General features: G+C 42.4%; 4 protein-coding genes across 8 annotated transcripts; 2 read left to right on the forward strand and 2 right to left on the reverse strand.

Annotated features, from left to right (window-relative positions):
* Positions 1-5,721: 5,721 nt before the first annotated feature.
* cryba1l2 (crystallin, beta A1, like 2) lies at positions 5,722-17,702 on the reverse strand. Of its 3 annotated transcripts, none has more exons than XM_039767639.1 (6): positions 17,616-17,702; positions 12,926-12,999; positions 10,782-10,900; positions 10,550-10,691; positions 10,304-10,446; positions 5,722-6,151 (listed from the first exon to the last, which is right to left on the reverse strand). In XM_039767639.1, the coding sequence occupies exons 2-6, from the start codon at positions 12,977-12,979 to the stop codon at positions 6,004-6,006; spliced, it is 606 nt and encodes a 201-aa protein (XP_039623573.1). In that variant the 5' UTR covers positions 12,980-12,999; positions 17,616-17,702; the 3' UTR covers positions 5,722-6,003. The 3 variants fall into 3 exon arrangements, with proteins under 3 accessions (XP_039623573.1, XP_039623574.1, XP_039623575.1); XM_039767640.1 differs by lacking the exon at positions 17,616-17,702 and adding an exon at positions 13,624-13,972; XM_039767641.1 differs by lacking the exons at positions 12,926-12,999; positions 17,616-17,702 and adding an exon at positions 11,188-11,322.
* Positions 17,703-18,377: 675 nt separating this feature from the next.
* Positions 18,378-24,745, forward strand: crybb1l2 (crystallin, beta B1, like 2). Its single transcript, XM_039767642.1, has 6 exons — positions 18,378-18,514; positions 18,682-18,796; positions 20,052-20,170; positions 22,330-22,462; positions 22,800-22,942; positions 24,078-24,745. The coding sequence occupies exons 2-6, from the start codon at positions 18,701-18,703 to the stop codon at positions 24,247-24,249; spliced, it is 663 nt and encodes a 220-aa protein (XP_039623576.1). The 5' UTR covers positions 18,378-18,514; positions 18,682-18,700; the 3' UTR covers positions 24,250-24,745.
* Positions 24,746-28,272: 3,527 nt separating this feature from the next.
* On the reverse strand, positions 28,273-52,097 carry LOC120538191 (N-acyl-aromatic-L-amino acid amidohydrolase (carboxylate-forming) B-like). Its single transcript, XM_039767644.1, has 7 exons — positions 51,848-52,097; positions 44,712-44,998; positions 37,486-37,681; positions 37,300-37,393; positions 36,977-37,084; positions 34,551-34,663; positions 28,273-28,843 (listed from the first exon to the last, which is right to left on the reverse strand). The coding sequence occupies exons 2-7, from the start codon at positions 44,969-44,971 to the stop codon at positions 28,622-28,624; spliced, it is 993 nt and encodes a 330-aa protein (XP_039623578.1). The 5' UTR covers positions 44,972-44,998; positions 51,848-52,097; the 3' UTR covers positions 28,273-28,621.
* Positions 52,098-52,169: 72 nt separating this feature from the next.
* LOC120538192 (N-acyl-aromatic-L-amino acid amidohydrolase (carboxylate-forming)-like) lies at positions 52,170-81,300 on the forward strand. Of its 3 annotated transcripts, none has more exons than XM_039767645.1 (7): positions 52,170-52,272; positions 58,415-58,774; positions 62,366-62,561; positions 62,769-62,856; positions 74,667-74,774; positions 80,273-80,382; positions 80,535-81,300. In XM_039767645.1, exons 2-7 carry the CDS (start codon positions 58,512-58,514, stop codon positions 80,730-80,732), a joined length of 963 nt encoding a protein of 320 aa, XP_039623579.1. In that variant the 5' UTR covers positions 52,170-52,272; positions 58,415-58,511; the 3' UTR covers positions 80,733-81,300. The 3 variants fall into 3 exon arrangements, with proteins under 3 accessions (XP_039623579.1, XP_039623581.1, XP_039623580.1); XM_039767646.1 differs by having other exon boundaries at positions 52,209-52,272; positions 58,398-58,774; XM_039767647.1 differs by lacking the exon at positions 74,667-74,774.
* Positions 81,301-108,832: the final 27,532 nt, after the last annotated feature.

The raw sequence follows: 108,832 nt of genomic DNA on the forward strand, positions 1-108,832 counted from the left end.
GGGAATCGGTACTGAAGGCACTGGGGTTCGTGAGTACACGTGACTTTGAATAGTGTGTAAATAGTGTAAATAAACAGTGTGTGGGTGCAAAATATGTTGTCCGCCTGTGTGTGTCCGGGCCAGCGTTCACAATACATACATACATATCTCTCTATTATAAAAAAAAATCCTGTGGGAGGGAATGACTAGGAGACGATATGTGATCTTCACCTTAAGATCACGAAAGACACTTAAAAGACCCGCGAGACGAAAGAGAATGGCCACCGAGCGTCTTGCGACGACCGTAAACATGAGAATTTGTGCCAAGAGATTGACCCAGAAACGTCTTGTGGGGACGTAGAACATGAGATTCTTGCAAGACACGCCATACTTACAAGCAATATCAAATAACACCACGAAGAGAAAAACCATCACTCGTGTAAATGCTTTGAGCACACATAGATTCAGGGCTCTCAGCGCATATAAAGCCTATAAGGACAATACGTTATAAATGAAAAGTCGACGACTAAACGAAGAGGAGAAAGCAGCACAGAGAAAGAGACCCAAAAGCATTGGAGAGAAGAAAATGCGAAAAACAAAATGAATAATCTAGGTGCAAATGATGAGGGGTTGGAGAGGGTGCTAGAAAGTTGTGTTTAGGGTTACGAAGTCGGCGATTGTTCAAGTAAAACTGTTGTGACACTTTATCATGTCAGTCGCTACACTATCAAAGAAAAGATAGTAAAGATCGCATTAGCGCAGACAAAAGGAAATTAATCATCAGGACCAGGTGTAATTGAAAAAATAGCAGGACAAAGCGAGGTCAGAAATAAAGGCAAAGAGCAGAAAACTAAGTCTTTTCGCCTTCGCATCATTCAATGCACAAAACGTGGATTTACACAATAATGGACCATACGCTATGACACTGAAAGGCAACTTTTTTCGAGTTGCAGCGCACTAAGTCCAAAAATTTTATTTCGCGGTGCGCCTGAGGGACTGCCCTTAAATAAAGTCGTGACGACACAATCTACGGACAACCGCCAATAAAAACAGTTAATTTTATAAGTTTGAAAGACCTTTTTATTAATAAAGGAATCAAAGGATAAATCTTAAATTTAATTAATGTGAACGTTGAGATTGTTTTTCAGTACATATGAGAATGATGCGAGGATCAATTTTCGAAAGACAGACACACATTTCCTTGTCGATCATTTGAAGTCTCTCGCTTTTCTTAGACTTCATTTCCGTAAGTTTTCCGTCATCTGTTTTTCCAACATAAAATATATTTTTTAAAACATTATCTTTTTAATCAAGCAAAAGTTCAAAAGCACTAGCAATTGGAAGTATTTTACCAAAGTTTTCGCGGCACCCCTAGAAAATTCCGCGACACACCGCACACCGGTTGCCCGACAATGCGCTATGGGAATCTGTGGTCCGGCAACAGTTAAAGCAACAACAAGTTTAATTTCAAAGAAAACACAATTCGGTCAGGTGTAAATTTATAATCACGGAGAGGCGATCACAACGTGAGCAGCATTATACGTCCTGCGAGAAAGACATGTAACCACGCCCAGGGCCGGAAGTAAAGAACAAGTATTGTTTTTACAAAATTTTTTAAAGAAAAGTGAAAATAATGCAGGTGGCATGGTGGCGCAGTGGTAGCGCTGCTGCCTCACAGTTAGGAGACCTGTGGTTCGCTTCCCGGGTCTTCCCCGTGTGGAGTTTCCATGTTCTCCCCGTGTCTGTGTGGTTTTCCTCCCACAGTCCAAAGACATGCCGGTTAGGTGGATTGGCGATTCTAAATTGGCGCTTGGTGTGTGGGTGTGTTTGTCTGTGTCCTGCGGTGGGTTGGCGCCCTGCCCAGGATTGGTTCCTGCCTTGTGGCCTGTGTTGGCTGGGATTGGCTCCAGCAGACCCCCGTGACCCTGTGTTTGGATACAGTGGGTTGGAAAATGGATGGATGGATGAAAATAATGCATATGTAACAATTCCCATGAAAATAACAATCTCTTTAAATTGTATATCCGGTAAACCAAACACAGGAGTGGGCGAGCGAAGCGAGCAGGGGGCAGAGCCCCCTAGTACAATAACAATAATCAAATAATAATAGAGGTTAATGATATACAGTATATTAACCCTGCAAATACAACAAAATTCAAATCTCGTAAATGCCACATGGTCCACCGAGGCTCACGTGATTGTTCTTGTCTTGGTCATGTCGGCGGTCCCGTTCAGTCATCCACTGAAGCGCACCGTTGCCAGATGTATGAGAAGTATCATATATGTGCAATAATATTATGGCATGTACGATAATACATAGCATACCATTATCATGCATTTTATATGATAATTTTGAAAAAATGTTAATTTGTACTTTTATAAGGAAACAAAAATGAATACTTTTAATGTGTTTTAAATTTGCACACAGAGATTCCCCTTATGACATGCGGTGCTTAGATATGTATGGGGACACCAAATTCTAAGTGTGTAGGACCTCCAGTGGTCTTAATTGAGCCTGGTGTACGGGGTGCTTCCACTTTTTGTGACAAAACACTGAAGAATACGGCGAACCAACCGCAGGTTCGATGTACGTTGTTCACAAACACCTGCCCAGCATTCCCATGCCTACCTCCCTGAAAGGGAAATGGGGACATTCTTGTTACTTTTCAATCAGTGGAGCACCGTAGTAAATTGTAAATGCCCACCTTGTTGACGCACACAGAGATTGTTTGATGTTCTTATCCAAAGGGACATCTTAGACTTGTCACTTCCGCTCTGCCAAATGCACTAAGTTCACCAAGGGGGATCAAACAAAGCCTATCCTAGTATGACGATCATGCTCAAATCACCAGGGAGGCTCACCCAAACTTCCCTCAAGAGATGACCATTCGATTGAGCTCAAATAAACATGGTGGCCAAAGGTGGGTCATGAAGACACTTACAAGGGGAAAAAGCGGATCACGACACCAAAAAGGTTAAAAAACACTGCTATGGAGCTTGGACTTTATTGTGAACTCTGTGCTATGATGGGACATTCTTCATGAATATTAATGTCCAGCGTCTGTCCGGGTGTTTTCTACGCTTTGGTGACTGTTGAATTAATTTATTTACAAAGATGGGTGTGTAATAAATTGTAAGTATCAGCTATTCTGTATTTTCTACATAATCGGAAAATGAATTAAAAAAAAAACAGATTAAGACCCCCAAGGACCCCACCGTGTCTCACGCATACACACACTGGCCACTTTATTACGTTCACCTGTTCAACCACTTTTTAACACAAATGTCAAATCAGCCAATCACAGGGCAGCAACTCAATGCGTTTCGGCCTGTAGACCTTGTCAAGCCGATCTGCTGAAGTTCAAACTGAACATCAGAATGGAGAAGAAAGGAGATTGGAGTGACTTTGAACGTGGCATAGTTGTTGGTGTCTGACAGGCTGCTCTGAGTATTTCAGAAACTGCTGATCTACTGGGATTTTCACACACAACTATCTTTAGGGTTTACAGAGAATGGTCTGGGAAAAAAAAGAAAATATCCAGTGAGCAAAAATACCTTGTTGATGTCAGAGGAGAATGGCCAGACTGGTTTGAGCTGATATGATAGAAAAGCAACAGGAACTCAAATAAGCACTCATTACAACTGAGGTATGCAGAAGAGCATCTCTAAACACACAACACATCGAACCTTGAAGCAGATGGGCTACAGTAGCAGGAGACCACATCGGTTGCCACTCCTGTCAGCTAAGAACAGGCAACTGAGGCTACAATTCACACAGGCTCACCAAAATTGGAAAATAGGAGACTGGAAAAACGTGTCTCGATCTGCTGCGACGTTCTGGATGGCAGGTTCAAAATTTGGTGTCAACAACATGAATGCAGGGATCCATCCTGCTTTGTATCAACGGTTCAGGCTGCTGATGGTGGAGTAATAGTGTGGGGGACATTTTCTTGACACACTTTGGGCCCCTTAGTGCCAAATGAGCATTGTTTTAACTGTCACAGTCTACCTGAGCATTGCTGCTGACCATGTCCATCCCTTTATGATCACAATGTACTCATCTTCTGATGGCTCCTTCCAACAGGATAACACGCCATCTCACAAAATTCAGATCATCTCAGACTGGTTTCTTGAACATGACAATGAGTTCACTGGACTCAAATGTCCTCCACAGCCACCAGATCTCAACCCCATAGAGCACCTCTGGGATGTGATGGAACGGGAGATTCACATCATGGATGTGCAGCTTACAAATCTACAGGAACTTCGTTTTGCTTTCATTTCAACATGGAGCAAAATCCCTGAGGAATGTTTCCAGCACCTTGTTGATTCTATACCACAATGAATTACACCATTTCTGAAGGTAAAAGGGGGTCCAAGCAGGTACTAGCATGATGTACCTAATAAAGTGGCTGGTGAGTGTATGTTTACAATTTATGAATATTAAGTAAAAATAGAATGAGCCAGGAGGGTGGTCACCCTCAAAGATTTAAGCGAGTGGCCACTCGTACAAATCAAGGTGGGGTGATATCATTTACATTTAACTGCGTACATGTTTTACACGGAAAAGCAGGAGGTAAAAACAGAAACAGAAAAATTCTATTTCTTTTTTCTTGCATTATTCCAAGGTGCCGACTTATGTTGGTTTAACGATTACCATTATTTTTTAATAGGTTTACGTTAGGATACACTTTTTTTTCCTTGTGTTCTGCCCCTTTAAATCAAGAAGAATGTGTAGCGACAAGTCATAAATTGCAAGAAAGCAAGGCCTTAATTGATAAAGTGCACTGCCATTAACGTGCAATCAGAAGGCCAGCTAAGCAAACCAAAGAGAAACATGAGGTCACAACAAGGCCAGCTGCAGATCAGCTCAACTTGGGACTGATGTTATTTCGCTTGTCACTGAGACAGCACACGTAGACCTGAGGGTCTTCTCCACTTAGTACCATTCTTTGTTGTTTGGTCCTGATCTGCCGCTGGTATGGTATCTCAGATACTTCAACTGACCCGGGATGTCCAACTTGTTTATCTGCTAGCAGGTTAGTCAGACTGTGTTTGTCAGAATTGTGACTTTGATGAAGATCAGACCACATCTTATTAGTTATCAAAGCTGAAATTCAGGGAAACCCAAAGGGCTCACTTACTTTTTCTTGCAAGAGTATCCATCCATTTACAGTCTGATCCTTTTGAGTCGATTTTAGGGTTTGGAGAGCTGGAACCCAGTCTGTCAGCACTGGTGGAAGTTCAGGACTAACCCCAGATGAGATGGTGGTGGGATTCTAGGTTTGCATTACTTGACATCTCCCATTGTGGCTGAGATGCCCCACTCAGCAGTGAACTTGATGGGCATCTTTGAGAATTTGTAAGAAAAATGAGGGGTAAACCAGGAGAGAATGTAAAGGTGGATTTGTAAATTAGCACTGCAAATTACTCTGCCACCATGCCACCCGGTGGTAGTGGTACACGGTGAAAATGCTAGGAGTTTGAAGGTGGTCATTTGAATGAATACGGAGGGTGACTAAATACCAAAATATGCTAAAACCTGTTCCAGATTTTTCATTTGGTGGGCAGCAGACCCTCAGGTCCTCACCCATTGTGTTACATTTGGTTATATAAATGTTTTTGCCCACTCTTCCCCTTATTAGTTTAACAAGGTGATGCATTTCTCAAACAATCACTGACCATCTTGATTCATTCTCAAACTGTGAAGATGAGGCACCAAACAAACACGGATGGGTTTTCAATTCATTTTTTTTTTAATTTTAATTAATGACCTATTACATCCAAGTGGCGTAAAGATCCTTGTCATTGTTCACCTTGAGAAATGGGTAATAGGGCATGAGGAACAGTAGCACCATTGTAGTGACCATGAGCAGGAGTTGGGCAGATGAAGGATCCAGAATTGTCCTACCTGCTCTGTAGCCCCCACAGTATCTTGGAGCAGAGAGTGGTGCTTGCATCACATCGGTGATTCAGGATGCCCTAGGATCTGAATAAGAATGATGGAGGTGAGGGAGAGGAAGCCTAGTGCTGGATCCTGCGTACAGACTGGATCTGCGGTGTCTGGGCATGGGAGCCCCAGTTCTTCCAGTGCTGATAGTCCCCACTGTGTCGCTCACACTCCAAAATGTACTGGTATCCTCGGTATCCAGGGTACTGGTAGCACACCCACCTGACATGGACAAAGAGAGACATGCAATTATTAAGTAGCAGTTCAGATGGTCTAAAGCTACCTGGCAACATAGTCTTAAAAGATTTATTAGCGAGGGAGTAAATATTTATAAACGGGGCTTGAGAATTGCTGTGGACTCCCACCTCAAAGCATCTTAGTTCGAAGATCTGCACTTTAGTGACTGGCTGGCGGTCAGCTGCAGAATTGCAACATCTAGCCCAGAAGTGATCTCCTTGCGGTGTTAGTTAATAGGAGGACTCCACTATTTAGCCGCACAGAGACTGTCTCTGAACGCTGCGAGCGGAACGCTTCCTGGTGACGTTGGCCTCCCCCATTTCGCAGCACTATGGGTCAGAGGATTAGATGCAAGTCTAAACTGAGTGAAAGCTCTTAGCCAGAAGTCAGTCCTGTGATCTACCAAAACCTAATCAAAAAGGTGCTGAAGGACCGCTGAGAATACAACAGAGGTTGAGACATGCAAGGAATACCGAGAAGAGCTGCAAGAGGAATTCTGTTTTAAAATGTATTCCATTAGCTGAAGCTAGTTAGTAATAAATGCAACATTCATAAATATGTTAACACATAATAAATAACAATAAAAAATGAATTTTCATTAAAAAAACTACTTTCTGTGAATAAAGATGAAATAATTTAAATATGACCCTTACAAATGAACAAATTAACAAAAAGATTATACACACTTTTCCACTTGCAACTTTCAACATTTGGAGCTCTAGGCAGGGTGGAATGATGTCGCTCATTGTTGTCCACAACAAGTAGTTGGGATTATTAGATTTTGATAACCTGTGGGGGAAACGGGGACCCCCTTGCAATCTGGGGCATGCACCCCTTTTGTATCACCAATGGTGCCCCTATATATATATATATATATACCATGGATTTTTAGGAGTTTGGTGTACAAAATGTATGCACTTTTACTTTCATAAGCTGCACCCTGCGGGTAAACACCACCCACTCAGCATCATCTGGATGACCCAATCCCCCTCGGTGTCTGGCTCTTAACTTTCCTAAGTGGTGCCCCTCAGATGACGGGCGCCTATGTTGCCTAATGGACTGACCGGCGCTGCATAGGAAAAGGATTTTGATGCAGATGTTTACTGACTACCTTTCAACAGAACTCCCTGTTGCGTCTCTCTCATTAACTTTATTTATTCATCTGCCACTGGCCAAACTCTCCTTCTTGAAGCACATTGGGTTACTGGTCTAAGGCGGCTTTAAATCCACGCCTGGGGTTACGTCGGACCATGTCTAGAAACATTTCCGGAGTCAGGTATTGGTCTTCATTGTTTTGAGGCACATCCAGTCTCTGTGAACCCTACTGGTTGCAAGACTATTGCAACTTGAACCTTCCGTAGCCCTGAAAGGACCAGAGGCCTCATGTGAAATGCCTTGCATAGAATTCACACTAAAACATGGCGTACGGACAAAACAAGAAATGTGTGTACGCCCAAAAGAATTTACATGCATAAAACTGTGCGTAAGCAAAGTTCTACACACTGTCTCTTTATAAAACCCAATCAATGTGAACTTTAATGCACATGCATGAGCCTTTAGCCCCACCCTGACTCCTGTCAGAATTTCACCTATTTAAATATGCAAATCAATAAAAATAGCCCCTTCTGTTCAGTGTTTTGTTAAAAGACAATGGCAAAAGTACATGTAAAAAATTATTTCAGCTAATGTGAAATAGCGGATTTGCTCAGTGAAGTGGAGGCAAAGAAAAACACCATATTTGGTGTCTTAAGCAGTGGTATAAGCAACAAAAGGAAAAAGCAACAAAAGCATGGTGCAGGCACTCAAAAGTTCAAGTTCAGAAAGTCACGCAGTGCCTGAAATAAACAATAAATGGTCAGATATCAAAGTTGACGTGAAAAGGTGAGTCACAGCCTACTGCCTGAATGTTAACACCACTGGAGGAGGTAGTGGAATTGGGGGGATCACACCACTTGAACAGGGAGCTGCTAGAATTATTGGCAGGACACTTATAACTGGCATTTTACTACCATCCGAGCCCAAGAGTGGAGGCAATTATAACGTCACTCTTATTCAGTCAGTGGGTTGGCCAGTGAGAAGCCATGTCTTCAGCAGGTACTCGCTGTCACCAAAGTAATCGTGTTATATGTTACATCATACAGGTAAGTTACAATTTTGACCAAAGGGGTAATAGTAAATGTCTTACTGTACCGAGAAGGGTATTGTTGCACCAAGGAGCCAAGTTGAGTGGGAGGGGCTACAGTGTTAAGTAGTAGGGGTTTATGGGCTGTTAACATCTAACTCCCCCACAACCCTAATCTTAACCATAGTGTAATTGGCTATGCAATATGTCCCCTTCTACGCGATATTCAGCTCTTGGCTGCAGACATACATACTTGGAGAAGCCGGCCATCAAACACAACACCATTTTCAAGTTTGTTCCCTACACTATTATTTCTGAGAATGAATGAACCATGAGTTGAGCCAGGCCACCTTGCCACAACATTAATGAGATGCATTTCGCAGCACAGATAATATGCACATTAATATGGTGGAAATGCTTTCTATTTATATAAGTATATAAGTAGTACTTTGTTGGACAGTTAACTTAGCCAAAGATCTTGACCATACATTGCTCTTCTCTCTCTTGATAAATGAATCTTAGCCTGAATGAACCTATTAATTTTTAACATTTAAGATTTTTCATTTAAAGATTTACCAATGTTGTTTCTTGTCCTAGTGTGTGGGTATAAACACAGGGAACTTCAGTTTCTGTATTACATCTTGCCTGAAGAAGGGGCCTGAGTTGCCATGAAAGCTTGCATATTGTAATCTTTTTAGTTAGCCAATAAAAGGTGTCATTTTGCTTGGCTCTTCTCTACATTTATATAAGGAAATTCATTCTCTGACGTTGCCTTTATAGCAAAGTATGTGAAGACCACTGCTACATTTGAAAAACCGGGCTTTGCTGCAAATAATGCTGTGATGTTTGTCCGTTCAACTACAGTGTAAGAAAATCTTATATATCTGGAAGAAAAGCAGGTAATACCAACCCACACAGCTGGCATGGCGCGATTCAGTGATGACTGGTCAGGCAGTTCACACTGAAAAGCTCATGTGGCTAAAAACCTGAGGGTGGACAGAACTTGCAAAGGAGCAGGTAGAGTACAATTCCTTAACGTCTGCCTTTATAAAGCCGGCCCCAGTTCAGCATTGAGCTCCAAGAGGATAGATCTTGAAAATCTGAATCGACTTAGAAGCCAGTCATCATTATGGCACAAGAAATCAGTATGATCTCTAAATACGCAATCTCTTCTAATTCCTCCATTTGCAATGCCTTCTAACAATGCCAAAGCAGCCATGGTAGTTTGAATAGTCTGGTCATTCAGTGCACCATTATATTGTTACAGATTGATCATAAGCAAGTGTCTTAAATTTGTAAACGATATGCAATTAATTTTGGTGTCATTGATGCAAATCTAAAAAGGTTTGATGATGGGTGCCGTCTGTTTATAAAACCAAGCATAAATGTGAATACGCATGGTGTGAAGCTGCCGTGAAAATGTGTTTAGTGTTACGCCAAATTTAGTTTTTATACATCTCGACGTGAGTGTGGAAATGGGAGTGCGCAACATTTTTGTACATACGCACCGTTTATACATGAGGGTTTAGGTTCTGCCTTACGTGAAGGGGCCATTCAGTTTCATTCCTTCAATTGTGGGATCGTGTGCTGCCACCTCTCTGATTGGGGTGCAATGACTAGCCTTTGGACAGTCATCCAGAAACGTACCTTTAGAAGGATAATTCCTGAGTGAAGATCAACTGCTGCCCTCTGTTGATCAGGAGGTGTTTGGGCTTTCACCTAACCCTCCTTGTCCTAAATCTTTTTCCTGTCTTGGCACCCCTGCATACTGACATTTAGGGACATCTGGTACACCTTCAGGGTTATCATATTCTAGCAATGCCCTTTGTCTTTCCTTTTTCCTATGGTGGTTTATTTAACACTGGTCCAGTGTCACTTTCCTGGCAAACCCTTCACAGTTCAGAATCATCTGGATGTTAATTTGAATTCTCATAATCACACGGCCGCATTCTCACGTGAACTCATTTTGCTCGGTGGTAGACCATCGGGGTGTATGTTCACACGGAGATACTTACGCTCCAGACTGCACATGCATCGAGCCGACCTCATTATTCATCCAGCCCATGGCCTGCAGAGAGGGGTAATCATCACAAAGCTCAACTGTGCGACCCATGAAGTTCTCTTTCTCGTAGATCATCATCCGAGAACTTCTGTGAGACTGCAGAGTAGAAAGAACAGAGAGGGATACTTGGTAAAGGATAATCTGAAGACAAGATCAGCAAAATGGGGTTTGAATGAACTGAGAAAACATTGGAACGTACTGCACAGTAGACAGGCCGGAAGGACATGAACCTTTCAACGTGATAGGACAGGCTGCCACTCCAGCCAGACCAGTGTGGGTACTCTCCCCTTTCAAGGATAAATTGTTGCCCTTGGAAATCATGGTGCTCATATCCAACCCACCTAAGAAAGAATGACATAAGAGAAGGAGTGTGAGAGGCTGTAAGGAGAGAGGAGGACAAACGAACGAGGTGGAGCAGGTGAACAACTTACGCGCCACTTTCTATCCGAAGTGAGCGGATGTTATCGAAGCCGCAGTTCATGATGTTTGTGCATTCTGAGGTGAACTCCTGACACTTTCCCTGGAAGTGCTCCTGTTCCCAGACAATCATCTGAAACAAAAGCAATGGGGGATTAGGAAGGAGAAGAGTTAATGGCCGTCTGCAGAGAAAGGGTGTTTTAGAAATCGGAACAGAAATGCCTAGATGGGGCATTCTTGTAAGCATACGAACTGATAAGAAAGAGGCCGGGTGAGCAGAAAGGACTAGATGGAGTGTCCTTTAGTACGGAAGAGAAATCTAAACACAAATCACCTCTACTGCATTTGGACATTGGTGTTTGGAAGATCAGGTCCAAGGACAACTGTGAGAAATTTATTAACCAATCCTTATTTACTCACACATTTACTCACAAAACCTTCCAACTTTAAGCATCACAAGTAGTCGGATAGTATAAGCTGATACTGTAGCTCATTATATGACAGTCAGGAGACCATCTTGTGACTGTAGGCCATATTCTCTTCAATGACAGCTCTGTGATACAGCAGGTAGGTCCACAGCGATGCCTTTCTTTCTTTCTTTCTTTCTCTTTCTTTCTTTCTTTCTCTTTCTTTCTTGCTTATCTGACTACCTGTTTAGTGTTTAATGGAAATGATCCTTGCTGAGGCCTCCGTAGCCGTCAAAAGGCTAAGTCCCTTAGATAGCTTCTGGGCTGTGTTACTCAAAAGGCTCACTGAGTCTCATTCCTTCTAATCTGGGATTGTATGGTGCCACCTACTGGACCTTAACAACAAGTCCCTGGGCAGCCACCCTGGGAATCCACCTTAATAAAAGGATAAGTGTCTCTGTCCATCCAGTTGTTTTGTCCCTGTCATGCTAACAGATGACGCAGGACAATTATTAACACTGCTTTAATGAATCCCATACCAAATGGCATATAACAGAGACATATACTGTTCAATTAAGGTTTTCCTGGAGGCGTCTGTATTGTTTTTACAAATGTTTCACAGGAATGCAGTCAATTCAGGTGTAATGTCATTCCTAGCTTCAACATCTGACTTCTGAAGTCAATAGAACTCAGTATTAGATGTAGTGAGATGTGCAACCACCATTTTAAATCCTGTGTGCGTATGACATCATGGATCAAGTAAATGTACCATACATCACATGGGCATGGTAACTAACAAAAACTACACAGGGTGTACAAATAACGGGAGCCAACATGACGTTGCTATGATATGAAAAGAACAACGTTATTAAATAATAAAAATCCTAATGTTATGTTAGGCCTCGTCTGCTACAGGTTGAGTAAAAAGTCAAATTTCCCCCCTGGGGATAAAATAAATCAATCAATCTATCTATCTAACTAATATATCATATAGTGCCTTTTTTATCCTATATGGAACAATTTCCCTACCTATCTATTATATAGTGCCTTTTCCAACAGACAGATAGGTAGATAGATAAGGAAAGGCACTATATCTCTATCAATCTATTACCCATCTATTATCCATCTATAATATATAATCAGCAATGGATACTACCTGAGACTTGATGACACAAAGGTAAATGGAAATTTGTGTGGAACATCTCCTCTTTGTTCAGGTATTCCACTTCTAGTGGAATTCACCCGAAATGGATTCCCCCCCCCAAAAACACCCCCAACATCACACAGGCCCCCTTTCCACCACCTTAGGTAGATTTTACAAATCTAACTGGCATTGGATGTTGTCTGTGACACTGTAAAGATTGAAGGACATTTGCATGGTACGTCTCCTCTTTGTTCAGATGTTCCACTTATGGTGAGATTCACCTCAAATGCCCTACACAAACCCCCATCTCTCCATCAATAAACTTCACAAATCCAATCGGCAGTGCACTCTGCCTGAAAACTGACGCCGGTAAGGGGGAAGGACATTTGTGTGGAACATCTCTGGTAGGATTCTCTTCAAATGCCCCAAACACAGTCCCCGTTCCACCCCCACAGATAGACTTCACAAATCTAATCAGCAATGGATATCGCCAGTAAGGCGAATGGACATTTGTGTGGAATGGTGGGATTCACCTCACACACCCCTCCCCTCCCCTTTCACTACCTATGACAGACTTTATAAAATGGTGGATCTACTGGTTTGTTACCTTCCAGAAAGGTGCATAGCCCATTCCCTGAGGATTTTCAACAACCTTCTGCATCTTGAAATTCAACAAGAAACCTGTGAAAAGCAAAACAGAGAAAGTGATGAGAAATGATCTGCAGTTGGATTTTTCTAATCTTAGCATACTGAAGTGCTGCCCGGCCCCCCGACACACACATACACACAGTGACACATACTGAGATGGTGGGCCTCCACTCGGCTGCTGACTAATTCTTTGATCAGGTCTCAATGCCCACCTTATTTTGCTCCAAATGATGGCGAAGTTCATTAGCAGAAACAGACCTCAGCATTAACATCATGCCTGCCAACATCTCCTCTATGTGTGCCCCCCACACCTGTCCTGCTTCACATACACTCACCCTGGCATTGACTTATCAATGGCAGACCGTTTTTTTTTTTTTTTTTCATATTAAAGCCCCTCAGCTCTAGCTGCTCAATTATTGAAAGGCTTCGGATGAACTGAGGTGACATCTTCCCTTGTGGTCGTCTGCTGCCCCCTCAGTCACTTTTGAGACCTGACCAGCCTGTAGTTCCAAGAGGGCTAATTTACGAGTGCCAGTCTGATCAGTGAAAGCGAAATTTCCATCCTTAATTAAATAGTGAAGGTGCGGAATAGTTGAATGAGTAAAAATAGAAAATGATAGATAACGACATTTCAAAAATTGCCTCTGTGGTTCTTACCAGGCACTTAAAGGACAGGAACTGTTTGGCAAGCACCCCGGTGTCTCAGGTCGTGCTGCCTGCTGGCTGCTTGGTTTTATACTGGCCAGTCTTGCAATGGCAAACACGTGGGCACCAATCATAGCCCATGGTCAGCAATCCTATGGTGGGAGTAGGGAGGCCGCGTCTGAATAATAGTGTCTGCGCAGCACAGCGCATGTGTGTGTGTGTGTGTGTGCGCGTGTCAGCACAATCCAGTGGCATACAGACCTGGGGCCCCCCAGATTCCAAATCCCCATACAAATGACAGGATTGAGGCAGAGAGAAAGACACAGAGAGAGAAAGAGGAGACTTGACACGTGCTGGGCCGCCTCGTACAAAACAGTCCATTTTATCATAAAGTGTGACATCATTAACTCTCATTTTTTACTGCAATTATTTAGATAGATGGTCATACATGCACATTATAGGACACCTTCAGGGATCATCCAAGGCATACAATATCCTGCCAGGGCAGCATGAGATGGCACTGCAATTAACAGTGTTGTCTTTTTTTCTATTCAAAAGCAGCAAGAAGACGGCCCTTGAGGGCAACTAACCCTGTCCCTTCCGGCCGGAGAGCTATAAGAAGCTGATGCTCCCGAATGTTGACATCTCATTTGGAGCCGGACTGCACCGAGGAAGTGGCTCCTGAAGCTGTGACCCACTCATAAGAGCCCCTTTAGATAAAGCTGAAAGGGATGTTTATGTTAGATTTACTTATTGTTTGCCACTGCAATTGAAAGTGGTGACCATACAGTAATCCAGTGATCCTTCCACCCAACCACATATATGCATGTGCTTCACCAGCTAATAGCTAATGTGTGCAATAATGGCTGCAACCACATCATCCAGGAGGATGTTACACATTAGCAGTGGCTCGTCACTCACTCAAGTGCACGGAGTAGCGAGAAAAGCACTTTATAAATGTATTGAATTATTATTATTATTATTATAGCATGCCAAGCCTTAGTATTTTCCAAGCCCACATAATCCTGAGCAGGGTCACAGGGGGGCTGGCGTTTATCCCAGTAAGCATAGTGCACAAACTGGGAACAATCCTCTGGACAGGGTGCCAGTCCATCACAGGAGAACACACTCACACACCCGCTCAGGCCAATAGAGCGCCACCAATTCACCAAACTGGCATGTCTCTGAACTGTGGGAGGAAACTGAAGCACCAGAAGGAAACCCCCTGCAGACATGGGACGCAAATCATAGTCTCCATACTGCAAGGCAAGGAAGCAGCGCTAAAACACTGTGCCACCATATTGGTTGCAAATAATATAAATGTGCAGACAAAAATAATGCCCTTTTTGCACTTGGCATTTTTTTTTTTACAGTAGACTGCATACAGGGCCCTCCATAATGTTTTGGGACAAAGACACATTTTTTTCTTGATATCGAGATTAAATTGCACATGGCAGACCTTCATTTAATGTGATATCCGTATATTTTGGTCACATAACACTTTTTTATGTGGTCCCCCCATTTCAGGGCACCCTAATGTTTGGCGTCCCAGGAGTTTGTGATTCCTCAGGTGGGTTTCATGGCTTCATAAGATACCTCTGCACACTTCTACCCTTTGGAGTGTTTAGCTGCCATTGTTTAACACGAGGAGAAGAGCTGTGCCAAGTTAAAGAAGCCATTATGAGGGTGAAAAACAGAAATCAAACCATCAGAGACGTCAGTAAAACATTAGGAAGACCAAAATCAACTGCCTGGAATATCATGAAGAAGAAAGAACACACTAATGGGCTCAATAATCACAAAAGGACTGGTAGGCCAAGGAAGACCCTTATTACTGATGTCTGTCTGTCTGTCTCTCTGTTCAATATACAATCCTATCCCCTTTGGCTAATCTGGACCAAATTTGGCATAGCTGCTCTTTAGAACCATTGTTTAGAGCCTCAGACCTTGACTCTGGGAGTCCCAGTAGGTTTTTCTTTTTTTTTCCTGTTTGCTCCGCCTATCTACTGTAATATAAAATGGAGTATTGTGTGCTTTTGCTAGGGACTGAGAGTGGAAATGGAGAGAAACCCAAAGGAAAATCAAAGGGCTCTTCATAATTTAAGCAGTACAAACTGCCCACATTGAACTAAGAGGACAAGTCAGACATGACAGCATTCACGATTACAACCCAGCAAGGAGTTACCACAATTCTGGAATCCAACCGGAGCCTCACTTGCACGTACATAATCGGTTATGGCACAAACCTGGTTTCTCAATAGTGGGCAAGTAATGTTGTGGAGTTCACCTTTGGTAAAACACTCCAACGACATTAAACTGCGCAAAAACGAGTTGAACTTCAGCATCGGTCAGCGTGAATCCAAAAAGTATGACGCCTGTGATCATTTTCTTGAGTTTTAGTAGAGAATAGCCAAGCAAAATGACACCTTTATTGGCTAACTAAAAAAATTACAATACGCAAGCTTTCAAGGCAACTCAGGCCCCTTCTTCAGGCAAGATGATCTAAATAAAAGGTGTCATTTTGCATGAGTTTTAGTCAAATTGACGCTTTATTTGCAGGTTTCTGTTACCAGATTTCAAACTAACTCAGTCGTTTCTGCTTAGCTGTGCAGCTGAGCCCTGTCAAGGACCAGCATATCGGTATGTGTGCTGTGCGCCTCACATTCAATGCTGCTGGAATATTAATAACGTAGGAATTTTACTGTAATGAGATGATTGGTGTGGTGTTAGGTTGTTACTGACGCCCGTTACTTTTAGTGCGTTACCCTACTGCTCTTGAGATTGTGTTGCTGAGTTTAGCACTGCAGTGCACCTCATCAACAGAAATGTAACGATTTCTGAAGTACTGAGACAGATTATTTCAAATAGGAGAAGAAATAATGTGATTTCCTGCCTCAGGAAACTTATTTAGTGGATGCTTCCACCCATGGCTGCTGAAAGTGTCTGCAAAGCAAATACACGCAGAGGGTGACTGACAGTCCAACAGACACGTGCAGACTGCAAAATCCTTAACAGTAACCCGGTTAAGGGTTTACATAGTTGGGTTACTCGCCGAGAAATCAGCCTCTGTTAACCAGATTACTCAGATGGCAATAATCTGATTTCTCTAACTGGAAAAAGGGCTTACAAGGGCATTTTAGAATAAGAAGGTTATTATGTGAACATGATAATTGATAAGACAGTGACAGTGTGGGTGACGGATGGGACGGCAGGCAAAAACAACAGGGACACCATTTAAAAAGACATAAACATTTGCTTTCTTCCTTCAACTATTAAACAAAAATACTGGGGTGATACTGGGTACTTCAGCTAGTACAATAAATGTGTGTGTGAGTGTGAGTGAGTGTGTATTTACAGTGAAAGAGCCAATTTTAGAAGTTTAATGTTGAAGTTAAAATGCACAAGTGTAACAATACCCAGCAGGAGGCTGGTGTGACAGAAGGACAGGGGGAGATAACCTGTCAAGTTACTACAACGCTCCACCGATACACTAGAGGGCAGCATCCCTGGGTCAGGATTCTCACACGGACACCCCTGGGGCATGATGGGACCTGCAGTCCCTTAGGGATAGACCTATTGGGAATTGGCGGGGGCCACCAGGGGGACTTACCAGTATTAATGATACCTGTTCTGTGGGTCTTTAACTTGGACCCGAAAATACTTGTAATGGGCTACATGCTAACACCTAAAGTGATTAGGAATAAAAAACTGTTTTAAGATACGGGATTCATTTGCTCCCTTTGTGGATTTCCAGCTACAAATATGCAAAACGTATCACAGACCTTCGTGTCCATATATATTTATTTAAATAAATAAATATAAATGTATGTGTATATATATATATATATATATATATATATATATATATATATATATATATATATATATACACATACACCTGTATTTATATAAATATACAGTATATATATATACACATCTATATTTCATATACACAAACACACATACATATATATATTTATAATTATATACATACATATACTCACATATATATCTCTATTAAAATCTTGTGTCTTTTTCAGAGGGACACTTTCATGTTTCGTGAGACTAGACTTTGTGCCAAGAGATTGAACCACACCTGGGACCGGAAATAAAAGACAAAGAGTAGAAGACAAAGTAGAATGTCGTAAAGAGGTTCCAAAACGCTGGCGCGATACACATGCAGAGCAGGTTACAGATAATGAAAGTACTAAAATTTGAAAGTCTCATGAGAGATCGCATTAGCGCAAACAAACAGAAATTATTACTCCGTGAAATAACGGAACAGCGAAAAGAGATCGACTATATTGCTCAGATTTAAACTTTAAGTCGGAGACTGGTAGATTGTCTAATTCGTGTTGCCATCAGGGAGAAGTAGTGTGTCTACCCATTGAAGAGGTGTATACTTGACAGTTAAAAGATTTGTTGTTTAGTGAAAGCGAAATCCACTTACACAATTTGCAGAGATGCTAATATATATAAAAAAATCAATATAAATATGAAAATATATATATATATATTTACACACATATATATATATAAGCTGTATATATATTTATACACACACACATACATATACAGTATATACTGTATATATATATATGTATATGCATATTTACAGTATATATATATATATATATATGTAATGCACAATGCATGTAATCCCACGGGCAGAAGTAGGAGTGCTGACCAAGTTTCCATATTGTTAGGTGGTCCGCTCCCCTCCCCGCCCCCCACCCGTCTCCCTTTGGCTCTGATGAGCTCGTCGATTTCATTCTAACCTCCCTGCCAGTGCAGCAGTTTCTATTCAGTGCCTCTAATCCCTTAGCGCCCTGCGCCAGAGTATAAAATGCAGGACAAGGCCTACCTCATACACAATCTGCAGCCTCCTGAACCCCACAGTCAGGTGAGAAATGGACGGGGCTACTGAGCATATGGAGTTGAACTCACTAGTGCTGTCTGTGATGCTAAACCCTTTCCTTCTCTTTCTCTCTTGTCTTCTCCATATGCTAAGGTGATCTCTTTAGTTCAGTTGATAATTTACACTGCATATTTTTTTTGTTCTTTTGCCAGATAAACTCATTCTCACACAATGTCAGCTACAGGAGAGAAGAGCTCTAAGACTCCTTCACAGACTGACGGTAAAAGTGCTCAACCCAAGAAATTGGAGATGGGCTCCAACTATAAGGTGAGGCAAACTGGTGGGCTTCTTGTGAAAAACTCTTGAAAGGCTGGGATGAATCGGTCCAGGCAGCGATCTTTAAATGGCTTTATGTCAATGTCGTAATGGTCAGGAGATTGCCAAGGCTTTAGTGGATTGGGAAGGGGTCCTCTGAAAGTACACTGAGTACACTGTGAGGCCTTGGAAGGGACTAAAGAAACCAGTGACAAGTAGATGGGGGGGCATTACAGAAGCTGTAAGAATGTAGTAAAACATGGCATTTTGGAATGACTGGTATTGTGGTTGGCCTGAGGCACAGTGTTTAAGTGTCCTTAGTTCAAACCCATTAGGATTTTGGAAACCCATTAGGATTAGGAATGTTCTGGCCATGCCTGTGTTCAGTTTTCCCAACATTCTTATCAAATTCCACTTGATCGGCAACTCCAGATTGGACCCGACTTGCACTGGTGAACAAGTGTACCCTGTGATGAACTGGCACCCGGTCTAAGGTTGCTTCCTATCTTATTAAAATAATCATGTGCAGTAAACCATGGCTCAATCAATGATGAGTCAGTGACGTTACTGCGATGTCTCCTCATGGATCAGCAGACCTGTGCTCCTGTGCCTTTGTAGATTTTTTTTTTCCCACGTGTTCCTTTTTTTCTTTTTCTTTGGTTTCTTTCCATATTCCAAATCAAGTATCCTTTCTATAATGAGCGGCACTTTAAACACCAGACTATTGTCACAAATGGGCTTTAGTACTGGAGCACAGAGCGGCTATGTGACCTCCTCAGGGCCGTGCAGCAAGTCAAAAGCAGGGGGGCCCGGACTGTCAAGCTGGCTGTCTGAAACCAGAGGTTCACGTTAAGCCAACTGGACCAGTGAGGATGTCAATAGTATGGGTACCAGTGTGCCATGTGGTGGACTGGCCGCCCATTAAGAGTTGGTTTCTGCTTTTTCTTGTCTTCTTAGACAGTCAAGGCTGAGGGGCTGTCAAAAGATTGTGTGATTTTGGACTATATAGAAATAAATTGTATTGTATTGTTAGGTTTGATGCTGTCAGGCGAGGCTCCAGCTGCCCAAGAGCCTGCCCTGTGTAGAGCGGCTTTGCACAAATGCTAGTCTGGGATGTTCTAAACAGTTGGACTTGTGAGGAGCGATCATTTGAGATGATGGCCTTCTAGCTTTTTTGCAGTTATGTTGCGATCTGCTGTCTCAGTTATGCCACAAGATGGTGTCATCTCTGACTCGTATCTCATTTGACTTCTTTTACCCTCCACAGATGTTTATTTTCGACCAGGAGAATTTCCAGGGTCGCTGCATGGAGTTTTCCAACGAATGCATGAACGTGTGCGAGAGCGGCTTTGACAGGATCCGTTCCATCCGAATTGAATGCGGACCGTAAGTTTTATTAATGAAGCTTTGGGATAAGTGGTACGGTCAATGGGGGTAACACAACACCTCATGTAAGGAGGAAGTGCAGCGGACTCGGAAAGTCTTCACTTTCTGCACACTTTATCGTTTTGCTGATTGCATTTTAAAAAGATAAGACCCTGCGCTCTGACTCAAAGGTCAGGCGAAAAGACAATTTCCCCTCGGAGATTATTACACTGTATCAAATACCAAAGTGAATAAATCAATTTGCCATTATTGCTCATCGACAACACCTAAAGTGACAAAGTGAACACTTTTTACCAATGTATTATAAATCACAGACTGAAATCTCTCATTCGTGTAACGATTCCGACCCCTAATTCAGTGCTTTGCGGAACCCCCTTAGGCAGCAATTCCAGCTTTGAGTCTTTTTTTTTTTTGTGTAAATCTCTACAAGCTTTGCACCCCTGGATTTGGGCAGTTGTGACCTGTTCTTCCTGACCCTAATTAGACTGGATGGGAAAAGCGTCTTCAGATCCCTCCACAGATGTTCATTCCATGGGGTTTAAGTGTTGGTTGGCTCACTCCACATAGCGTTCGGGTCGTCATCGTGCTGAAAGGTGAGGCGTCGTCTCCATCTGAGGTCACTGGCACATTGTAGCAGGCTTCCTTCAGGGACCTCTCTGGATTTGGTTGTCCTCATCTTTCCCTTAATTCCCTGTCCTTGAAAAGCGCTCCCATAACATGATGCTGCCACCACCATGATGGCATTAGGTAGATGATGAGCAGTGCCAGGTGTTTGTCAGACTCCATGCTTGGAGTTCAGTTTCTGTCTCATCACACCAGAGAATATTTCTCCTCCTGTCCTCAGAGTCCTTTAAATGCCATTTGGCAGACTCCATGTGGGCTCTCCTGTGCGTCTGATTGATGGGGACTTGCTGAGTTGGTTACTCTTTCAAAAGGTTCTCCCATCTCAGCAGAGAGGACTTCAGAAGTTCTGTTAGACTGGCCACCTCCCTGACCAACGACTGCTGCCAAGTTACTCAGTTTAGCCAGATGGCCCACCCTAGGAAGAGTCCTGGTGGTTCCAAACTTCTTCCATTGCACAATTATCGAGGCCACTGTGCTCCTGGGAACATTCACAGCATTAGAAATGGTTTAATCCCCTTGCTCTTATCTGGACCTCACCACAATTTGATCACAGGAGTCTTCAGAGGGCTCCTTGGCTTAGTTTTTTGTCCTGACATGGGACCTTCTGTACGCAGGTACACTTGTGCCTTTCTAAACGACGTTCAATCAGTTGAGTTTGCCACCGGTGGACTTCACTTAAGTTCTAGAAACATCTCAAGGAGCATCAAAGCAAACAGGAGGCACCTGAGTACAAGTCCGAGTGTCCCCCAATACTTACAGAGATTTCAGTTTTTTGATCTTTAATACATTTGCAGACGTTGTTGTCACGATGAGCATAGATCGATGGGCAAAGATGGCGTTGAAAATGAAGTCTACAGCGCAGAATGGGAAGGGGTCGGAAAACGTCCTGAATGCACTGTATGAGTGAAGATTCGGGACCCTCAGACCCCCTGAGTTTGAGTTTCACGAAGACACTGCCTCCGAGTGGTCTGGGGTCTGGGGCTAGAATGCTATCCACACCTGCTGGCTCTTCTTATGGTGGTCCACTGTTTAGCACTGTGAACCCCACCCCCACATTTCCAGGGACCCCGGTTCAACCTCTAACTCGTGTCTGTGTGGAGTTTTAATGTTCTGCCTGTGTCTATACAGGTTTTCTCGGGGGTTTGCATTGCAGTTACTTCTCATTTCACCACAAACACACACTTTGGGGTCATACTAAGCAGATCTTGTGGATGTATGGGGTGGGGCCTCCCTGCGATGGATTGTTATCCTATGTAGGTTTGGTTCCTTCCTTCTATGAAATGGATGGATGGGTAGATGGATGTGATCTTTCATTTGTAGCACAATATCTTCCCTCATGTGCTTTTACTGATTTTTGACAAAGCTGACGGTCCTCAGCGTCCCATTCAGGCCACATCTCCCATTACAGAGGGGCTGCTCTGTCTTTGTCCTCCATTCACAGCCAGTCTTGAACATTCAAAGTGGTGACTCAGAAATCTCGATAGGCATTTTAAGGATTGCCCTGTTCCTGACCTCTCATTCTCCCGTTCTTTCAGCTGGGTGGGCTATGAACAGATCAATTTCTGCGGAGAGATGTTCATCCTGGAGAAAGGAGAATATCCACGATGGGATTCCTGGAGCAACAGCTACAGAAACGAATACATGATGTCCTTCCGCCCCGTCCGCATGGTAGGTGACTGACCAACGTTTTGGTCTCCCAGTCTTCAGGTGGTCGGATGGCACAGTGCTTAGCGCCGTTGCCTCAAGGGGCTCAAATCCTGTCCCCAGATTGTCGGTGTGGACCCCCCCACTCACCACCACTTTTAGACCCTCTTGTTTGTATTCCACTTATCCCAAATTGGTCGAAATTGACTCCACGGATGTGTGTGAATGGGCTCTGGAATGGGCTAAGCACGGGGCTGCTGGGATAGCCCCCAACACTAAATCCAGGCCTGGGTAGATTTGATGTGTCTCTGTTCTGATTTCAAGTTTAAACATTCTTCTCTTACTGTATTACCCCCCCAAGGACCCAGAGAAGCACAAGATCTGCCTTTTTGAAATTGGGGAATTCAAAGGCCGCAAGATGGAGATCATGGATGACGACGTCCCCAGTCTGTTCTCATACGGCTTCACCGATCGCGTTGGCAGTATTAATGTCAGCTGTGGAACATAAGTATGCGCCAGCCTGCGCCTCACCTACAATAACTTCAATGAGCGATTAACACAGTAATACGGTGACCTGGACGGGGCGGTGGTGCTCTGGTAGTGCTGATGCCCCCCACTAAGGAAACAAGTCTTCACATCCTAGGGCCTCCCGCCTTATAGAATTTCTCGTATTAGGAATTTGTTAGGGGCGGCATGCTGGTGCAGATGTAGCAGTGCTGCCTCGCAGTAAGGAGACCTGGGTTCGCTTCCCGGGTTTGTCAACCCTGCGTGGAGTTTGCATGTTCTCCCCATGTCTGCGTGGATATTCTCCCACAGTCCAAAGACATGCAGGTTAGGTGCAGGTTCGGTGATTCTAAATTGTCCCTAGTGTGTGCTTGGTGTGTGGGGGTGTGTGTGTGTGTGCCCTGCGGTGGGTTGGCGCCCTGCCCGGGATTTGTAACCTGCCTTGTGCCCTGTGCTGGCTGGGATTTGCTCCAGCAGACCCCCATGACCTTTTGTTAGGATATAGCGGGTTGGAGAATGGATGGATAGTTTTTGTATACCCCTTGGGGTCAGCCATTGCACAAGAAGCAATCACAGGGGCCCAGCAGAGTAGGATCTCTCAGTAACAGGGGATTCTAACTGGCAACATTCCAGGTACCGGTGCAGATCCTTGGCCTCAGAGCCACCACTTAGGTGAACTGTTGACATTAAATTGGTCCCAGTGGGTGTGTGTTTGTTTGCCTTGTGATGGACTGGCAGCCCAGACCGTCTTAACAGCACCATAGGCCCCCTGGGCAAAGTCATGCACTGGGGCACCTGTTTTGATAGCAGAAACATAAATAGGCATCAGAAACGTCATGTGTCCCCAAGTTCCTGGGGGCCCTCAGCCAGTGCCCGTTGTGCCTATACGTAAAGACAGCCCTGCCAGTGGCACCCTTTTCAGGGACTGTTCCTGCCTTGGGCCCCCACACTTGATGGCATAGGCTCCAGCATCACCCCGCAAGCCTGGTCCAGATCAAGTGGGTTTGAAAATTGACATGACATGCCAACCCAGGAGTTTGAAGTCTCTCTGTTCCAGGATGAACAGCCAGACACTCAAAATGGAGAAAGTGAGAAAATGCAAACCACATCCTTACCCTGTGGGCTTCTCTTTTAGGTTCGTGGCCTACCAATACCCAGGATACCGTGGCTACCAGTACCTCCTGGAGAAAGGCGACTACCGCCACTGGAATGAGTGGGGCGCCCGTACTCCTCAAATTCAGTCCATCCGCCGCCTGAGGGATATGCAGTGGCATCAGCAGGGCTGCTACACTCTGTCTACCAAATGATGGGATGCAAGAAAGGAGGAATAAATTAGGAGGAGGAAGAGGAGGCAGAAGGGCTCCCCCCTTGGATCGGACACCATCATCATCAAATTGCTCCTCTGAAATGGACTCTACTGACTGTTGAATGGCAGGCAGATTGAAGCTACAGGACCTGGAAGATCAGGGAGTGGCAGGGCAAGGGGTCTACAGGGATTGGGTGGGTTTGACATCACACAGGTGCCCGCCTGAAATGAAGGATGAGTCTCACACAGTCCACTAAAGAAGATTCTTGGACACTTGCAGTGGCATTTCCAAAGAGCGGCCACTGATGATTGAAGCAAGAGTTAAATATGTTGTGCAGGGGGACGTCCCCATAAGGCGGCTCCCTTAATTATGTGAGTAGACCCCCCAAAACAAAAAACAGAGAAGACCAGGGCTTGCTTGGGAATGCTCTGCACAGCTTGCCGTCTATTCTATGGCTTCACTCCCTGTCTCTGAGTGCTGCTCAGGCTTTCTTTCTCCATCTGCCCTTCTCCTTCAGCCTCCTCATCCACTTCACTGACCTCATATCAGTTCTGTTTACCGTTGCCCCCTTGGCCTCCATCTTCCTCCTTCTGAGTTACTAATGGTTCCTATGAATGTTCTTGAAATAAGAAAGAACTGTACATATGAATTAAAAATGTCTGCTGGATTTACTAAATAAATTCTCTTTCACCTTAATGCTGCTTTGTCTTTACTGGGGTGCTGCTTTCGGAAAGGTGGAAGAAAAAAACGTGAGCATGAGTTTTGTATCCTTATACTATACATTAAAGGGATAATGCACAGGCGAAAAATGGAAACAAAAATTAAATAATACTAACAGGGTTAGCATAGTACAGTAGAATTGAATCGACTTAATGCCAGATTATTTTTACTGGAGTCAGAACTTGGTGCAGAACGAATTGTCGGCAACTTAAAAATCAGCAAAATCAAGGAACATGGACCCTTTTATAAAGCATTGCGCGATTTCAATCGTGAAAGTGCACCAACGCCAAAAACAGGAAAATACCCACTCTGCTAAAAAAAAAAAAAAAAAAATCTGATTTATAAAACCGATCACAAACATTAAGAATGCTTTTACAAATCCCATACCAAATAGCATATAACAGAGACATGTGCATTGCTTTTGTCATTCCAACAAATGGTACACCATAAACATTTGTTGCAAGGCATTTTTTTACAACAAATGCTTGTGACGTGCGATCTGTTGGAATGACAAATGCAATGTATTTTATTACCATTACAAAATACACTCCAACAGATGGTGCAATGCAGACATTAATGCTGAGGCCTACATTGGTCATTTAGATTTCAACCTGTTTTAGATGGGTAGCACAGCTAGTCTCATGATAATGTGACAGTTAAAGGCTTCCAGTATAAATAGAAAATGTAACAAACAAGTAAGCTGTATGCTCTGATGTCATTTGTTGCTTTAACTTAAATAAATATAAGCAAATTCAACTCAATTCAATGTAATTCAGTTTGTTTTTATATACTGTAGCTCTCTTCACCGAGTGCAGGTGCAAAATAAAGTGACATGTTCTCGAGTAAAATTGAAGTGTTGATTTGACAAATTACTAAATGCAAAATTAGTACACATAAAAATAGATTTGTTAAAACACACAGAAAATAAAGTAGAATCTGATTAGCATAAATAGAAACCAGCAATATCTGTCCATTATTGAACTGCTGAACTACGGCCAGTTGATAAAACTGGCAAATGGTTATTTCATTTTTTCATTTTTGTGCATGATTCCATTTGTTAGTAGTGAGATCACTGCACACGTACTGCATATTGAATTTGTCATTCCAACAGATGGCACATAAACATTTACAGTAATAAAATGTATGGCAATTGTCATTCCAACAGATGGCGCACCACAAACATTTGTAGTAATAAAATGCCTTATATTTGTCATTCCAACAGATGGCTGTGATAAGAGCGGTCCATGGTGAAATGCAATTTTAAATAAATAATTAGGAATCTCCGAGCATGCATGGCTCCATGCGGGTGCCGCTGCACGTGCCACTCCAAGGTTGATTGGGGTGTCTGGCTGATCACACCTTCACAATTGGAGGTTAAAGGAAGATTGTAAGTGAAAGAAAAAGAAAGAGGCAGGATGTCGGAGGAGCCCATGTGAGTAGAATGAAAGCAGGTGGTCAGGAAGACACCCCCAGTAGAAGAGCATGGCTGGCACTTGAGGGACAGTTGTGGCTCCTGTTTAGCAAACTGGGAGGAGGGACAACCAAGTGCTCTGTGTGGGCTCCCATCTTAAGGCCATGCTGTGGTGGTGGACGGGAGACAGAGCAAGACTTGGCGTGGTGCCCCACTGCATGCTGAGGGACTGGCAATGGGGACCCGAGTTGCATTATGGTTGACTGGGCCTGCTGGTGGGCACTGGTGTCAGAGGAGATCAGTTGTTAAAAAGGAGTCACTGTGGCCCGGCATTGTTTTTAAAGGACCCTTTCAGCCTAAGTAGCAGCGTATCTTGTGTCCATAGGCGGCGCTCAGCTTATCTTCAGTCCAGCTTGCTTTGCTACCACATGGCCTTTGAATGGAAGATTGAAACTGGGCACATGCCTCTCTTAACATGGCTGCTGAAACAGAGTTGTCTTCATCATGGTCTTCTTTTCATGGCCAGGTGGTGAGAGCGAGAGATTTGTAAAGGCAAGGTGACCACGTTTATGCCACTCTTACCACAAAACACAAACCAATGGGGTGTTGTACTACAGAATGGCCTCCAATTCAAAACCAGTCATAAACAGCCATACTTCAGACTGTAAGTGCCCGACAGAAAGGACGGGCATCCCAGCTAGAATGGAGGATGATTTCTTGCCCAGGCTGTAGGCCACAGTGGAAGTCCAGTTGGGAGTTGAGACTCAACCCAGCTGGCACGCCTTACACTCCTCATCCCGGGACGGAGAGAGAAAAGTAAGAAGTGGACTGGGTGAACGAAACTGCAGGGAGCTGTTCATTCCCCCAGACAGAACAGGTGGCAGTGCTCCTCTAGGCCTAACCCACAGGGTGGCATGGGACGTGGAGTCCAGAAGTAAAACCCTGTTGGGGTTGGGAAGTGCTTTGGATGATCCATCCCGGGATACCAGATGCAGACCTGGGGTTCAATTTGAAAGAAGCCCAGAGCTCCACCTCGGGGAGTCAGAGATGGGAGGCAGTGGGCGACACTCAACTGGCGGCGAAAGGAGAAAGAGAATCTGTTAGTTTTCAGTATTCTGGCCGGCATTTAAATAGCAAAGTGTTGGGTAATAATTGTGTGAGAGGTTTGGGTTCCGTGGCGCCCTCTTGTGGTCATAAAACCAATAGAATTTATTGGGTTTCATTAACGAATGAAAGCGCTCAGCTCCAACTCGTCATGTTTAGTCAGTTTATGGCCTTCCTGCGGGTGATGTCTGATAGACTCACGCAAGTCCAGTCACCCTTGCCAAGCTGGTCTGATGCATCGCCTCCCCCCAAATGTCAGTCGTAAAGGCCTTGGCCGGACAGGCAAACAGCAAAGCATCAACAAAGTAAAACAGGCCTCCTGAAACACCATTAAACATTACATTTGCTTTATCTAGCTTACCAATAAAGACGTACAAAATATTTATCAACATATATGCTAGAATCCAGTCCCCCACAACATCCATCAAGCATGAACAGAACCTAAATGGCGGGCTTATTTAGAATCCTTATCCTGAAATCAGAAATGGCAAGAAAATAATAAAAAAAAAAAGATGTCTGACTATCCATCCATCCAGTTTCCAACCCGCTGAATCCGAATACAGGGTCACGGGGGTCTGCCGGAGCCAATCCCAGCCAACACAGGGCACAAGGCAGGAACCAATCCTGGGCAGGGTGCCAACCCACCGCAGGACATGTCTGACTAAACAAGACGTTGTATTTGACACACAAATTAGTCTCTGGTTTTAACGAGGAGCTGCCTGATCTCGCTGCCAAGCTGAGTAGCCAGTCATTCATAAATGTATTTTTCCAGAAATAAAACACTGAAATAACCTTAAAATCAATCCATCTTTATATTTTTAAAATATCCTTTGTGGTGATGCACATTACAGGACGTTTAACACAAAATCAAGTACTTTTAAATTCAGAACACTGGCAGATGAAGTGACCCTCTGGGGACAAATAGTGACGCAGGCTAACATGTGGCAGACTCGGACTTAGTAGCGTAACCACTTGGCCATCTACCGGAAAGTTTGTGAATCACAAGAGCTTCATAATTCTATTCATAGTGAATTGACTGTTTATATTCATTACAATTTTTGGAAAAAATAAAAAAAAAGGATGGAGTGATTAAAATGATTAAAGATGGCTTCCAGGATGTGTCCATAGGCAGCAGACCTAAGAGATTCTGTTGGCCCCTCCTGCGGATGCCTGAAGGCGAAGAGCCGGAATTCGAATTGAAACTTTGTTGGATGAGGAGAAGGCCACGTTCTTCTCATAATAGGCTGCTTCGTTGATGAAGAAAGGGTAGGTGGGTTGGCTCCCTGAGTAGTTCACGGTTTTGCCGTCAAAGGTTTGGAACAAAGGGTCCCCAGGGTTCATGACTTGAAAGTCTTGATCCTAAAAAAAATGGTAGAAAACGGTCAGAACTGCGTTTCCCCCTTTGATTTTTGTTCTAGCCCGCTTGCTACTGCCTTCATGTGGTGGGCCACACTCATGACACGCAACTCACAGATCCTTTCGAATCTCACTTGGGTGTTTGACTTGCTACAGCGCTTAGAATTAAATGGCGGTATGAGAGAGGCTTTTGGCCCAGCATTTTTGGACATGTGTAGAGGAGAGATGCTTGGAGTATTGGGAGAAGGATGCTAAGGATAGAGCTGCCAGGGAAGAGGAAAAGAGGAAGGCCTAAGAGAAGGTTTATGGATGTGCTGAGAGAGGACATGCAGGTGGTGAGTGTGACAGAGCAAGATGTAGAGGACAGGAAGAGATGGAAGAAGGTGATCTGCTCTGGCAACTCCGAACAGAAGAAGAAGAAGATTTACAGAGCCCTCCATGATGTATGGGACAAAGACACATTTGTCCTTGATATCCCCCTCTGCGCCACAGTTTAAAATTACAAATCAAACAATTCAGACATCGTGATTAAAGTTCACACTTCCGACTTTCATTGAAGTGGATTTGCAGAGGTTTCGGTCACACGCCACTTTTTCCACGTGTTCTCTCGTTTTGGGGCACCCTGATGTTTGGGACACAGCAATGGCAGGGCTATTAAAGCCGTTGTCATATTTAGTTCTTTGTCGCGTATCCATCGCATGTGATGACTGCTTGACGTCTGCGATTCATTGACATCACCAGGTGCTGAGGATCTTCTCTGCTGATGAAGACTCTAATGCTGCCATCTTCAGCTCCTGCTCATTTCGGTGGGCTTGTCCCCTTAAGTTTTCTCTTCAACCAGTGCTTGATCCTGCCTTACTTACCAGCAACTACAGGGGATATTCATGTTTTGTTTTATTTGTCTTCGTATACTTTATTAATCCCGGAGAGGAAACTGTCTTTTTGCACGAGCTTTGGTGTTCAGAGAGCAGGGTTAGCCATTGTACAGCTCTTCTAGAGCAATTTTCAGATTACAGGCCCTCCTCAACGGTCCAATAGTAAGATCCCTTCTGGCAGTGACTTTCCAGTTACCAATATATATATATATATATACATACATACAGTGAAACCTCGGTTTGCGAGCATAATTCGTTCCGGAAATGTGCTCGCAATCCAAAGCACTCGTATATCAAAGTGAATTTCTCCATAAGAAACAGTGGAAACTCAGATGATTTGTTCCACAACCCTATTCATATAAAAATGATTAATACAAAATATAAAGTAAAAATACATAAAACAAATGAACCTGCACTTTACCTTTAAAAAGAATCATGGCTGGTGTGAGTGAGTTTCTAAACTCATGTGGGATTCCACCCAACGGGACGACACGCAGAAGAGCGTCCCAAAGCAGTCGCAGTCTCCCAGCGCTGTAGCAGTTCGCCGTATAAGCGCATCCAAAAAGATCGCAGACATGCTATAAGCGCCTGCCGTCAATGGGTGATACAAGGAACATTATAAAGATCCCTCTACAGTAAATAACAGCGCTGTTGCTATTTCAAGCTGAATAAAGCTGGTGTTGTTAAAGTACTGAGACTCAGTTTCGTGTTTTGGGCCGCAAGATGGGGACTCGCACTTCACAGCGCGCGCACGCACACACACAGTCACAATGCTGTAGTAAACAGTATACGCTTGTACGGCTGTTGACTATATGAGTGAGGCACGCAGACTCAGACGGAGAATAGGAGACGATTGCCCTCAAGAGGAGAGAGAGAGAGAGAGAGAGAGAGAGAGAGAGAGAGAGAGAGAGAGAGAGAGAGAGAGAGAGACGCACACAAGAGAGAAGAACAATCAGCTCAGTTGTGATCACATGATGCTCAGCAGACAAAGTGCATCCATACTACTCGTATTGCAAGACATCTCTCGTTTATCAAGTCAAAATTTATTAAAAAAATTTGCTTGTCTTGCAAAACACTCGTGAACCAAGTTACTCATAAACCGAGGTTCCACTGTATATATATGTATATATATATATATATATATATATATATATATATATATTGTCACAGGCGGCTGCGGGGCAACCCAGCCGTGACACCCAGGAGGACCGGAAAAGGGCTTAAGCCTCCCCCAGACCACGTGGTGGCTATGGGGACCACGGGTACAGAGCTTTAAACATTCATAAACATCAAAGTGTCCACTACTGAAATCGTCACCTGTGAATCTAAGATGTTTAAGAGGCATTGGCGGTTGTCCAAAGGTATAAAATATTTGGCCATTTCGGTACACTTGAAAGCGACAACCGAACAATTCAGCGGCAGCCATCAACTCACATGCAGATCCATAGGTGAAGGGCTTAAGCATTTCACTCTTCTAGTGCTTCTGTGTAGTCTAATTATCTCCTGTACCGTCATCAGTCCACACCTTGAACCTGTCCCAGTCATTCAATACATAAGACACAATGTTTCTCCGGATATTAAGAGTGAGCCTGATATGGCCATGCAATATGTAACACAGAGAATGGAAAAGGTAGGTGCCATCTCCAGGCATGGAAACAACTTGGTAAGTGACAGTTCTTTAATCGATGGTGATCACCTCGATAGACATGTTAATGGGTGTACGGTTGGAACGATAAAGGAAATGGGTATCTGAACAATGTAATGTAAGTCTAAAATACCTACACAATAACTATAATCGTAATAAACGAACAATAAAACAGCGGAGAAGCCGTGGATTAAATAAAAAGGCTGCAGTTATCAGCATGGAGGCGTGAATACCGTGGCGAAGCAAGTAAGGGAATGTAGAGACCGGAGCGACGGACGGCCTTATATAGGAAGGCAGCCAACAACGTGGGAGGTGTGGGGATGGGGGACCCAACCGGGCCTCATACGGCGACTGAGCTGCAGGCTATGGACGTATATATGTACGTAAGTAGGATTCAGTTAGCGTTGGGAACCCGCGTACCAAATTTCTTGAAGATAGGCCCGTCAGTAACAAAGACCATTGGAAAGTTCAATATGGTGGCCGACAGTGGCGTCATACCACCGAAATAAGTATGTACTTCGGTTTTGGTTAGCGCAGGGAAGCCGCCTACCAAATTTCGTGAAGATGGGGCCATAAATAAGAAAGTTCAACCTGGCGGACTTTGTCGACCGTTATGACTGTTACGCGTAAAATTTCGAAATGAAACCTGCTTAACTTTTGTCAGTAAGCTGTAAGGAATGAGCCTGCAAAATTTCAGCCTTCTACCTACACGGGAAGTTGGAGAATTAGTGAGTGAGTGAGTGAGTGAGGGCTTTGCCTTTTATTAGTATGGATATACAGGTATATATATATATATATATTTAAAATGCACACACACACTTTTGTTTAGTAAAAGCTGCAATCCCAGAGAGCGTGTGCCCCATGCTGTTTGCAACTTCATATTTCACTACAACATGACATTAAATCATTTTACTCAGCCATCACTACCCATACAGAAATGATCATTTTTGGGTTGAGTATTCCTTAATAATCTTATTTCATCTCATCCTGGAGCCCACCTAATCCAGTGCAGGGTTCTGGGGAACTAGAGCCATCTTGGAGGCATTGGAAGCAAGGAAGGAAACATTGCACAGGATGCCAGTTCATTACACTGACATATAAATAATAAACAGATGAACATTTTAAATCACTCCCGCTTAACTCCTTTCCCTCTAATGTCTCTCTTACACTCGTATTATGCAATATCCTCATCCCACCTTTGCCTCCAAATAGACACCCACACCCTTTTCAAATGGTGATGCAGGAGTTATTCCCCTCACCTTTGACTCTTTTTAATTATTCTGTATCTTGAGAGTATTGCACATATAAAAGCTGTAAATGTTTGGCCTACTTGAGTTATTCTTCTAACCCTCTCTTTAGAAGCACCGTCAAGCTTCTCACATGCCAAGGTCCGGTTTACAGACTACAGGACTTGGCAAGGGTGACGGAACTGGGGCCATGCGAGAACCCATACGTTTAGAATTTAAATGATGCCAACTTTAGTTACATTGGTCTGTTAACTTTGAATAATGCAAAACCAAGTAAAGTCTTCCCCATATTTTGAGAATATTTGCAAATACGACATTAGCATAAGACCTGCCAATATGGAGCTCTCAGGGGACTATACAGAAAAATGAAACAAAAATTTTTTGAAAACTCTTTTCTTTCTTACTGAGGTATATAAATTATTGTACATAATTATACATAAGTGTGATGATCAGAAAAGCATAACACAATGCACAACATGTCGAACCTTGAGGTAGATGGGCTACCACAGCAGAAGACCACATAGGCTTCCACGGTGCACATTTCCGTGTCATTCTGACAACTCATAAACCCATCTTTCTCCGATAAAACTTAACAATTTGTCTCCGCAGTCAAATTCACTCAAGGTCATGCTGCCCTCTGAACTGCTCATTCTCCTTGACACCGCAGCAGCGGAACACAAACATGAGGCCTTGAGATGGTGGATTACCCCACTCAGCAAGTTTTACGATTTGTCTCCGCAGAGGAGTTCACTCAGGGTGTTGCTGCCCACTTCAGCTGCTCATCCACCATGAAAAAGCAGCAGGAGCAACAGCAGCAGAACACAAACTTATGATTAATTGGGGGCTTCTAACAGCGAGGGTGCCTGTTGCGACATAGCAGGTGCTCTCCCTCACTTTCTCCAACCCTCACTCAACTCACCTCTCCCCTAAGCCAATTTGAGTCCTGGCACCCAAATGTCTCTCTGCTGAGGAGTTTGCTCAGGGCATCATCTCCTCAATCGGCTCCAACCTCACTGGGCAGTGCTTCAGAGCTGCAGCTTCATGTCACCGGAAGCGTTAGAACAAAAGAGCTGCCTTCCTCACATCAAGGAGCCAAAGTCAGGAGGAAGGTGGACAATGTGGAATGGAGGATGCAGTGGAAGAGGGACTGAGAGAGAGAGAGAAGGGAGAAAGGTGTTTTTGTGTGCTGCTGTGCTTATTGTACTTGTGGCTGTGGTGGGAAACGCTTCACTCAAAGAGTTTCCCACAGTAAAAGACTCTTTGTGCCTTTTAACTTGTGTCCGTGCCTGTTTGTGTTGGGTGTTTGGAGAGCTGGAGCGCCCCCTGGTGTCCACAACTGAGATTCAAGGAATGCAGATATCCAATAAACAGTACACTCCAGAACAGTCTGAATATACTATACTTAAGTGTTATTGTTGCAAAACAGACAGACAACCATCATCTATTCTAACAAGCAATGCCACTTCTTTTCTGTATTATAAAAAAAGCCATTTTATGGGTTTCAGAAGGGGATCGTATTGCTTGTGACCTACCATTTTCATCACCCACATTCTCACTTACAGGATCATGAAGCACTAGAGTGAGTGCGAGTCTGGGAAATAATCATTTACGGGAAACTGGACTATCAACAGAAACAGCAGCCATCCATACCAGGCCAATTCACAGTTAAAAAATAACTAAATAAATATAAATAAATAAATAAATAAATAAATAAATAAATAAATAAATAAGTACAAAGGTTTGAAATTTACAGGAAATCAGAGTGCCAAGAAAAAAAAAAAACACAAGATAAAATGTCAATTCCACAACGGAGTGCCTTGTATGGTGAGGAAGCAGTGCTAACCACTGTGCCATCTTGCCCTCTGCATGCCTGCATGACATTCTCAGTAGGTTTTGCATTTTTAAAAAGCAAGATATATATTTTTAAAGGGTATCACTCTCACCTGTCTTTCTGGGTGAATGGTAGCCGTGAGTTCTCCTGTAACTGGGTCCTTCGGGAAATCAAAATCCTTATCCTTTACATAAACCTCAACCTCGCATGAAGGGAACTCCGTACCTGCCAAGAGGAAGACAGCTTGAGTAGAGTCAAACTTACAGTGCCCTCCATAATGCTGGGGACAAAGACCCATTTTTCCTTAATTTCCCCCTCTGCTCCACAGTTTAAAATTACAAATCAAACAATTCAGACATCGTGATTAAAGTGCACACTTCAGACTTTCATTTCAGGGGATTTCCATACATTTTGGTCACACAACACTTTTTCTACAGAGTCCTCCCATTTTAGGCCACCATAATGTTCAGGCCAACTGGTGTCACAGGTGTTTGTGATTTCTCAGGTGGGTTTCATGGCTATATAAGATACCTCAGCTTGCTTCTCCCCTTTGGGGTCTGTAATTGCCATTATGAGGCAGAGTAACAAGAATTAAACCATTAGAGACATCAATAAAACCTTAGGATGACCAAATCAAGTGTCTGGAATATCATGAAGAAAGAACACAATGGTGGGCTCAGTAATCACAAAGGGACTGGTAAACCAAGGAAGACCAACACTGCTGAGGACAGAAGAATTCTCACTGTGGTAAAGAGAAAGCCCCCAATGTCTGTCTGACAGATTAGAAACAGTCTTCAGGGGGCCGATGTGTGCATGTCAGAGATGACTATCAGCAGAAGACTTCATGAACAGAAAGACAGAAGACACACTGCTAGATGAACACCTCAAAAACAGGATGGCCAGATTACAGTTTATAACAAAGGACTTCAAACAGCCTGCAGAATTCTGGGTAAAAGTCTTGTGGAAAGACGAGATAAAGATGAACCTCATCAGAGTGATGACAAGAGTAAAGTGTGGAGATGACAAGGAACTGCTCGAAATCCAAAGCAGACCACCTCATCTCTTTAACAAGGTGGTGCTGGGGGTGTATGGGTGACACAGGTCCTGGCACACTTCTCTTCATTGATGACAGAATTGCTGACGGCACAATGAATTCTGAAGTGTGGAGAAACATCTGATCTGCTCAAGTTCCAGTAAAGACCCCCAAACTCACTGGACGGCACTTCATCCTACGACAAGATGATGAGCCAAACACACTTCTGAGGCCACACTGGAGTTTATCAAAGGTAAAAGATGGAACATTCTGGAATGAGCAAGCCAGTCACCTGCTTTCAGTTCAATTGAGCAGGCCTTCCATATGCTGAAGAGAAAACGTAAGGGGAGAAGCCCACCAAAACAAGCAGTAGCTGAAGATGGCTGCATTAGAAACTTCATCACCAGAGGAGAACCTCAGCACCTGCCGATGTATGTGAATGGCAGACTTCAAGCAGTCATTGCATGTGAGGGATACGAGACAAAGTCCTAAATATGACAACGGCTTTAATAGACCTGCCATTGCTGGGTCATGGCGTCCTGAAATCGGGGGGGACGTGTATGAAAAGTGTTATGTCACTAAAATGTCAGCAGATCTCCTTGAATGAAAGCCTCCAATGCACACTTTAATCACGATGTCTGAATGGTTTGATTTGTAATTTTAAACTGTGGAGCAGATGGGGCAATCAAGGAAAAAAGTGTCTTTGTCCCAAACACAATGGAGGGCTCTGTAATTGAGCAGAGACCACTATACTGATAGTACCCTTAGAGGTATGAATCAGTTTACTGAAGTTCTGTATCATTTTGTTCATACTGTGACACAATCATGGAAAGTCAGTGCTGACCAACACCCAAATCAGAGACAATGAAGAAAGAAGTTTGAGAGGAGCTGGTGACCAGTGTAAGAAATGGCCGGCAGCCTCCTGGATTCCCACAGGGCACCGTGGGACTTGGAGTTCATCATCTCACTCCTGTTGGGTACTGTGGGTGCCGCCAGGGGGTACTGTAAAAATGGAGGAGTCATGTGGCATGGGGTTTCTGCCCAACCCAGAAGTGCTTCTGTTCCGGGTTAGGCAGAAACCCCATGCCACCTGGCTGCTCTATTTTCACAGTACCCCTTGGTGGCACCCAGAGTACCCAACAAGGCTAAGATAAAGATCTCCAAGTCCCACAGTGGGGCACCACTGTAATCCAAGGGAGCTGCCATCCAGAGTTCTTGGCGAAGCAGTGCACCAAAGAGGCTGCCTCCCCCTATTCCTTCCACTATTTGGGCATCCCAGCCGAGTCTCTTACACCAGGAAGAACTTATTGAGATTATTATTAGTGATATTCCACAGAAAAGAGAGAAACAGAATGTGCAGCTTAAGTTTAAATCAGCATACAGAAGGGATAACATTAAGAAAACAGTGGAAAGAAGTTCCTCGCAAGTTCCAGTGAGGAGAAAGTGCCAGAAGCTGCGCTCGGCGGACTGCATCATACGTACGAGACAACACGAGAGTTCCTCACCTTGATTATAGAGATCAATGAAGTCCAATACCAATTTAAGTGCTTCTGCCATGTGAGACAGAATGTCAGCTCGAAGCACGCCATGGGGCTGCGGTCCAACCTCTAGTCCTGTTGAGCAGGTAGACTCATATTGTTAAGGAAAACTTGTGTAAAGATACGATGATTATACTAGGGAAAGTAATGGTTCAGGTGTAGGGAGATAAATTTGGAAAACATGAGCAGTGAATCTGTGCAGGACGTGGCAATGCCAATCAGCCAGTACCATTAAACAAAAATCATCATTATACAACAACAAGTCTAAAATAAAACAAGATGGTACAGACCGATTCCATGCTTTGCGGCACTGTCTACTGAGTACGCTTGATCCTTGGGCGTGTTGAATATCCCACAATACACAGGAGCACTTTTCATGTGGCTCTGAAGACAAAATAAATACAAAGAGAATGCCTGATCATTCAATGCCCTGACTTTAGACTGACAAAAGCAGCATTTACTTATTTACTTTTTACCTGGATGTATTTAAACATGTGAAGATTGAAGCAATGGCAGTCTTGGTAGACAAGGACGCTGACACCCATGTTGGACGTCGTGTTGTGAAGGTCGCAAATGAAGTCTACAGCTTGTTCACTGCCTTTCGGCCCCAACAAAACATTGAGCTCTTTGGCTCGGTGAATCTCGTATGGCATATCATCTGCATCGGGGGAGCTACGTGACAAAAACAGAAAGAGACAGTGGCACTTAGGTTCAAACAAAGCTTGAACAGGCTTGCCACTTTCAACCGGCCATAACAATCGCACAGACAGGCAGATGTCAGAGATTATGATAAAGCCGCTTGTGTTGTGCATGTTGAAAATACGCAGCACCATTTCATTTAAACCACAGGTGGAAGAAGAAGATGACAGAAGACACAATCTCAATGGAGTTTGCTTTCTGTTAAGGTGATGTCCTGGTTTTCAACTGCAGACTGTCTACATTATAAATTACAGTGGCGTGCAAAAGTATTCAATCCCCTTGAACGTCATCGTCATTTTCTGCATGACAAAAGATTTGTCCACGTGTTTATTCAATGAGTATTTTGAATGTGAACTCTTATGCTGTAATAATACATTTCACAGTCCAAATAAACCATTTTCTGTAGATGTTTAACTGAAGAAGAAAAACAGCAAGTATTTAAACTTCTGTGCTTTGGAAGCTGCAGCTTTACACAAATGACAAATGAACCACAAATGACACAGAGGTGACGGTCATAATTAAACATAACGAGGTCCTACTTGCGAGTCCTTTATATCTCTCTGGTAATTAAAATCAACCTTTGGAAGGGCCATAGTCTTTGTTGGATAATCACTGCAAAAAATATATACAGTCATATGAGAAAGTTTGGGAACCCCTCTTAATTCTTTGGATTTTTGTTTATCATTGGCTGAGCTTTCAAAGTAGCAACTTCCTTTTAATCAAGGACATGCCTTATGGAGACAGTAGGATTTCAGCAGTGACATTAAGTTTATTGGATTAACAGAAAATATGCAATATGCATCATAACAAAATTAAACAGGTTTATAAATTTGGGCACCCCAACAGAGATATGACATCAATACTTAGTTGAGCCTCCTTTTGCTAATATGACAGCCTCTAGACGCCTCCTATAGCCTTTGATGATTGTCTGGATTCTGGATGGAGGTATTGTTGACCATTCTTTCATACAAAACCTCTCCAGTTCGGTGAAATTTGATGGCTGCCGAGCATGAACAGCCTGCTTCAAATCATCCCATAGATTTTCGATGATATTCAAGTCAGGGGACTATGGCAGCCATTCCAGAACATTGTACTTCTCCCTCTGCATGAATGCCTTTGTAGATTTCGAACTGTGATTTGGGTCATTGTCTTATGGGAATATCCAACCCCTGCGTAACTTCAACTTTGTGACTGATGCTTGAACATTATCCTGAAGAATCTGTTGATATTGGGTTGAATTCATCTGACCCTCAACTTTAACAAAGGCCCCAGTCCCTGAACTGGCCACACAGCCCCACACCATGATGGAACCTCCACCACATTTGACAGGAGGTAGCAGGTGTTTTTCTTGGAATGCAGTGTTCTTCTTCCGCCATGCAAAGCACTTTTTGTTATGACCAAGTAACTCAATTTTTGTCTCATCAGTCCAAAGCACTTTGTTCCAAAATGAATCTGGCTTGTCTAAATGAGCATTTGATACAACAAGCGACTCTGTTTGTGTCGTGAGTGCAGAAAGGGCTTCTTTCTCATCACCCTGCCATACAGATGTTCTTTGTGCAAATTGTGCTTGAATTGTAAAATGATTTTCAGATACACCATCTGCAGCGAGATGTTCTTGCAGGTCTTTGGAGGTGATCTGTGGGTTGTCTGTCACCATTCTCACAATCCTCTTCATATGTCGCTCCTGTATTTTTCTTGGCCTGCCAGACCTGCTGGGTTTAACATCAACTGTGCCTGTGGCCTTTCATCTCCTGATTCCATTCCTTACAGTTGAAACTGACAGTTTAATCCTCAGAGGTTGCTTTTTGTAGCCTTCCCCTAAACCATGAGGCTGAACAATCTTTGTTTTCAGATGTTTTGAGAGTTGCTTTGAGGATCCCATGCTGTCTGTCACTCTTCAGAGGAGAGTCAAAGGGAAGAAAGCACAACTTGCAATTGACCACCTTAAATACCTTTTACCACTCATGATTGGACACTCCTGTCAATGAAGTTCAAGGCGTAACGAGCTCATCCAACCAATTTGGTGTTGCAAGTAATCAGCATTGAGCAGTGACAGGCATTCAAATCAGCAAAATGACAAGGGGACCCACATTTGATTTAATGTCATACAACTGAATACCGCTTCATTAAAAATCTTTGTTCGGAAAACACCCCAGTACTCAGATGTTCCTAAAAAATGAAAGACATACCACTGTTATCTTTTTTTGTTGAAAGGAGAGTCAATTATTATGCAGGCTGAGAAGGGTTCCCAAACCTTTTCATATGACTGTTGTGGTCCCCGGCCGGGCTCGGAGGGCTTCTGTCTCCTCCAGACCGCGAGGGGGCGTCCGTCCTGGTTATGTTGGGGGCCGCAGGTAGAGGGCTTGGAAGCCCAGCCCTGTAGGGTCCTGTGGCCACCGCCAGGCGGCGCCCCAGTGCATATTTATCCCGGGAGCCCGGCACTTCCTGGTGTGGGAAAGACGACAGGGGACACCCGGACGGCTTCCAGGTGCGCAGCCGGCACTTCTGCCACACAGGGGTGTGGCCAACGTTAAGTGCCGGGAAGCAGCTGGAACCCATCTGTCAATGACCCTCAATGACCCTCCCTCCAGTCATTGGTGGATGTCGGGAGGTAGCGAGACAGAGCTGGGGAGAGGACTGGAGGCGGCCAAGAAGAGAAGGCACAGAGACTGTGAGCCCTGGACTTTGGGGGAGTCGGTGCAAGAGGCACTGGGGTTGATGCACTACAAACTTGTAAATATTGTAAATAAACGGTGTGTTGGGTGAACTTAAGATGTCCGTCTGTGTGTGTCCGGGCCAGCTTTCACACTATATATAAAAAATACTTTTTAAAAACAACACTTATATTAAGTAAAAAGTGTACTAAAAAGTAAAAAATAAGTCTCTCATACATCACTTGTAAAATAAAAGCATGGGCGCTTTTGCTAAGATTTTATTGATTGATGAAAAGCGCCCAGGCTTTTATTTTGCGAGTGATGTATGAGACTTTTTTACTTTTTAGTACACTTTTTACTTAATATAAACGTGTTTTTTTTAAACTGGAGAACAACTCCAAAGTGCATGTCTAAAAAGTATATATAATATATCTTGTCACACACATGCGCAAGGGAGGCAGCTAAAGGGCTTGGGTAAGGGCAGTTCTGAGACATACCGGGATGTGGCAGAGTGCACGGACTCTTTTTCTCCCTTGCCTGCAGACCATTCTCGGGAGATTCCGCCTAACTCTCCTGATGTCACTTCCGGGAGCGAGCCTATAGAAGGAGACCTTGCCGGCTCTGGTCCCTGTGATGTCACATCCGGGTTCGAACCAATGGCTGAAGAAATCAATGAGCCCGACCCCTATGATCTCACTTCCTGTCTTCCCCTTTAAAAACCTCCACTTTTTCCCTATTCCCTCAGTTCTGTATTGGACTCGGTTTTGTGCACAGCAATGCTATCATTTAAAAGACAATTTGCAGCCAGGAAAACAAATTATACGGATGGCTGCCCCAAACCTTGCTATGTCTCATCGTGGCTTTTGTGACAATATATATATGTATATATTTTTTTTTTATCTGCGTGACCCTGTAGTTAGGATATATCAGGTTGGATAATGGATGGATGGATATATATTTTTCCTTGGGTGGCACGGTGTCACAGTGGGAAGCAATGCTGCCTCACAGTTAGGAGACACGGGTCCTCCCCGCGTGGATATTGCATGTTCTCCCCGTGTCTGCCCGGGTTTCCTCCCACAGTCCAAAGACATGCAGGTTAGCTGCATTGTCGATCCTAAATTGTCCCTAGTGTGTGCTTGGGGTGTGTGTGTGCCCTGTGGTGAGCTGGCACCCTGCCCGGGGTTTGTTTCCTGCCTTGTGCTCTGTGTTGGCCGGGATTGGCTCCAGCAGACCCCCGTGACCCTGTAGTTAGGATATAGTCGGTTGGATAATGAATGGATATTTTTCCTTAGCTCTCTCTGTTACGGTTGGGGGTCTCCAGTCTTTAGACTTATATCAAGGCAACAGAAGCACACTCATTTAAAGAAACAGAATAAAACAATTTACTAATAAACACAAGAATCATAACCACATATGTATGTTGACATAGAAAACTGGACACAGACAGACAAGACAGACTAACATATAACACGTGGGCTGGCTGTTTACTGGTTATTTAGAGTTCTACTTAATCTTGGCACAGATAAACAGTTTTACGATATGAAGTCTTTATGGCTGATGATGTCAGATGTTGTGAAGAGCTGTTGCTCCGGGCTCAAGTGTAGGTTTTCTTCATGCATTGGCGTGCACTCCTTCTCAGGGCTGTGCTGTGCGGCTGCTTCCTCGGCTTACCTTCTGCTCTCTTTTGACACTTCACAGGGAAAAGGCATCACTCATTCTGACCTGAGGGTTTAGCTGCTCAAATTCCCTTCTTGAAGTTATGGCCGCTCCCAAGCAGACAGGAATCAGTGCTTAGCTTGCCAGACTGGATCTCAGCTCTCAGGCTCACAAACAGAAGGAGTTGGTCGGCTTTGGCTCTCCAAGGAGGAGCGGCTCATAAGTTTTTTTTTGGTTTCAGAAGGTCATTTTACATAAAACCCCCTCCCTGAACTTCTCTTAACTTGCCAGTCACTTCAAACCAATAGTCAGCCACAAAAACAGAATCGCCAGATTATAATTTGTGAAAAAAGGACTTGGAAAGAACCTGCAGAATTCTGGAAAAGGACTTGTGAACGGACAAGACCAAGATGAACCTCGTTAGAGTGATGACAAGAACAAAGTGTGGAGACCAAAAGGAACTAACTACCTGAGATCCAAAGCAGACCACCTCATCTGTTAAACATGGTGGTGGAGGTGTTATTGCATGTATGGCTGCCATCAGGGCCGTCTTAACGCATGGGCACAATGGGCAAAGTTACCCAGGTGGCCCCACGAGCATAGGGGCCCATGTTTTTTTCTGATGCCTATGTATGTTTCTGTTTTGCTATCAAAACAGGGACTCCAGTGCTCTGCTTTGCCCGGGGGGCCTATGATGCTGTCAAGACAGATCCTGGCACACTTCAGTGATGATGGAACTGCTGATGGAAATCACTCGGTGTGTAGAAACATCTGATCTGCTCAAATTCCATTAAAGGCCTCCAAACTCATTGAACAACGCTTCATCCTACGACAAGATTATGAGCCAAACAAACACACTGCTGAGCCAACACAGGAGTTTATCAAAACTGAAAATTCTTCAGTGGCCAAGTCAAGCCAGTCACCCGGTTTAAGTCCATTTGAGCAGGCCTTTCATATGCTGAAGAGAAGACTTAAGGGGACAACTCCCCCGGAGCAAGCAGGAGCTGAAGATGGCAGCATTAGAGGCTTCATTACCAGAGAGGACCCTCAGCACCTGGTGATGTCTGTGAATCGGAGACTTCAAACAGTCATTGCATGCTGGGATAAGTCCTAAATATGACGACTTTAACAGACCTGCCTTTGCTGTTTGTATCCCAAACATAGTCCCATGTAATGGGGGGGATCATGTAGACAAAGAGTTGTGCGACAGAAATATCTGCAAATCCCCTTCAAAGAAAGTCTGCAATGTGCACTTTAATCACGATGTCTGAACTGTTTAAAATGTAATTTAAAAATGTGGAGCTGAGCAGTAAATTAAGGAAAAAATGTGTCTTAGTCCTAAACATTACGGAGGGCACCATGAAGTAGCTGCGGTTCCTGCCTTGTGCCTTGTGCTGGCTGGGATTGGCTCCAGCAGACCCTGTGTTAGGATACAGCGGGTTGGACAATGACTGACTGACCGTGAAGTGGTGCATATCTCAAACACAGCTGATGTTTCATTGTTCAGATGATTCTTACGTCAGATTTGCGAGGACTGACTGATAGTTGAAAACATTTTCATTCTAATATTGATTGCATAGATCTCATTTTTCATTCTGTCATTGTCATCATTTTTTTTGTCCTTGTTAACTGAAAGAATCATAGCCGCTCTATTTTGTTGGTATGGCTACACCATCGTGATCGATCTGTGATTCATCTTAATTCAGTAAAGGTAATTTGTCTTAGGGACAATGCAGCTCTTAGTCATTCACAAGATACCAACCCCAAACAATAATCCCCCCCCAATAATAATAATTCTTTGCATTTATATAGCACTTTTCTCACTACTCTACATTCATAATGGCTAACACGGTACAACAACCGAGTACTAAAGAGTTCAGAAGTAATTCTTTCAAGTCAAGTTGGGGAGCATGCACTGGTACAGTACTTTGCTGCACCCACTACACCAGCATTTCTCAGCCTTTACGTATTTGCGACCCGAGCTTTCATAACAGATTTAATCGCGCCCCCCCTAAGGTTTTTTTGAAAGGAGCCCACTAATACCAATTTGTCCTTTTTTAATTAATGATATATCATAGATGCATATTTTATTATACCTACTTAACTTTTATCGACATTTATCTAGCTCAGCAATTGCAGTTCAAGGGCCCAATAGAGCAGAGTCCCTTTTGGCATTTACGGGATTCAAACCGGCAACCTTCCGCTTGCCAGTGCAGATCCCTACCCTCAGAGCCACCAATCCCCCCACAACTCTCCCTCGAAGCCCACACTCTCTCAAAGTCCTTTGTTTTTGTATTCAAGTTTAGCAACAGGGCAAGGATGTGCATCTTGTGGTCATCATGTTGAATAAATGGGGGTGATCTGGTATGATTCATTTGGAGGCAGACTCCCCTTTGGTCACCACCTTAACGTATGTAAACTACTGCGTCTTCGCTGGCTAAGGTTGCACGTCCCTACTTGGCAGACTACTCTGGCCTTTCCTGTAGTAAATGAATTTTCAGAGCTGGATATGGATTAGGTAGGGAACTGGCTGGAGAGGTGGGCACCATGGGAACAGTATTACTGTTTTTAACATGATCTTCAAACCGGTTCAGATTTCATAATTTCATTACATTCTGTATCTATCTTTATGAACTTTCAGCAAAAATTTGATCAAAACAAATTCCAGAAATTTTTCAACTACACAGACTTACTTTAGACGTTCTGTCGTGAAGCACCGGTTCAGGTCGATGTCCACATACCGCCGGCACACTTCAGAGGCTCGCGGGTTTGAAAGCACAGCCTTGGCACTGAAGGTTTGTCTTTGGAGACCTCTAGCTTTACCCTGGAGCCACTGCTTCACCAGGTAGAGCCCTGCCAGCTCATTGCCATGAGTGCCTCCGCTAACTATGACTCTGGAAAATGGTGGCAAGGACTGACGTGGAGGATTAAAACCATTGCCTTCTTGGTTCATCTCGCACCTTTTTCCAGTGCTTTTTTTCTGAAAATTGAAAGAAGAAATATGAAAGCAAGACAGAAAATAAGCATACTTTATGGTTCCACCCAGAATAGCATCGTTACAAATTGGTTCCTATTGTCATTTTATTTTTGTTTGTAGGAATCTGTTGGTGAAGAAAGATTCACGGATCTTGACTTTGCTGACGATGCTTTGATCTTCACGGAGTCAATGGAGGCTCTGATCGGGATGCTCGAGAGAGAGAGACTGAGCAAGGAGTCTGAGTGTCTGGGATTGCAAGAGTCCTGATAAAAACCAAAGAGCCAGGCCTTTCTTGGGCACGGCCATCAGCAGTGTGTCTGTCTGTGGAGAGAGTGTCGACCTTGTCGAGAGGTTTACTTACCTCGGCAGTGATATTTATGTCTCCAGTGACTCTTCCTATGAAGTCAGTAGACGGATTGGGAGAGCATGGGGGGTCATGAGGTCGCTGGACAGGGGTGTGTGGCGCTCCTGATATCTGAAAGGACGAAGGTCCAAGTCTTTAGAGTCCTGGTGCTTCCTGTCTTGCTTTATGGTTGTGAGACATGGACGCTATCCAGTGACCTGAGATGAAGACTGGACTCCTTTGGTATTGTGTCTCTCCGGAAAATCCTTGGGTACCATTGGTTTGACTTTGTGTTGCTCATTGAGTCCCTAATGTGGCATATGACCTGCATTGTGAGGGAGCGCAAGTTACGGCACTGCAGCCATGTGGAGCGTTTCCCCGAGGCTTGTAGGATCCTCATTGTTGAGATCCCGAGTGGCTGGACCAGGCCAAGGGGTCGCCCACGTAACACCTGGCTGCGGCGGACAGAGGGTCATTTCCAGAATGTAGGACTGGACTGCGTATCTGCCTGGGGGGTTACCAACCGGGATCCCGAGTTGATTCTCTGTGTAGTGCAGTGGTTCTCAAACTGTGGGGTGGGCCACCCTAGGGGGGCGCAAAGATGTGAAAAAAAGAAAAAATAGGAAAAATACATCCATTGAAACCAAAACAAATGAACTTAAACTACATTCTGATACTAGATAAATGTCGATAAAAGTTAAGTAGGTGTAATAAAATATGCATCTATGATATATCATTAATTAAAAAAGGACAAATTGGTATTAGTGGGCTCCTTTCAAAAAAAACCTTAGGGGGGCGCGATTAAATCTGTTATGAAAACTTGGGTCGTAAATACGTAAAGGCTGAGAAACGCTGGTGTAGTGGGTGCAGCAAAGTACTGTACCAGTGCATGCTCCCCAACTTGACTTGAAAGAATGACTTCTGAACTCTTTAGTACTCGGTTGTTGTACCGTGTTAGCCATTATGAATGTAGAGAAAAGCCAAGCAAAATGACAACTTTTATTGGCTAACTAAAAAGATTACAGTATGCAAGCTTTCGAGGCAACTTTTCTGAACTCTTTGAAATCACTTCCGCTTTTTTTTTTTTTTGTAAATATGCAGAATTTCAAATAAAGTTTTTTTTGTGTCTGGCACCTAAGGACTCACTGATAGAAAAAAAAAAAAAAGTCTACTGTTCGACTCGTCTTCATGTCAAGATATGCAAGATGCAGTGCAAAGGCTACAATTCCCAGAATGCCCCTTGACGACAATACGTATGTAAACGTAGCGGAGGGTGGTGTACGTTCAGATGGGGTGTTTTTATTGTGGGTTCCAATACTGTAACTCAGCGACACGTTGTTTGGAAAAGAGTAACTCTTTCCTTGAACAGTCGTAGACATGTAACTTCTGCAAAACACCAAATCTTATTACCAATTCCTGTATGTAAATTAAGACATTACTATTAGCTGTGGAGTTGACAGATCAACATCAACTATCATTACATCTTTCTTTCTTTATAAACTCAAAAGACTGTCATTTCTTAAAACATAGGATCAACATATTTTCAGTATTTTAAATTTCTTTATTTCAAACTATGTACAACAGCCAACACCCAAGAATTTTCATATTCTTTCAGATTGTTTTAACATGACTCAATCAGTCTTTCAGGACATTTCATTTAGGTATACAGTAGGAAGAGAGTTGAAAAAGAGAGTGCAGGTAGAGTGGAATGGGTGGAGAAGAGTGTCAGGAGTGATTTGTGACAGACGAGTATTAGCAGGAGTGAAAGGGAAGGTCTACAGGACGGTAGTGAGACCAGCTATGTTATATGGGCTGGAGACGGTGGCACAGGAGACAGAGCTGGAGGTGGCAGAGATAAAGATGTTAAGATTTGCATTGGGGGTGATGAGGATGGACAGGATTAGAAATGAGGACATTAGAGGGTCTGCTCAAGTTGTACTGTTGGGAGACAAAGTCAGAGAGGTGAGATTGCGTTGGTTTGGACATGTGCAGGGGAGAGATGAGGGGTATATTGGGAGAAGGATACTAAGGATAGAGGTGCCAGACAAGCGGATGGCCTAAGAAGAGGTTTATGGATGTGGTTTGAGAGGACATGCAGGTGATGGGTGTAACAGAACAAGATGACGAGGACAGAAAGATATGGAAGAAGATGATCCGCTGTGGCAACCTCTAACGGGAGCAGCCGAAAGAAGAAGAAGAAGAAGATACAGTATGCCTCAAACTTGTCCACAATTGGTTTCAGTTTCAATTCGTCCCTGTAACAAAGGCACTACATATGCACCCGACCCGACACACTGACAGCAGAGGCACGTTAAAATCATTAAAAAGGATTTTATTTTCTTCAGTTGAGGTCCATGTCTTCCTCATGTCCCTAAGCCCCAAAGCACACCAAATAAAACACCAACACAAAGCAAAGCACACTCTTCTTCTTCTACTACTTCCTCCACGCGTAGTCCTCCTCCTCCTGACTCTGGCTCCCAGAGTGATGGCTGCTGGGCCCCTTTATAGTCCACCTGGAAGTGCTCCAGGTGGTTGATCACCGAGTTCCGGCTGCACTTCCAGGTGTGGCGAATACGCTGCCCATACGGGCTCAGGAGACCCAGCTGCAACACCCCCTGTCGGCACCTGCAGGACCCAGCAGGGCTGCACCCAACTTCAATTCCCATGGAGCCCTGCAGGAAACCTAGGCACCGCTCCAACCCAGGGGTGCGGCCATCTAGCTTCCAGGGGGAGGTATTGCACAGTCCATGACTGCTTTCCCTGAACATATAACGAAGGGGCGTCCCGGCTGGGCATCTGTCACAGTACCCATCTTCAAAGACAAAATTATTAGAAATTTCAAGTGCTTCATCCCCGACAACATGTACACATAACAAAGCTTTCATTTTTTTCCGCTTTACGATCTGCGTCAATTGCAGATAAGTAGAGTTCAAAGTGCTGTTTGAATCTCCTCCAGTTTTCAGCTACATTACCAGTCAGCTGAAGCTTTGGAGGCGGCTGCAGACCTTCCATTTCTTCTTTATTTTATTATTTTATTTGTTCTTTTTTTAAGTGTCTTTTCTTTTGTCAATTCCTTGACTCAGACGGTCTTTTCCAAACCCACACTCCTGACACTCCTGATTCCAATAACTCTGTGACACATAGTTTTTCCAAACAAACTCTTTACTTGAACAGTCATAGACATGTACAATGACTTCTGCAAAACACCAAATCCTATTACCACTTCATGTATGTAAATTAAGACACTACTAGGCCCATTTCTAGACACAGAAATATATAGGTAGACGCCACATTCACTGTGTTGCCACAATACATCAGCGCGTCCGCCATATTGCGAGTGGCAAAAGTGCCATTCAAACTAATACAGCTAGACGTGGAATTGGGTTTTCTGATGAAAAAACAGTAACGTTTTAAACAGAATCATTTACACACAACAGATTTTGGCAAATTGTTTACATGCAATTATTTATATCCATTTATACTCTAATAATGACAATTATTAAATAATAATAATAATCATTATTAGTATTATTAAATAATTCCTCCCGTATAAGTAACATTTCTCGGACTACTTTCTTCCATCTCCGAAATATTTCTAGACTTTGTCCTGTTCTTACGCCACACAGTACTAAAGCATTGGTTAATGCCCGAGTCACCTCACGTATAGATTATTGTAATGCTATTCTATCTGTCATCCCACAAAAACGTGTCCATTGCTTACAATTTATTCAAAATTCTGTTGCCAGGATAATAACCTGCTGTTCTAAATCCACTGAACATATTACACCTATTCTCTCTCAACTTCACTGGCTCCCTGTTAACTACAGAATACAAAACTAAAAATGGCCCTTAACATTTCAAGCTCTCCACAACCTCACTGATCTCCTCCAGACCGACACTCCTCTCGCTCACTCAGATCCTCATCTGCAGCTCGACTTTCTGTACCGCACATCAGACTCTGTGCTATGGGAGCTCGAGCGTCTCTTATAGTGCTCCTCAACTCGGGAAGTCTCTTCTCTCTCACATACGTCAGCTCGATTCAATAACACATTTTAAAACTACCCTCAAAACTTATCTTTTCAAACTGGCATACCAATTGTGAATTTTGCACTGTTACTGCCAGTTATCTTTGTTTGTTTGCTAATTATTGATTTGTGATTTTTCATTCTATTGTTTTAATTTAATTAATGTTGTTTAATTTAATTGTAAGGTGACCTTGAGTGCTAAGATTATAAAACGGCATTTTCTAATGGCCAAATATAACCAAAACAATTGTTCAGCCTTACCTATGAAATGTATTCCCCCGGGATCTGGTTTGGAGCGTACAGCGGTTTGTACAATGCCAAGCAGCACATCATTCATTAATTCACTCCACAGCAGTGCCACTCGCAATATGGCGGCGATGTTGACGTACGATGCTGCTGGTCATGCACCGTCTAGTAATTCTATGTCTATGGTTCTAGCGGTAAAGCCGCCACCGTGCCTTTTAATTTTAGCTGCCCCCTCACCCTATAATACCTTCACTCGTTTTCTAAACCAGCGTATTTAAAATAAAAAATGTTCGCAATTTCCTTAATGTCAAAAAAAATGTTAGAAAATTTCTTCATAGGTAGAACAAAACTTGACTTACGCATTTAACGAATTAAGTTTACTTAATTCATCAGTAAAATTCCGAATATAAAGCGAGTGCCGATTATAGACTTAATTTTCTTGAAAAAGACGTTGTTTCATATTCTGGCAAATACAAAACTTAGCAAAAGTCTATTTCTTCACATCACACCTGTGAAAAATATTTATAGGAAAGCAATATATGAATATGCATATATAGTAAACAATTTGAAAAGTAAGCGTTTTATTATTAAATTACATGTATTATAATTACTCCACTAAATAAAATATTAAATTAAAATTGCACTCTCCTTGCTTTCTTACTTGCAAGTTCGTCAATAATGCCATCTAAGTTAATTTCTTCTGACAAATCTTTCTCGAAAACCTAAATTACTCCCTCTCTTGGCACATCAACGATCTTAAGTAAGATTTAATTATTTTTAGTTTACAGAAACTTCTTTCGCCTGTTGCAACTGTGACTGGCAGGGTTAAATATATTCTTAAGGCTACAGAAAAGTTGGAAAATGCTGAAATTAAATTATTTACCGACATTCGACGGGAAAAGACGAGCCCCGGGCCGAGCCTGCGTTTATGTTGCACCCTTTGCACGACCGGCAGAACCGGGCCTGGGGTGGACACTACTGTACTATAAGCTGTCGAGTTCACAGATCAACATCATCTAGCATTACAGATGGGGTGTTAAAGTTTTACTGGCGAGTGTCGCCTTACTTTGCGTATCATTTGAATGTCTGGTTTTAAACATGGAGTTGATTTACAACTTAAGTTAGCTTGGCGGATGATTTCGACATGCAGAATTTTTAAATAAAGGTTTTTGTGTCCGGTGCCTAATGACTCACTGATAGAAAAAAAAGTCTGCATATGATATACGGTTCGACTCGTCTTGATGTCAAGTTATGCAAGATGCAGGGCCGACACCACCATTAGTGTCATTAGTCATTCATTTTTTGGGGGGTTCGGAGGACCCAGCTGTACGCGTTAGCTACCGAACAGTCGCACTCATAAGCTTGGCCTAGGGCCCAAAATAACATACCACTGGCACAGGCAAGGTGTCAAGCTTTATGGAGTTCCCCTCTGTCTTTGACCCTTCAGACCAAAAAAAAACCCTCATTTTTAGACCATATGTTGTACAGGAAATTACACCCTTATGATAAAGAGTAAGCTGATAGGCGTCTTCAGCAAAAATGGTTATACATGCCATATCAACCGACCTCCCCTCATGGGATATGAGGGGTCAAAGTAACACAAAATTTTGAAAAAAAATGGGGATCTGTAATATAGGCACGTGGAAGTTTGTTTTATGCCATTCCAATGCTTCTAATCACGAATACATTATTTTTGAAATTTGATTGGATTTTAAATTTGATTTTTGATCTCTTAGGATCTACAACCTCTATCACAGGGTGAAAAATGACAAATTTCTAATACAATCAAAACTATTTAGGCTTTACAAATTGAAACTGAAGCACACATTTTACTTTATCGAATATCTGGCACAACTATTCTTGTTAATTATGTATGTCTAGCCCATGAAGTAAATATTTACACTTCTTATGAACACCCCGAAGTCAAGACTTATCTCATCACTCCAATAATCTTTTTGGTTTATTGCACAACATAAGCGGATGTAAGCAGCTGCAATAACAAAGAAGACATTTGTAGTTACAGGATTGGAGGCTAACCCAACACACACTGGAAATAAATCCAAGAAACTACGCGGTTGATTTAAAAGGCTCGCTGGCGGAACCAAAAGTCTCTGGGACTGCCCGAATTTGGTACTCTTTACCTGCAAGTAAACAGTTAAACGACATTTTTTTTTTACCATCTTTGGAAAGTTTTGCTAAACACTTCACCAAGACTGTCCGCTCTATATGATGACTCACCTGCAGGACCAAAGTGATGAATTGAAAGCCTGCGAACCGTGAAAGCGCTTTATCGCCTCAGGAACAACACAAAGTCCGGGTGTAAAGTTTTAGGTGGGCGTGTCGCGGTACGAAGCCTCACCCTTGGACTGAGCCACGCCCCAGGTTAAACTTTATTTTTTGAGGCAACTAGTAAACGGAGGAATTTTAAATAAACATAACATGATGTGCAACCAGTTTGTGCACATCGTGCAACTTCGCCGTCTGTTTGCTTCCCCTAATGTGGTTTACACAACCTTTTGTGTTTCGCCGTGTCAACTCCTGTGACTACAGTGCAAACACTACAATTCCCAGAATTCCCCCCGACGGCAGTACTTATGTAAACGTAGAGGAGGGTGGTGCAAGTTCAGATGGGTTGTTGAATTTCTGTGCGTAAAGATTTACTGGTGAGTGTTGCCTTACTTACTTTTATATCATTTGAATGTTTGTGTAGCTTTAACATGGGGTTGATTTACAACATAAGTTAGTTTGGGAGATGGTTTAAACATGCAGAATTTCAAATAATGTTTTGATAGGAGAATGTCGAAAATTTATTAAACCTACTGATTGGGCAGATCAAACCGATTCGCATTAGAAACCATTTTTTGATGATTCAAATAGGAACGCAAATCGTATTTATCTACTAGAAAAAAAAAACGAATAACACTGTTTAAAAGCCGTATGCCGAAAACGCAAGAAGCAACGGCATCCAATGAGCAGTTCAGCAAAACGTGCACGGTCGGATTTTAAATAACCAAAGTATACTCGTCTGCGGAAATAACGTCAGCAATCGTCGGGCACTTGACGGACGTATTAGGTTAATAACGCTAACTTTTTTTTGTTCGCATGAAGCCTAGACTTCAGTAGGCAGGTTTACTTAAATTTCTGTCTAACTTGCAAAACGGATTCAAGGATTTTTAACGCGGTGTATGGCTGATCGAGCGCCTCTCTTCGAGCTGATGCGGCGCCCGAGGCATGACTGCACATCAGGGTCATGGCTCGCCGATGTGGATCAACAGTTTGCAAAAGAAACTTTCTTTAGTTACACTACCAGGGTCTTGTGATTAATTTCGAATTGTTCATGATGTGTTAAAAACACAGCTGACCCTTCTATTGAAATTGTGCTCCACCAACCTGATGAGATCGAGATTCCTGTTTTTATATAATGGGACATATTTGATGGCAATGAGATTACATTATTGATTTGCATTTTCAGAATTTTAAAAATAAATAAATAATGGAGTTAAGGTGGTTGTTCAGTTGAATTTCCTTGGGGTGCTCTCGTTTCCTCCGGCAGTCCAAATACAGGTGCATCTCAATAAATTAGAATATCATCGAAGAGTTCATTTATTTCAGTAATTCGATTCAAAAAGTGAAACTCCTATATTGTATAGAATCATTACACACAAAGTTATATATTTCAAGCGTTTATTTCTTTTCATTTTGCTGATTATGGTAATAAACTCAAAATTCAGTATTTCAGAAAATTAGAATATTACATAAGACAAATAAAAAAAAAAAGATCTTTAATGCAGACATGTTGGCCTACTGAAAAGTTTGTCCATGTTCACACTTAATACTTGGTCGGGGATCCTTTTGCATAAATGACTGTATCAGTGTGGCGTGGCATGGTGGTGATCCGCTTGTGGCACCGCTGAGGTGTTCTGGAAGCCCAGGATGCTTTGATCGCGGCCTTCAGCTCGTCTGCATTGTTGGCTCTGGCGTGTCTCATCTTCCTCTTGACAGTACCCCAGTTTTGGTCAGGCGAGTTTGCACAGTGATCCCATGGTCATTAAAACCAGATGTTGGTACTTTTGGCAATGTGGGCAGGTGCCAAGTCCTGCTGGAAAATGAAATCGGTATCTCCTATAAGGCTTGTCTGCAGAAGGGAGCATTAAGTGCTCTAAAATTTCCTAGTAGACGACTGCACTGACTTTGGACTTGATGAATAAAACACAGTGGACCAACACCAGCACATGACGGGGCTCCCCAAATCATCACCGACTGTGGAAACATCACACTAGACCCCCAAGCAACTTGAATTCTGTACCTCTCCACTCTTCCTCCAGACTCTGGGACCTTTGATTTCCAAATGAAAGGCAAAATTGACTTTCATCTGAAAAGAGGACCTTGGACCACCGAGCAACAGTCCAGTCCGTTTTCTACCTTAGCCCAGGTAAGACGCTTCTGACGTTGTCTCTGGTTCAGAATTGGCTTGACACAAGGAATGCTGTGACCGTTGTAGCCCACGTCCCCGATACACACGTCTATGTGGTGGCTCTTGAAGCACTGACTCATCTCAAGGTTGCTTGTGCACCTTTTTCTGCCCCATTTTTTCCTTGCAATCCACTTTTCATTAATATGTGAACAGCCAGCCTTTGTGTGACCTTTTGTGGCTTCCCCTCCTTGTGGAGGAAGGGTGTCCATGACGGTCTTCTGGACAAATGTCGAGTCAGCAGTCTTCCCCGTGATGGGGTGGCCTACTGAACCAAACTAAGAGACCATTTCAAGGCTCAGGATCCCCTTTGCAGGTGTTTTGGGCTAATTAGCTGAGTGCAGTGGGACACCAGAAGTCTACAATATGGAACTTTTTCACAATATTCTAATTTTATGAGATACTGAATTTTGGGTTTTCATTATCTATAAGCTATAATGAAAAGAAATGAATGCTTGAAATATATCACTGTGTGTAATGAATCTATATAATACAGGAGTTTCACCTTTTGAACTGAATTACTGAAATAAGTTTTCGATGATGCACCATAGGGGCAGCACGGTGGCGCAGTGGGTAGCACTGGTGCCTTGCAGTTATGAAACCTGGGTTCGCTTCCCAGGTCCTTCCTGCGTGGAGTTTGCATGTTCTCCTCATGTCAGTGTGGGTTTCCTCCCACAGTCCAAAGGCATGCAGGTTTGGTGCATTGGCGATCCTAAATTGTCCCTAGTGTGTGCTTGGGGTGTGTGTGTGTGCGCACCCTGTGGTGGGCTGGCGTCCTGCCCGGGGATTTGTTCCTGCCTTGCACCCTGTGCTGGCTGGGATTGGCCAGCAGACCCCCGTGACCCTGTAGTTTGGACAATGGATGGATGATGCATCTGTATGTATGTTTCTGTTTTGCTATCAACACAGAGGCCCCAGCACACTACTTTGCCTGGGGGTCTGTGATGCTGTTAAAAGGGCTTTGTGTGTGTGTGTGTGTGTGTGTGTGTGTGTGTGTGTTCAAGTCAAGTAATTTATTTATGTGGCACATTTATAAACAGGAGTTGACCCAAAGTGCTTTCCAGTTAAAAAGAATTAAATAACAATTGTACATTTCTGCTATGTATGTAATAAATACTGGCGCCCTGCCTGGGGATTTGTTCCTGCCTTGCACCCTGTGCTGGCTGGGATTGGCTCCAGCAGACCCCCGTGACCCTGTAGTTAGGATATAGTGGGCTGGATAATGAATGAATGGATGGATGTAGTAAATAAAATCATCCATCCATCCATTATCCAACAAATCTGTTATTTATTTTATTTTTCTTTACCGTCATGGGATTTGCTTTTTTTTTTTTTTAATTTTATTTGAAGAAGATAACATTCCATACAATCAAACTAAACAAAGCAGAATTCAATTCCCACCCGAGCTGGAGAGGAGAGTGAACAGCAAGGGCAAAACTTTAAAAACAAAAAAGAAGAGAGAATGGCCTTTTCCCAGAGATCAACGCCTATACTAAAAATTGTATTAATTGAATCTCTTGATATTTTTTTAAAAAGGTTTGAACAGATCCTGTAAGTGAGAATTTAGATCTTTTTGTTTTTTCCAATTTCAAATAGTATAGTGCAGGGATCCTGGAGGGCTGCAGGTGTTTTTATTCCAACTAGTTTCCCAATTTGAAGACCGTCCATGCTGATAATGAAACTTGCTATTGAACTTTTTAGTGTGGACATTGAATTAGAAAACAACGGGAGATAAACACCAATTTAAAGTAAAAAGAATTTTTGTTTTTTAAATTCTTGGTGAGTCAAACATGCTGCCTCCACCTGCCAGCTCAGTTTGCCACACACAGCAGCCATTCACTGACAGTCGGATAAGGCAGGAAGGAGAGACGTCCTTTTAAAACTCAAGTTTGTTGACAAGAATAAAAAAAAAAAAAAAAAAGGAAACGTAGCTGTTCATCTTGAGGTTATACAAAAATCATAATACTTGCGACTCCTTGAATTAGAATGTGTACATTGCTTCGTTCTGATAAAGAGGTTATCAGGGCATTCACAGTTTTAAGAAATATGCTCAAATAATTTTAAGTAAGAATTCAGAAACTGTCACATTGAGTTATAATATCACAGGGTGTCCTGTTAGTATCAAGAGGTCAGCATTTTGCCATAAAAGAATGCAAGTTTTTAGTCCTTTATCCTGTGCACAACCTTAACTATTTTCTACCTAAATGAAGAACAAATCCTCATCCTCTTTAATAAAACCCGTGTGCGTCCAGGTGTCCGTGTGTGTGTGTGTGTCTTTTGGTGAAGTGTGCATGCGCGAGGCTCGGTGCGACACACACGACCGGCATCGTGGACGCACACACACTGGAAGCTGAGCATGATATAAGCAAATGAAGGACAGCATTGCTGGGGAGAGTGCTGATTGGGTAGTCGCGGCCGCGCACATAAAATACATTGCTGGGGAGACGCCACACATACTGCCCCGTGCATGTTTACTAACTAACTATCTACTAACAACATGCCACCCCAAAAAAAGGACACGTCAAGTAGGACGAAAGACACAGACACTCAAATCGTATGTAAGCAACATCTCCTGGAAGAACGGTCAGCTCAGCAAGTAAACATCGACAAAAGAAAGGCTGAAAGACAAAGAAAAATACGAGCAAATAGATCGATTGTAAAAAAGAAAATGAGCGTCAGAATATTCCCCGTATTGATTTGGCTGTATCCTCTACTAATTTACCCTTTACCATAAGAAGGCGACAATTTCCAGTTACATTAGCCTTTGCCATAACAATTAATAAAGCTCAAGGGCAAACCTTAGAAAAAGTTGCCATTTACTCGCCAGAACCAGCATTCAGCCACGGTCAGTTATATGTTGCATTATCAAGAGTTAGAAGTTTTCCAGATGTTGTTGTCAACGTTGTCCTGAACAAGAGTGTTGACAAAGAATGTTGTCTATAATGAAATTTTATTGAAAAATTTCCTGAGGTAAAAAAATAAAAACAATAAAAACATGCAATACTTCAACTATCTTTTCCCTCTTTTGTTTCCATGTTCTTTGGAAGCTTGTTTAGACCAAACTAATGACATTATGGGCTTCCTCCACGTGAGTAGGAGTTCACTTTTTGAATCAGTAATAATAAGACTAAGGTATATGTTACAGTGGGGGACATCATGATTTTAGAGAGGCCTAGGTGGGACATGGCCAAAAAAGAGTGGGAACCACTGGTCTAATAGAAGAAAGGTCAGATGACCAGGGAGGACAGAAAAAAAACAAAACAAAAACTCCAGATGGCTAAAGAAAAAAACAAAATCTGCAGGGGTTCTGAAGCCACGAGACCACCCAGGCATTCTGCCTAACATCAACGATCTCAATCAGTCCTCATGGTTTTCAGGCTTCACATGGAAGAACTTGATGATGACGATGATGAATGTCGTGTGGACCTCCGGCCTTCAATCCATCCATGGAGGGACATCCCGGTGCTTTGATCAGGTGGTGGTGGCGGTACAGATCGCCACCACAGAAAACCGGAAAAAGAACAGAAGAGAAAGTAGGGGTTAGTACCGATTTATGGAGCCATGAAAAAAAAAACGATAATTCAATGCATATATTTGGAATATCAGGGTTACACTAAAATGAAGCTCTGAGAAAGCCATGTTGAAATAACAGATTTTTAGTAGTTTGTTTAAAATGCTCCACCTTATTAGCCTGGCGATTTTCTATTGGTAAGCAGTTAACCGATACTTTTGAAGGTACAAAATGTTTTTTTTAATTGTGACACAAAGTGGTGGGCATGTTGTTTAAATCGAGTGGTGCTAAACGCATCAAAATCCATTTTAATTCCAGATTGTAATGCAACGGGCAGGAGAAACACTGAGAGGGACGAGTACTTTCACAAGGCACTGTATGTTGATTTTGCTGGCGGAGGTCTTTCATATAATTACCTGATGAAAATGGTGTCCTCTCTTGGCCTGATGGAGATAAGGAACCTGACCATCGGAGCAAAAAGATAAAAAAAAAAAATGTCTGAGAAACTGTGAATATATAATAAGGGTGAAATCATTCCTGCTTGAATATGAGGGACGTTTAAAAAGTTTCCGCACTTTTCTATTTCCATTGGAAACGGTGAAGGTGAGAGGAGTAGTAATTGACAGGGTCATGTGACTGGGAAAATTGCATCGCAAAGAAAGATGAGCATGTAGAAGAGTGATGTCATTTGTTTATGAAACTTTTTGAACGTCCCTTTGTCCCTGAAGAATTTTATTTATTTTTTTGTGGTCATTTGCAGTCACACAGATGCTTACAGCGGGAATGTGTAAATGTTTCATCTGCAGCGTTCTGTTCCTAATAGGGGGCACTCTGAAAGACTGGCAATTGGCCTTTTTCATTGGCATCAGCTGTGATGTTATGGAGTTAGAGAAGAGAGGCAAAGCCGATGGATTTCAGGTATGGGTGACAAACTAACCAAACTGCAGGAAGAGCACATGGCTTCTTTTGCACCCCTGTCTCGTGTCGTAGTAACGGGAGGCACACACGGAGATGAGCTGGCAGGGGTTTACTTGGTCCAGAAGGGACTTGTAAAGCAGCCGGAATTCCTGCACAGAGAAACTTTTACTGCACAGGCGATCGTAGCCAACCCAGAGGCTTCAAGGAAGTCCTGCCGCTTTGTGGACACAGACCTGAATCGATGCTTCACTTTTGAGAGTCTGAGGTGAGTTGGCTCTTTGTGTCTGAGAAATAAATGGCTGTGGATCGGTTATAGTGTGTGTTACAGAAGCTGATCATTTCCTGCAATTCCGTTGTGTCTCTGCCTTAATTTATAATGGTATAACTAACTGAAGGAAGGTACTTCATTGTGTGTACATCTTAAATAATGGCTTTAAATAAATAAATAAAAAGCACACTGTTACAAGGAGCTTTACCGTCTGCACCTAAGAATGCGGTTTTGTTTGATTTCTAAGTATTGACTGTTTGTAATTTTTGTGTTTTCTCTGGTTAGCTATTTCCATAATATGGTAATGCACATGCTACTAGTCACATGCCAGCTGCTGCGTGTCCAGCAAAGAGGGCATGGGCATTAGTTAGAAATGACCTTTCATGTTCTACTTGGCACGCTATCTATCTATTATATAGTGCCTTTCAAATCTATCGATCTATTTATTGTATTGTGCCTTTCACGTCTGTCTATCTTATCTATCTATCCATCCGTATTTGGATGTAATGTCTTCTGGCATCCACAAGATGGCTGCAGTGTCCAATGAGCAGAGGCACCAAGATGCACAAAGAAAGAGGGGATGTAAGGTCCGTCATATCCGGTCTAAATGGCTTCCAAAGTGCACAACGTGACCGAAACAGACTGACTTACCATTGTAAAATTGTTCCCATTTTAATAAACGGCCATTTCGGTGTGCTAGTTGCTCAATAATGTTAGAATATAAACCACATACTATAGGGGTCAGGTGAATATTAAAGCACCTTTTTAACCTTTCCTAGCCATTAAGGTGGAGTTTTAGGTTGTACCTCATTTCTACAGTATGTACCTTGGGCAGTTTGCCCAGGATTTAACTTTTTCATTCAAATTTCAATAAATCTGCAGTCCTGTGACGTGACTCTTTATTTTAAATAAAGAATATTTTCTATTAACTGCTCTTGCTGATGAATGTCCTTGCTGGACACACTGTATCTGACAGAAGTAGGATTTCTAGCCAAGTATGAAGGCTTTTACAGATTATTTGTGAAAAATGATAATTTAATCCACCTTGTTGAGAAAACAAAACTTTGATCTGAAATTTTGCCTGTATGGTTGGGTCTTTATTTACCCAAAGTATTTCAGTGCAAATGAAAAGCAGTCAAGGTGTCTTCTCCAAGGCACTATGGCTTCTACAGTGGCCTTACTGACAATGTATGTGTGTGTGTGTATGTATATATCTATATCTCTATATCTCTATATATATATATATATATATATAATTGTGTGTGTGTGTATATATATATGATGTGGAGATGGCAAATGTCAATATTTTATTTGTAATAGAACGTAGATGACAGGTCAAACGTTTAATCCGAGTAAATGTATCATTTCAAAGGAAAAATATGTTGATTCAAAATTTCACGGTGTCAACAAATCCTATATAATATGGGTGGTGCAGTGGGTAGCGTTGCTGCCTCGCAGTAAGGAGACCTGGGTTGTTCACTTCCTGGGTCCTCCCTACATGGAGTTTGCATGTTCTCTCTGTGTTTGCAAGGGTTTTCCTCCTACAGTTCAAAGACATGCAGGTTAAGTGCATTGGCGATTGTAACTTGTCCCTAGTGTGTGCTTGGTGGGTGTGTGTGTGCGCCCTGCGGTGGGCTGGCGTCCTGCCTACGGTTAGTTTCCTGCATTGCACGCTGTGTTGGCTGGGATTGGCTACATCAGACCCCCGTGACCCTGTAGTTGGGATATAGCAGGTTGGATAATGGATATGGAGATATATATAATGTATGTATGTATGTCTGTCAGTACAGTACAGTACAGTCCAAAAGTTTGGACACACTTCCTCATTCAATGTGTTTTCTTTATTTTCATGACCATTTCCAGCACTCCATCACTCTCCTTCTTGGTCAAATAGCCCTTGCACAGCCTGGAGGTGTGTTTGGGGTCATTGTCCTGTTGAAAAATAAATGATCGTCCAACTAACCTGACTTCTGCACAACACAACTGCTGGTCCCAACCCCATTGATAAAGCAAGAAATTCCACTAAATAACCCTGATAAGGCACACCTGTGAAGTGAAAACCATTTCAGGTGACTACCTGTTGAAGCTCATCGAGAGAATGCCAAGAGTGTGCAAAGCAGTAATCAGAGCAAAGGGTGGCCATTTTGAAGAAACTAGAATATAAAACATGTTTTCAGTTATTTCACCTTTTTTGTTAAGTACATAACTCCACATGTGTTCATTCATAGTTTTGATGCCTTCAGTGAGAATCTACCAATGTAAATGGTCATGAAAATAAAGAAAACACATTGAATGAGGAGATGTGTCCAAACTTTTGGCCTGTACTGTATGTAATAAATTCTGTATAATAAAATGTATATATGTGTGTGTATATTTAAGAAAAAAAAAATACAACAATAGCCACAACTTTGGCTTTTATATAGCCCTTGTAACCACAAGGTGGAGCCACTGCACCTCAAATCATGGACACAATGTTCCCCAACACAACTCTTTGTTTAAATGAAGGATTTTTATTTGTTACCATCACATTTTCAATGAAACACCAGCCAAAATCAGCACAAGAATATAACAAGAAAGTGAGTTTCGGCTGCTGCCTCCTAACTCCGACTCCCCAAGATGAGACTTTGGACTTCTTTTAAAACTGGACCAGGCACTGTTTCCAGTGTCACAGTCATATGAAGTACTTCCTTGTCATGTAGAAACCAGGGCAGTCCTCCATCCGCAGCGCCCTCAGGTGGCACCCAAGGACCCCCAAATGGACTGCATTTCCTGACTCCAAATCCCATGATACCCTGTGGGTGTCCTAACTCTGTTCAGCCCAAAGGAACACTATCACCTGCCATATGGGCAAATGAACTACTCCCAGCATCCATGTTCACCCTGTCCATCTGTTATTCTTCTGTCCCTTTTGAGATAAAAATTGTAAGGCGTTAAGTCTCCACTCCCACAGTCTTTCCATAATGGCCTTCTGGTGGGGCAAGAATTCATCCTTCCACCTCTGCCAGGATGCCTGTCCTTCCTCCATATCTGCAATGGTGTGTAAAACAGCGTTCCTCAACTTTTAAGTATTTGTGACCCTAGTTTTTATAACACTTTTAATTGCGCCCCCCACGTTTTTTGAAAGGAGCCCACTAATACCAATTTGTTCTTTTTTTTAATTAATGATATATCATAGATGCATATTTTATTATACCCATTTAACTTTTGTCGACATTTATCTAACTCTATTTTTCTAGTATCAGAATGTAGCTTAAGTTAATTTGTTTTGGTTTCAATAGATGTATTTATCATATTTTTGATTCTTGTTTTCTTTTTTTTACATCTTCGCGCCCCCCTTTTTGTTACTTCGTGCCCCCTTATGGGGGCCCGCCCCACAGATTGAGAACCACTGGTGTAGAATACTTGATAATGGGGCTCTAGTGGTGATAGAACAGAATGCAATTGTATATCACGCCTGTGCTTCACTGTGGCAGCTGCAGTGAGTTATTTCCCATTAAATATAAATGTGTGTTTCCTGTGAACATTTCTGTCGGATTAAGGTTCAGACATCATCCAGTGTTGATTGTCAACCATTTATGTTTCTTAAAGTTCTTCAACTGCGAACAGTTCCTCATATGAAATCCGTCGAGCTAAAGAACTGAATCATCTTCTCGGACCAAAAGGTAGCAATGAAGCTGTGGACTTCATTTGTGATCTTCATACCACAACCGCCAACATGGGGACCTGCATCATTGTTGACTCGGAAAAGGATTACCTTTCATGTCAAGCTGCTCATTACCTGAAGGTGAGTGGGTTGAGGGATTTCAGAAGTTGGATGAAGTGACTTTGGCAATCGTTGATAGCAAACCTGCACTTGTGAAATCTGGATTTCTTTTTATATATATATATATATATATGTACTGTACTGACATACATACATACATTAATATATATATTAATATTTATTTTTTTTTTTTTTCTTTTACTAACTTCAAGATCCCTTATTTTACAGGAGGTGTCCACGCATCCTTGTCGAATCCTGTTAATGAAGAGTGGCACACCCACTTTCTCCATGATGTCCCTTGCCAAACATTACCTAAGTAAGTAAAAGCTCAAAGTGGGTTTTCGGAATGGTTTGCTGTTGTAGCAAAACTGCCTTTTTGCTGGAAAAGTACCAGTGTATTGTAGTGGACCTGGTGTGAAAAGGCAGTGCTCTTGTACGAACTGTGTGCCTTAGTGTCTCCTACATGCAACATTTGGTGTTAAGATCTGCATGCGTCATGACAAAAAAAAAAGAAATACAGTCAAACTCGGTTTTAATGAGCTCGGTTATAACGATTTATCGGTTATAATGAAAAAAATATACAGTATCTCACAAAGTGAGTAGACCCCTCCCATTTTTGTAAATATTTTATTATATCTTTTCAACACTGAAGATATGACACTTTGACACAATGTCAAGTAGTCCATGTACAGCTTGTATAACGGAGTCAATTTACCGTCCCCTCAAAATAACTCGACAGACAGCCATTAATGTTTAAACCGCTGGCAACAAAAGTGAGTATACCCCCAAGTGAAAAATGTCCAAATTGTGCCCAAAGTGTATTTTCCAGCACTGCCTTAACTCTCTCGGGCATGGACTTCATTGGAGCTTCACAGGTTGCCACTGGAATCCTCTTCCACTCCTCCATGACGACATCACGGAGCTGGTGGATGTTAGAGACCTTGTGCTCCTCCACCTTCCGTTTGATGATGCCCCACAGATGCTCAATAGGGTTTAGGTCTGGAGACCTGCTTGGCCAGTCCAGCACCTTTTACCCTCAGGTGTGTTTGGGGTTGTTATCACGTTGGTAGACTGCCCTGCGGCCCAGTTTCTGAAGGGAGGGGATCATGCTCTGCTTCATTAGGTCACAGTACATGTTGGCATTCATGGTTCCCTCAATGAACTGTAGCTCCTCAGTGCTGGCAGCACTCATGTGGCCATAAACCATGACACTGCAACCACCATGCTTGACTGTATAAAGACAGACGTCTTTGTACTCCTCACCTGGTTGCCGCCACACACGCTTGACACCATCTGAACCAAATATGTTTATCTTGGTCTCATCAGACCACAGGACACAGTTCCAGTAATCCATGTCCTTAGTCTGCTTGTCTTTCTTGTGCATCATCTTTAGAAGAGGCTTCCTTCTGGGACGACAGCCATGCAGACCAATTTGAAGCGGTGGGCGTACAGTCTGAGCACTGCCAGGCTTAACCCCTTCAACCTCTGCAGCAATGCTGGCCCCACTCGTACGTCTATTTTCTAAAGACAACCTCTGGATATGACGCTGAGCACCTGCACTCCACTTCTTTGGCTGACCATGGCGAGGCCTGTTCTGAGTGGAACCTGGCCTGTTAAACCTGTCGCTGTATGGTCTTGGCCACAGTGCTGCAGCTCAGTTTCGGGATGTTGGCAATCTTCTTATAGACCAGGCCATCTTTATGTAGAGCAACAATTTCTTTTTTTCAACTCCTCAGAGAGTTCTTTGCCATGAGGTGCCATGCTGAACTTCCAGTGACCAGTATGTGAGACTGTGAGAGCGAGAACACCAAATTTAACACACCTGAGACTTTGTAACACTAACAAGTCACATGACACCAGGAAGGAACAATGGCTAACTGGGCACAATTTGGACATTTTTCACTTAGGGGTGTACTCACTTTTGTTGCCAGACATTAATGGCAGTGTGTGTTGAGTTATTTTGAGGGGACAGCAGATTGACACTGTTATACAAGCTGTACACGGACTGCTTGACATTGTGTCAAAGTGTCATATCTTCAGTGTTGTCCCATGAAAAGATATCATAAAATATTTTCAAAAATGGGAGGGGTCTACTCACTTTTGTGAGATACTGTATTTTTGAAAGATATATCAGCTATTTGCATGTAAATTTGCTCTGTTATAACGAGTGTAATCTTGGTTATTACGAACAGCACTTGACCGCATCCTGGACTTTTGTGAGCCACTAGCGGAATACATTTCAATATGCAATAAATTTCTTATCTGATGCCTGGAACAACGTGACAACTGTTACCATACAGAATTGCTTCAGGAAATCAACATCTGATATCTTTGAAGAAGACGATGAATTGCCTTTCTCTACATGTGTTCGCCAAAACAATATTGAAATTAAAAATGTAAATTATTGCGACTATCAACACGTGGATGACCGATTGTTTGTTTACTAGCGGAATTCCTACTGAAAACAAAATTTATAAATGCGTTGCTTCAAAAAGAAGCTGATGATGAAGATGACAAGGAGGAGGAAGATGCCGCTGGCGTATTGGATTTACCAGAGCGCAGTTGACCAACATTGATGCTGAAAACGCCTACAGTAGGTCGATGGAATTTTTTCAAGGGACTGACGCGAAAAAGCAAGCGTTGGATTCATTAAGTGTTTAAGAGGCAAACTGCGTGACTGTAGATTACAAAGTTTAAAAGAAAAAAGTATTCTATCTTTACCCAGTCCTGGATAATTTATCTAGGATAATTTTGGACCAAGTTATTGTTCATTTCTTCTGGTTTATCATTACTTACTCTTTCTCTCTAGCATTTACCCCACAGATACGCAATATAGGTCTATTGGCTTCTTTTGTTTGTCCTGGTGGGAGTTTGTATATTTGCATGTGTTTTAAACCATCCAGGATTGATTTTTTTTTTTTTCTGTTTGTGTTGTCACACACGTGCGAATAGGAGGTTAGGAGCACAAGCTGATACAGCGCATTGCCACACACACACACACACACACACCATGACAAACCAACTCGGGATCCCAGATTGGGACCCGAGTGTAGCCGTGCAGCAGGTGACACCTCAGCACCACACAAGTTCAGATGGAATGGAAACAGTGTGAGGTTCTTTGCAGTTGCTGGAGTGCCAATTCTGCCAACAACCCCCAAGTATTCCCTGAAGGTTGGAGCGCCAACTTGCTGGGTGCTTGCAGATTAACGTTATACCCAGGACGGAGCAATTGTACGTTAAGGGCCTTGCTCAAGGGCCCAACGAAGTACAGTCACTTTTGGCGTTTACAGGAATCGAACCAGGAACCCTCGGATCAGACACCAGATAAAAGTCCAATAATTATTTTATTTGGACAATACAGTGCACAAAGCACCCTCCACTCCACTATACTCATAAATCAATACAATAATCAATCCTCCTCTCCCAGACGCATTGTTCCCTTCCTCCAAACTCAGCTTACCCGTCTGGGATCTCCCACAGTCCTTTTATAGTCCTTAACCTGGAAGTGTTTCTCTCTGTCTGTCCATGTGAGTGGCAACACTTCCAGGTCAGATTAAAAACTCCTTTTCTTCAACCCAGAAGTAAGTCATTTCTTCTGTCCACGTGACCGGGCTATAGGGAAAATAGTCCTTGATCTTCCCTGCAGCGTCCTCTGGCGGCCCCCATGGTATCCAGCAGGGCTATGAATAAACACTCCATTGTCGAGGATTCCCTGCTGGCATTCGGGGCACCTCCATGCTGCAGGGAGAGCTCCATCTGGCGGCCTGGGTGTATTTACCAGGATGAATGGCCGGCCATATACCACTATATATAATATTATATATATTTATATAATATTATATACATACATACATACATATACATTGAGTATCAGAGGTGGGTAGTAACGAGTTACATTTATTTGAGTAACTTTTTAAAAAAAATTGTACTTCTAAGAGTAGTTTTACTGTACCATACTTTTACTTGAGTACATTTGTGAAGAAGAAACGCTACTCTTACTCCGCTACATTGGGCAACACTCGAATCGTTACTTTTTTTCCCCTAGATAAAGTCTGACAGACAGTTTTCAATCTGCTCTGTGTAGCGGATGCTGTCAAGTTGCACACACGCCTTCCATTGCATCACCAGCTCTGACGGGAGGTTTTGGATGTTCCCCAAATCAAGGTGCTGCAGCTTTGAGGACAGATGTTGCATTTTTTGTTTGAAAGCATTAACTGAGCTAATTGTATTGACCATGGTTTTCTCTTTTCCTTGCAGCTATAAATTAAGCTCATTCAACATGTTGGTCAGATCAGAAAAAAATGGCAAGTATAGCAGCCATTGATCGTTATTAAGTTGCTTGTATTCTGCATGATTAATGACCTGGAGAAACTCCTTTTTCTCCGGCCAGGGGTCTTGAAATCTCAGCAGGAATTTCTCCCTAGCCATCTGTCTCAACGAAGGCCTCTTTTATCATCTCTCCATCTTGGAAGGACTTCTTGTGCTTAATGATTGAGTGACTCACTTGGAACGATGCTTCGGTGTGTCTGCCTTTGCTTTTGAATTCAGCCGAGTGAATAATGGATGGCTGTCCGATTTAACTGGGATTTTAGTTCCCTCTCTTTTCTCTTTCTCAGATCGCTTATCGGAAGGACGTCAGTTTCGTAGTTTTTATGAACAGTTCGAAAGTGCCTTTCCACATTTTCCTTCTTTGGAATAGCAATGATGGATTGACAGATCAGACAAACACACTTCGACTGTGACATTGTGAGAGAAAAAAAATCCTCTTCTAATTCCACATCCAGCCCATACCCTCCCCAAACAATTTTTTTTAAATCCCTTGTTTGTTCAATATAAATTGGAAGGCTAACTAGATCACTTGCATTCGTGCGTTTGATCGACTAGTGTGTTAGAAAAAAAGAGATCTCAGACTGGCCGCCCTGTATGTCAATCAAGTGGCAAATGCCATAGGGAGGATACATGATAGACTAACATTTAAAAATATTTTTTTTTGAATGTAACACTATCTACTTGCACTCCCTTTCCGATCTACTGGTCAATCATGATTGACGCATCGGGCACCCCTGGCTTCGAGAATTATATTAACACGTAAGTCCAGGTGGCGGCGAGGTGCACTGACTCTCTTTCCAAGTCTCCTACAGACCTTTCCTGGGAAATCCCGCCAGGAGCCGGTGCCTCAGCTCAGAGCACATCACTTCCTGTCCCGGTCTCTAGGATGACATCACTTCCTCAAGTCTCGGTATAAAACCCCACTCCCCTCCTTCGAAGGGCACTTCTGTGTTAGGACTCTCAAACCTTTTTTACTTTTGTAGCCAGGAACATCATATATGGGTGGCTGCCCCAAACCTGTGCGATGCCTGATGTCTCTTTCTGTCAGTGTATATAATGCTGCGCGAATTGACCCCAGTGACCTTTATAATGGTGTTGAGTAGGTTTGAAAAATGATGAATGGGCCACTCATGTTGCCCTCCGGAAATTTTGAATTCCAAAAGCATTCTTGCTGAACCAGCAATTAAGACAAATAATGAAAAACGTTAAGACCTATAAAACTTGTGAAACCAATAAGTTAACAAGTGAAGTGATATATTAATTGTGTGCATATAAAAAAATAAATAAAATTGAATGCCAAAACGTTGAAGAGAGTTACCCATTACAAAGAAGAGTAGCACAAGCAGATAAAAAGTGAAGCAGTAAAGCATTAACCGAGACTGTGACTAATCCTCCAGCTCTGCTATTTAGGTCATCATTTGAATATTAGTCTGACAGCTTTTGACACATGCATATGGTAAAACATTTCTGGAATACTGCACGTTGCTGGCGCCCAGCAGATTCAGAGTGAGCCGATATCACTCGTGTAATGAACCAATTCCTTCTACAGCAGATAATTCCACCCAAAAAGCCTTGACTCGTGGAGTGGCTACTTTTAGAAAACTGTCTCACTCCTACTAATATAAACTGTGAAGTCATTTCTCAAGATAAAGCTGCACTGGTCGTAGAATCAAATCCCAACGCCACAAAATCGTGCAGAGTCCAAAAGCCGCCTGGTTTCAGTTTAGACTTTTTAATGAAGGATCCTAAACGGCCGAGCTCTGCCTGCGGAGAAGGCCGCTGTCCCAGACATTTTTATGCATCGCTTAACACCGATAATGTAGCTTGGCATTCCTGCTCTGTCAAAGGGCAATACCTGATGGCATTTTGACACCTTTGTACATTCGCCCCACAGTTATGCCCACTTGGTTATTAGCAGAATGAATAATGAACACGGATCTGCATAACCTAATCAACACCTGTTTGGAATTTTGCCGGCTTTGTCCAGTAGCCTTTTCAACCAAGGCCCCCTTGTTGCTAATCCTCCATCTTGTCTTTGGCATTGGCTTTCAGGGTGTTAGTTTTACATTGGCAGAGCTGTTACACATAAGGCTTGGTGCGTGTCACTGCATAACTGCTTAAACATATTGGTGGTAAGAGTACATAATACAGTACTTTATTATTAAAAATAATATCTTATAAGGTGCAGAATTACACAGTAAAACAAGTCCTTAATCATGTTATACATTCTAATTTCTGTGTATACGATATTCTAATTATCCAGTGCGATTGTATCTTCTTATATAATACACTACCCTTGATTTGTCTGTCCAGGATTTTAAATCGCCTTTAGCTCGCAAACCGTTTGAACTATTGACCTGAAATTTGGTACACATATACTACGTGACGTCTACTGTCCGCTTTCAGGGTGATGATTGACCTCCAAGGTTATTCCTCTTTTCATTTTTATTTTATTTTATTGTAGAATCAACTCCCGGCAGCGTACAGCAGGGCGGCCATGCAGCGCATGCGTACGGGGGCCGTTCACATCCCTACCACCTTCACCCTCACTTCCCCTACCTCTTCATATCTTAAATCCATTCTTGAGGCAGATTAAAGACTTAAGTGAAAAATTAAGGAAAACATACTAAGTTATTGCAAAACACACACTGACTTAATCAGTTTCAACATAAAAAGAAGAGGAGAAGAAATAGGCTGCTATGGTGGAAGAAAGAAGAGCAATCTGCTCAGGAAGCCGCAAGCGCATCAACCTCTGAGGAAACGAATGTTAAACATAGAGAGAAAGAAAGAGGATGAGAACTAGGAATAACAACAACAACATTTATTTCTATAGCACATTTTCATACAAACAGTAGCTCAAAGTGCTTTACATATTAAAGAATAGAAAAATGAAAGACATAATTATAAAACAAAATAAATCAACATTAACATCGAATAAGAGTAAGGTTCAATGGCCAGGGGGGACAGAAAAACAAAAACTCCAGACGGCTGGAGAAAAAATAAAATCTGTAGGGATTCCAGACCATGAGACCGCCCAGTCCCCTCTGGGCATTCTACCTAACATAAATGAAACAGTCCTCTTTGGATTTAGGGTTCTCATGGAAGAGCTTGATGATGATGATGGTCACGTAGACTTCTTCCTTTTAATCCGTCCATCATTGTTGGAGCATCATGAAGCTTTGAGTAGGTGGAGGTGGCGCAGGCCACCACCACAAAGAAACCGGAAAAAGAAACAGAAAAGAGAGTAGGGGTCAGTACCGATTTTAGAGCCACCATGAATAGTTGTTTTGATGAATTGAACATACAGAGTATCAGGATTAAGTTAAATTACGATTAAAATGAAGTTATAAAAAGGCCATGTTAAAGTAATGTGTTTTCAGCAGTGTTTTAAAGTGCTCTACTGTATCAGCCTGGCGAATTCCTATCGGCAGGCTATTCCAGATTTTAGGTGCATAACAGCAGAAGGCCACCTCACCACTTCTTTTAAGTTTTGTTCTTGGAATTCTAAGGAGACACTCATTTGAGGATCTGAGGTTACGATTTGGAATATAAGGTGTCAGACATTCCGATATATAAGATGGGGCGAGATTATTTAAGGCTTTATAAACCATAAGCAGAATTTTAAAGTCAATTCTGAATGACACAGGTAACCAGTGTAGTGACGCTAAGACTGGTGTGATGTGTTCTGATTTTCTTTTCCTAGTTAGGATTCTAGCAGCTGCATTCTGCACTTGTTGCAAACGATTTATATCTTTTTTGGGTAGTCCTGAGAGGAATGCGTTACAGTAATCTAGTCGACTGAAAACAAACGCGTGAACTAATTTCTCAGCATCTTTCAGTGATATAAGAGGTCTAACTTTACTTATGTTTCTTAAGTGACAAAATGCTGTCCTAATGATCTGATTAATATGTGATTTAAAATTCAGATTACAGTCAACAATCACCCCTAAGCTTTTTACCTCCGTCTTGACTTTTAATCCTAATGTATCCAGTTTATTTCTAATAGCCTCATTGTATCCATTATTGCTGATCACTAAAATTTAAGTTTTCTCTTTATTTAACTTGAGAAAATTACTATTCATCCATTCTGAGATACTAGTCAGATATTGTGTTAGTGAGGAATGCTCAAGTCAAGTGTATTCACTGCATGTTATCGTGCAGTGCGCCGCTACGGGTATAAAAATATTTGATAAATATTCATGCAGATAGTTTGTACAGTGTGTGGAAACATATCTTCAGTCATTTCGATGTTTCCCAAATACACCTTCTCAACAGTACAGGCACCAACAGACTTTTAGTACTCTAGGAAGAGTCTCCGACACGTCGCTTGCAAGCTACCGGTAGCTCGCCAAAGGGTTAGTGAATCCTACATAAATTAGAAAACTTGATTAGTCAAGTTAGGGGTGGACGATCTTTCCAAAAAATCGTATTACGATCCACAATCTGAATTGCAATCTATATTTTCAATGTGGCGTACACTTAAGAGAATATCCGGACTCGAACTCATCAAGACCTAAGTAACACTTTACTTTAAATATCAAACAAAGTTAATTGCAATTGTTCTCTCGTTTGCTAGCTAAGCGGAGTTAAGGAACACGAACCGAAGCTGGCGAGTGACTGAGGAGAGCACACAAACACCCAACCCCTGGCCCGCTGCATGTTTCTCAGATTCGCGCAAATAAATCGGTACTGCAAGCGAACTATGATACATAGTGAAATGAGAGAAGTCGCAAAATCAGGCGATCTAAATTCGTGAAATACAGTAGTTTTGTCGTAAAAGTGGACAGACGGACAGACAGACAGACATTGGATTTTCTATATTATATATAGCAAAATACCCGTGCTTCGCAGCAGAGAAGTAGTGTGTTAAATAAGTTATGAAAAAGAAAAGGAAACATTTTAAAAATAATGTAACATGATTGTCAATGTAATATATAAACTCAAAGTCAAAATATATTGATTGAAACGACTCTGAACTGAAGTAAGTTAACAAAAACGTATTCTGAAAAATAAATTAAAAAAACACTGTTCGGTTAATGGTTTGAAAATGATGCATGAGCCCTGCCCAGGATTGGTTCCTGCCTTGCGCCCAGTGTTGGCTGGGATTGGCTCCAGCAGACCCCCGTGACCCTGTGGTCGGATTCAACGGGTTGGGAAATGGATGACTATTCCAGCGCTGACTTTGTATATTCCGACGATGACTTTATATATTGAAGTTTTGACTTTATATATTCCAGCGCTTACTTTATATTGTAAGCTGGAGGGCTTCGCTATTACGTGTGGGGACGAAACTTCACTTTGGTAACTGATCATGCTCCACTTCAATGGTCATACCGACAGAAAGATACAAACTCTCACCTCATGAGATGATTTCTGGGCTTACAACTTTTACCGTTTCACAGTAAAACATCGACCAGGTTCTGAACGCGTCAACGCAGATGTATTATCAAGACTAAATGAACCTGGTACAGAGAGTCGCTTGATTCACGTAAATGTGAATAAAGCTGAGGGGGAGGGTGTGAGCTGGAGGGCTGATCGCACCCCAAGAAGATACAGACGCCTCTGGGAAAACCAAAAACCCCTGAAACACAGACTACCCTCACATTGCTCCTTACTTTCTCACTTGCGCTATAACGCGTAATGCAAACCTCGCGCGATACTCCGCTAACTTAAAAGCCTTGCGCAGCGCCTGTCAGTTGAAAATTGATTGTTTGCTTGCTTTTATCGCTCTCTCTCTCTCTCTCTCTCTGCTCCTAGCGGAACTGTCATCTCTGACTTGTCATGGAGCACGTTTAAGCTCATGTGTTTGCAGTGTTTCAATAAAAATCCTTCTTGTTTCTACGACCTCCTGTGTCTCTGTGCAAATCTGTGACCCAAGCGTGACAATATATTCCGACGCTGACTTTATATATTGAAGATCTGACTTTATATTTTCCAGCGCTGAGTTTATGTATTCCGACGCTGACTTTATATATTTAAGTTTTGACTTTAGGTGGCAGTGTGACGAAGTTGCTTCGGAAGACGCCGTTAGCCGCTCAGCTCAGAGCGAAATGAGGTAAATGGGAGGGGAGATGACGTGACTCCTCCACCCGCCTTAACTGTCAATCCCCCACAAACACAGTCTCTCGGAATCTGCATAAGCACAGCCCTTCACCTGCAATTTTAACTTAGTTACAAAGTGATCAAAACTCGTTTATATCCTGCGTCCTCTCATTAAACTTGTATCCCGCATTACCCGTGGGCATGACAAACGCCAGCGGCAGCCTGTCTATGAACTTAATTTAAACCTTTAGGTTTACACCGTGCTTTGTTTCCGAAGTAGCTGCACTGATAAATATGGTTGTATATGCCACTCGCTCGCTTCTTATTGTTTCGCTGCCTTCTCAATTATATAATGCATGTTTTCTTCAGCACTTTTTGGAGCTCTTCCTGGTTTTCTACGTACTGCGTTGACAGTCAGTTCACGTGATTACGTGGGCGGCGTGATGATGTCACACGAAACCCCACCCCCACGGCTTTCAAGCTCAACTCCATTACAGTAAATGGAGAAAAATACCTTCCAGTTATGACCATTACGCGTAGAATTTTGAAATGAAACCTGCCCAACTTTTGTAAGGAAGCTGTAAGGAATGAGCCTGCCAAATTTCAGCCTTCTACCTACACGGGAAGTTGGAGAATTAGTGATGAGTGAGTCAGTGAGTGAGGGCTTTGCCTTTTATTAGTATAGATTAGTAAACCTTCAAAATAATGTGCAGTTAAAGTCTCAACAGCATTTCTGGAGCTTAGTAGAGCCAGATAACTATAAGAATCTTCACCAAGCAGCTCTGAAAATGTCTGCTTTGTTTGGGTCTCCATACGTCTGAGAGTCTGACATGAATTTCATGAAATCAAAGTTCAGAACATGACTGAGAGACGAACATTTAAATGACTCCATAAGGGTGAACAGAAGTGGCGACACTCCACCATACACCTCAGTGCCAGTCATCTGACTAACTAAAAAACACATCACATATACAACTGGACATGTGAATAAAGTGACACCGTGACATGTGACAAAATGACTAATAATAATAATAATAATAATAATTCTTTGCATTTATATAGCGCTTTTCTCACTACTCAAAGTGCTCAGCAGGTTAAGTTGAGTTAAGAAGGTTGCTTAAGGGCCCAACAGAGCAGGATCCCTATTGGCATTTACAGGATTCAAACTGGCAACTTTCTGATTGCCAGTGCAGATCCCCAGCCGCAGAGTCACCCCTCAGCCTCAATGAAGAAGTCATATCTGTGTACTTGGAATTTCATTGATTTTTGTTTTGACAGCATTCATGTTTTAATTCAATAGTGTGAGATACACTGACTAGATAATGCATACAGACGTACAAAATGCACTTGCCGGTGAACTTAATATTTTTTGTGTTTTATTTTAAAATGTGAGTTGTGAACACCATCATTTTGTAAATGTTCAGGCAAAACAAGCTTATTCAGTTTGTTTGGTTTGAAATAAGCTATGAGAATAAAAATGAGAAAACGTGAGTAGCTCTCGGCCATTTTCATTTTGTAAAAGTAGCTCTCAGGGGAGCCTCGCTGTGGACAGTATAAGCTCTGTCTCTGGGGGTCGCGGTGGAGCCTCCTGGAGTTCTTTGTCACACACCCACAAAGCTCACACGTCACAATGCCTCGTACTCTTGCTCTACTAGCTGTTCTTTCACTCTGTGGTATAGTGGCTGTAGTTTTACTTTAATCTGCAAAGTTTTCAAAGGTGTGAGACACAATTGCATCCCGTTTCATATCTTCTAGCTTTGGAAATTGGACCAGCACCCCACGGTGTGATCCGAGCTGACATTTATAACACCATGAAGATGTTGGTGGGCCACCTTCTAGATTTCATTGACCAGTTTAATAAAGGTAAGGTTGTTGGCTTTAATAATTAGTAAGTGCTTAGGTTATCACTTTACGATTAGATTGTAAAACATTTGTGCTGCCCTTATTCTCAATGGTAATTCTGAATTTCAATAGTTTGGTGCCAAATGTTGTACAAAGTGGCATCCCAGACTTTTATATTGCATGTTATATATTTTTTTAAGGTACACAACTATTGTATTTGGTATTACTCCCATTACATCAAATGTCTTTTACTTACTTATGACCGGCAGCTTTAAATGCTTTTTCTCCAACTTTGTGTGTGTGTTGTTTTATCCATTGCAATCGTGATACAATATGCTGAAAGGATGAATGAATGAGAAAAGTTGACAAAATAACAGAGATAAGAACTCAAAGACGTTGAAGTTATTTTCATACACTTTGTTATTCCTGTTTGGGATATTGTGCTGGTTTCCTTATTCTAGTGTTTAGGTACATAGAGCTGGTAAACCCTTCGTCCTAACACTGCAGCTGTGACGCTTATGGAATTAAACAAAAAAACATTTGTTGTACCAATGATTGCCTCATTTCTCATTATGTCCACATATCCATCTCAACATTCTCATTTCTTCCACATCTGAACTGTTTTAACAAGAGACTCCAGTAGTACATTTATAAGATTTGACAACCTAAATCAGGGATGTCGAACTCCAGGGGCCTCATGTATAACGCCGTGCGTAGAACTCGCACTATAACATGGCGTAAGCACAAAAGCCGAAATGTGTTTACGCACAGAAAAATCCAGATGCAGGAATCTGTGCGTACTCCAACTTCCACGTTCTTCCGTTACATAAATCTCGATCAGCGTGAAAACCAACACTCGTACACGCGCTTTATGTAACGCCCCAACTCCTCCCAGAATTACGCCTATTTGAACATGCAAATCAATATAAATCGCCCTTAAGCGCAGCCTTCTGTGAAAAGACAATGGGAAAAGCACGGGGAAAATATAAGAATTTCAGCGAATACCAAGTGGAGGCAAAGGAAAAACATACTATTTGTTCAAATAAACCGTGGAATAATCAACAAAAGGAAGTTGATCGAGTGGCGTAGCGTGTTGGAGAAACTTGAAAGCTCACATCCACAAAATCGCACAGTGCCGGAAATAAAAAAGAAGTCACATATCAAAGTCGCCGTGAAAAGAAGAGTTGTAAGCCCACTGTCTGAGTGAAGCTTATTAGGGTACAGAGAAAAAAGACACACGGTGGGGAAAAAGCACGAAATGTCAACTTCAATCTCGACATTTCCACTTTAATCACGTAGTTTATTTTGTCATTTAGTAGAACATTATAAACTTAATCTTAAAATCGTTTAATCAACCAGTTTCTCAAATCACATCGTAATTAAAGTAGCACGTTAAATGCTTTGTTTTGTATTTGATCTTCTACTCGTATGTGCTCTTTGTGTGTGAATCACTACTTGCTTCTTAAACCGTCTCTCTTCCTCCAACTGGACACAGAATTAATGACATTCGTGATATTACAGCTCTCTGAATAACTAAAATACTGAGATGTATACGTGATATCATTTTCATGATGATAGGAGTTAAAGCACATTATTAAACATGTGTTTCATGAGCCTCGTGCTCATGACAAGCATTTATCTTTTGTCGAAATTTGTCGCTGCGTTTTTAGCTGTGGTGTTATTTTCTCTTTCTGTTTTATATTCAATATATATTGGCGTAGCCGTCACTGCAGTCAGTGCTTTTCTTTCCCCAAGTAACCGATCGCCACACAATCAGCTCTGTAATAGAAGTTAAGCCATCTGTAAGCTTAGCGCCGATTCTTCAAAACGTTTAAAGAACATTGAAATATCTTCGTAGTACATGTTAAATTATTCTATCCTTAACAACACTCCCAGTGAAGAATATAGATTATTTAAATGAAGTTAAAGTTTTATCTGTATAATTTAACAAACATATTTTGCTGCATTTCACCTTAAAAATGATATCGTCATCATATGTAAATACGCGCTTTATAAAGTGGCCCAGGTTGTGCGATATTATAACTGTAGTGCAAGTTTACAGTGGGGTGATTGTTCTTATAAGTACCAACAGTTCTACAAGGCGCAATTGATTGAGTGCATTTAAAGTTCTTGGGATTAAACTGTTTCTGAACCGCGAGGTCCGTACAGGAAAGGCTTTAAAACGTTTTGCAGTGGCTGAGACAGCATGTCCTTGAAGCTGTATACCGATAATTCTCTTTCCGATCAGCTGCTGCTGTGATTCACACTCCGATACAGTAATCTAAATACTCCGAGTCGTGCAGTGAGAGTAATATGGAAAAAGATGATCCGCTGTGGCAACTCCTAACGGGAGGAGCTGAAAGAAGAAGTGAGAGTAACAACACTAAAGCAGTTATGGTATTTGGAATACTATGGCTATTCACTGCTTTGACGCTGGGTGCCGCCAGTTTGCAAAACCGAGCGGAGAACTTGCGTACGACAAGCTATGAGGTACCGTGGAAAAGTGCGTGGCTTTACGCCAAGTGTAGGTTTTATACATCGCGATTTAAACGTGGAAAAGTTCTTACGCAACATTTCTGTGTGTACGCACCGTTTATACATGAGGCCCCAGGCCTGGAGGGCCGCAGTGGCTGCAGGTTTTCATTCTAAACTCTTTTCCTAATCAGTGACCAGTTTTCATTGCTAATTAACTTCTTTTCCCTTCACTTAAATAGCCCTGCTTTTAAGGGTTCAGTCCTCTAAATGTATTCCTTTCTTCATTAAATGACTTTCAAACAGATATGAGATAACAGATGACCAGCTAAATTGGGGTTTCAAACTCCAACCAATCTCTTAATGAGAAGCTGATTCTTGCTCTTAATTAAACCCGTTATTTAATTCCATGGCTTGTTGCTGCTCTCATTCTGCAACAGCAGACATTTACAAAACAGTTGCTTTTTCTGTTTTTTTCCAAGGACATTGTGAAAATGTTTTGGTGACCTGAGAGATCAACCCTACCAAGACCATCACCTTTTTGTCACTTTTTTGACCATCCTCTCATTTGTTAAATAGGAGTTTCTCAGTCGGTGTGGCTGGCGTTTCATCTGACTCTGCTCCTTTGACATGTGGAGTGCCACAGGGCTCAGTTCTTGGACCTGGACTTTTCTCTTTATATATTCTTCCTCTATCACAGATTCTTAACTCTTTTAAGGACATCTCATATCATCTATATCAGGGGTGCCCAATGCGTCGATCGCGATCGACCGGTAGATTGCAAAGGTAGTGCAGGTAGATCGAGTTGTATTTATATTAAAAAAAAAAAATTTTTTTTAAACATTAATTTATCATATATCCTCCCTATGCTATTTGCCAATTGATTGCCATACAGGCCAGTCTGAGATCTCTTTTCTTCTAATACACTGGTCATCCCGCACGCACGATCAAACGCGCAAGCTACCGCAAAACTCCGGATGTGATCTAGTTAGCCTTCCAATTTATATCGACTAAAGAAGGGATTTCCATCCATCCATTTTCTAACCCGCTGAATCCGAATACAGGGTCATGGGGGTCTGCTGGAGCCAATCCCAGCCAACGCAGGGCACAAGGCAGGAACCAATCCTGGGCAGGGTGCCAACCCACCGCAGAACACACACAAACACACACTAGGGCCAATTTAGAATTGCCAATCCACCAAACCTGCATGTCATTGGAATGTGGGAGGAAACCGGAGTGCCCGGAGGAAACCCATGCAGACACGGGGAGAACATGCAAACTCCACGCAGGGAGGACCCGGGAAGCGAACCTAGGTCTCCTAACTGCGAGGCAGCAGCGCTACCACTGCGCCAACGTGCCGCCCTAAGAAGGGATTTAAAAAAAACCTTATTTGAGGAGGGTATGGGCTGGAGGTGGCATTGGAAGAGGATTTTGTTTCTCACAATGCGTTTGTCTGACATTCGAGGTTTGATCTCTGATGAGGGGTGCAGTGGAGTGTGTACGCCTGATGAGCCCAAAATAGGGCGAAATGCGTGTCGCGTACTCTTTGCATTATTTGACAGTTAACTATGTAACATTCTATGATCTGCTTTTCCGACTTGCAGACCAACCACACGCGTTACCTGGTAGGTAACCACCCATACAATCAGATTGTGATTCAGACTTCGAATGATATATACATTAATATACATTTTTAATGTAGGTAGATCATTTCGACCTGGTCATTTTAAAAGTAGCTCGCAAGCCGAAAAAGTGTGGGCACCCCTGATCTATATGCAGATGATATACAGCTTTATTTTTCATTTAAGCCTAACCAAATTAATACTTTGGTCACTTTGGTTGATTGTCTGTCTCGGGTTGATGACTGGCTCAGTAGTAATTACCTGCAGTTGAATTCAGGAAAAAACTGAGGTACTAATTGTTGCTCCTCCTGTTCTTCATTCTGAGATCAGTTTAAAATGATTTTCTGTCTCTCCTGTTATCAAGTCGAGTCTACGTAACCTTGGGGTTATTTTTGACCAGTCCCTGATACTTGATGAATATGTAAGGTCAGTTAGCTGCTCATGTTTCTTTCATCTAAGACATCTCTCAAAACTAAGAAATGTTGTTGAAAGATCAGAATTGGAGATGCTTATTCATTCTGTTATTTCCTCACGGCTTGATTACTGTAATGCTCTCTTTACAGGTTTGAGCAAGTCCTCTGTCTCACACCTTCAGTTAGTTCAAAATGCAGCTGCCAGGCTCCTAACTCGTGCCAGCCGGCGTGATCATATCACCCCCATGCTGCACACCCTGCACTGGCTCCCAGTGTGTTATAGAATTCATTTTAAAGTTTTGGTACTTACGTTCAGAGTTTTGCATGGACAGGCCCCTGAGTACCTAACCAGCCTGCTCCAACGCCATACAGCTTGCCGGACGTTTAAGATCTGGGCAACAGGGCCTTCTCGTGTGTCTCACATACTCGGCTAAAAACCCGTGGGGATCGTCTGTGGCACCAAGACTATGGCATAGCCTGCCTTGAGGTCTGCATGGAGTCGAGTCTGTTGATTCTTTTAAAAAACAACTAAAAACATTTCTTTTTAAACAAGCTTTTAATCAGCGCTGAATAGTTCCAGTTTGTTTGTGTATTGTTTTTATGTTTTTGATTTAACTGTTTGTATTTGTTCTGTATTTGCTGTTCAGCGCTCTGTGACCTTTTGTCTGTGACGGGCGTGATGTAAATAAACTACTACTACTACTTTCTTTATTTTCAGATATTGTGTGATGGGCACAGGTTAGCTGGTCATATGCCAGCTTGTTTTGTGTCTCATTATTGTTCGGCTGCTAATTAAGAAAAAAGAGACGACGAAGGGCCCTGAGTGAAGTTAATTAAAACAAAGGCAAAATAAGTTAATTAGCAGCAAAACTGGTCACTAATGAAGAAGAGGGTTAGAATGAAAATCTGCAGCCACAACGGCCCTCCAGGACTGGAGTTCGACACCCGTGACCTAAATGCACATCTATAACATTACCGGGAATCCAACCTTCTGCACCTTTGTATCCCACAGGACAAGAATTCCCAGCTTTCAATATGGATTGCTTTCAGATAGAGAGAAAGTTTGACTACCCACGGGATGAAGAAGGACAACTTACAGCTTGCATTCATCCAAAGCTACAAGTGAGTGAGCGAGCAGGCAAAGGACTGCACTGAAGATGATTCATCTCGCCTCATTAATGAATTCTGTCCAAACTGTGCTTTGATTCTGTTGTCCTGGTCAGCCATTCATTGTCGTCTTCTCTTCTCTCCTCTCTCTCTCTCTCTCCTTGCAGGACTCTGATTTCAAACCCCTTTTCCAGGGTGATCCCATTTTCCAGTCCTTTGTTTCAGAAGATAGTATATGTTATGAGGCGCAGGATCCAATTTGTCCCATCTTCATCAACGAAGCTTCTTACTATTCAAAAGGAATTGCATTCTGGGGAACCAAAATTCAGACCTTTGAGATCGCATCTATTAAAGTGTCCATCTAATCTTTCTTCAGCTCTTGTGTTGCACCTTTATTTGCTTCTTCTGAAATTTTACCATTCAGTCCTTCAGCTTTTTAGTTCTAAATCTGAAGATCTGCACATATTGGCTCATTAACTTTCCAGCAGAGTTGAATTAAGATACCCCAGTTATCCCATTCCACGTTTTCTTCACGGTGGTTTTTCATTCTCCTCTCTCAGACTGTGAGCCTTATTCTTATCCTCGCTTTATGAGGTCCTCTCTTACTGCTGTTGAATCCTATGTAGATTTATATGAATGACTTTACTTTAAAAAATGAATTACACCCGACACTTATGCTTCTTTAAATTAACTGATAATGTCAAGTTTCAGTGTCTCTTGGATCGTTTTTTGTAACCAGCCTTTATCAGTGAAGGGAGTGGCACTCTGAGGTTTGTGCCAGCCTCGCTCCCTACTGGAAGTCAAGTCCCTTCCATATTTAATACTCATTTGGACATCTTGTTTGTGTATTGCTATCATCATGAAGTATAGTTTAATTTTGCTTGTATTCCTAGATGCTAAATGTCGTCCTGTATAAAAGAATTAATAAAATTCGAAATAACAATCGCCTTGCGTTTTAAAGTAGCAGAATCCAGGCAAGTCCACGTTGATAAAACCCACTAGTTGTTCAAATGTCTTTCAGGATCCCTGCATCCTGTCAACAACCTTTTCAGTTTCCAAGTATATTTTTCAAGTGAGGAGGCAATGCTTTGTACATAATATTATTTGCATTTAATGTGAGTAAATAAAGGCCACAACTTGGGCCAGTTCTTGGGGTTGAGGTCAAACATCGATGGCTGGCACTAAATGAGGTAACTTTTCACTTATGAATTGTGATCTTTACTGCTTTTGATTTTTAAATGTTGACATCTAAATATTTTGGAAGTGGGTGTACCGCGTTTAATGGTTCCGTAAGTTGGCCCAGCGATGGACTGGTGCCCCGGCCACAGTAGCTTACTACCTTGCACCTTATGCTGGTATCTTATGCAGAACTTCTACAGTCTTGTGAGAAACAATGTACACCCTCTTACACTTCTATGGTTTTATGTATCGGGACATAATTTTTTAAAAAATCTGGTCCGTACCAGATTATAAAATTTTTCAAATCTAATCTCCGGTGTAAAACGACACACAACAGATTCCACCGTGTCATTATTTCTCTCTATTATAAAAAAAAAAAATCTTGGGAGGGAGATGAGACATGATCTTCTTGGAAGACAATTTTACGTCCTGTGAGACAGAAGGACAGCTGCTGTACAGGCTTTTAAATGAGCGACAAGCAGAACACGCACCTCGGCAGAAGCAGCACAAAGCCAGTAGCTGATCCATCTGCTTCGCCTTAGCTTGCGTTCAGCCCCCCCAAACCCAACACAAGTGTAAGAGACGCAAAGTGGCAGGAGCATAGCGCACCTCCGGGGTGTTGAGCGAAGCGATTGAGACCAAATCATCTCACAGAGACACTTTGACGACACACAAGACTAGACATTGCAACCATAGGAAGCAAAACTCGTGAAACGGTGACTTTTGCACGTCACGGCCTACTTACAAGCAATTTAAAACAAGTTCATGGACATCTAACCTTGCAGTTGTTGGAATGCTTTTGTCAGAAGCACTTTAGGTGCTCCCGGCTCTTAAAACAACGACAAGCAGAACACGCAGCTCACCAGCAGCAGCAAGCCATCAGATGATCCAAGCGCATCTCCTTAGCGTGCGTTCAGTAACCTTTCACATCGCTAGCGGCAGAGACACGAAGTGGTAAAAGGGCAGATGCTTTACAGGCTTTTAAATGATCAACGCAAAGCGCGACAAGCAGAACACACAGCTCGCCAGCAGCTGAACTGACCGCATCTACTTAGAGTGCGTTCAGCTCTTCCCCCTCACAACGTGAGAGGGAGAGACGCGAAGTGGCAGGAGTGTAGCGCACCTCCGTGTGTGTTGGGCGAAGCGATCGAGACCTGATCATCTCGGAGAGACACTTTGACGACATACGAGACTAGACATTACCACATAAGTAGCAAAAGGACAGCTGCTGTACAGGCTTTTAAATGATCAACGCAAAGCGCAACAAGCAGAACACGCAGCAAGACAGCAGCTGAACCGACCGCATCTACTTAGAGTGCGTTCAGCCAACCCCACATCCCCAGCCATCCTTCAAAACGCAAGCAGCGTTAAACTTCCTGCGAGAAAGAGATTTAACCGCAACCATGGCAGGAAATAAAGAACAAATATTGTTTTTACAAACGTTTTAAAGTAAAAGTAAAAATAATGCATATGTGACAATTCCCATGAAAATAACAATCTCTTTAAATTGTTTATCTGGTAAACCAAACCTGAGGGTGGGTGAGTGAAGCGAGCAGGGGGCAGAGCCCCCTAGTATTAACAAAAATGAAGCCAAAACGGAGAAGCCACATGTGAAGACCTAAACACACCCCATGATTCAATAGCTTGTACTGTACAGCAGAGCCACCTTTAGCAGCAATACCTTGAAGTAATCGTTTTCTGCCTGACTTTGTCAGTCCTTCACATTGCTGTGGAGGAATTTTGGCCTGCTCTTCTCTACAACGTTGCTTCAGTTCATTTAGGTTTACGGCCATTCGTTTCTGCACAGCTCTCTTAAGGTCCTGCCCCAGCATTTTAGTTGGGTTGAGGTCTTCACTTTGACTGGCCATTATAACATCTTGATTCTTTTTTAGCTGCTCTGTTTTAGATTTGCCAGTGTGCCTGAGATCGTTGTCCTATTGCATGACCCAATTTTGGCCAAGCTTTTGTTGTCGGCCAAACGACCTCATATTTCACTCTAGAATACTTTTGGTATAGAGAGAAGTTCATGGTGCAGTGCATTATGGCCAACCATCTCCTCTTTGGTTTCATCTCCTCAAAGGACAATGCTCCAGAAGTCTTGTGGTTTGTTCAGATGCAACTTTGCCAACTTAATCCGTGCTGGCAACCCTTCCAAACTAACCATACTTGTTTAGTCTTTTTCCAATTGTACTGTCATGAACTTTAACACGCTAACTGAGGCCTGTAGAGCCTGACATGGAGCTCTTGGGTTTTTTGCAATTTCTCTAAGCATTGCACAGTCTGACCTTGGGGTGAATTTGTTGGGACGTCCACTCCTGGGAAGATTGTCATCTGTCTTGAATGTTCTTCACTTGTGAATAATCTTTCACACTGTAGAATGATGGACTTTCAGATTGTTTGAAAATAGTCTTTTCAGGTTGATGGCCTGCAACAATTGCTCTTCTGAGATCATTACTGATGTTTTTTTTTCCTCCTTGGCATTACCTCAATGCCCCAGACTAGCAAACTGCCAGAACATCTGCTTTTAAAGAGGTGGCCACACTTGCTGATGATCAGTTATTCAGGTACGTTTGATTAGCAGCGCCTGGCTGCTACTTACCCCCTTAATTCCTAAGGAAGCAGTAAGGGTGGACGACTTTTTTTTTTTACACACTGCTTCTTCATTCTGGTTTAGTTTTTCTTAAATAAATAATGACGCTGTGTAATATGTCATGTTGTTGCTCGTCTGAGGTTGTAGTTACTTAATTTTAACACCTGGGGCCTCATGTATAACGCCGTGCGTAGAACTCAGCACTATAACATGGCGTAAGCACGAAAGCCGAAATGTGCTTACGCACAGAAAAATCCAGAAGCAGGAATCTGTGCGTACTCCAACTTCCACGTTCTTCCTCTACATAAATCCGGATCAGCGTGAAAACTAACGCTCGTGCACGCGCATTTTGTAACGCCCCAAATCCTCCCAGAATTACGCCTATTTGAATATGCAAATCAATATAAATCGCCCTTAAGCGCAGCCTTCTGTGAAAAGACAATGGGAAAAGCACGGGGAAAATATAAGAATTTCAGCGAATACCAAGTGGAGGCAAAGGAAAAACATACTATGTGTTCAAATAAACCGTGGTATAATTAACAAAAGGAAGTTGATCGAGTGACATAGCGTGTTGGAGAAACTTGAAAGCTCACATTCACAAAATCGCACAGTGCCGGAAATAAAAAAGAAGTCACATATCAAAGTCGCCGTGAAAAGCCGAGTTGTAAGCCCACTGTCTGAGGGTACAGAGAAAAAAGGCACACGGTGGGGAAAAAGCACGAAATGTCAACTTTAATCTCGACATTTCCACTTTAATCACGTAGTTTATTTTGTCATTAAAATAGAACATCATAAACTTCATCTTAAAATCGTTTAATTAACCAGTTTCTCAAATCACATCGTAACTAAAGTAGCACGTTAAATGCTTTGTTTTGTATTTGATCTTCTACTCGTATGTGCTCTATGTGTGTGAATCACTACTTGCTTCTTAAACCGGCTCTCTTCCTCCAACTGGACACAGAGTCCATGACATTCGTGATATTACAGCTCTCTGAATAACTAAAATACTGAGATGTATATGTGATGTCATTTTCATGATGATAGGAGCTAAAGCACATTATTAAACATGTGTTTCATGAGCCTCGTGCTCATGACAAGCATTTATCTTTTGTTGAAATTTGTCGCATGCTTTTAGCTGTGTTGTTATTTTCTCTTTCTGTTTTATATTCAATATATATTGGCGTAGCCGTCACTGCAGTCAGTGCTTTTCTTTCCCCAAGTAACCGATCGCCACACAATCAGCTCTGTAATAGACGTTAAACCATCTGTAAGCTTAGCGCCGATTCTTCAAAACGTTTAAAGAACATTGAAATATCTTCGTAGTACATGTTTAATTATTCTATCCTTCACGACACTCCCAGTGAAGAATATAGATTATTTAAATGAAGTTAAAGTTTTATGTGTATAATTTAACAAACATATTTTGCTGCATTTCACCTTAAAAATGATATCGTCATCATATGTAAATACGCGCTTTATAAAGTGACTCAGGTTGTGAGATATTATAACTGTAGTGCAAGTTTACAGTGGGGTGATTGTACTTATAAGTCCTAACAGTTCTACAAGGAGCAATTGAAAGAAACTGTTTCTGAGCCGCGAGGTCCGTACAGGAAAGGCTTTAAAACATTTTGCAGTGGCAGAGACAGCGTGTGCTTGATGCCGTATACCGATAATTCTCTTTCCGATCAGCTGCTGCTGTGATTCACTCTCAGATACAGTGATATAAATACTCCGAGTCGTGCAGTGAGAGAAATATGGAAAAAGATGATCCGCTGTGGCAACTCCTAACGGGAGCAGCTGAAAGAAGAAGAAGAAATAGAAGTGAGAGTAACAACGCTAAAGCAGTTATGGTATTTGGAATACTATGGCTATTCCCTGGACCATTATATTCTTACGAGTTAATTACAATCAGATGCATTACACTAATAAACAATATGCGGTTAGTTTCTGTGTATTTATAAAGCCGCGTCATGAAAATAATGAGTAATCACACAAGAACAGTACCATTGCTTTGACGCTGGGTGCCACCAGTCTGCAAAACTGAGCGGAGAACTTGCGTACGACAAGGCATGAGGTACCGTGGAAAAGTGCGTGGCTTTACGCCAAGTGTAGGTTTTATACATCGCGATTTGAATGTGGAAAAGTTCTTACGCAACATTTCTGTGCGTACGCACCATTTATACATGAGGCCCCTGGTAAGGACCAGGGACTCGTGTATAACACCTTGCATAGAATCTTCACTAAAAACATGGCCTACCAATAAAACTTGAACTGTGCATATGCACAAAAAAATTCAGACACACAAAATTGGGCGTAAGCAAAGTTCTGTTCACTTTCCCTTTGTAAACCCCATTCGATGTGAATCTTAACACACACCTACAGCCACACCCTGACTCCTCCCAGAATTTCACCTATTTGAATATGCAAATCAATATAACTAGCCCATTCCATTCAGTGTTTTGTTAAGCACTGCATGGCACTTGTAAAAAAAAAAAAGAAGAATTTCTGCAACTGTGAAATGAAGGTCTGCTCAGTATAGTGGAGGCCAACAAAAATGTACCGTTTGGTGGCTTAAGAAGTGGTCTAAGCAGCAAAAGGAAGCTGATGGAGTGGCACAGCGCAGCGAAAGGTACTCTCAAGTTCAGAAAGTCGCACAGTGCCAGAAATAAACACAGAAGCGGTCAGATATCAAAGTCGACAGGCATACGTGATTCGAAGCCCCTCGTCTGAGTGTCAACACCACTGGAGGAGGTAATGGAGTTCTGGAGCTCAAACCACTTGAGCAGCGAGCTGCTGCAGCTATTGGTGAGTCACTTATAACTGGCACTTTACCACCGCCCAAGGCTTAGAGTGGAGGCCATTATAACATCACTCTTGTTCAGTCAGTGGATTGGCCAGTGAAAATCTGTACAAAACGTTTTCAAAAGCTGGCAGGATCTAATCAATAATCTGAGGAAGCAGGTTCTCTCCCCATTTCTTTTTCTTCTCCATTTATCTTTATTCACTTATTAATTTATCTATTTACTTATTTTTACTAGCTTTACGTTTTACTCTGCTGGCCATGCTCTCTTTCTCAGGTGTGGGAGTGGATTTGGTTTCAGTCCTATTTTTGTAAAAATTGATCTGTTTGTATGGATTGTTGTGTGATTACAATAAAATCAATAAAAGTATTTTTTAAAAAAAAAGAATATTTTATAGTCCACTGCACCAATTGCATTTGGAAAACCAGATGTTGCCGCAAATTTCGCTTTGATATTTGCCTGTTCAATCAAAGTATAAGGAAATGTTCTGCATCTGGATGACATATGGATAATGCCAACTCTCACAGCTGGCATGGCACGACTCAGTGATGACTGAGAAATATCTGAATGGGCTGGCAGTTCACACTGAAAAGCTCCTGTGGCTAAAAAGCTGAGGGTGGACAGAACTTGCAAAGGAACAGGTAGAGCGCAATTCCTCAACGTCTGCCTTTATAAAGCTGGCCCCAGTTCAGCACACACACTCCAAGAAATCTAAATCGACTAAGAAGCCAGTCATCATCTCTAAATACATGCTGTCTTCTAATTCTGCCATTTGCAATGTCTTCTAACAACGCTACAGCAGTCAACAACAACATTTATTTATATAGCACATTTTCATACAAAAAGTAGCTCAAAGTGCTTTACATAATGAAGAAAAGAAAAATAAAAGATAAAATAAGAAATTAAAATAAAACAACATTAGTTAACATAGAAAAGGAGTAAGGTCTGATGGCCAGGGTGGACAGAAAAAACAAACAAAAAAATAACTCCAGACGGCTGGAGAAAAAAAAAATAAAATCTGCAGGGGTTCCAGGCCACGGGACCGCCCAGTCCCCTCTGTGCAGTCTACCTAACATAAATGAAACTGTCCCCTTTGTATTTAGGGTTGTCACAGAGTCACTTGATGTTGATGGTCATACAGACTTCTGGCTTTTAATCCATCCATCATTGTTGGAACATCACGGGTCTTTGAGTAGATGGTGGTGGCGCAATCTACCACCAAAAGAACACCGGAAAAGGAAACAGAAGAGAGAGAAGGGGTTAGTACAGATTTTAGAGCCACCATGAATATTTATTATAATGAGTTGGATATACAGAGTATCAGGATTTTAATTACAGTGAAGTTATGAGAAGGCCATGTTAAAGTAATGTGTTGTCAGCAGTTTTTTAAAGTGCTCTACTGTATCAGCCTGGCGAATTCCTATTGGCAGGCTATTCCAGATTTTAGGTGCATAACAGCAGAAGGCCGCCTGCCTCATCACTTCTTTTAAGTTTTGTTCTTGGAATTCTAAGGAGACACTCATTTGAGGATCTAAGGTTGCGATTTGGAATACAAGATGTCAGACATTCCGATATATAAGATGGAGCGAGATGATTTAAGGCTTTATAAACCATAAGCAGAATTTGAAAGTCAAACCTGAACGACACAGGTAACCAGTGTAGTGACATCAAAACTGGAGTAATGTGCTCGGATTTTCTTTTCCTGGTTAGGATTCTAGCAGCTGCTTTCTGCACTCGTTGCAAACGATTTATGTCTTTTTTGGGTGGTCCTGAGAGGAGTGCGTTTCAGTAATCTAGTCGACTGAAAACAAACGCGTGAACTACTTTCTCGGCATCTTTCAATGATATAAGAGGTCTAACTTTTGCTATGTTTCTTAAGTGAAAAAATGCTGTCCTAGTGATCTGATTAATATGCGATTTAAAATTTAGATTACAGTCAACATACAGTCATGGTAGTTTGGCCATTCGGTGCAACATTATATTGTTACAGATTGATTATAATCAAGTGCCTTACATTTGTAAACGATATGCAATTAATTTCTGTTTGTTTGATAAAACCCGTGTCATGGATGAGAATCTAAAAAGGAAAGGCAAACCACACAGAACCAGTAGCACTGCTTCGACAGTGGGTGCCGCCCGTTTACAAACCCAGCCGAAATGTGCGTACGCATGGTGTGAAGCTGCCGTGAAAATGTGTGTAGTGTTACACCAGGTTTAGTTTTTATACTTGTCGATATGAGCGTGGAAATGGGCATACACAACATTTTTCTACATACGTACCATTTATACATGTGGCCCCAGATGATTTTTTTATTATGTCCTGATACATAAAAGCTTAGAATTGAATGAGGGTGTACTTTCTTTTTCACATGACTGTGTGTCCCAAAATTAGATTAAGCCATTTTGAGAATGTTACTTTTTGTATAGTTATTTGTCTTGTACTCGATGCTTGCTGGGATACACTCAAGATTCCATAGAAAGTGGATGGATGGTACAATGAGTCTTGAGTGTAGTATTGGGCTGTGACCAATATGTGGCGCTTAAAGGCAGAACAGCCAGTAATCACACCACTCGTCACTTTGTTTCATTTCCTTGTAGTTTGGCACTCCACCCCAGTATAAAAATCTTTCTGTTGAATTTGTAGATTCGGCTCTCTGCTGTGCCCTTCCCAGTGATTCAATACATTCTTAACAAACATGTGTTGCAATAGAACATCTAATAAGTCACAGATAAGGGAACAAAAAGAGAGTTTGGGAACAAAGTGTTCCTGCTGATTGCCACTCTTGTTGTCTTAAATTCATCTCGCCATCCATTTTCAAACCTGCTTGTCCAGTTCAGGCCTGTGGGGGGCACAAGTGCTTATCCTGGTAGTCCAGTGGTGCCACGGGTCACATTCAACCATTCTCTCCCAGTCTGGCGTCACAATTTAATTTAACGTGGGAGAAAAACCCATTCAGACTGGGGCCGTCTTGGGATGTATTCACACTGGCAAATCGTTCTGTGCCCGAGCACGTTTGTCCACATGATTCACCACAATGTTAAGTTCATTTGACCAGTGTGATCACTCCGCTCCGGGCCCACCATACCTTGTCCTGGCCTACTTGGAAGTTGGATGGTTCAGTAGCATTCGGGAACAGTGTGATCGCTAAACGTGCCCAAGCAAAGATAACGGACAAGACGTCAATGATACGACAAGTCAGATAGTGCAATTCTCATTTCCTTCAATCCCTTTTGAGTTACAAACAGGTTTTTATTTCCACTTCACATGTGAACGTGAATTGTAGTTGGCAAAAAAAGCTTTGTCCTTTGTTAAAAGTCAGCACAAAATCTTCTTTCCTTGTTTGTAAATGGACTATTTGCCAACGTGGGGGCCTGCATGTGGAGGAACCAGTATAAAAGACTTAGACATCAGTCAAATACTTTGAAGCCGATGGACGGATGGGTGATAACATCATCTGTCCTGAAAATCCTTTCAGCGCAGCGACGAAAATGACAAACTATACACAAAGTGTTGTCATGGCTTCCTGGTCTGTTATGCCGCGTAAATCGTCATTAAAGAAAGTTAAGTTATTTTCTCTTATGTGATTTTTACTGCCGTATCACTATGGGGGGATATCGTCTTTTTAACATGATATAGTTTCTGGTTACTTAAGATGCCGCAATTACAAAAGAACTGGGAATAAACTAAAGGAGCACTTCATTAACATCATTTCTCACAGTAAAAATCTTCTCGTATGTGTGGCATGATTAACAGCAAAACGCTGTGCTGCACACTCAATAAATCAGTCAGAGGGTAGAGCGTCGTCCTGCCCTACATGTCTCCAAAACAACCGCAAAATAAGTCAAATCGTTTTGACGTGCATTCTGTCACTCCGTGTTCGCATCGTCTTTTGGCGAAAGTAGGCCCGGGCCCAGAACGTTAAGCGCAGTGTGAGTGCAGGCCAGCCAGGGATTGGGGGGCGATCACGCTTGGGCACGGTACGGAAAACACACAGGCCTAGTGTGAGTACACCCTTAACGTATGGGCACTGGTCTGGGGGCCCCAGGAGCAGAGCATAGGGGTCCACGATGTTTCTGATGCCTATGTATGTTTCTGCTTTGCTGTCAAAACAGGAGTCCCAGCGTACTACTTTGCCTGGGACGAGGGGCTAATGACTCAGACATGGAATTGAAAATTAGTGGTGGTGCCTGGACCAGGGTTCTGAAACTGAGCTCCCTTGTGCCCCTTTTCTTAATCCAATAGTTCAGTGGCCCTCAGGTTCAGTCCTGGTGGTCTCCCATGGCTACCCCTTCTCATGCCAAGTAAAGTCTTCTTATCATTTGACTTTTGTGTTAATTAATCATGTCGTTGATGCCCAGTTTGTGTTTTCGTATCAGTCCAGAATTTACAAACTGGTTATACTAAACATTCTTTTTGATACGCAATTCTTTTTTCAGTTTTCTAGGATTGTATTCTTTCTGGTTGTTTATTCCATTATTTACTAGTTAGCATAGAAGTGAGTAACACTAAATATCTGCCTTTTAGCGCTCAGTGTCACTTATTCAAGTGTAGTCATTAATCATCAGAATTTGGTGACAACTAAGAGAGCAAACACCTCAAAAACAGCAATCAGAAAGAAAATAACAGAGTTAAGCGTCTAAAGATAAGGCAGAAATACAACTATCTCATAAATCTGACACTCTCAATGCAGATAAAAAGGACAGTTGAATTAACAGTAAGATCAATATGATGGGCGGCACAGTGGGTAGCGCTGCTGCCTCACAGTCAGGAGACCTGGGTTTGCTTTCCCGGTCCACCCTGCGTGGAGTTTGCATGTTCTCCCCGTGTCTGCCTGGGTTTCCTCCCACGGTCCAAAGACATGCAGGTTAGGCGCATTGGCGATCTTAAATGGTCCCGTGCGTGTGCTTGGTGTGTGTGTTCTGCAGTGGGCTGGCACCCTATCCAGGGATTTGTTCCTGCCTAGTGCCCTGTGCTGGCTGGGATTTGCTTCGGCAGACCCCTGTGACCCTGTGTTAGGATATAGCAAGTTGGATAATGGATTGATGGATGAAGATCAATATGGGTTGGTGACGGTGGCACTGACCAGAAAACAGGAGACAGAGCTGGAGGTGGCAGAGTTAAAGATGCTAAGATTTGCACTGGGTGTGATGAGGATGGATAGGATTAGAAATGAGGACATTAGAGGGACAAAGTCAGAGAGGTGTGATTGCACTGGTTTGGACTGGTGGAGAGGAGAGATGCTGAATATACTGAGAGAAGGGTGCTAAGGATAGAGCTGCCAGGCCTGAGGAGAAAAGGAAAGCCTAAGAGGAGGTTTGTGGTGAGAGAGCACATGAAGGTGATGGGTGTGACAGAGCGAGATGACGAGGACAGGAAGATATGGAAGAAGATGATCCGCTGCGGCGACCCCTAACGGGAGCAGCTGAAAGACAAAGAAGAAGAAGTGGCAAAGCTGGCTAACTGACTGATTGTGAGACTGCTTGAAACAAAAACCTGCAGCCATGTTAGGTAAAGGCTGAACTTCTGTGATGACACAAACTCTTCAAACACATTTATTCCTAGTAATGTATTACCTGCTTTGATTATGCAGTTTACTTTTTATTCTTGCATGTTCCTTTTTCTTGTATTAATGTCAAATGATTAACATGTTCAGTAAGTTAGTAAGCATTCCAGCACAGAGCTTAATGTGCATGTTAAAATGTCTGCGCATTCAGTGGATACACAGTGGATCAAATTGTTATTGTGTTTAAGAAAAATTCAATTTCTTACACTGTCATACAAGTATAATACTTCGAAAAGCTGTTGAAGGAAGAAAATCCAAGGGTAGTATTTGGGGATTGAGTCCCAAATGAAGGGCGAATACCAAGAATAAGGTGGGAGGAAATAAAGGGTGTACTGAAAAGAAGGAAAAATGGAAAGGCAAGAGGACCGGGTTAAAAATGAGCAGAAGTGTGGGAGAGTTTAGGAGAAGAGGGAGTTTGTTTTTTTTTATTACCAAATGAAACACAATACAGTAATCCCTCCTCGATCGCGGGGGTTGCGTTCCAGAACTGCCGCGATAGGTGAAAATCCGCGAAGTAGAAACCATATGTTTCTATGGCTATTTTTATATATTTTAAGCCCTTATAAACTCTCCCACCCTGTTAACATTATTAGAGCCCTCTAGACATGAAATAACACCCTTTAGTCAAACGTTTAAACTGTGCTCCAATACAAGACAGAGATGACAGTTCTTTCTCACAATTAAAAGAATGCAAACATATCTTCCTCTTCAAAGGAGTGCGTGTCAGGAGCAGAGAATGTCAGAGAGAGAGAAAAGCAAACAATCAAAAAATCAATACGTGCTTTTAAGTATACAGAAGCACCGCGATAAAGCGGCATTTTGTAGAGGAGCGTCCGTGTCCTCTGTGTAAACAGCCCCTCTGCTCACACCCTCCGTCAGGCAGAGAGAGTGAGAAAGATAGAGAGAAGCAAACAAGCACCGCGCGGGAAGCATATCGCATATCATTGAGGAGTTTTAGTTAATATGTAATACGTGCTCTGATTGGGTAGCTTCTAAGCCAACCGCCAATAGCATCCCTTGTATGAAATCAACTGGGCAATGAAACTGAGGAAGCATGTAACCTAAATTAAAAGACCCATTGTCCGCAGAAAGCGATGAACCAGCGAAAAATCCGTGATATATATTTAGATGTGCTTACATTTAAAATCTGCGATAGAGTGAAGCCGCGAAAGCCGAAGCGCGATATAGTGAGGGATTACTGTACAATACAAAACTCTCGTAGAGGATATAAATTCAACATTCAAAAAAGTATAAACAACATTCATAGTACATTGGGGGCTAGATAAATTTCACAGTATATAAAATAGTGCAGGATAACAAATAGGGAGCACAGGCCCAAAGACACATGGGGCATAAATCAAAACAGTAATAAATGAAATACGGTATCATAAATTCTTCGTACAGATTTGCTGGATTTCAGTTTCTTACGTGATAGGAAGTATTGTTTAAAATCATTAATGAACCATATAAGGGCGGTTTGCTATTTCTCCACTTACTACAGTTTTCAGTTGAACCTCGGGTCACGACTGTAATTCGCTCCAAAACTTTGGTCGTAACCCGATTTGGTCGTAAACCGAAGTAATTTCCCCCATAGGATTGTATGTAAATACAATGAATCCGTTCCGGACCGTGCGAACTGTATGTAAATATATATTTTTTTAAAGATTTTTAAGCAGAAAAATAGTTAATTATACCATAGAATGCACAGCGTAATAGTAAACTAAATGTAAAAACATTGAATAACACTGAGAAAACCTTGAACAGAGAAAAGTAACATTGCGAGAATACACGCTATAGCCTTACGAACCGCTCGCTGTAAATACTTTTTTTTTGTTTAATGAGTTTTAAGCACAGGGAAAAAATTTACATTTGAAAAATCCGTAATTTATACAAAAACTAACCATAAACAACCTGGCATGAAGGGAGTGAGGTGGAAGCTGGGTGGAGAAGAGATTACAGTTTTGAGGTGAAGTCCCTCTGCGAGATGCACGTCTGACCGAGAACAATGTACTGTACAGGGAGAGACTGAACACGTGCGTAAATCACCGGCGCGTACGGACCGGAAGGGAAACTGGCTTGTTCGTCACCCGAGTGTGTGGTTGTGAGCAGATGCAAAAGTATGGCAAACTCTTTGGTCGTAACCCGATTTGTACGTGTTCAGAGACATTCGTGAGCCGAGGTTCCACTGTATATGGTATTTACCTAAGAGAATAACAATGTTAATCATATCAGAGACAGATGGATGGAAGTTATCCATGTAGAACATAATATGAGCGAAGTCAAACTGTGGGATATCATTAAAATTGAGTGATAACCAGCTGTGTATTTCTAACCAAAAATTAACCGAAACAGGACATGAAAAGAACAAACGTTGTAATGTTTCACAAGTGGAATCACAAAAAGAACACCGGTCCACCTCAAATTTAAATCTTCTTTTTAGAAATTCTGCCACTGGGTATATATTATTAATGATCTTGAAATGTGTTTCTTTAATTTTTGGGGAAACAGGCCGCTTAACACATTTAGATGAAGCCTTTTCCATAATCGACTGATCCCCATTAAAAACTTGCAAATGCTTTCCTGAGTTAAAATCATGGAAAAGAATTGATTTAAAATTTGCACTAATAGCCTTATTATTACATTCACTATCGTTTAGATTACAATTTCCAATTTTTAAATTTGGCAACGCTGGCTTGACTTCTGAATAAGACATGATGTTGTAGATTAACTAACTGCCTTAATGCCAATGGGATTGCATGACGAACCTGCCTGTATTCTTTTTGAAGAGGGAGTAGATGTGTTGTGGGATCGAATGCAGAAGATCTAAGGGAGAAAATAGCAGAGAAGTGGAGGAACACTGTGATTGAACCCATTTATATGGTGTCACAAGAAACAAAATGGAGGCAGAAAAAGGTTTGGGGACGGCCACCCGTATACTGAAAGTTTGGTAAAAAGAAACACGACTTTTGGAGTCCACAGCTGAAATGACTAACGATGGGAAGGCTGTTCTAATTATGTGTGGGAATTCGGGGTCTGGAACCAGAAGTGAGGTCATCAGTAGGTGGGCTCTGGGAGGTGGAAGTGATGTCATCTGGAGGCAGGACTTGTAGCCAGGAAGTGACGTTACTGGGAGGATTATTTGGTTGGTCAACAGGGGGAGGATTAGATGACAGCGCCAACCCCTGGATCAGCTGACAAACAACTTTATTTGAGCCTGTAGACCGTCTCCCATGGGCGTGTGTATGACAATGGAGAAGGGTGATATTCAACTTTATCCCTCTGTAGTTCCCACAATCCTGATGTCACACACATTGAAACTTTGGGAAAGGGAAGAGACCACCACAGGGGAGGAACAGTTTGGTTTTATCCCAGGGAGTGGAACAACTTGTGCAGTCTTTGTATTGAATCAGGGCGGCACAGTGGCGCAGTGGTAGCGCTGCTGCCTCGCAGTTAGGAGACCCGGGTTCGCTTCCCGGGTCCTCCCTGCGTGGAGTTTGCATGTTCTCCCGTGTCTGCGTGGGTTTCCTCCGGGCGCTCGGTTTCCTCCCACAATCCAAAGACATGCAGGTTAGGTGGATTGGCGATTCTAAATTGGCCCTAGTGTGTGCTTGGTGTGTGGGTGTGTTTGTGTGTGTCCTGCGGTGGGTTGGCACCCTGCCCGGGATTGGTTCCTGCCTTGTGCCCTGTGTTGGCTGGGATTGGCTCCAGCAGACCCCCGTGACCCTGTATTCGGATTCAGCGGGTTTGAAAATGGATGGATGGATGTATTGAATCAAATGATAGAGAAACATCGAGAAAAACAGAAAGGTGGTCATTGATTTGGAGAAGGCCTATGACGGAGTGCCATGTCAACAACAACAACATTTATTTCTATAGCACATTTTCATACAAATAGTAGCTCAAAGTGCTTTACATAATAAAGAATAGAAAAATAAAAGACACAATAAGAAAACAAAATAAATCAACATTAATTAACATTGAATAAGAGTAAGGTCAATGGCCAGGGGACAGAAAAACAAAAAACTCCAGGCGGCTGGAGAAAAAATAAAATCTGTAGGGATTCCAGACCATGAGACCGCCCAGTCCCCTCTGGGCATTCTACCTAACATAAATGAAACAGTCCTCTTTGGATTTAGGATTCTCACGGAAGAGCTTGATGATGATGATGGTCACGTGGACTTCTTCCTTTTAATCCGTCCATCATTGTTGGAGCATCATGAAGCTTTGAGTAGGTGGTGGTGGCGCAGGTCACCACCACAAAGAAACCGGAAAAAGAAACAGAAAAGAGAGTAGGGGTCAGTACGATTTTAGAGCCACCATGAATAGTTATTATGATGAATTGAACATACAGAGTATCAGGATTAAGTTAAATTAAATTAAATTGAAGTTATAGAAAGGCCATGTTAAAGTAATGTGTTTTCAGCAGTGTTTTAAAGTGCTCTACTGTATCAGCCTGGCGAATTCCTATTGGCAGGCTATTCCAGATTTTAGGTGCATAACAGCAGAAGGCCGACCGCCTCACCACTTCTTTTAAGTTTTGTTCTTGGAATTCTAAGGAGACACTCATTTGAAGATTTGAGGTTATGATTTGGAATATAAGGTGTCAGACATTCCGATATATAAGATGGGGGAGATTATTTAAGGCTTTATAAACCATAAGCAGAATTTTAAAGTCAATCCTGAATGACACAGGTAACCAGTGTAGTGACATTAAAACTGGAGAAATGTGTTCGGATTTTCTTTTTCTAGTTAGGATTCTAGCAGCTGCATTCTGCACTCGTTGCAAACGATTTATGTCTTTTTTGGGTAGTCCTGAGAGAAGTGTGTTACAGTAATCTAGTCGACTGAAAACAAACGCGTGAACTAATTTCTCAGCATCTTTCAATGATATAAGCGGTCTAACTTTACTTATGTTTCTTAAGTAAAAAAAAATGCTGTCCTAATGATCTGATTAATATGCGATTTAAAATTCAGATTACAGTCAACAATTACCCTAAGCTTTTTACCTCCGTCTTGACTTTTAATCCTAATGTATCCAGTTTATTTCTAATAGCCTCATTGTATCCATTATTGCTGATCACTAAAATTTCAGTTTTCTCTTTATTTAACTTGAGAAAATTACTATTCATCCATTCTGAGATACTAGTCAGACATTCTGTTAGTGAATCAAGAGAATCAGGGTCATCAGGAGCTATTGATAAGTACAGCTGTGTGTCATCAGCATAGCTGTGGTAGCTCACGTTGTGCCCTGAGATAATCTGACCTAACGGAAGCATGTAGATTGAGAAGAGCAGTGGACCCAGGATAGAGCCTTGTGAACACCATATTGGATATCATGTGTCTTCAAGTTGTAATTACCACAACTAACAAAAAGTTTTCTCCCTGTCAGGTAGGATTCAAACCAATTTAAGACACTGCCAGAGAGGCCCACCCATTGACTAAGGCGATTTCTAAGAATGTTGTGCTCAATGGTGTCAAATGCGGCACTCAGATCTAAGAGGATGAGAACAGATAAATGGCCTCTGTCTGCATTTACCCGCAAGTCATTTACTACTTTAACGAGTGCAGTTTCTGTGCTGTGATTTGTTCTAAAACCCGACTGAAATTTATCAAGAATAGCAGGTTTATTGAGGTGGTCATTTAACTGCATAATGACTGCCTTCTCCAGAACTTTACTTAAGAAAGGCAGGTTAGAGATGGGTCTAAAATTTTCAAGAGCCGAGGGGGTCAAAATTATGTTTCTTAAGAAGGGGTTTAACTACAGCAGTCTTAAGACAGTCTGGAAAGACCCCAGTATCTAATGGCGAATTTACTATGTCAAGGACATTATCAATTAGCACGCCTGATACTTCTTTGAAAAACCTTGTTGGTATCGGGTCAAGGACGCAGGTGGAGGGTTTTAATTGAGATATTATTTTTTGTAAATCAGGTAAATCTATCCTAGTGAAAGAGTTTAATTTGTTTATAACAGAATGCTGGGGTTTAGGAGGATCCTTAGTGTTGGAGGGATATACTATGTTATTTCTAATATCATTAATTTTTTGATTAAAAAATACAGCATGTCAAGGTCTGGTGGTGCATGAAAGAAAAAGGAGGGCCAGAGAAGTGTGGAAGGATTGTCCAGGATACATATGAGGGAGTGAGGACTCGGGTTAAAAGTAGTGACAGGGTAACCGACCCAATCCCAGTTCGTGAAGGTCTGCACTAGCGATCTTGAAGTCCTTACCTCTTTGATCTGGTCATGGATATGTTGAGTCTTGGGATAAAATGCCAATCCCCCTGGTGCAGGCTTTTTGATGATGACATTGTGTTGTGTAGCACCTGAGAAAAGGAAGTTGGAAGAATGGAGAAGAGTTGTGGAAGACAGAGTGCTGAAGATAAATAGGAGGAAGTCTGAATATATGAGGTTTAATGATGGGAGAGCTCATTGAAAGGAGTGGATACATTTAAATAGCTTGGATCAGTGGTAGTCCAAGATGGAGAATCAGAGTCATAGATAACCCACAGAGTGAAGTGTGGATGAAACAATTGGAAGAAGATGTCAGAAGGATTTTGTGATTGGAGAATGAAGGTGAAGGTCAAATGTCAGGTTTTTTTAAGACGGGGTAAGACCACCAATGATGTGTGGAGCTGAGACATGGGCAGTAAAGAGAGCACAAAGGGCGAAGAAGCTGGGATATGGCAGAAACGAGAATGTTGAGATGGATGTGTGGAGTTACAAAAAAGGACAGAATAAGAAATGAGGCAATTAGAGGTGCCACAAAAGGGGGTCTACAAAGTACAAGAAAGTAGACTGTGCTGGCATGGATGGATGATAAGGAAAGACAATGAATATGTGGGCAAAAGAATGATGGGAGTGGAAGTCCAGGGGAAAAAAAAGTGAGGGAGGACAAAGTGGAGGTGGATGGATAAAGTGAAAGAAGAGCTGAAGGATAAGAGCCTGAGTGGGGAGGAGGTGCAGAGCCGAGCTGTTTGCAGAAGGTTGGTCAAGCATATCGAGCTCACATAGAAGGTTGAAAAGAAGAAGATCATTACACAGCCTAGTTAATACGGTCCACCGGCATATCTTTGAGTTTATTAATTAATTTTCAAAGCGACGTGCCATTGACCCAGAAAGCACCATAACACATTTAACTTGACGAAGATTCTGCCGCCCTCATGTGTGAGCTATTGTGTCCGTTTGCCGGGCTGCTGATGCCCCACCGCCTCTCCTTGTTACAAAGCTCTGTCTTTTTTTTTTTTGGTCATGATAAAGGTGTAATTGGTATTACGTACATTTTTAATTATAAGATGTGCGAAGGAGGGTCTGACGGGAAACATAATTGCAAGGACACCACTATTGAGCAGGATAGGAGTTTGTCACTCAGGTGTATTGCTGGTGACAGCAGGACGCCACTGGTGTGACACTGGCCAGAATATCCTACAGCTTTTCAGATCTCTAGGATGGGTTAACCCTGCCAAGACAGCGGGGTCTGATGTTGTTAGTTACCAAGCATTCGGAAATCCCGTGCTACATGATTTTCAGGTGTGTACAAAATAGTTTTTCATTGACCCAGGCTGTTGTCCCACACAACTTTAAACATTCTTTTATTGTTACAGTTCCTAAAAAGTCAAACACAGCGGCACTGAATAACTTCTCCTCGGCAGCGTTTACTTCCGTTGCCTTGAAATGCCCAGAGCAGCTGTTTTTAAAATTCATTGACTCTGTCATCCCACCGACTGTTGATCCCCTTGCAGTTCATCTACCGCCAAAACAGGTCAGTAAACGTTGTGGTGGCTTTGATCCTTCACTTTTCCCTGGAACATCTGGACAATGGGAGTGCACATTGTGTAGCCATGGCAAACGTTTTGAGAATGACCCAAGTGTTGGTTTTCACAAAGTTTACTGCTTCAGTGTTTTTAGATCTTTTTGTTAGATGTTTCTATGGTAGACTGAAGTAGAATTACAAGCGGTTCAGAAGTTTCAAAGGCTGTTATTGTCAATTACATTAAGTTTAATTAAGTCAATGTTTGCAGTGTTGGCCCTTGATTTACATATGCATACTTTTCAATAGACTGTAGCTGAGCCTTTAACGGCATTCAACCCTCAAAGCTGGTGGACACTCTGGAAGCCCAGACTTCTTTGTTCCCAGCTACAAATTCCTGCAGCTCTTCCCCAGGAATTCCCAGGCATTCATAAGTCAAAAGAGAAATATAATCTAAATATAATATAACATTCTGTTATTTGGTTATAAATGTTTGAATGGAATGAACCACCCACCCAATATCTGTCGAAAATCCTTCCTCTTTAAACGCCAGCGAGAGCGCTGCGCTGTACCAGCCAGTTGCCGTTAGTTGTAGGAAAGTCGAGGTTGAAGTAGGGCGGTGGTTCTCAAACTGTGGGGCGGCCGAAAATGTGAAAAAAAAAGAAAACAAGAATCGAAAATATAAAAAATACATCTATTGAAACCAAAACAAATGAACTTAAACTAAATTCTGATACTAGAAAAATAAATCTAGAGTTAGATTAATGTCGATAAAAGTTAAGTAGGTATAATAAAATATGCATGTAATAAATTTTATTTATATGACTCTATAAAGGCACAAGCATTTATTATTTTAAATGTGCTACAGACGTAAGATGTGAATTACTTCCAAAAAGATAGAAGTTCTGTCGAAATTGAATTCTCTCGAAAATTCTGTTAACACTAAAGGATTATTTTTATCTCGACCGCACCTTTCCAGGCCGTGGTGGATCATTGCCATGGCCTCCACACTCCTCTGATTTAACACCCTGTGCGTACGTGAAGGAGCGCGTGTATAGCAGGAAAGTTCACGCTATCAATGAACTGAAGGACAGAATCTGGACTGTGGTATCCTCAATTCCCCACAAAATGTGTGCCAGGGCTTTAAATGGTACTGTCGCTCGTTGGTTTTTGTGTGTTGAACAGGTTGAGACATTCCTGTAAATCAGTGGTTCTCAAACTGTGGGGCGCGAAGTAACAAAAAGGGGGGAGCGAAGATGTGAAAAAAAGAAAACAAGAATCGAAAATAGGAAAAATACATCTGTAGAAACCAAAACAGATTACCTTAAACTACATTCTGATACTAGAAAAAGAAATATAGAGTTAGATAAATGTCGATAAAAGTTAAGTAGGTATAATAAAATATGCATCTATGATATATGATTAATTAAAAAAGAACAAATTGGCATTAGTGGGCTCTGTGAGGGCCATTTTCCTAGTTCTATAAAATTCACAAATAATTTACTAGATGATAATGCATAAAATATGGGAGGTTCCTATAACCCCCGTGAATAGAATTGTGTTGGTAATTTCCTGTCATTTCCTAACAGCTTTGAGTGAGTAATGTTCTCAGGTTAGCGTCTAGCCTTGCCCTGTGTAAGGTACAGAGGTATACGGTTTTTAACCGTGTCCATGCCTATGTGCCAGTCAGGCGTCGGGCCTTTTGAGTGTGAACTAACTCGTAAAATAGCACTTTTATTTAAGTGTTGAACCGTATGCTTAAGGCATACAGAAGAAGAAATGAAGAACCTTTAAGTATAGAAAGAAACAAAGAACGTTTAAGAATAGAAATAACTAAAGGTTCTCAAGAAAAGCTACGTTTATAGAAGATACACTTTTTCTTTTTTGCCTTTTATTCTACGTGTGTAACTATTTTTTTCTTTTATTTCCAAAGACATGCAGGTTAGGTGGATTGGCGATTCTAAATTGGCGCTTGGTGTGTGTGGGTGTGTTTGTGTGTGTCCTGCGGTGGGTTGGCGCCCTGCCCGGGATTAGTTCCTGCCTTGTGCCCTGTGTTGGCTGGGATTGGCTCCAGCAGACCCCCGTGGCCCTATGTTCGGATTCGGCGGGTTGGAGAATGGATGGATGGATGGAATGAAAGTTTCTCAAGAAAAGCTACGTTTACAGAAGATACACTTTTTCTTTTTTGCCTTTTATTCTACGTGTGTAACTATTTTTTTCTTTTATTCTTGTGTGGATTATATGCTTTTTAACTTTCAATAAATATTTTCAAAACGAACTTTTGGACTGAGCGATTTCTTTGGACGACGCGCGTTTTACCCGCGCTTGACCACACCTTATTTAAAAAAAAAACCTTAGCGGGACGCGAATAAAACTGTTAAGAAAACTCGGGTCGCAAATACGTTAAGGTTGAGAAACGCTGAAGTAGGGGATGGGGCGTCGAGGTTTTGCCCTGCTGGACGATCCCAAAGTTTGGAATGATTGAACTTATTCCATCAGGTCTACCTGTACATTGTCCAGTTTTAAGTCCTCCTTAAAGACCCGTTTCTTTTCGCTGGTTTTTCACCCCGTAATATCTTGGCTCAAATACATTGATGATTTGTTTGTGACTATTGTGAGTGGATTTTTGGTACAATTGGTTATGATTGTGATCATGTTCTTTGTATATATTTTATTTTATTTTTTTTGTTTGAATTGCTTGCAAAGCACTTTGGTTTCAGCTAAGATTGTTTTAAATGTGTTTTTTAAAAAAAGTTCGACTTGTCTTGTGCCTTGTACATCACATTACCAGCGGGCCCCTCACGCCACTGATGACGGCCCAGATGTGAGCTTTCCGCTGGCACACTCCCGCACACTGCCATCCACTTTCTGATTCACTCATCGCGGCACGGAGTCCGGTCTCCCGGCAGGGAATCTTCGTATCCCCTTTGAAACCTGAACACCAAATGAAGACGCTGCTTTTATTGAACTCCTTGCATTTTTTTTTAACAATCCCAACGGACAGAATGTGTGTGGAGCCCGTGCCCACCCAGGGTGCCGCTTTTATCGTTTAGAATGCCGGCTGGCACTGTAGTGGCGCGCCCGCTTTAATCGCCATCAGCAGCAGACGAAACGAGCGTCGCTTAGGGAAGGAACGCAAATGCTCTGCGGTGCGGCGACCTTCATGAAAGATCTTGAAGCGACCGGAAAGCTTTTAAAATGACAGAAAAAGAGAAAAGAAAAAGCGACAGTTAGGCAAACCATTTGTTCAGGAAGCCGAGCGTTGCACAGAAGGCCGTTTAGGGGAGGAGGCCAGGAAGGCGAGAGTGTGAAATAGAGGGGTTTGGGAAGCCATTGCGCCACAGAGCTGCCAACTCGTGCGGGGCCGCCGCAGACTGAATAGCCAGGGCAGGCAGCGGACTTACCGGACAACTGCTACGACGCTTGAGTGTCACCGTAAAAAACCCCCTCGCCCACCCCTTTTGTTGAATTTATATTGCACCTTTGGCTGATCGCTTTATACTCATCCTGGTTGTCCATCCATCCATTTTCAAATCCGTGTATCTGTCTGCAGCACGTGGCGCCGGTCCGTCTCAGGCACCGTCACATGTAGGATTGATAAATATGGGTGGCACAAATAGTACTGTACTTGTGGTTTACGAATTAAGGGTGCTGTCTTTTGAAGCCACCTTTATCAATCAGCCTAGAAACGGACTTAAGCCAGGTGTGTGAGGAGAGCAGCGGCTCAGTATGGAGGCGGAATCTGTGATACAGCGGGGCCTGACACATTTTTACTCTTTTCACAATATTGTTACATTGTTTGTTTGTTTTTTTTTTATCATTTCACTAGTTCTTGGTAGGTTTGTGGGATTTTATTGCACATTACGAAGCCTTGACCAGTCGTATTGTATTTATTTATCTGTTGTCTGTAATACATTTTATTTATATGACTCTATAAAGATACAAGCATTTATTATTTTAAATGTGCTACAGACGTAAGATGTGAATTACCTCCAAAAAGATAGAAGTTCTGTCGAAATCGAATTCTGTCGAAAGATGAGTCAAAATTCTGTTAACACTAAAGGATTATTTTTATCTCGACCGCGCCTTTCCAGGCCGTGGTGGATCATTGCCATGGCCTCCACACTCCTCTGATTTAACACCCTGTGCGTACGTGAAGGAGCGCGTGTATAGCAGGAATGTTCACGCTATCAATGAACTGAAGGACAGAATACGGACTGTGGTATCCTCAATTCCCCACAAAATGTGTGCCTGGGCTTTAAATGGTACTGTCGCTCGTTGGATTTTGTGTGTTGAACAGGTTGAGACATTCCTGTAAATCAGTGGTTCTCAAACTGTGGGGCGCGAAGTAACAAAAAGGGGGGAGCGAAGATGTGAAAAAAAGAAAACAAGAATCGAAAATAGGAAAAATACATCTGTAGAAACCAAAACGAATTAACTTAAACTACATTCTGATACTAGAAAAATAAATATAGAGTTAGATAAATGTCGATAAAAGTTAAGTAGGTATAATAAAACATCCATCCATTTTCCAACCCGCTGAATCCAAACACAGGGTCACGGGGGGTCTGCTGGAGCCAATCCCAGCCAACACAGGGCACAAGGCAGGAGCCAATCCCGGGCAGGGTGCCAATTCACCACAGGACACCCACACACCAAGCACACACTGGGGCCAATTAAGAATCGCCAATCCACCTAACCGGCATGTCTTTGGACTGTGGGAGGAAACCCACGCAGACACGGGAAGAACATGCAAACTCCACACAGGGAGGACCCAGGAAGTGAACCCGGGTCTCCTAACTGCGAGGCAGCAGTGCTACCACTGTGCCACCCTATAATAAAACACGCATCTATGATATATCATTAATTAAAAAAGAACAAATTGGTATTAGTGGGCTCCTTTCAAAAAAACCTTAGGGGGGGCGCGATTAAAACTGTTATGAATACCCGGGTCGCAAATATGTAAAGGTTGAGAAATGCTGCTGAAAATCATCTTGCACATATGAAGTCAGTCAGTCATTATCCAACCCATCATATCCTAACTACAGGGTCACGGGGGTCTGCTGGTGCCAATCCCAGCCAGCACAGGGTGCAAGGCAGGAACAAACCCAGGGCAGGGCGCCAGCCCACTGCAGGGCACATATGAAGTATGTTTTGTAAATAAATTGTTTCCGCCATTCAAATGTTAACATAATTTTGACTTACTGGGCACGGTGGCACAGTGGGTAGCGCTGCTGCCTCGCAGTAAGGAGACCTGGGTTTGCTTGTTCTCCCCGTGTCTGTGTGGGCTTCCTCCCACAGTCCAAAGACATGCAGGTTTTTTTTTTGTTTTGTTTTGTTATTTATTTCGCCTTATACAATTTCTCGTATTAGGAATTTGTTAGTTTTCGCATACCCCTTGGGGTCAGAGCATAGGGTCAGCCATTGTACAGCGACCCAGGAGCAATTGCTCAAGGGCCCAGCAGAGTAGGATCTCATCCGGCAACCTTCGGGATACCAGTGCAGATCCTTAGCCTCAGAGCCACCACTCCGGCCTTTTAGGTTAGGTTAGGTTAGGTTAGGTTAGGTGCATTGGTGAACCTAAATTGTCCCTGGTGTGTGGGTGTGTGTGTGTGCCCTGCCCGGGGATTTGTTCCTGCCTTGCGCCCTGTGCTGGCTGGGATTGGCTCCAGCAGACCCCCGTGACCCTGTGTTAGGATATAGCAGGTTGGGTAATGACTGACTGACTGACCGATTGATTGTATTTGTTTGTCCGGTTCGCTTCACTCAAACCCCAACTGCTTTTCTGTATTCATTTTGTAACACAAATGTTAATTCACCCTCTTCTAACAGATGAGCGAGCCTGCAAGGACTCAGAATCTCCCCAAAAACCACAAGAACAGGACGGGCTGTAGATCAATGATGTGTCTAAAAAAAAAAACTGAAAATATGGAGATCCATTCCAAAGATACGACCCTCTAGCTCACAGACTTGAAAAATCAAAGATAAGGGCATACCAGCCTTTATTTCATGTACTGTAGTGCACACTGCAGGCAACGCTCTGCAATTGACCTGCCAAGCCTATGATCTGTGGTCACATCGCCCGCCTGAAGTGCTTCATCGGTCTGTGAAACAATAACAATGGGTGAATTACCATCAGTCTTCCTTCTTCTTCCTTCTTCCAGGAACCAACTATGGATGGAATTCCAGCCCATCACAGGGCACACTTACCTGGCACCAGTGAGCTTAACCTCACGTCAAGCTGTTGGGGATATCAGACTTGCCGAGCAGTCGCTGGACCACGTCAGTTTATAAGATTGGATATTGCTGTGCATTTCAAATATACCTGCAGTTGTATTCCCCCCTTTTTTGTGACAGCGAGAGGCAACAGGTATGGTGAGTTTAGCTGCAATCCCAGTTCTTCTTTTTGGTGGCCTTCTGCTGTTATGTACCTAAAATCTGGAATAGCCTGCCAATAGGAATTCCCCAAGCTAATACAGTGGAGCACTTTTAAAAAACTGCTAAAACACATTACTTTAACATGGCTTTCCCAAAACTTCATTTTAGTTTAATCCTGATGCTCTGTATATTCAATTAATTATCATTACTATTGGGACAGCACGATGGCGCAGTGGTAGCGCTGCTGCCAGTTAGGACACCTGGGTTCGCTTCCCGGGTCCTCCCTGCGTGGAGTTTGCATGATCTCCCCGTGTCTACGTGGGTTTCCTCCCACAGTCCAAAGACATGCAGGTGAGCTGCATTGGCGATCCTAAATTGTCCCACGTGTGTGTGGGTGTGTGTGTGCCCTGCAGTGGGCTGGCGCCACCATGAATAGTAATGATCCATCCATCCATCTATTATCCAACCCACTATATCGTAACTACAGGGTCACAGGGGTCTGCTAGAGCCAATCCCAGCCAACACAGGGCACAAGACAAGAAACAAACCCCGGGTAGGGTGCCAGCCCACCGCAGGGCATACACACCCACACACACTCACACTCCAAGCACACACAAGGGACAATTTAGAATCACCTGTGCACCTAACCTGCATGTCTTTGGACTGTGGAAGGAAACCGGAGTACCCAGAGGAAACCCACGACAATGAATCTTTATAAATAAAAATATATTAAATATTCTGAAAATAAGGAAGCTTGGATGAGCACAAAAAACGCAGAAAGAGTTACCTGAAATAGACAATCCATTAGCAAAAATCCAAAAGAAAGACCAAAAGGTCATCAAATCCAAAAATCCAACAAAACAAAGTAATAAACCCAAGAACTCACCAGCATCACTAAGTGCATTCAATGAACCACAAGGGACTGCTTGTTTCCTCAGCCATTATGGTTTAGGGCAGTTGCTTGACAAAGATGGACAGGTGGCTCTCGTATTGGACAATTATGGATACGCAGAAATAAAATTATACACAAAACTAATAAACAACACAGAATAATGCAAATAATGAATGTAAGTGACAATATTAAAATAAAGGAAAAAAAATCAAAAATGAACAAAAACGACATCAAAATGAAATCTGACCACCAACCAGGGGAAGAATACTGGCTGAAATATAGCAGTATGAGCAATGAAATGATGCTTTTAAGATGGAGCAGGACTGTAAATGAGCAGCGACTCCCACGAAGGTGGCGGTTTAATTAACGTGGGAGCTCAAAGAGGCGGGGCCTAAGAACCGGACGTGATGACAGGCACCTTTTAGTGCTTTCTCCTCCACTCTAAAGAGAATAGAAACGGAGATAGTGGTTGTTCTTCACGCTCTATCTTTCTCCCGTGTTTTCCCAAACCAATATTCCCATTCCACTGCCTGGGCTCGTGTGTATGGCAGGTACCACAAGGTGGCAGCACTAACCCCCACACCACAAAGTTGGAAGGACCCACACTTGGCAGTGGGCTAATAATTAGTGAATAGCTTCTCATTAACAGCAAACTGTTACACAGCATGTACTGCATTTTTATATGGCTCTATAAAAGCAGAAGAGAGGAGTCCGAAGGAATGGTTGGGGTACGAACGGTGTAGCCTCATTTAATGGTGGTGTTATTTAAAGTGTGAGAAGAGAAGGAACACAAGTCTGCAGAAATACAGCGGATGGAGTGGACAAAAGACAGACGCTTCTTAGTCGGAACTCTGACTATTTCAGTCGCGTGTCTGTAATGAGCACTTACTTCCGCTAGTCTCTGGAGCCTCCACATCTCACCGATTCAGGAGCGCCTCTGAGCAGTCAGTTGGATTGTACGATTATGTCACATGGTTTATTTACCTAGAAAATCTGAGAAAGGTAAGTCTATGAGTCACATCAGTACGTCACAGTGCAGCTACCCGAGAGACAGTCGTACTGCATGACACACCCACTACCAGACCCGCCCACTTGACAATCATCATTATTCATGAGTCAGATCACCCTCCCACAACCCTAATCCTAACCACAATGTAAGGATGTTAATTGAAAAGCACAAATACAAAGGACGCCATCAAACTGGGAGTGTTGAGAAAGACGAAAATGACTCTGAGTATCGCGTAACACCACTAAAGTATAATGCAAAGGGCGCTAAACATTACAGTATGTGTTCAGTTTGATGGGTTTCTCAACGG

Source organism: Polypterus senegalus, chromosome 10 (assembly GCF_016835505.1).
Source record: "Polypterus senegalus isolate Bchr_013 chromosome 10, ASM1683550v1, whole genome shotgun sequence".
In the NCBI taxonomy this organism is placed as follows: Eukaryota; Metazoa; Chordata; class Cladistia; order Polypteriformes; family Polypteridae; genus Polypterus; species Polypterus senegalus.

Bases quoted from the DNA above. Each gene is read 5' to 3' on its own strand.
- cryba1l2 (XM_039767639.1), bottom strand. From the start codon at position 12,979: ATGCAGAAGGTTGTTGAAAATCCTCAGGGAATGGGCTATGCACCTTTC. The intron at 10,447-10,549 runs GTACGTTCCAAT...TCTACTCTGCAG, and splicing joins TCCGGCCTGTCTACTGTGCA to TCTCACAGAAGTTCTCGGAT. The intron at 6,152-10,303 runs GTAAGTATCTCC...TGTCCATGTCAG, and splicing joins ATGCATGTGCAGTCTGGAGC to GTGGGTGTGCTACCAGTACC.
- LOC120538192 (XM_039767645.1), top strand. From the start codon at position 58,512: ATGGGTGACAAACTAACCAAACTGCAGGAAGAGCACATGGCTTCTTTT. The intron at 58,775-62,365 runs GTGAGTTGGCTC...TGTTTCTTAAAG, and splicing joins TTCACTTTTGAGAGTCTGAG to TTCTTCAACTGCGAACAGTT. The intron at 80,383-80,534 runs GTGAGTGAGCGA...CTCTCCTTGCAG, and splicing joins GCATTCATCCAAAGCTACAA to GACTCTGATTTCAAACCCCT.
- LOC120538191 (XM_039767644.1), bottom strand. From the start codon at position 44,971: ATGAACCAAGAAGGCAATGGTTTTAATCCTCCACGTCAGTCCTTGCCA. The intron at 37,682-44,711 runs GTAAGTCTGTGT...TTTGTCACGTAG, and splicing joins TTCACGACAGAACGTCTAAA to CTCCCCCGATGCAGATGATA. The intron at 37,394-37,485 runs GTAAAAAGTAAA...TTTTGTCTTCAG, and splicing joins ACATGTTTAAATACATCCAG to AGCCACATGAAAAGTGCTCC.
- crybb1l2 (XM_039767642.1), top strand. From the start codon at position 18,701: ATGTCAGCTACAGGAGAGAAGAGCTCTAAGACTCCTTCACAGACTGAC. The intron at 18,797-20,051 runs GTGAGGCAAACT...TACCCTCCACAG, and splicing joins AGATGGGCTCCAACTATAAG to ATGTTTATTTTCGACCAGGA. The intron at 20,171-22,329 runs GTAAGTTTTATT...CCGTTCTTTCAG, and splicing joins ATCCGAATTGAATGCGGACC to CTGGGTGGGCTATGAACAGA.